The sequence below is a fragment of the Lynx rufus genome, unplaced genomic scaffold, assembly GCF_022079265.1.
Source record: "Lynx rufus isolate CCGP_SWC_20201006 ecotype Redwood Valley unplaced genomic scaffold, mLynRuf1.p SCAF_1, whole genome shotgun sequence".
NCBI classification, from domain to species: Eukaryota; Metazoa; Chordata; class Mammalia; order Carnivora; family Felidae; genus Lynx; species Lynx rufus.
Window position 1 is genome coordinate 85,874,225 of NW_025814823.1, and position 144,179 is coordinate 86,018,403.

At 35.8% G+C, this 144,179-nt stretch overlaps 1 protein-coding gene across 1 annotated transcript; it reads right to left on the reverse strand.

Moving 5' to 3' along the window:
- Nucleotides 1–24,646: 24,646 nt before the first annotated feature.
- On the reverse strand, nucleotides 24,647–94,682 carry LOC124509038 (butyrophilin subfamily 1 member A1-like). Its single transcript, XM_047075680.1, has 8 exons — nucleotides 94,586–94,682; nucleotides 90,897–91,244; nucleotides 84,920–85,201; nucleotides 82,850–82,963; nucleotides 53,388–53,408; nucleotides 27,006–27,026; nucleotides 26,748–26,774; nucleotides 24,647–25,218 (listed from the first exon to the last, which is right to left on the reverse strand). Exons 1-8 carry the CDS (start codon nucleotides 94,680–94,682, stop codon nucleotides 24,647–24,649), a joined length of 1,482 nt encoding a protein of 493 aa, XP_046931636.1.
- Nucleotides 94,683–144,179: the final 49,497 nt, after the last annotated feature.

Genomic DNA, 144,179 nt, shown 5'->3' on the forward strand with positions numbered 1-144,179 from the left:
CTGTGTTTTGGTTGTGTTGCCTCTTTAAGGACTGGGCCTCAATTTCCCCTCACCCTCCTGACTCTTCCAGAGCTGAGCACAATGTTTTGTTTTTAGTTTTTTTGTGTTTTGTTTTTGTTTTTTTTTTTTAATTTCAAAATTTAAATCCCACTGGTTGTAAGAACTCACAAAATTTGAAAACCCTCTAGTTTAATTTTTTTAATGTTTATTTATTTATTTTGTGACAGAGACAGAGAACATGACTGGAAGACAGACAGAAAGACACACAGAATCCGAAGCAGGCTCCAGGCTCTGATTTCAACATGGAGCTTGAACCCACAAACACCGACATCATGACCTGAGCTGAAGTCAGATACTTAACCAACTGAGCCACTCAGGCACCGCTGGTCTCTCTGCTTTTTAAAGCCAAATGTTATGGGAATTTGTTTTCCCTATTCAGATTCCCCACTGTAATAGTTTGTTTCTCTTTCCTTTCCGTATCTGTGGACAGTCTCATGGTTCTGTTTAGCTCCACACCATGTTTCCATCCTAATTACCCTCCTTGTTGTGGCCTCCTCTCTACATCTACCTGTGGAGTTTACTCTTACTGTCTTCAGGTTGCTTTCTGAGGTTTTTACACTATGTGTTAGCTATTTGTACTCAGGGGACAAAGTGAGCTTAGATTCCTTCTCTTCTGTCATCTTCCCTGACCTGGTAACATTAGATGATGGAAATCTTTATAAAAGTAAAAAGAGCGGCACCTGGGTGGTTCAGTCAGTTAAGCATCTGACTCGTGGTTTTGGCATAGGTCAGGATCTCATCTTTCATGATTTTGAGTCCCATGTCAGGCTCTGTGCTGACAATGCAGAGCCTGCTTGGTATTCTGTCTCTCTCCCTCTCTCTCTGCCCCTCCCTCATGCACTCATTATGTCGCTCTCTCTGAAAATAAAATAATAAACATTAAAAAAAGCATAACCATTTAATTTTTTAAATAGTCACTTAATTGGGGAAGTAATTCAGCATATGTTTGGATAAGTCAGTGGATAAACCTCAATATTGATTTCAGGCTATTAAAAACATGGAATAGTTAAGGGTATGATTTTATAAGAAAGTATAAAACATGAATAAAATTATTTGGAAAGTAATTGGGTAAACTATACATATAACCCAACCAAGTTTTTGTAAATGACTTTAAAGACATTAATTCCTAAAGAGATATGTTATAGCCCATTATTTTGGAAATTTTATGTTTTATTTTTTTAATTTAAATTTTAATTAATTCATTCATTTTATTTCAGAGAAAGAGCAGGTGAGGAGAAGGAAAGATGAAGAAAGAGAAAGAATCTTAAGCAGGTTCCACACTCAGCATGTCCAGACACAGGGCTCTATCCCATGACCCTGGGATCACAACTTGAGCCAAAATCAAGAGTCAGATGCTTAACCATCTGAGACACCCATGAAAATTTTATATTTTGAAAGTACAATTATTCTCCAATTTAATACATATATCCAAAGACATTTAATTAATTAATTTTTTTAGGCAAAGATATATGAGGTTTGTTCTTGATGATTTGTCTTTCCAGATCAGATTCTTTAAAATAAAATTTAATTAATAAACAAAAAGACAAAGCATAACAAAAAGGTCACTAAAGGCCATATAACAACATTACAAAAGATGAAATACAATACATAATTAACAATGAGAAGATCATCCAAATCTTAACTTTTTACAGAAATACAAATGAAAACAATAAGAATCTGTAATCATTTATTTTCTCATTCTCAGACTGAGTGACAAACAAAACAAACAAATTCAAGAAGTCAAATTGACAACTGAATGGGAAAAAAAAACACTGTCATAATATAAAGCAATACAAGCTATTTACAAAATATTGGATCAATTTTAAAGAAATATAAAATAAACTTATCTGCAACACAGTAATTATTATAATATTAAGCTACACAACCACAATGCCCATGTATAGATAGGACATTGTTAAACAAATTAAGTCATCTGTTGAACTTTATGCATCTGTTTATCAAAGGAGATATATATTTGGCCTTCATGTGGAATGATTTTCATGTAATATTGATGCATAAAAAAATTAACTTACAGAATATGTAGAATTACATAAAATAGTATTTTTTGTGTGTTGTATGTTGTTTGTTCGTACATGTGATTATGTGCACAACCATATTGAGGTACTGTAAGAGTGGTTTCTTCTAGTCACCCAAATTAGTTTTAGTTACCGAATTGATAAAACAGAATCTAAGAAATCCCCCAACAGAAACACATACATGTACTGACCACCAAAAAAACACGTCCCTCAAACATTTGTTGCTTCTTAGTCATCACTCAATAACACTGATTCCTCACATGTATAACAGAAGATTAGAAGATTTTAAATCATTGGATGTTTAAGCATGCAACATTCTTATTGAAAGTTACTCCATCCACCTCAGCATGGGGAGTGATGTAGTGTTCCACTTCCAGGGAAATAGATGGATCTAAGAAATGGAGTAACCATTTATTAAACCATTTTATCTTTGATATATTCAGAGCTTTGTGCTAACAAAGTTGATATCTGGTTATGTGTCTAATTCACAAGTTATGGTTAGTAATTCATGTTATAATAGTGAAGATATAGAGCAGATGATTCAGGACACAATTTCCAAGCTTTGTGACATTCGAGATTCATTTGGCTATTACACTTCTACCACATCAAGAAAATATCTCATGAATTTTAGTTTATGGTATAAATAATCTCAAGTTGGCTATGTTTTTTTAAGTGATTCTGTTACCTCAATAATGCCTATTCCTATTATTCTATTAATTTCTATTTTTGCATTTATTTAGTATACAATATAAGCCAACATGGAAAAGAGGTAGATGATTGTATGTCCTTTATATTGTGCTGGATTTCCTCCATGAAGATGGATAAATGAGCTAAGAGTCCATGGGTGAACAATTATTTGAAAATATTAAGATATTTTGGCAGAGGCCAAACACGATAAAGATTTACTCACCAACACAAAGATTCCAATAAATATGAGATACAAAAATAAAACAGCCTATCTTGTGTGGATTGTAAAATGACCATTTTTTGGTTTCTGAAAGTTCTGGAATATGAGTTATATCTCTAGTGGGAAACAATTTGAGAGATAACTAGTGGAAAACAATTTGAGAGATAAAAGGAGGTAACTCCTCAGAACCCTTATATAAAAATCTAATTCTTACACTGTCTTTTTTTTCCAGAAGAATAAAAATATATCCAGAAATACACAGAATTCCTGTTTTCTATCATGTAGAGTGGTAAGATTACAGGTACAGAACAGAAAGATGTGGGAGAGTATTGTACCATTCCTGGACCCTAGCATAATCATTGTCCTTACACCATTCTTGAAGTAATTCTATCCTACAGTAACATGAGGTAGCTCAGATTTTGGGAAATATTTTACAACCCTCTGGTAACTTTCCATAGGACCTCTGTTTATACACATGTTACAGATACATGACAATCTTCTCACTATCCAAGTATAAATACAAAAATATTGTATGAGTTAGGAAAAGATAGCACTAGTTTAGGTGGAAATTAAAGTTGAGAACACATGTTAAATTGATTATAGAACATTTGGAATTGCCACACTTGGAGACCAACATAGACACTTTACCCCCTGCCATCCCAGTGGGGCATGGCTCCTCTGAGTGGATGCAAGCACTGAAGCTGCACTGCTAATTCTGGTGCAGAAGCTGGAGCTACACTCTTTGTCTCTATGGCACATGCATGTTACTTCCTCCTACCAGCCTCTCCAGAGAGAACTCCATGCAGGTCTGCATCTTCACATCACCAGTTTTTCTTTTCTTTTCTTTTTCTTTTCTTTTCTTTTCTTTTCTTTTCTTTTCTTTTTTCTTTTTTTTTCTTTTCTTTTCTTTTCTCTTTTCTTTTCTTTTTTTTTTCTTTTCTTCTCTTTTCTTTTCTTTCTTTTCTAAGTGAACTTTTTACAGAGCAGCACATGGCAAATATACAAACAGCTCAATGAATTTTCATACAGTAAAAACAAACATAACCAACAGCCATATCGAGAAACAAACCATTACCAGAATTCCAGAGTTCCCTTTGCATGCCCTCCCGTTGTAACACCCTAGAAAAATAACTCTTCTTGTCACTAATATAACTGTAGGTGATTTTTTTTTAGAGGAAGACAGTGCAAGTGAATGAGGGGTGGGGGGGGGGAGAGAAGTGGGGCTCATGATCACATGAAGCAGGGATTGAGCTGATCCAAAGTGGGGCTCGAGCTCACCCCAAGCATGACTCGAACTCACCCCAGGTGGGGCTTAAACTTACAAATCCTGAGATCATGACCTAAGCCAAAATCCAATGCTTAACTGACTGAGCCACCCAGGTGCCCTATGGATGAAATTTGCCAGTTTTTTGAACTTTAGATGAATGGAATCATATGGCATATACTCATTTGTGTCTAATTTTTTTTTCACTGAACAGTATGCTCATAAAATTTATCTGTACTGTTGCAGGTATCTGTTTGTAGTACATTCTCATTTCTGTGTAGTACCCTATTATATGATTATGACAATTTATTTGTTTTGATATTGATGGACACTTGAAACAAATTTAATGATTATTATAAACAATGCTTTTAGGTATCTGCATTTGGTATACACATGTACAATTTGCACATGTGATGTCAATATTTTTATTGGTAGATATGAACTTCTTAGGGATCACAAGATCCCTTCTCTCAACACCCCCCCCAAAAAAACTTTTTCAATGTAATTGTAAATGAGTGTTCCCTGTCACTACCTTTGACAGTGAATTTTATCATGAATGCATATGATTGGATAACATGGTTAACATGCCTGCAGCCTACTTCAAGAGAAACTGGGAAAAAAAGGATCTGGCTTCTTCCTTGGACAGGCATAGACACATATGTTGAGAAACCACACACACAGGAAGATATTTCAAAATTAACATGACATTGAAGACAAAAATAAATACAATTTATAATGATAAAATAATCACTATATTGAACACTTGATATTAATATAACACTGTATGATAACTGTACTGGAATTAAAAATAAGAAAACAATATAAAATGTATATACACATTTTATGTTGTTTTCTTATTCTTATTTCTTATTATTTATATTGTTTTCATATATATATGTGTGTGTGTGTATATATATATATATATATATATATATATATAATAGATGGTTCATTGTTTTTCTTTAAGTCTTTATATCCATAGTACACAGATGTGAAGGGAATTAATTGTATTCATCTTAATATTATATATTGTATGGTAGGCATTTTCACTATCTACAGCAATGTTTTGAAGGAATTATTGGTACAATATTTAACTTTAACTGGAAAATTAAAAGAAAAAAACAATGAAATAAAATAAACTGTTCAACAAACTATTGGCCTTGGACTGATTTTTCAGGTTTATACTATTATTGTTTTTCCCTGATGGAGGGGGGGAGCAAAAAAACTTGCTATTTGTAACTGAAAACATGAAAAGGTGTTATCTTTCATTGAACTGGAAGGAGTTGAATTTGAAAAATTCTGCTTTCAGGGTGGAACACTAGAAAACTATAATGAGGAATCAGTCCATGGAGTTTTAGAGAGACTGCTGGCCTGCTCACCAGTATTCATTTCCTTCCCGAGATTATTAGAACTTAATAAAAGACTTTGATGTCAAGTTTGGCCATGAAGTTTGCTTTGGGCAATAAAATGGGAACAAAGGTCAATGATGGGCAAATGATCAGGGTGTGTGTTTGACCAAATTCTCTTCTCTCTGCCACATTAGCCAGGAAGATCCAGATACGTGCTATTCAGTCAGAATGAAGATGAAAATCCAGTAGAATAAAACTATCAGAGGGTTCATAATGGAGTGTCATATGAGAGTAAAACAATATTTGTGACATTAAAAGAACTGAGACATAAATGTTGTTGTATCAGCACCAAATAGTTTTTCTGACTAACTTACTTTACTCCTTTGTCAACACAGAAAATTAGCATGGGATTATCTAGGTCTTGTATCATTAATAAAGCAGTTGTCTTTAACCTGAACTGCTTACTTGCTGACATTATTTTTTTAATATTAATTATTTGAGAGAGAGAGCATGTGTGTGTACATGCGAGTGGGGGTGAAGCAGAGGAAGAGAGAGAGAGAGAGAGTTTCTCAACCAGTCTTCGTGATGTCAGTGCAAGAGCACAACATGGGACTCGATCCCATGAACCATGAGTTCAAGAGTCAGACACTCAACCAACTGAGCCACCCAGGCACTCCTTGGTGACTTTAAATATACATAATTTAATAGCTTTCACAAGAAAGTACAGGTAGTGGTGTCTTTTTTCATGGAAAAAAGCTGTGTGGAAATCTATGTCATTTTACTAGACTACCTGTGGCTTGGAGTTAAAATTTCTAGAGGATGTGAAACTGGCCTTGTGTTAGATGTCTATCTGGAACAGAGCACATATAACACCCTGGCAGGTTTTCAGAAGCACCATGAGTAATCATATCCAAGGCACCATGTTTATTTTCATGTCCTCTATTGTAGAACAGAAAGCTTTAATGGGAAGAAATTTCATTCCACTTATTAGCTGATCCTTGAGATATTTGAAATATTAAAAGTAATTTGGCTTCAAGGCTATTGTTACATTCCATCAATTGCCTTCACTTCTTCTCTTACAATAGTAAATTCATTGAAACCTTTAAATAACCTGTTTCATCTAGAATTCTCTGTTTTTCCCACCCAGTCATAGAATTTTAATTTGTAAGACTTTTTCAATTCCTACTAACAACAAACTTCTGTCAGTATTTACAATATTCAGATAATGAACCCTAGATTGGGTGTCTAAGCTCCACAGATTCTGTCATAGGTAAAAGACTGTAATCAATCCCAGAAAGCAGTCATACATGCCCTTTCCAAACACACAAGGAGAATTAAGTATTTGTATGTCCAGTGATTCTTGTTTTTCAACTTCTACTTCCAAGAGGGATAGCTTTGAATATAATCACACCTATGAGCAGGTACTCAATCCTTTCATCCTTTCATTTGTTTGTTTGTTTGTTTGTTTGTTTTAAATATATGAAATTTATTGTCAAATTGGTTTCCATACAACACCCAGTGCTCATCCCAACAGGTGCCCTCCTCAATACCCATCACCCACCCTCCCCACCCTCCCACCTCCCATCAGCCCTCAGTTTGTTCTCATTTTTTAAGAGTCTCTTATGCTTTGGCTCTCTCCCACTCTAACCTCTTTAGGTACTCAATGCTTTCAATATCTTGGTGTTGATTTAAAACTTCCAGCCTTCAAAAACATGTATATTCAAAGACTTACTGTTGTTCAGTTGTGAGGCTCTTTCCACAATCAGTCCTTAATTTGGAGCAGCATTGATAGTACCAACAAAGAAAACACAAAAATCAGTTTCTCTCCTCCCTGGCATCGTGGGTTTAAGACCTCAGAATTATATTGAAATGTGTTTCTAGTTCAGATTATGTGGTTATTTACCCAGAAAAATGCAGTGTCTAAATTAAATAAAACTGAAATAATCTCACCATTAAGATTCATATCAGGGTGCCTGCATAGCTCCAACAGAATAGCACCAGACACTTGAACTCATGGTCATGAGTTCCAGCCCCACGTTGGGTGTATAAATTACTAAAAAATTAAATACATTTTTTTCATATCAGCAAATACCTTCTGATCAAGCACACATATACAAACATACACAAAGTAAACATGTCTTGAGATTCTAATTTCATGGCCTCTGGGCATCCAAGCCTTTGTCTCTCTCTCTCACTATCTCTCCTCTTTTTTTTTTTAATTGAGGCATAAATAATATACAGTATTGTATTAGTTATAGGTATGCATTATAATGATTCAACAATTCTATACATTATTTTGTGCTCATCAAAATGAGTATACTGTTAATATCCTTTGTCTATTTTATTCATTAACCTACCCACCTCCCCTGCAACAGCCAAATTTTTTTTTCTCTGTATTTAGGTGTCTTCCTTACTGTTTCTTTATTTTTTACTTGTTAGTTTTGTTTCTTAAATTCCACAAAGGAATGAAATCATAAGGTATTTGTCTTTATCTGACTGACTTATTTCATTTAGCATTATACCTTCTAGGTCCATCCAAATTTTCACAAATGTCAAGATCACATTCTTTTTTATGGCTGAGTAACATTCCAGTGTTTTTGTGTGCATATACACACACATGTAAATATAATACGTGTTTATACACACATTATATACATCACACACACACACACACACACACATATATATATACATATATATATATAATTGATGGACACGGGTTGCTTCCATACTTTGCCTATTTAATAATGCTATAATAAAGATAGGGGTACATATATCTTTTTAAATTGGTGTTCTATTTTTCGTTGTGTAAATACCCAGTAATGGAATTACTAGATCATATGGTAATTCTATTTTCAATTTTTTTGTACAGCCTCCATACTTTTTTCTCAGTGACTGTACCTATTTGCATTTTTATTAATAGTACATAAGAGTTCCCTTTTCTCCACATCCTGACCAATACTTGCTATTTATTGCATTTTTTATTTCAGCTAGTCTGGCAGGTATAATGTGATATTTCATTATGATTTTGGTTTGCATTTTCCTTATGTATGTGTCAGTTGGATATCTGTTTGTCTTCTTTGTAAAAATGTCTATACAGGACCTCTACCCATTTTTAATTGAATTTTCTTAAGTGTTGGCTTATATAAGTTATTCATATATTTTGGATATCAACTCCTTGCCAGATATATATTTGAAAGTATATTCTACCATTTAGTAGTTGCCTTTTAGTTTTGTTGATAGCTTTCTTTGCTGTGCAGAAGTTTTTTAATTTGATGCTTTTGTTTATCTTGCCTGAGAACACATATCTAGAAAATATTTCTACTGCCAATGTCAAATAAATTACTGCATATGTTTTTTTTTTCTACAAGTTTTATGGTTTACAGTCTTACATAAAGATCTGTAGTCCATTTTGAGTTTATTTTCATGTATCGTGCAAAATGGTGGCCCAGCTTCATTTTTTTTGGTTGGTGCTGTCCAAGTTTTCTGGTACCATTTATTATAGAGACTATCTGTTCCTCATTGTATGTCATTGCTTCCTTTATCATAGATTCACCATATCAAGATGGGTTCATTTCCAGGCCATTTTGTTCTATTGACCTATATGTCTATATTTGTGTCATACTCTTCTTTAACTTAGCATTTGGGTAATTGTGATACCTTCAGCTTAGTTCTTCTTTTTCAAGATGGCTTTGGCTATTCAAGATCTTCTGTGGTTTTATAAATATTTCAGTATAATTTGCTCTAATTTTGAGGAAAATGTTGGTAGTTTGATAGAGATTGAATAAGACTTTTAGATTGCTTTGGATATTATAGTAATTTTAACATTGTTGATCCTCCCAGTCCATGAGCATGGGATATTTTTCCATTTGTTTATGTCATATTCAGTTTTTTCATCAATGAGTTATAGTTTTCAGACTACATATCTTTCGTCTCCTTGGTTATATTTCTACAAAATATTAGCTGAAAACATTATGGGGTTTATTTTGTATGTAACTATTTTCCTTGTTACTTTTTTTCCCTCCTTTTAAAATTATCTCTTATTATTACTTTTTGCCATTTTAAGTACTATGTCTCTTGGTGTAGACCCCCTTGGGTTATTTTGTTGGGGGATCTCTGTGCCTCCTGTATTTATCCTTCTTTATTCAGACTAGAAAATTTCCAGCTATTATTTCTTCAAATATATTTTATACATCCTCTCTCTTCTTCCTCTGTGTTCCCTATAATGCAGATGCTATTATACTTGATGATGTCACTGAGTTCCCTTCACTTGTTCTGTTTTTTATTCTTCATATATATATATATATATATATATATATAATAAACAGAGGGGAGAAAAGATCTCTTATGGGTCAAATTGTGTCCACCCCAAAAACTTTAGAAGTCTTCGTTCTACATAATTTGATGATAACTTGAAACAGGATTCAGAACATGTTAGACATGACAGGTGTTTCTTACTAGAGACAACAGTTTCTCAGAAGATTTGCTAGGCATTTCATTCTTAGCTGCATCCCACTCTCATTGGTAATCAAGTGCTTTGGCCATCTGTGCATTTCTTTGCATCCTTTTGCTCTTGTTTTCAAACTAGAGCATTTCAAACTAGTCCATTCAGAGTCAGTGTCTCAAAGCAATATCCTGCAATTTAAACTGGGGCTCTGGAAAGAGCCAAGATGGTGGAGAAATAGAGGGACCCAAAGTTACCTCATCACTCAAACACAGCAGTGTTGAGGCCAAAGGACCTTGAATTCCAAGAGTTCGGACTGAAAAGTGACAAATACATCTCCAGGGGCACCCGGGGACAGCCTAGCAGGCCATAGGTATGTGATTGCGAACTGGGAGAGATAAAATGGGCCTTGTAGGAACAGATGGGAGGGATCCCCTTCTGTGGAGGGACAAAGGGAAGAGAAAGGGAAGCTGGAGAAGTGTAGGACTGTATACAGACAAGAGAGAAAACACAGACTGGGATGGAGAATGATCCAATATATAACTGTGGGGTTTTCTCTGGACGGGGGCCAGTTGTCCTGTTTTCACAACTGGGGAGGAGGGGAGCCAGCCTCAGTTTCAGTAACAAGCTCAGAGGTGCAGTCCACTGTGAAAGAAAGCAATCCCTTCCCTGAACTGCTGTGGGAAGAAGGCATATAACCATTCAAAGGACAAAGGCACCCGCCTGCCAGAAGCCATACGTCAGTGGCTCAGAGGAACACTTCCCCGAAACTGGGGTGCACATAGTGGGACCCTTTAAGACATCTGGGTTTAAATCCCAGCCAAGCACTAGGGATGAGCGGAGAGTAGGGGAAGCAGGACAAACCGCCTCTGCCTCATTCGCATTAGTGGCACTGTGAAGACTGCCTGAACAGAGTGGCTTGGGGCACCTGGTCCATGGAGGAGAGACTGGGGTGTTGCCATTTTTATCCCCATCACCAACAAGGTGGGGCTACAGTAAACAGACAGTTGGCCCACAGTGGAGGTAGGGCCTGCCTACACCAAACCACATCCCTCAGTGCCTGCTAACTCCATATCTACTGGAATTGACTCTAATGAACCAGACAACCCCTCCTCCAGTCCAGCTCTGCCACTGGTTCCAAAGCATTCAGCAATTTTGCATTTCCTGTTTTAGTTCTTGGACAATTGTTATCGTATACAAATCTATGATATATTTTTTTCCTTCCTTTTCTCCCTCTTATTTCTTCCTTCCTCTAGTCTGATTTTTCTGATGGTTTGTTTAAGCAGATGTATTTGAACTATTCTCTTTGTACCTGTTGTATGTCTCCTATAATTTCCTCTCTCCTTCCCTGGATTAAACCCTATAGTTTCTCTTCTGTGCCTGGTTAATTTTCTTCTCTTTTCTTTTTCCCAAACCCTGTCATTTTTCTCTTTGTTGTCTTCCAACAATGATACCCCCACATCTTGTGGTGTAGCTGGTGTTTTTCTATTTTATTTTCTGCTTGTTTGTTTTCTTTTCCAGGGCTACTTCAACAAACAAATCAAAGCACACCAGGCAGAGGATCCAAAACATCACTAAGAGTAGGGAGATAAAGCAACCAGAATCACAACAGAGAGAAGTAACACATTCTAAAAAACACCTCCTGAAGGGTCAGGCTCTGGAAAGTGTTTGCCCCAATTCAATATAGTAGTAGTTGCAGGTGAAGGGCACATAATAAGCTTTTAAAACTCATAAGGGACAGAAAAATAGTCTAAATGACAAAAGAGAATTTTCCTCAAAAGAATTCCAGAAAGAAATGACAGCGAAAGAATTGATCAAACAGATATAAACAATACAACTTAACAAGAATTTAGAATAATAGTAATAAGATTAATCGCTGGGCTTGAAAAAATCATAGAAGACAACAGAGAATCTAGTGCTGCAGAGATCAAGGAACTAAAAAATAGTCATGATGAATTTAAAAATGCTCTAAATGAGGTGCAAATTAAACTAGAGGCAGTAACAGTGAGGATTCAAGAGGCAGAGGGGAGAATAACTGAAATAGAAGATACAATTATGGAAAATGTGAAATTGAGAAAAAGATTAAAAAAATTCTGGACCGTGAGGGGAGAATTAGAGAATTAAGTGATTTAGTAAAACATAATTATATCCATAACATAGGAATTCCAGAAAAGAGAAAGGGGCAGAAAGTGTACTTGAACAAATCATAGCTGAGAACTTCCCCAACCTGGAGAAGGAAACAGACATCGAAATCCAGGAGGGAGAGTGAGCTCACTTCAGATCTAACGGGAATCAATCTTTGGCATGACATATCATAGTGAAACTGACAAAATGCAAAGATAAAGAGAGAATTCTGAAAGCAGCTGAAGACAAATGGGCCTTAACACACAAGGGTAGACACATAAGGGTAGGAGCAGATCTATCTACTGAAACTTGGCAGGCCAGAAGAGGAGTGGCAAAAAATTTTCAAAGGGCTGAATAGGAAAAAAAAATATGCAGCCAAGAATTCTTTATCCAGCAAGCCTGTCATTCAGAATAGAAGGAGGGAGAAAGTTTTTCCCAGACAAACAAAAACTGAAGGAATTCATCATCACTAAAGCAGCCCTACAAGAGATCCTAAGGGAGATTCTGTGAGTGGAATGTTGCAAAGACCAAAATGATCAGAGATATCACTCCAAGAATGAAACCTACATATAACACAATGACACTAAAGCCATATCTTTCAAAAATAACACTGAATGTAAATGAACTAAATGCTCTTATCAAAAGACATAGGATATCAGAATGGAAAGAAAAAAAAAGACAAATCTATTTACTCTCTACAAGAGACCCATTTGAGATTTAAGGATACCTTTAGATTGAAAGTGAGGGGATGGAAACCATTTATCATGCTACTGGAAGTCAAAAGAAAGTAGCCATACTTATATCAGACAAACTATATTCTAAAATAAAGGCTGAAACAAGAGATGAAGACGGGCATTATATCATAATTATGGGGTATATCCATCAAGAAGAGATAACAATTATAAATGTTTATGTGCCCAATTAGGAGACACCTAAATATATAAAACAATCACAAACATAAGCATTCTTATTGAAAAGAATGTGGTAATCACATGGGACTTTTATACTCCACTTACAGCAATGGATAGATCATCTAGGCACAAAATCAATACAGAAACAATTGCCCCTGGACAATATGAACTTGACAGATATATTCAACTTTTCATCCTAAAACAGCAGAATACACATTATTCTCGCATGCACATGGAACATTCTCCATGATAGATCACATACTAGGTCACAAAACAGCCCTCAATAAATACAAAAGTATTGAGATCATACCTTGCACATTGTCAGATCACAATGCTATTAAACATGAAATCAACCACAGGAAAATTTAGGAAAACCTCCAAATGTGTACAGAGGTTAAAGAACATCCTACTAAAGAATGAATGGGTCAACCATGCAATTAAAGAAGAAATTATAAAAAAAATATAGAAACAAATTAAAATGAAAACACAACAGTCCAAACCCTTTGGGATGCAGCAAAGGCAGTCCTAAAAATATGCATTGTATTCCATGTCTATCTGAAGAAACAAGAAAAATCCCAAATACAAACTCTAACAGCACACCTAAAGGAACTATAAGCTGAACAAAAAAGAAACCCCAGGGTCATCAGAGGAAGAAAAACAATAAAGGCCAAATCAGAAATAAACAATATAGAAACTAAAAACAAACAACAACAACAAACAAAAACAGTAGAACAGGTCAATGAAATGAAGAGCTCTTCCATTGCAAAAATAAACATAATTGATAAACCCCTAGCCAGGCTTCTCAAAAAGAAAAGAGAGAGAGCCCAAATAGATAAAATCATGAATGAAAATGGATTTATCACAATGAATCCCTCAGAAATACAAGCAATTACCAGAGAATACTATGAGAAATTATATGCCAACAAACTGGACAACCTGGAAGAAATGGACAAATTCCTAAATACCCACACACTACCAAAACTCAAATGGAAAGAAATAGAAAATTTGATCAATTCCATAACTAGTGAAGAAATCGAATCAGTTATCAAAAATCTCCGAACAAATAAGAGTCCTGGACCAGATGGCTTCCCAGGGGAATTCTACGAGACATTCAAAGCAAAGTTAATACCTAGCATTCTCAAGCTTTCCAAAAAAAATAGAAATGCAAGGGAAGCTTCTGGACACATTCTATGAAGCCAGCATTACATTGATTCCCAAACCAGACAGAGAGCCCACAAAAAAGGAGAATTACAGGCCAATATCCCTGATGAACATGGATGAAAATATTCTTAACAAGATACTAGCAAATCAAATTCAACAGCATACAAAATAATTATTCACTATGATCAAGTGGGATTCATTCCTGGGCTTCAGGGCTGGTTCAATACATACAAATAAATCAGTGTGATACATCATGTTAATAAAAAATGATAAGAACCATATGATCCTGTCAATAGATACAGAAAAAGCATTTGGCAAAATACATCATCCTTTGTTTTTATTTAATTAATTAATTAATTATTTTTTAATTTTTTTTTTGAGACTGAGAGAGACAGAACATGAGCAGGGGAGGGGCAGAGAGAGAGGGAGACACAGAATCTAAACCAGGCTCCAGGCTCCAGGCTCTGAGCTGTCAGCACAGCTGGCTGCAACTCATGAACTGTGAGATCATGACCTGAGCTGAAGTTGGATGCTTAACTGACTGAGCCATCCAGGTGCCCCTCATCCTTTCTTAATAAAAATGTTCATGAATGTTGGGATAGAAGAAACATACCTACACATCATAAAACCACGTATGAAAAGCCCACAGCTAATATGGTCCTCAATGGGGAAAAACAGAACATTTCCCCTGAGATCAGGAACATGGCAGGATGTCCACTCTCACTGTTGTTGTTTAACATAGTTTTGGAAGTCCTAGCATCAGCAATCAGACAACAAATGAAACAAAAAGCATCAAACTTGGTAAAGAATCAAATTCACTTTTCACAGATGAGATGATACTCTGCATGGAAAACCCAAAGACACCATCAAAAGACTCCTAGAACTGACATATGTTATTACCAAAGTTGCAGAGTACAAAATCAATGCATAGAAATCAGTTGCATTTCTATACAACGATAAAGAAGAAACAGAAAGAGAAATCAAGAAATTGATCTCATTTAGCTAATTTGAATGTAAATTTTAAAAATAAAAAAAAAGAAAATTAAAAAAAAAGAAATTGATCTCATTTACAATTGCAACAAGAACCTTACCATACCTAGGAATAAACCTAACCAAAGATGTAAAAGATCTGTATGCTGAAAACTATAAAAAATTGATGAAGGAAATTGAAGAAGACACAAAAAAATGGAATATCATTCTATGCTCATGGATGGGAAGAATAAATATTGTTAAAATGTCAATAGTACCAAAGCAATCTACACATTCAAAGCAATCCCAGTCCTAATTGCATGGGAATTCTTCTCAAAGGTAGGGAAAAAAAAATCCTAAAATTTGTATTGAACAACAAAAGACCCCAAATAGCCAAAGTAATTTTGAAGAAGAAAACCAAAGCAGCAGGCATCACAATCCCAGACTTTAGCCTCTACTACAAAGCTGTAATCATCAAGACAGCATGGTATTGTCTACAAAAACAGACACATAGACTAATGGATTACAATAGAGAACCCAGAATGGGACCCACAAATGTATGGCCAACTAATCTTCGACAAAGCAAGGAAGAGAATACAGTGGAAAAGACAGTCTAGCAAATGGTGCTGGGAAACTAGACAGTAACATGCTAAAGAATGAAACTAGACCACTCTCTTACACCATACACAAAAATACTCTCAAAATGTATGAAAGACCTAAATGTGAGACAGGAAACCACAAAATCACAGAGGATAAAACAGGCAATAACATCTTTGACCTCAGCCGCAGCAATTTCTTGCTTGACCCATCCCCAAAGGCAAGGGAATTAAAAGCAAAAATGAACTATTGAGACCTCATCAAGATAAAAAAAAAATTCTGCACTGCAAAGGAAACAATCAAAACTAAGAGTCAACCAATGGAATGGGAAAGGATAATTGCAAATGGCATATTGGATAAAGGGTTAGTATACAAAATCTATAAGGAACTTACCAAACTTAATACCCAAAAAACAAATAACCCAGTGAAGAAATGGGCAGAAGACATGAATAGACCCTTTTTCAGAGAAAACATCCAGATGCCCAACACAGACATGAAAAGATGCTCAACATCACTCATCATCAGGGAAATACAAATTAAAACTACACTGAGATACCACCCCACACCATTCAGAGTGGATAAAATGAACAAATCAGGAAACAACAGATGCTGGTGAGGATGTGGAAAAATGGGAACTCTCCTGCACTTTTGGTGGGAATGAAAACTGGTGCAGTTGCTCTGGAAAACTGTGTGGACATTCCTCAAAAAAAATAAAAACAGAACTACCCTATGACCCACCAATGGCACTACAAGGAATTTACCCAAGGGATACAGGGGTGCTGATTCATACGGGCACATGTACCCCAATGTTTATAGCAGCACTAGCAACAATAGCCACATTATGTAAAGAGCCTAAATGTCCATCAACTGATGAATGGATAAAGAAGATTTGGTTTATATATGCATTGGAGTGCTACTTGGCAATGAGAAAGAATGAAACATGGATGGAACTTGAGGGTATTATACTAAGTGAAATAAGTCAGTCAGAGAAAGACAGATATCATATGTTTTCACTCATATGTGTAAGTTAAGAAACCTAACAGAAGACTATGGGGGAAAGGAAGAGGAAAAATAGTTACAACCAGAGAGGGAGGGAGGCAAATCATAAGAGGCTCTTAAATATAGAAAACAAACTAAGAGTTGATGGTTTGTGGGGGAGAGGGGAAAATGGGTGATGAGCATTGAGGAGGGCTCTTGTTGGGGTAAGTACTGTGTGTTGTATGTAAATAATGAACCATGGGAATCTACCCCCAAACCAAGAGCACACTTTATACACTGTATTTTAGCCAATTTGACAATAAATTGCATTAAGTAAAAAAAGGAAAAAAAAAGAAAAGAACGTTAGACATGTATAATGCTCAGGTTACATCCTTCCTTGGAAAGTAGGTGAACACTTACTTTAAAAAATAATACTACTTTCTTAGATCCAGAGATATAATTAAATTTTTGTATTTAAAATTGTGGTGTCTTTAGTAGATTTTAAGCAATGCTTCACCACAAACATCTTGCTTTAAATATCTGCGTCAAAGAAGTAGCTAAACTATATCTGTGAGTCCTTCAGTGGCAGGTGGAGAAGAAGGAGGAGGAGGAGATAATACCTGACATTGACCCTGAGGAATTTTTCTATAGCCTGGTGATGGATTTATTTCAAGGATTTGAACAAGACCTATGACATGGGGAAAAGGACAGATTGACAATATCAGCCCAAGTATGTAATGTTATTTTTAAAATAATAGGGCATTTGTGTGTGTGTGTGTGTGTGTGTGTGTGTGTGTGTTGTGAATTACAGTATACATAGAGAATGTTATTGAAAACATGAATTTGAAATCTATGAAAAAAGTACAAAGTCAAGATCTTGTAAATAATAATCAGGGAAAAAATAGAACTTCTTTTTGCTCCACCTAGACATTCACAATGGGACAATTCTCCCCACCCAAGGGGACATTTGGCAATGTATGAAGTCAGTTTTAGTTGTCGTAGCAGGTCAAGGGATAGGATTGTTACTGGCATTCAGTAGGGGATGGACGGAGATAACAGTAAACATTCTATGATGCACAGATTAGGCCCCACAACAAAGAATTGGTTGACCCCAAATGACAGTAGTGGTGAGATTAAGAAACCCTGCCCTAAAAGCATCCACCGTTCTGAGTCAGTGGATAGTGGATAGTGTCTAACTTCAGCTCAGGTCATGATCTTGCTATTCCCAAGGTCCAACCCTACATTGGGCTCTGTGCTGACAGTTGAGTCTGAAGACTATTGCAGATTATGTGTCTCCCTCTCTCTCTGCCCCTCCCCTACTCATGCTCTCTCTCTCTCACTATCCCTCTCAAAAATAAATAAACATTAAAAAATTTTAATAGAAATATAATTATTAATTTCTGTATTTAAGATTGTAATTGTTGGGCCATAGCATGCTTCATAAATTGAATAAAGCCAAAACATTTTCAAAATTACTACAGCAAGTTATAGTCACACCAGTACACTATGAAATTTTCATTTGTTTTATTCCCTCACCAATTCTTGGTATCCTATGAATATTTAGTATATGCAAACATGCTGGTTGTAGGGAGATATCTAACTGTGGTTTTAATATTCATTTTCATTCAGTATAGTTGCCTCTGTGGGAACAGAGTTGGGGTGGGGCCCAGAAGGGTAGAGGGACCTTCCAGACAGAGACTGACAGAACTGTGTATAGTTATTTCCCATTGCAAAGTGATAGATTTACTACCCCTTAGTACACTTGTTGGGCAGATGGCTATGATGAGCCACCCAGAACTTTAAAAGAGGTGGAAGAACTTCTCCCAGGTCTCTCTACATGACAACTACCTGACACTTCCCTTCCTCCTCATTTCTCCTATTGATGACACTCAGTCCTTGATAGCTATTTAGATTTCCTCTCACTATTTTTTCCCTTTCTTCATATTGTGGCATCTTTCTCAGGCTGTATTTTGAAACCCAAACTAAATTTGTTCCAGACCATCAGCTTTGCTCATCCACCCATCTGCCCTCAACTTCAGCTGCCCTCAAAAGTTATTTACTTTTGGGGCGCCTGGGTGGCGCAGTCGGTTAAGCGTCCGACTTCAGCCAGGTCACGATCTCGCGGTCCGTGAGTTCGAGCCCCGCGTCGGGCTCTGGGCTGATGGCTCGGAGCCTGGAGCCTGTTTCCGATTCTGTGTCTCCCTCTCTCTCTGCCCCTCCCCCATTCATGCTCTGTCTCTCTCTGTCCCAAAAGTTGAAAAAAAATTAAAAAAAAAAAGTTATTTACTTCTGGCACGTTCCTGAGGAAAATGACCTCCAGAGTTCAGCATCAGCAGTCAGCTTCAGTGATTGACATTCAAGCACTGATTTTCCTTTTTGTGACTGTCAGCTGCAATTAGAGCTTCTGTGTTATTTAGGTGTAAGAAGAGCTGAAAAATGACCTCCAACATATTTCTGAAAAAAATATCCAAGGGATTTATCCAAGAATCCACAACTCATAAGTTGCTTTTATAACCCTTCTGTTATTAATATTGCCAAGGACCTTCAATTGGCTCACAGTTCAGGAACCCAGAGCAAGATACTAGAACTACTTTCCAGATTTCTAGTTGTGCCATAGGAGCAAAGCCATTGGCCAGCCACAGGACTTAACACTGATGACAGAAAGATTTGCACTCAACAAAATCCACATCTTTATTAATGCCACTTCTTTTTAAAATTTTTTTATTATGTTTCTTTATTTTTGAGAGGCAGAGAGAGACAGAGTGCGAGTGGGGAGGGGCAGAAAGAGAGTGAGGCAGAATCTGAAGCAGGCTCCAGGCTCTGGACTGTCAGCACAGAGCCCGATGCGGGGCTAGAACTCACGAACCATAACATCATGACCTGAGCGGAAGTTGGATGCTCAACTGACTGAGCCACCCAGGCACCCCATCTTCCCACTTCTTTTAGGCTTGCATCATCAATATTTACTATATCCATACTTTAAGACAAATATCGATTGAAGAATTAATACCATTTAAAATTGCACCAAAAACCATAAGATATTATGAATAAACCTGACTAAAGAGGTAAAATAACTGTATTCAGAAAACTATAGATGGCATATGAAAGAAATTGAAGAGGAAAAAAAGAGAGAAAAGCATTCCATGATCATGGATTGGAAGAATAAACATTGTTAAAATGTCTAAACTACCCAAAACAATTCACACATAAAATGCAATGCTTATCAAAATACCACCGTCTTTCTTTGCAGAGCTAGATCAAATAATCCCAAAATTTGTTTGGAACCACAAAAGACCCTGAATAGTCAAATCAGTCTTCTGCCCTCATTTCTAACTCTCTCTTCTTCTTCTAGGACTCCTATCACAGATTTTATTACACTTTAAGGAGTCACTGAGTATTTTAAGTCTACCTTTTGATAGAACACCTTCCTTTCTTTCTTTCTTTCTTTCTTTCTTTCTTTCTTTCTTTCTTTCTTTCTTCTTTTCAGCTTCATTATTTTCCATAATGTTATCTTTTATATCATTGATTTATTTTTCTGCTTTGTCCATCCTTGTTGTCATGGCATCTAGTCAGGTTTTCATCTCAGTTACAGCATTTTTAATTTCAGGCTTACCAGTTTTAAGTTCTTTTACCTCTCAGTAAGGGGTTCTTTAGTGTTTTCTATGCTTTTTTTTTCAAGCATAGCTCATACTCTTATAATTGTTTTTTTGTAACTCTGTTTCAGACATCATACTTCTATCTGTATTTATTAAATCACTGACAATTACTTTGTCATGTTCTTTCTTTTGGGGTAAATTCCTCCATTTTGTCATTGTCTCTAGGTCACTATTTTTTGTGTGATTTTTAAGTAAGCCTGTTATATTCCTGCTCTTGAGAACAATGCCTATACTAAAAAGAGGTCCATAAAAATGTGGGAGGGGTTTCCTATATGTGCTCTGTTGTTATTTTTTGGTTGACTATATATACCCTCATTTCAGTCATCTGAATAATTTCTCCTTGATTTCAGTGGGGGGTTTTCAGACATTGTCCACTGTGTGGCAAGTTTTAACTATCTGTGTTTTGGTCTACTTGTTAACAGAAGTCCGATCAACATAAAAAAAAAAACTAATACTAAAATACAATAAAACAAAATAAAATAGCAACTAGATCCCCTACACTGAAGCTTTGGAGTACTCAATGATTAGTAGACTTGGTACGAGGGGTTTGTGCTGGTCCTCTGGGGAGAGCCCTGCTGCACTGATTCTCAAGTCTACGTGCTGCAGTGGAGATGTACTCTCAGGGTGCAGGGTGGTGGGTCTTGGTGTAAAATGATCTAATATCCACTATGGAGCACTGTGTTGCTCATTGAAGTTTGTCCATCTGATCGACTTGGGGAGTTGAGATGGTCTCACCCACTCTCTCCTCCCTGGAGGAGACACACTCTTGTGTCTCCAGCCTCTGTCAGATCCCTGCTATCACCCTGTCTGGGTCTGAGCTTTCTACCTTTCAGGAGGGACAGAACTCCTGTGTTATACTTCAGGCATGTGGCTGGGTTTTAAAACTCCAAATTTTATGAACCCATGCAGTGGAGACTTGCACAGCTCTTCTGAGGGAGGGTCTCAGTGTGCTCGTGATATTTGCTGGTTTGTCCCAGAAAAGTAGTCTTATGACTGCACGTTGGTTCAGAGTTTATGGTAAAGCATAACAAAAGCCAGCATCAAGTTTGTTGCCCCCAGCTGATGTCCATGTCCCTATTCTAATGAACAAGACACCAAATTGGCACCACCAGTTCTTTTAACCCAGAGAAGCTGTGCCACCACTCCCAAATACACTTTAAAAAGAGGAACTGTTTCCAACCATGTGATCCAGATGACCCTCATATCATGCTGCCCAATCCCAGATTTCCACCCTCATTCCCCAAAGGAACACTGCTAAGCTCACCAGGCATGACTCCAGGTGATGGTGTGTACTTTTAAACTTCAGACTTTGTGCTCTGCTGCTTAGAATAACTTATAAATATCAGCCCCTCTCCTTTTCCCAGTCAATGGATTAAGGGAAGAATTTTCCTTATACAATCCTCTGCCTGCTGCTTTACTCTTTTTCTCTCTCTCGCTTGCTTGCTAGCTTACTCCTCTCTCTGTAATCACGGCTCCTTCCATTTTGCAGCACTCACAGTTCTTTTCTCCCCCATATCAAATTTCTGCAGTTCCTCCCTACCAGGATCTGGTCATTTTTCTACTTGTAGATGTGCGGTATAGTTCCCTCAGTCTTCGTATTGATTCCTTGGGTGTTGATAATTATTTCTTATGTATCTAGCTGTGTTCAAAGAATCAGCCAAGCTTAGAGAAGTCACACTATTCCTGAGCCATTTACACGTCCCTCATTTTCTTATTTTTAATTAAAGCAGAATTGCAGGCATTTCAGCACAATGAAATTTTATCGTGTCTTGTGTGGGAATACACACAAGAATAGTTTCCCAAATTACTTTTCTCATGAATTTCCCTTTTACCCTAAAGTTTCCATTTTCTAAATCTTATTCTACAGGAGAGTTTAATGTTGGTAGAAATATGCCTCAATATGATAGATGTCTTTTCTCCTTAACATTTATCAATGTCGTCTATCCAAAGGTTACCAGGAAAACACCTGTAATTGGATGAGTTGGGTATATTACTCCCTGAAGTAAGGGAAAACATGCATTGTAGGGAGTTGTGGAGTTTTGGAATGAGAGGGTTTTAAAGGTAACAGGAGTCAGAACATTTTTACTTAATTATTATTGACGTGAGCTACATTTATTATTATTATTATTATTATTATTAACCTTATAACATGAGTGAGATTTTTTTACTTGATCATTGTTGTAATGAGCTATATTTAGAAATCATTTCAAGCTCATTTTTCCCTCCTTAGTTCTTCAAAGGCCCCCAAATATCTGAGGACTTTTTTCCTGCTGTTAACGTGAGGAAGGTGAAATATGTCTGTATTTTGGCTTGTCAAGATTCTGTTCTCAGCCACCAGGCATCCTGTGATACACAATGTGATTTCCACTAATATACTAATATGTATTCACTTTTTCAGGCAGCATCCCAGAGGGATTCTTTCTCATGGACCATATTCTATCCTTCAGGAAACATGAGATCTTCCCCCAGAAAAGCTCTAATTGCACAGATCATACAATGCAGCACTGCTCCATTATGTTACAGAGTAGCTACTGGCCCTTCTCTCACTATCAATATTCAAGACAGAAGGCAAACATAGGTCCATTGTGTTCTTTAGATTTCATGAGACAGACTATCTTCTTAATTTTTTCCCACATGTTTTAAGTGAGGGGCAGGCAACCATACCAGCTCTTAATTTTCGGGGACAGCACCTCAGAATACACCTACAGTTCTCTCCTAAATTATCCATGTTCTCTCTTGACCTTATTAAATATTCCATGAATGTGAGCTGTTAGATCCACTTAATCATATTTAGGTCACATCTCTTGAAATAACTTAATGACAATAGGTTCAGCATTGATTTAGAAGAGTTCATTTATTATTTGTTTATTAACTGATTAATTAATAAATTAATTTTTCTCAAAAATTTTATTTTAACATTTCCTTACTTATATATTATATATTTTATTATAATAACACCAAATGGCCTGCTGGTGCATGAAGAAAATCCATGGCAGCTCCTCCTGTCTGGTTACTTAAGCTACTTAGTCTGCAGCCTAATTTAAAACCATTCTGTCTGAGCCCCATAGGTCTTCTTCTACTTTCTCACCCAGACCCAGTCTTTCTGCATTTTGCATGTTGTCTTGATTTTAATAATGTACAGGTATGCATGTGGGAAATTCCATATTCTATATATCCCTTTCTCAGTGAGAGTTTTCCTGATGAGTAGACTGAAGTGAACCCACTCACTATTGTTCTGTATCTGGATACCTTTAGCCTTTCCCACACAACATTTTGAAATTAGTAACAATTTATCAGTGTTTGCCTGTTTATTAGCAGTACCAGATACACAGTTACAGTTACAGATAATCAATCTAAGGTGTTTTAGATTACGGATACCTACATAACGTATATACAGTACCTAACAAGCATTTGTTAAGTAGATGAATAAATGATACAATTATATTAAGTTGGAGATTGTGTACATTTAAACTTCAAAAAAGAATGGAGGTAAAAAAGTAAAGAAATGAGTAGTTGGAGGACATATTCACTTGAAGATTTTTTTTTTTGTAGTGAATATTACATAGTCTGGGTTTAGAACTCCCTTGTCAAAGCCATCATACTCCTCTAGGTTTGGGCAAAGTCAATAAGGTATGGGCTCCAGCCAATTTCCTGATGATGTGGAGCAGAGTCCATGTCTTCTTCCATCTCAAAACATGAATGAAGGAGAGACCATACCCATGAGGGTCAACTGGGAATTAACTTTCCTTCATCACTTGCACAAGTAGATGCTTCTTTTGGGTTTTGTATTTAGTTCTGTGGCCTTGAATAGTCATCAAGTAAGTTCTACATCATGTAGTTTAACTCAAACAATTCTTGTCCATTAACAAAAGATATATTAGGAACTGAAATGATAAAAAGTTATAAATTATGGCATCAAAATGATTTTTAGATTTTAGATTTATTTGAAGGGAGAAGTCCATCATTCTAAAATAAAACATTTTTGTTTTATTTAAATATTTATATATTTATTTTTATTTATTTATAAATAAAAATTTCCCTGCTGAAGCTAGGGATTTTTATGAAGTTTGTAAATATTGTAATATACATATATAATTATATAATATAATATATATATATATTAGAATATTTACAAACTTCATAAAAATCCCTAGTTTCAGCAGATTCAAAATAGGGCAATTTTTGCTCAGTCACATAGAACGTCTTCTTCCTATGGCTTTTCTAATATGACCTAAGGGCAGGATGGTGAGAGGGTGTTCATTTTGACCATTGTAGAGGGGGCCAGGATAAAAGTATGGCCTCAGAGAACCTGTGAAGCAGTTTCTATAGGTGTAGATGTGAGAAAGATTGGTCACATTATAAAACGACACTCTTCCAGCCTCATAGTCCAGGAAGATACCAATAGTCTCAGGAGATTCCTCGAGGTGGAGTGTTTTCTGTGGGTTTAAAAGAGCTTGATAGTCATTGTTTCTATTCAAGCCTATTGTCCAGAACCCAGTCTCAGAGGACACCATGATTTCTCCCCGTCTGCAGACAGAATCCTTACAAATACCTAAAGTCCATTTTATTTTATTTTTCACACTCACTTCCCAGTAGTGTTTACCTTTGGAAAAAGTTTGCTGACCTAATACACAGACCAGGTTATCAAATCGCTGTCTTCTTTTGGGTAGTTCCTGAAAGGTATCACCTCCTTTTACACTTTTGTTGTCATCAGTAATTTGGAGATATGGGTTAGCTGTGTCTGGATCCAGGGTAACATTTTCTATAGAAGAACATGTTGTCAGTCTTGGCTATGATCAATTATATTCAACGGTAATTAATCCAATATACAAGAGTCCTTCCTTTATCTAGGAACTTTTTCTGCTTACTGGTACATGAAGCACATTTATAAATATTCAATTTTCAAAACAAAATATGAAATGAAGAAATATTTTCATTTTGTAGTTGAGACAACAAATACTTAGAGAAGTTTGTCCAACAATGATTACTAATATCCATCAATGTTTGGCTTCAAGTCCAGACTTACCTGATTCAATTTGTGAATTAACTGAAGACAATTATAAATATTTACATTGATTCTCAATGTTTTGACAGTTTAAAATTGTTATAAATCATCAAATGAAATTTATATAGATTTACTCAATTAATTTTCCTAAAACTGCTTTCATATAGGTGCAAAATTCAGATACATGGATACAAAAATAATTTTTAAAGTGTTGTATGCTAAGTATATAAACACACAAAGCAAAGCTAAACTTGATTCAGATATTTACCTAATTACACAGGATTCTGTTAATGTACACTGTATGTATTTCTCCTATTAATTAAGTGATCATAGTTATAAGCAAAACTAAATTCTACTTGTATTAGTGTAACCACAAAGAAAATTCCATTAGTATTAATGCAATATTAAAAATAACTAAAGACTCTTAGTCTTAGCACTGTAAATATAAGATTGTATGCACTTAAAGCCATTGCAGCTTAGTTGCTCATGGGTATTTTTCCAAAGCAATATCTGATATCTAGACTATACTTTATTCAATTGGTAAGAGTGCCTCTAAAGTTGTCTCATGAAAGTAAATATTATGTAAATTAGTCATATAAACTGGAGAAATCTCCTAATAATATTCATTATATATATATATATATATATATATATATATATATATATATAACAGTATATTAATACCTGGCATTTTTTCCTCACAGTGTATTTGTGGGAATCAAATGAAAATACTTTGAAATCATTAATAGAAAGTTAGAAAATATAACACAAATTGTTGTTGTTCCTAATATTAAACAGAGGTCATAAATTTGACAATTTGTTAGATGTCAAAAACTTCTGGTTTTTCAATTTGACAAATTAAATGAAGGGCCACAAATTTTGGTTCCTTGGAAATTAGTGGCATTGTGTCAGTAGCCTCCATCCTAACATAGTAAGAAGGCAGCCTGCCCTTACCCCATTCCCTGTCAGCTACACCCTAGAGACATTCCCCAATGAATTTCTGGTTCTGAAAAGCATGTTAGATGATATCATTTTGGGCTCTAATGTTCTGCTTCCATCCATCACTGAACCTCAGAAGCAGGACCATTTGTGATATATAAGGAGCTATAGCTATAACATACTCAATAATAAGCATAACAAAGTGGAAATTTTGAAGAAAAAAAAGGGATGTGTGTGTGTGTGCGCGCGCATATGTTTGGTGTGAGTTTGTGAGACCCCTTGTCTGGTGGCCCAGTGTACTGGCTAAAAATAAGAACCAATATCCAAATACTTCAGTCTCTAGTTACCTGCATAGCGTCGAGCATATTTCAACCCTAAAATTAAAAAAAAAGAGTATAGTTTTGTAACCAAGGTTTACCAATGAATAAAACAAGAAAACGATGAGTGGTCAAAAGGCAAGTACATGAGTCAGGGCTACAGATGGTCATTTTCATTACTCACCTTCTTCTCCCAAGAATTTTATCCTTTCTGAAAGAATGAGATAGAGTAAGAGTTTGTTTTGAAATATATTTACATGTCTATCCTCACAGAGAAATATTACTTACCAAGTTCTTCATGAAGCTTTCCTGAAATGCAAAACAGTGACAAGTCTTGTGAGAATTTGGTCAGGACTCATTAACTAGACTCTCTTTCTAATTTTTTTTAATGTTTATTTATTTTTGAGAGAGAGAGAGAGACAGAGCATGTGTGGGGAAGGAGAATAGAGAGAGGGGGAGACACAGAATCAGAAGTAGGCTTCAGGCTCTGAGCTCTGAGCTGTCAGCACAGGGCCCAATGTGGAGCTAGGACTCATGAACCATGAGATCATGACCTGAGCCAAAGTTGGATGCTTAGCGGACTAAGCCACCCAGGTGCCCCAACTAGACTCTCTTTCTAATCTTTGCACATGTAAATTGCTTGGGAAGAAGAAAGAGAAAGAGAGAGAGAGAGAGAGAAAGAGAGAGAGAGAGAGATTGAATTCAAGTTATATATTTGGAAAATAGGTATTTAGAGTCTTTGGCTGCCTTTGCTTTATTGTAATTCAAAGGATCATAATGCAAAATTTTGACAAGAAATAGCCTCTCCCAGGTGTTTGTATTAAGCCTATGGACAGACTGCCCTCATCAAAAGAACAAAAAAAAAGTATAAGTTTAAGAAACTAGCACTGAAAGCACCAGTGAGTTTGGATATAATTTCGTTTTCTCCGCACCTTAAGAATTAAAAACTAAATGCAGTTAGTTCAGCTATAATGTTTGCTTTGAAAATGTAATTTAGTCCTAACATATTAAGAAAGAATTTCAGTATACTATGAATTTTTTTCATTTTTTATGTGTGATTTTTATGGGATAGAAAACTGTACCCAGTTTAATCCACAGGTGCAGTAACATATAAAATATATAAACACACACACACACACAGAAAAATACTCCCATATACACATATGCACAGATGTCAGAAGGACAATGAGATACACCCACCCACAAATGGTATTACAACTCTCTGTCCTGACACATCAGAGTAACTACAAGATTCCAGTTTCACCAATGGTATAGGGCTCCATGCCCTTCCTTTCTTTGGCTTTTAACCCTATTTATTTTCTGTTCATTTACTCTCTTTCTACTTTCTTTCACCACTATTTATGTTATTATCTTCCTTTGCATGAGTTGCTGGGCATGCTGGTGGAGGTAGGGGCAATATATGCTGCCACATGTCTTTTTCATGGTAAAGTGGCACTTTATAGTATTTAGGTATTTCCTGGCAATTTAAAAAGTAGAAAATTCTGTTACCTGTTTGCTAGGTTTTATTTTTTAAAAATATGTCAACAACAAGATTTTTGGCTACCGTGCCTGTAATGTCATGTTTATGGATGGAATTTATTTCTACAAAATTCATATGCTTTTAAACCCAGTGTAATAATACTAGAAAGTTGGGGCTTTGGAAAGTAATTAGGTCTTTACAGTGGAGCCCTCATGAATAGGATTAGTGCCCTCATAAGAAGAGCCATGAACACTCGTTCTTGCTCCCATCTTCTGCCTTGTGAGAGAACAGTGAGAACATGGCCATCTGCAAACAAGGAAGTGGACTCTCAGACACCAGATTTGCCGGTGCCCTGTACTTGGATTTCCCAGCTTCCAGAACTGTGAGAAAAATCAACAAAATGAAAAGGCAGCAATCAGAAAGCGAGACAATATTTGCAAATCATGAGGAAAGAGTTAATGTCGAAACCATATAAAAACATATACGACTCAATAGCAAAAAACAAACAATCTGGTTTTAAAAAATGGACAAAGGGAATGAGTAGACATTTTCCCACAGAAGACATACAAATAGCCAAAAGAACAACAGGTACATAAAAATATGGTCAACATCACTATGTATTTATTATTATTATTATTGTCACTGTTTATTATTTATCGACGGAAAAGAAGTAAATGCCAGTTGTAACCACATGAATGAAAGTGAATTGCGATGGCATTATGCTAAATTAAGTCAGTCAGAAAGAGAAAGAAAAATACTATGCGATATCACTTATATATGGAATTTAAAAAAAAACCTGAAGTCATAGAAACAGAGAATAGAATAATGATTACCAGAGGCTGGAGGTAGAGGGAATTTAAGAGATTTTGCCCAAGGGCATAAACTTAAAACTGGAAATGAATAAGTTTTTGAGATGTGTTGTACAGCATAATAATTATTGTCAAATACACAGTATTAGAAAAATCAAAGTTGTTAAGAAGATAGATCTTGATTTTTCTTACTCAGTAAATAAATCATAATTATGCACCATTATGGAGTTGTTAGTTAATGCCTTGGTGATAATTATATTGCAATATGTAAATGTATGGAATCAACACGTTGTATACCTTAAACTTACACAATGTAATTTGTCAATTATATCTCAATAAAAAAGATAAAAAAATAAGCACAATTTAATTTAATTTAATTATTTTATTTTATTTTATTTTGGTTTTAAAGAGCTATTTCAAAGTTGCCAAGAGACTAGGTTTTAAATATCCTCACCACAAAAAATAAATGATAATTATGTGATGTTATATTGATGTGAACATTACCAGGTTATAGTGTGGTCAATATATTCCAAATAGAAATGTGTCACGTTAAAAAAAAAAAAAGAATTCTTAGGGATATGAGCTTTGCCAGATATAATGTTTAATATGTGTTCAATATAGTGTTCAATATGTACCTGAAATTGATATGTGACTTAAGAATATTTAGCATCCAGTTATCAATAGAGTTTTTTTTTTCCTTTGCAAAAGTTTTGCATTTACTAGCAAAAAAAACGTTTTTTTAATTTTTTTTTAAATTTTACTTATTTATTTTTAAAGAGAGAGAGAGAAAGCATGTGCAAGCAGCAGAGGGGCAGAGAGGAAGGGTGAGAGAAAATCCCAAGCAGTCTCCACACTAATGGTACAGAGCCTGACATAGGGCTCAGTGCGGGGCTCAAATGCACGAACTGTGAGATCATGAACTGAACTGAAATCAAGAGTCAGATGCTCAACTGACTGAGCCACCCAATAACCCCCAAGGTAATTTATTTTAAATAAAGTCTACTATCAATATGTGGGTACATCATGCATTCAGAATCAAAATGGTGATTTTATTTTATAATCCAGACAACAAAACATTCTTCTAAGAAAATTATAACAATAATTATTTATCATTTCACTATAATATAATCATGATTTATCATTTAATCTTTTTGTCTGTTTTTGTGCTACATATGTAAGCACAAAAATATAGGCACTACCACAGAAATCACAGTCATGTAAATTAAGGAAGAAATTGATATTCAAAGATAGGGCATAGAGTTGTAAGTAATATAAAAATTTATGAAACACAAATTGTCATGCAGTTAGAAATTGCACTTATGTGAATAGATAATAAAATTTTAAACTAGAGTCTCATGGTGGCCAGCTAGAGTTGGTTCAAAATATGAACAGGGCTTTTTCCAAATATAACCAAATTATATCTCTCCCAAGTGTGATCTGTGTGATATCAAGAAAGTACCATAAATTAGGTTGATACTGTTATTTACAATGTGATGGATAAATGAGCTAACGTGAAAAAAAAATCTGCATTCAGCATCTGGTATTTAACTTATCTGACATGTCCACAAGTAGCATTTATTACTTTTTATTCATGATATTCCTAATTTAACTGCAAAAATTTTCTACTTATCCAGCACATTTTTACTGAGACTCTTTTTTAGACAAAGCACTATTTTCATTGTGATGAATAAGACCCAGTTTCTTCACCCACAGAGGCATTAACAAGCTGCCTGACAATTGAAGCACCATTCCAAAATCAAGGTGCTTTAAGAGAAGAAGGGCCATCTGAGGTATTTGTGCTCATTTTCACAAGGGTTATATTCTTTGTGTTTAATTATAAACATAATTTGTTACAAAAATGATACGTGTCAATTTATTTTTAAAAAGTCAAGGAAAGAAAAAGGGACCCATTAGGTGTCTATTACCCATCTATAATCCCTTTAAAATATCTTGCCATATTCTCATTATCTAAATATGCAGAATAGTTTTACCCCACAATAGTGAAAGGAATAATCTAATGCATGTTTTTCATAATGTGCTTTATTCTTTTAGAGATTAATTGTAACATTTTAATGAAAATAAACACTATTCTATAGCATAATTAACTGATTTATTTTTAATTTTTTTAATTATTTTTTTTTGAGAGACAGAGCATGAGCAGGGGAGGGGCAGAGGGGGAGACGCAGAGTCTGAAACAGGCTCCAGGCTCTGAGATGTCAGCACAGAGCCTAACGGGGGTCTGGAACTCACGGACTGTGAGATCATGACCTGAGCTGAAGTCAGATGCTTAACCGACTGAGCCACCCAGGCACCCCTTAACTGACTTATTTTTAAATAAAACTTAATAAACTTTATTTTTCAAGCGTTGAATTGCTGATTTTTCCCTTATTCTCATAAAATTAAAAACAAAATTATTGTTTTCCCATTCTTCAGGTGATCTGACAGAAAGGGAATAAAAGACAAATGATATACAGAAAAATGACTGTGTCAAAAAATGTATAAAATAAAAATGCAGTTTGTCACTATAAAGAGCAAAGACAAAACAATAAATCAAAAACAGAGAATGAAGATTACGCCTCTTTTTTTTTTTTTTGGCCAAGTGTCACTGAGGGATTGGTTCTAATTACCAGAAGTTTAGGCAATTGAAGAGATTACTAATGTTAAGAGAGTTGATGAATTAAGTATTGAATTTTATTACCAACTTAGTGAATGAAATCACTGGATCCAGCTGTACAGGCCACTAAGAGGGACATTTTGTTTGTATTTCCTTCTCCATTACCTCCCACTCCACCCTCCACATTGAATTATTCATTACGGTCATTTGAGTCTAGCTCCATCTTAGGTTTCCTGCTCTCCCAAGCCCTTCCACCAACCTCCACCCTTCATCACCCTTCTGAATCTTGCTCATTGACTGTGGAAGCTCCTTTACTGGTCTTCCAATGCCCACTCCTGCACACGTCAATGGATTCTCTAATGCAGTCTTTTTAAAACTCAGATCTTATAATTTTTATGTTGAATACCTACTTACTCAGAATTCCTCAGTTCCTTTCACCACTCATAAGATAAATATTAAATTCTAAAATTAAGAGGTTGGTTATTATCTGCCTTCTATCTACCTCCTCAATCATAGTTTCTGCTAGTTCATTGATGTATTACTTTATTAATTTTTATTCTTGTTTTAATTTTAGGTACTTGACAGAAAGAAATATGTGCTCCATATTTGCCAATGTATTACTATTGTAAAGCACATTTTTTAATTGTAAAGAGCATTAATAAATAAATGTAGCTTTTTGTTGGTGGTTAAGATGATGAGGAGGAGGACAATGATGACAAATATTTTTTTCCTCTCAGGATATGTCCCACATGACTAACCTACCTTTGTTAAACTATAGATAAATGCTTTCATTCTTCCATGAATCACGTTTAATTTTTTTTGATAAGAGAAAAGATACTTGTTAGTATTTTTTATGAAATGAATTCAAGTTTTTCTTTACTCCAAAGAAGTATTAATTCAATTCTGGGAAAATGAGTTGAGAAAAATTATTGGAAATGTAACAAATATATGTATAGTGGTTTCAGATTTGGATTAATTTGTAGTTAATTCTGATTTCAGTCAGGATGGGCTTATGTTATACAGACCCATTCAGAGTACTTTTACATTTGATCAACAGCTTTCCTTAAGTGAGAGTGTTTGTTGCATAGAAAATCTAAATCTTAATAGGATTCCAAAATTAAACACAGCAGGGACATAGGCTTCCAGGTCATGGAAATTAGAGTCAAAATTAAACCATAGACTTTACATAGGAATTCTCTTTTCCATTAAACTACCGATTTTACACAGACTGTACACAAACATGTACAGACTTTTAAGACCTGTTTATTTAGTGCAGTGTATATCTCAGAGTAGATTGTCCTAGCTTTTCTTTTTCTTTTCTTTTTTTTTTTACCGCTAACCATATAATCTGTTCTCTACCTTCAAGAAAATAACATTTTTGAATTGAAAATCTTGTCACTGTACCCCTTTTTAGAATTTATATGATTTCCTTATTTTCTTGGATAATATTCAAAATTCTGTTTCTTAGAGAGCATTCAAAATTCTTAGAATGGTAAGGAGATGTTGCATTTACCAGCCTTTGCCTACGTATAGCCTTGTCTAGGTTTTCAGAACCAGAGGCACCTGGCTAATATTGTCTCTTCTAATAGAACCACAGGCTCACCTCCCCTCAGAGTTTAGTGCGTGTTGTGCTTTCTGCTTTACACGTGGTAGTTCTCTCTTTGACCTACCTGTCCTTTTCAATATCTCCAGCCTCTTCTGCATTGACCTTCTTTAGCAAATCTAGAACCTCATGTCTAAGCCCAGTCCAACTGTTGTACTATCCATGGCATCATTAACCCTCCTCCATAACAAATATTAGAATATTTGTTTTTTATTTATTATTTAAATGTGGAATTTGTATCATTCTAATAGCAACTTCCATAAAGAAAGATAGTCCTTTTGTCTCATTGTTTCTTAAGCACTGACTGTAAAATAGTCAGTTAATTACTATATATACAAAAGACAAATGACCTCACTGAATGGCACTGAACGTAAGACCTGAGTTCCAGCTCTAATGGCACACATGGATTCATCTTGTTTTTCTGTATTTATGCCTAAAACTTTGTCTTATGAATAGTTATGTTCACTTTTTAAAGTAGCAGGAAGATACTTTACTTGTTTCGAAAACTTTTAGGTCACACATGGGGTGCCTGGAATTTGTTCTTTAATAATAATGAAAGAACATCAATATTGGAATATTGATATGGGATATTCAAACACTGCTTCAATCAAATATAAATATCACTTACCGTTCTTTTTTTCTATGTTCCCTATATAAAGAAATAAAGAAAGAAAATGTATGTTAGAACGTGTCCTCTTATCCCTATTCATGGAATATCTGTCCTATTACTTGGTCTCAATTTGAAAACAGAGACCCTGAGAACAAAGACTTAATGATCCAGTGTATATGTGTGACACAGAGAGAGATAGTTATTTCCTGAATAATAATAATAATAATAATAATAAACACAAAGTAAATACATACTATTTGACTTGTAAATGTGTTTATGTAGATATAAAATAGGATATTAAAAGTGATCTCTTTTGGATGATGTCTCAGATTTGAGAATATAAGTGCCAAGGACCTACAAATTCTACCCATTCTTTCCAGGATAAGAGGGAAGTCTGAAAGTGGCCTTCAGACCCTCATTTTATCGCACTTCATTTACAATACCTGGCAGCTGATAAGAAGGAAATGAAGTGGGGGGGGGGGGCTTCTGAGAAAGGAGGATTTACTGAAATGGAGGGTTTGGTTTACCTTACTTTGCATTAAAGACGTGGTATATTTGGCATACTCAGCTCTAGCAATATATCCTTTATTTGAGCAACCATAAAAACTTAAGGTGTCTGTCTTGGATTTTTAGAAATAAGGAGGTACTTTCCTGCTTCACACCTTAAAATGTTCCAAACTACAGGCTGTTTAGATGTACAGTCTTGGAAACACCATGTTTATCTTACATTAATATAAACTTACTGCAGATTTGTCTTCCAGAATGAACGCCACATGGCTGCAGACTTAGGGTCGATTGGAATTTCAATGGATTGTACCCCCAACCACTTCGGGATAACCCATTTCTTTGAGTGTTTCAGAGAAGAGTCAGCAAAACTGTTCACAAGGCCTTTCTTGAGAATTTTCTTAAGTAGATAATAATATAGTATGTTTCTTGACATTACCAAATTTATTTAAACAAGTATATTTTCAATAGCTATTTATTAAACATTTGACCAAACTTGAGTATAGGGCCATAGTTATATGTGGCTTTATAACTGGTTTGTAGAATAACTTAGAAATCATCAAGTTTATGCAAAAAACAACCTTATTTAATCTCACTGTTAACGTTTCAAATAAATTTCCCAGAATTATTTTTTCATGTCTATTTTGAGTATTAAATTGTTCAGGCCATGCAATGGCCCATTTCCCTTCTGCCTCAGGTCTCCTACCTTCTCTCACCTCCCATGAAACTTGTGGTTCCTCCAGGAAAGAGAACTGAAGGTGGAGTGGAGTGGGAGTTTGTGTAAAGGAAGGAGAAAAACTTGTCTCACATGAGGGTAGTCTGCGTGCTTAGATGTTCAAATTATCACTTTCTTTTGGAGAGGATTTTGGCAGATTCCTTAAGGTCCTCCCTGTCAATTCCCACACGAACGATAGCCTTTCATGGGAGAGGAGTACTTAGTAACTCTCTTAGGAAGTGTTCCCTCCACATCACTCTCTTGAGGTCACATAGAGCCTAACTGAAAGTCTCATGCCAAATATATTTCTAGGCATCTCCAGGACAAGATTCTTCACCTTGCCTCACTTGGCCCAGAGTTGCATGGCCAAAGACATGAGATTCGATTCAATATAGTATTAAGGGAATATAAGAAATTAATTTTGACATAAGTCTTTCTCCAAAAATTAGGTGTTATGTGATCTTTAAACCCTAGATCAGGAAATAAAACATTAGGTCTGTTTCCTAGCTAATATTTTCTTTCATACATAATCTAGAAAAACAAGGAGCAAAACAATTTGACAAAGAAAAATATAAATACAAATAATTTTTTCCACTCAACAGATATTTGTGGACTGGCCGCCCTTAGCTCCGCATGGATCAGGCTCCCTCAGTAAAGGACACATAGCTCTGACCTGTCACATGCACAGATCACCATGAAAAACAATAATGAGAGAATGCATGGCTGTGGGATACCATAGACTACTCATATCCCTCTCTCAACTAGTGAGGGTTCACCAGGTTCCCACAGGAAAAACAGAGTTAATTAGGAAATGATTACAGAAATAAAATATTTCAGGAATAGAGAAAAACAAGTACAAAGGTACAGAGACCAAATTACCATAAAAAATTCTCCTAAAAACAAGGCCAAGAATAAAGAAAAGTCAAAACAAAAATAAGCATATGGTATATCAAAGCTTATGCATATCATATTTTTAAAATTTTTATATATCGTATAGAAAAATGTAAAGTCTTTAAAAGTGCCCAATATTGATGGTGATATATTTGATTGGCATCCTATTGTATAAAATAGAATTAGCATTAATTTTTATTTAATAATATAGATTCAGATATTAGAAGAAACCAATATGAAGATCAAAATTCAGGTATTAATTTGTATTTAAGAAGTAATAGTAGAAAAATCATAAAGGAATATCTGAACACCTTATTGAGACTGTAAAAAACAAAACAATAAACAGGAGAAAGATTTCAACAAAGATGCCACAGTGTGACTCTTTTAAAATGCAAATCATTTATAGAACTTATAATTTATAATGTTACAAAATACAAAGTAGTTTCAACTTATGACTAATCATATATAGAGAAACCGCTTAAAAGAAAGACCATTTAGGGGCGCCTGGGTGGTGCAGTCGGTTAAGCCTCCGACTTCAGCCAGGTCACGATCTCGCGGTCCGTGAGTTTGAGCCCCGCGTCGGGCTCTGGGCTGATGGCTCAGAGCCTGGAGCCTGTTTCCGATTCTGTGTCTACCTCTCTCTCTGCCCCTCCCCCGTTCATGCTCTGTCTCTCTCTGTCCCAAAAATGAATAAGCGTTGAAAAAAAAAAAATTTAACAAAAAAAGAAAGACCATTTAAAAAATAGTTTATGATATGGAATCAATTGCTAAATTTTAGTTGACCAATATACTTTTCTATGATGTCTGCTGCTAAAATTTAAACAAATACTACTCACCTTTCTGTTCACATAAGAGCTCTGTGTAAAAACAAATATATAATAAAGAATTCAACAAAGTATATATGGAAGAATTTCTAAAGAAACAGACTTTACTCAAATCTTTCAACATCTGACTTGGTAAAATATTAGGCAAGTAGGTGAAAATTAAAAGCTAGAGAAGAAAAAAAACAAAAAATAAAAAAGGCATTGTGTACATTATCTCAAATAGATAATTTGTAAGAGACTGCATAGTATCATGAAATATGCTCATAACTCCATCATCTACGGTCTCCTATCTCCAAGAACTAAGTCAGTCCATTCTGTTCCATCTGCTGATTGTGTGGATGTCATCCTAGAATATTTCCCAAGTAAAGTTCATCCAGATTACACATGGGGTTTGAACTACAAGAGACTGGGACAAGATCAGTGAGCCTTTGAGAGGAGAATATATCCAGAGCCAGAAACAACCTGAAACAGCTAATTAGTCTTTTTTGCTCATCCCAAGAAGAAATCCTGGGCATTGAAAGACATAATTTTCTTCTAATGCTTCATCTAGGAGCATAGTCTGATGATAATACAAACAGCAATTTCTACTTTGGAAACTGGTGTGTGGTACATGAGGAAAATTTTTTAAATTTTAGTGGGTCAGAATAGGTAAGAAAGAATCCTCAAGACATGAGGAAATTTTGAAAATGCAGAAGAGAAAAAAAAATGTTCTCCAAGTACATTTTACACAAGCTTCCTTTTCTCAATTCCAGTGAAAGTGGGTTAGCAAGTAAAACATGCACTTCAAACAAACAACAAAAAGTGAGAATAGCTAACATTAGTAGAGATTTGGATAGTAGACAAGGCTGTGCTGTGCATTGAAATGTAGCACCCTGTACCTTTTCAGTATATCTGGTAGATTTAACTGCAGACCTTCCTTTAGTATTTTCTTCAAGTATTACCCAGTTTCTCCTCTCTGTAGAATCAAAGCAACATTTGCAAACTTCAAGGGATTAGACACAGCATGACCTAACAGAGCTCATGGACACTCGAACAACCTAATTAAGAAAAAATGAGGGGCGCCTGGGTGTCTCAGTCGGTTGAGCATCCAACTTCGGCTCAGGTCATGATCTCGCGGTTTGTGAGTTCGAGCCCCGTGTCAGGCCTTGCGCTGACGGCATGGAGCCTGGAGCCTGCTTCAGATTCTGTGTCTCCTCCTCTCTCTGCCTCTCACCTGCTCATGCTCTGTCTCTCTCTGTCTCTCAATAATAAAGTAAAAACCTTTAATTTAAAAAAAAAAATGAAAGGAAATGCACAATCCCAAATTCCAAAGTGGTATTTATATACTTATATCTTTACCAAGTGTTTTTCTCTTAAAACTTTCCTTCAAAAAAGGCCTGACTTTTTATACTGTGATCAATATGATATACACAAGGAAGTAATGAATGACTTACCATATTCTTTCCAGAGTTTACCTTTAAGAGGAAATACACAAATTAGTTAGAGTGAAACTAAAAATTCTGAGAGTTCACTGCTCTGTGAAGGTGATGCAGTTTATTACAGATGGAGGTTGGAAACTATATTTTGTATCTGTGAGCCATGTGTTGTGCAGTTGGATAACAAGTAAATACAAGTTTCATCCTCATAGAGCTTATTCGCAGAGTTTTGAGAACCTGTACTATGATTCAGAGAGGTCTGAGTCATGACCCTCTAACACTGCCCAGGATGATATTCTCTCGAGAATAGTGGACCTGTTGGGTATTTAGTAGTTCTGAGCTGTCTTACATTAAAATATCCCCAAAGGACAACACTGTAACAAGTATTGCCAAATGCTTTTAAAATTTTTCAAACTGTTTGAATAAATCTCTTTCTGACACTATTAACTACATTTATGATGGTTGGAGGAGGTCATTCAAACAGAATGAGAGTAAAGTATGTATCTCCAAAATCATATCTCTATGCTTAGGAGAGTGCAAAATGTTATTATCTTAAACCCTTGTTCACACAGCAAGATTTTTTTTTTTAACTGAAGCATAATTGACCGGATATACTTTATTAGTTTCCACTACCAAAAGGTAGTGATTGAATATTTGTGTTTTATGAAATCATGAGCAAATTGAGTCTAGTTATTATTGACCACCATACAAATATAATAGAATAGTACTGACTATATTCCCTGTGCTGTACATTATATACCCATTTTTTATTATATTTTTTACTTCTTTTTTTTTTTAATATGAAATTTATTGTCAAATTGGTTTCCATACAATACCCAGTGGTCATCCCAACAGGTACCCTCCTCAATACCCATCACTCAACCTCCCCTCCCTCCTACCCCCCATCAAACCCTCAGTTTGTTCTCAGTTTTTAAGTCTCTTATGTTTTGGGTCCCTCCCTCTCTAACTTTTTTTTTTCCTTCCCCTCCCCCATGCTAAGTGAAATAAGTCATACAGAGAAAGACAGATACCATATGTTTTCACTCTTATGTGGATCCTGAGAAACTATACCCGTTTTCTAAATATATTTTGTTACTGAAAGATAGCACCTGTTATTTCCCTTTACTCATTTCATTTATTCCCCCACCAATATCCTCTATAACAACCATCAGTTATTCTCTGCATCTAAAACCACAGTTTGTTTTGTTCTGTTCCTTAGTTTGTTTTAATTTTTATTTGTATTAAAAAATAATGTTTATTTATTTTTGAGAGAGAGAGAGAGAGAGCACAAGTGTGGGCGGGGAGGAGAAAGAGGGAGATACAGAATCCAAAGAAGACTCCAGGCTCTGAGATGTCAGCACAGAACCCAAACTAGGGCTTGGACTCACAAACCATGAGATTATGACCTGAGCAGAAGTCAGACATTCAATCAACTGAGCCACCCAGGTGTCTCTGTTTTGATTTTTAGATTCCACATGCAAAAGAAATCATATGGTATTTGGCTTTCTTCATCTGAACTATTTCACTTAGCATAGTACTATCTAGGTACATCCATATTGTCTCAAATGGCAATATCTCATTCTTTCTTAATTCATTTTTATGGCTAAGTAATATTCCATTATATAGATATAAACATATATATATATACACACACTATGTTTTATTTATCCATTCAACAATCATTGATCATTTATGTTTCTTCCATATCTTGGCTATGTAAGTAATGCTGTAATAAACATAGAAATGCTTTTTAAATTTGTGTTTTTAATTTTTAGATACTTACCTTGTACTGGAATTACTGGATAATGTGATTATTCAATTTTATTTATTTTCAATATCCTCAAGCAGTTTTCAATAATGGCTGCACCAATTTATATTCCCACCAACAGTTCACATTATCCCTTTCCACATATTTACGATTTGTTGTTTCCTGTCCTTTTGATATTAGTCATGGTGACAGATGTGAGATTATATATTACTGTGGCTTTGATATATATTTTCCTAATGGTTAGTGATGTTTGCATATTTTCCTGTAACCATTGTATATTTGTACGTCTTTTTTGAAAATTCCAGTCAGATCTTTGCCCATTTTTAAATTGGGTTGCTTGAGTTTTTCATATTGAATTATATGAGTTTGTTATATATTTTCATAGTGAATCCCTTATTAGATACATAATTTGAAAGTATCTATTCCCATTAAGTGGGTTGTGTTTTCATTTTGTTAATAGTTACATTGGCTGTGAAAAAAAATTGTTTGATATGGTCCTAATAGTTTGTTTTTGTTTTTGCTGTCCTTGCCTGAGGAACCAGATTCAAGTAAATATTGCTCAGACTTTTGTCAAAGAACTCACTGCTTATGTTTTCTTCTAAGACTTTTATGGTTTAGATATTACATTTATGTCTTCCCACCCGTTATCAATTTACTTTTGTTTATGGTGTGAAAGTGGTCAAATTTCATTCTTTTGCAAGTATCTTTTTAGTTTTCTCAACATCATTTATTGAATGGATAGTTTCCCCATTGTATATTCTTGCCTCTTTTGTCACTGAATAATTGTACATATAAGTGAGGACTTATTTGGGGGCTATTCTGTTGTGCTCATGTATCTATCCACATTTGTGCCAATAAAGTACTCTTCTCATTATTATAGCTTTACAGTACATTATGGTATCCAGAAGGGTGATACCATGAGCTTTTCCTTCCTTTTCAAGGTTTCCTGCTTCAGAGCTAAGAAGATTGCATAGTAGGAGAACTTTAGGCTTTTCTCATTACTTAAACAAAACTAGATGGCTGTCAAATCATTCTGAATACCTATGAAATTGACCTGAAGACTGACAGAACAACTTCACAACTAGAGGGAGAGAAAAGGCGACATTGAGGAAAGTAGGAAATGCAAAGACATGGTTTGGGGGAGACATGGATCCTGGGCACTGTGGAAGGGAGGGACCCCTGGCTGCAGAGAAAGACAAGAGAGAGAGAGAGAGAGAGAGAGAGAGAGAGACAGAGACAAAGACAGAGACAGAGAGAGAGAGAGAGAGAGAGAGAGAGGATTATGCAAGGGAATGCACAAAGAGGACACTTCCTCAAAGCCATTGACTGGGAATAACAAAAGAGCTTATTTCCTAGAATTTTTTTTTATCCAATAGGGCTTACAGCCTGGAGTTTTTAACATCAGGAGGCTTAACTGGGATACAGAACAAAAAGTACTGTCCTACTCCTGTGGAGAAGGCAGGCAAACACCACAAGGGCAGGTGGCTTGGCTGGAGGAATGCTCGGGGAACACAGGTAGGGATTGTTATTCTTGGAGCACTTGAGTGGCAGGGGACATTCATAGGGACCCCTCTACAGGGACAAAAGTTTCAGAATGTTCCACTTCCCTCCCACACCATTGATAATAATTACAGAGCCTTCTGTCAAAGGCAGCTCAACCCTGACACTGTCTTCCTAGCCTGTGATTGCCCTTATCAGCAAAACCTGCATCAGTCTCAGTGAGATGAGACCCTCTTCCAGAAGACCAGTGCAGCCCCTGCCCAAACCATGTCCCTAAAGTTTGTTGTTTTCAAAGTTGGGAGCCTTTACTGGAATGGACCTTGCAATGCTCATTGCTAGAAGACAGGCAAACTACCTAGGGACAGACAGCATGGAAATGGGAATCTGAAAAACACAAGGAACACACAGAGGAGAGATTATTCACTCTTCAGTGAGTGCTTCTCTGAGAGCAGCAGACACAAGAACCCCTCACTGGAAACAAAGAAGTTGGTTGGTGATATCTGTCTCCCTCACCACTCAGTATAAACACAGAACAACCTTTAGTAAATACACAGTGCTGAGACTCGCTGCCTACCTTGCTTACACCAAGTCTCACACCCCTGTGCTCTGCCAATATTTCCATTCCCTGTCAAGTGTGCCTCAGTCCCAGCAAGGCAGGTTCCTTCCGCAGTGGACCGACAGAAATGCTGTCCACACCATGTCTCCCAACCACAGTGTCTTGCAAGGCTTCAGTTCTACTGGAAGTCACATCAGCTATCATATAATAAGCAGACCAGAGCATACTTAGTTAAAATTTGCCACACTCTGGCAAACAAAAACTCAAAAAGTAGGGATTAAGGGAACATACATCAAAAAAATAATGGCCATATATGAAAGACCCATAGTTAACATCATCTCACTAGAGAAAAATTGAAAGATTTTCATCTACAGTCAGGAACAAAACAGGGATATCCATTCTCATCACTGTTATTTGACACTGAAATTACAAGCCTCAGCAATCAGTTAAAGAAATAAAAAGCATCCAAATAGATAGGGAAAAAGTCAGTCTTTCTCTACTTGCAGATTAAATGATATAGACAACCCAAAAGACTCCATCAAAAAATTCCTAGAAATGATACAGGAATCCAATAAAACCACAGGATACACAAACAATGTACAGAAATCTTGTACAGAAGTACAATGTATAGAAATGTGCAGAAATGTTGAATTCCTAATACATCAACGATGAAGCAGCAGAAAAAGAAACTAAAGAATTGATCCTATTTATAATTGCACCAACAACCATAAGATACCTAGGAATAAACCTAACCAGAGAGGTGAATGATTTGTAATCTAAAAACTACAAAATGCTGATGAAAGATATTGAAGAAGACACAAGGAAATGGGAAAAAATTCTATGCTTATGGTTACAATGAATCCATACTGTTAAAATGCCTCAGCATTTTAGAATACATAAGCATTCTATGTTGTAAAAAGATGTTGAGAATGGACATACTTATGTTCTGAACGTGGAGGAAAAGTTTTCAGCTTTTCACCATTAAGTATAATGTTAGCTGTGGGTTCTCAAGTAATCAATCTAAACTTACTGCTAAAGGAGCTAGAAAGGGAAAGGACAACCAAAAATGCTACTGAAAATGAAGATTAGAGCAGAGGTAAATGAAATAGAGACAAAAGTTGAAAATATAAATGAAACCAAGAGCTGTTTCTTTGAAAAGTTAGACAAAATTGGTAAATTTATAGCCAGGTTTATCAAGAAAAAAAAAAAAAGAGAGGACACAATAAATAAAATCAGATAATGGAAAAAAAACACAGCAGGTTTGCAAAGATTATAAGAGAATATTATTTAAAAAAATGCCAACAAATTGGACAAACTAGAAAAAAATAGGTAAATTCCTAGAAAGATACCAAGTTCCAAAACTCGATCAGGAAAAATAGAAAATTTGAAAAGCCACTTAATAATAATAAAATTAGCAATTAATAAACTTTTAACAAACAGGAGTCCAGGACTAATGGTGTCACTGGTAAGTTCTACCAAACATCTAAAGAAGCATTAATACCTATTCTTCTGAAACTATATTAAAAAATAGAATATGGAAGAAAGCGTTCAAATTCTTTCTATGAGGTCAGCATTACCCTGAGACCAAACCACAGGTACAGAAAAACAGAACAAAACGAAATACTAAAAATAAACAAAAACAAACAAAAAACAAAAATACAACTACAGGCTAGTATCTATGATGAACATGCATGAAAATTGCCAAAAAAATATTAGCAAAGCCAAATTCAACAATACATTAAAAAAAATCACTAACCATGATCAAGTAGTAATTATTTCAGGGATGCAAGCATGTTTTCACCATTCACATACCAGTCAATGTGATTAATGTCATTAATAAGAGAAAGGATAAAAAACATATGATCATCTCACTAGAGGAAGAAAAAGCATTTGTCAAATTACGACATTCCTTCCTGATAAAAACTCTCAACAAAGTGGATTTAGAGGGAAAATATCTCAACATAATAATGGTGATATATAAAAAATTCAATCTAACATCATACAATAGTGAAAAACTGAAATCTTTCCCTCTAAGTTTTGAATATGACAGGGATATTCAGTCTCACCACTTTTATTCCTCATAGTAGTGCTGAAAATCCTAGCTGCCACAATTAGACAATAATAATAATAATAATAATAATAATATATTCAAATTACAATGACACAAGCAAATGGAAAAATGTATTATGCTTGCTTTTTAGAAAAATTTATATATTTAAAATGTCCATCCTAACTAAAGCAACCTAAAGTTTCAGTACAAATCCAACAAAATGCCAATAACATCTTTTAAGATAACTTGAACAAATAATCCTAAAACTTTTATGGAATCACAGAAAAAAAAAACTTGTATAACTAATGAAATCTTGATTTCAGAACAAAGATAATGGAATCACAATGGCAGATTTAATGATAGACTACAAACTGCAGTAATCAAGGCAGTATAGTACTAACACAAAAATAGACACATAGATCAATAGAATAGGATACAGAGCACAGAAATAAGCCCACATGTATATACTCAACCTATGACAGAAGATGCAAGAATATATCATGAGAAAACAAGGTTTTTCAACAAGTGGTGTTGAGAAAACTGCACAAGTATATGTGAAAGAATGAAACTGGACCACTTTCTTACACAATACACAAAAATACAATAAATATGGATTGATGATCTAAATGTGAGACCTGAAGTCATAAAGCTTCTAAAAGAAAACAGAGGCAGTAATCTCTTGGTCATTAGTTTAGCATCATATTTATGAACATATTGCCCCAGGAAAGGAAAAATAAAAGCAAAAATAAAGTACTGGGACAACACTAAGGTAAAAATTCTTCAACAGAAAAGGAAGTCATCAACAAAATATAAAGGCAAATCCTTGAATGAGAGAAGTTTGCAAATAATATATCCAAGAAGAGGTTAATATCCAAATATGTAAAGAATTTATACAGCATGAACAATACCAAAAACAATTTGATTTAAAAATGGGCAGAGGACCTGAATAGACATTTTTTTCTAAAGAAAACAGATTGTCAACATATACTTGATAATATATTCAACATTAGTAATTATAAACAATTTACAAATCAAAAACACAATAAAATTATCACCTTACACTTGTTCGAATGGCTGGTTCCAAAAAGACAAGAAATAACATAAGATGATGAGGGGGTAGAGTAAAGGGAACTTTCAGACACTGTTGGTGGGAATGTAACCTGGTGGAGCCATTGGGTAAAACAGTATGGAGATTGTGCAAAAATTTAAAAATAGAAACACCATATGATCCATAAATCCACCACTGGGTATTTACCTCCCAAAATGAAAATGCTATTTTTTTTAATTTGAGTTTCAAGTCTTTACTTAAATTCCAGTTAGTTGAAATACAGTGCAGTATTGGTTTCAGAAGTAGAATTTAGTCATTCATCAGTTCTATAGATACCCATTGCCCATCACAACCAGTGCCCTCATTAATACCCATCACTCATTTAACCCATTGGTCAGCCCACCTTCCCTCTAGCAACCCTCAGTTTGTTGTCTACTTAAGAATCAGTTTTATGGTTTGCCTCTCTCTCTTTTCCCTTCATATGTTCATTTGTTTTGTTTCTTAAATTTTTTTTTTTTGAATGTTTATTTATTTTTGGGACAGAGAGAGACAGAGCATGAACGGGGGAGGGGCAGAGAGAGAGGGAGACACAGAATCAGAAACAGGCTCCAGGCTCTGAGCCATCAGCCCAGAGCCCGACGCGGGGCTCGAACTCACGGACCGCGAGATCGTGACCTGGCTGAAGTCGGACGCTTAACCGACTGCGCCACCCAGGCGCCCCTGTTTTGTTTCTTAAATTCCACATTTGAATGAAATCTTATGGTATGTGTCTTTCTCTGAATGACTCATTTCACCTTGCATGATAATCTCTAGCTACATCCATGACTTCCCAAATGGCAAGATTTCATTCTTTTTTTTTTATTGCTGAGTAATATTCCATTATACACACACACACACACACACACACACACACACACATTACATTATACATTACATTACATATACATTATGTATATGTATATTTTTTTCACATGTTCATTATTGATTCATCAGTTTATGGGAATTTGAGCGCTTTTTATTTTTGCAAATTTGCATAGTTTGGATATATTAGATAATGCTTCTAAACACAACAGATGCATGTACGCCTTTAAATCAGTATTTTTTGTATCCTTTGGGTAAATATTTAGTAGTGCAATTGCTGGATCTTATGGTAGTTCTATTTTTAACTTTTTGAGGAATTTACATACTGTTTTCCGAGTGGTTCAACCAGTTTGCATTCCCATCAACAGTGTAAGGGGGTTCCCCTTTCTGTGTATCCTTGCCAACATCTGTTTTTTCCTGTGTTGTTAATTCTGGCCCTTCTCACTGGTTTGAGGTGATATTTAATTTTACTTTTGATTTGTGTTTCCTTATTGATGAGTGATATTGACCATCTTTTCTTGCTTCTCTTAGCCATTAACACCTTTTTTAGAAAAAAGTGTATATTCATATCATTTGCCCATTTTTAACTGTATTATTTGTTGTTTTGATGTTGAGTTTTAAAAGTTCTTCATCTATTTTGGATAATAACCCTTTACCAGATATGTCAATTGTAAATATCTCCTCCTATTCCAAATGTCTCCTTTTAGTTTGATTGTTTTCTTCACTGTAGAGAGGCTTTATCTTGGTAAATTTCCAATAGTTTGCTTTTGCTTTTGTTTTCCTTGCCTCTGGAGAAACAGCTAGTAATGGCCAATGTGGAAGAGGTTACTGTTTTCTCCTCTAGGATTTCAATGATTTCCTCACTAACATTTATGCCTCTTACCCTCTTTTAATTTACTTTTGTGTATGGTATTCAGAGTGGTCCTTTTCCTTCTTTAGCCTCTTGCTTTCAAGTTTTCCCAACATCATTTGTACAAGAGACTGTCTTCTTCACATTGGATATTCTTTCCTGTTTTGTCAAAGATAAGTTGCCCATATAGTTGTGGGTCCATTTCTGGGTTTTCTATTCTTTTCCATTGATGTATGGGTCTGTTGTAGTGCCAGTATCATATTGTCTTGATCATTACAACTTTGTAATATAACTTGAAGTCTGGAATTATGATGTCTCCAGCTTTTCTTTTCATTTTCAAGGTTGTTTTTGCTATTCCAGGTCTTCTGCAGTTCCATAAGTTCTTAGAAATATTCCATCTCTGAAAAATGCTGGTGTATTTTGTTAGGGTTTGCATTAAATATGGCAATTTTTTTGGTAGTATAGACATTTTGACAATTTTCTATATTCAGTATCATGTTGTCTGCAAATAGTGAGTATTTGACTTCTTTGTTGCCAATTTTGATGCTTTATATGTCTTTTTGTCATCTGATATCTCAGGCTAGAATTTCCAGTAGTATTTTTAATAACTGCTGAGAGTGGGTATCACTGTCATGCTCCTGTATCATGGAGGAAAACCTCTCAGTTTTTCTCCATATCAGATGATATTAGCTGTGTGCCTTTTCCTTATGGCCTTTATGATGTTGCAGCATGTTCCCTCTATCTCTACTTTATTGAGGTTTATGTTTTTTTAAAATATTTGATGCTGTACTTTGTTAAATTCCTTTTCTGCATCCATTTAGAGGAATGTATTGTCCCTATTCTTTATTTTGTTAACGTGGTGTATCATGTTGATTGATTTTGCAAATATTGAACCACGCTTGCAGCCCAGGAATAAATCCCACTTGATCATGGTGAATAATTCTATTAATGTACCTTAGATTCAATTTTATACTTGAGGGATATTGGCCTTTAATTTTCCCTGTTTGTGGGATTTTTATCTGGTTTTGGAATCACAATAATGCTGGCCTCATAGAATGAGTTTGGAAGTTTTCTTTCCATTTCTATTTTTTTGGAACATTTTTAGAAAAATAGATATTAAGTCTTCTGTACATTTTTGTTGAAATTCACTTGTGAAGACTCTTGCCCTGAACTTTTTTGTTGGGGGATTTTTGATTAATGATTCCATTTTTGTTGTTGGTGGTGGTTATTGGTCTGTTCAAGTTTTCAATTTCTTTCCATTTAACTTTGGTAGTTTATATGTTTCTAGGAGTTTGTACATTTATACCAAGTTGCCCAGTTTCTTGACATATGATGTTTCATGACATTCTCTTATAATTGTATTAATGTAGTGTTTGTTGTGATCTCTCCTCCTTTATTTGTGATTTTATTTATTGAGGTCCTTTCTCTTTCTTTTTGATAAATCTGGCTAGGAGTTTATAAATGTTATTAGTTTTTTCAACCAGATCCTTTTCCCATTCACCTGTTCTTTTTTTCCTCATTATTGTGTCTATCATAAATTTCTGCTCTAATCTGTCTTAATTCTCTTATTCTGCTGGTTTGAGGCTTTGTTTGTTGTTGTTTACATAGCTCTTTCAGGTGTAAGCTTAGTTTTTGTATTTGAGATTTTTCTTACTTCTTGAAGGAGGCCTCTATTACTCTATATTTCCCTTTTTCTACAGCTTATGCTTCATCCCAAAGGTCTTGGGCCATCTTGTTTTCATTATCATTTGTTTCTGTGTATTTTTTTTTATTTCTTCTTTAATTCCCTGGATGATCCATCCATTCCTGAGTAAGATGTCCTTTAACTTCCATGTATTTTTGATGTTTCCATTTTTTTTTTCTTGTGGTCGATTTCAAATTTCATGACATTGTGGTCAGAAAACATATATGTTATGATCTGAAAGTTTTTTGCACTTGTTGAGGCCTGATTTGTGACAAAGTAGGTGATCTATTCTGGAAAATATCCCATGTGCACTTGAAAAAACATGCTAATCTGATAGTTTAGGAAGAAATGTTTTGACTATATATGTTAAGCCCATTTGGCTCAGGGTGTCATTCAAAGCTATTGTTTCCTTGTTGATGCTCTGCTCATATTATCTTTCCATTGCTGCAAGTGAATGTTAAATTCCTCTCCTATTATTTTATTATTACCAATTAGTTCCTTTATGTTTGTTATTAATTGTTTTATAAATTGCAGTGCTTTCCTTTTGGGTGCATAAATATTTACAATTGTTAGATTTTCTTGTTGGATAGCCTCCTTCATTATGATACAACGTCCTTCTTTATCTCATAGTCTTCAGTTTAAAATGTAGTATGTCTGGGGGTGCCTGGGTGGCTCAGTCGGTTGGACATCCAACTTCAGCTCAGGTCACGATCTCATGGTTTGTGAGTTCCAGCCCCGCCTCAGGCTCTGCGCTGACAGCTCAGAGCCTGGAGCCTGCTTCGGATTCTCTGTCTCTGTCTCTGTCTCTGTCTTTCTCTGCCCCTCCCCCGCTCATGCTCTGTCTGTCTGTCTCTCTCTCAAAAAATAAATAAATGTTAAAAAAAATTTTAAAATGTAGTATGTCTGTTATAAATATTGCCAGTAAAGCTTTCTTTTGACATCTATTTGCATTGTAAATGTTTCTGCATCCCCTCACTTTCAGTTTGCTTGTGTCTTGAGGTCTAAAATGAGTCTGTTGTAGTCAGCATAAGTGTGTCTTTTTCTCTTACATATCCATTTTGACGCACTGTTTTTTGATTAGATCATTTATTCAATTTACGGTGTAATTTTTTTTTCAGAATAATTATCGATATATCATAATCAATGGTCTTAGTGCTGTTGTAGTGATTGTTTTGTAATTATTTTGAGAGATACTCTCTGTGTCTTTCTAGTCTTCTTCCCATTGAAAGAGTCCCCTTTCATAATTCTTGCAGGACTGGTTGAGAGTACTCTATTTGTTTTTGTTTATCTGTGAAACTCTTTATCTCTCCTGTTCTGAATGATAGCCTTGCTGGATACCTTACTACTGACTGCAGATTTTTCCCATTCAGCACATTGAATATATCATGGAACCCTTTTCTGGCCTGCCAAGTGTCTGTGGAGAAAACTGCTGCTAACCTTATTGGTCTACCTTTATGAGTTAGTGACTTCTTTTGTCTTGTTGCTTTTAAGATTTTTTTCTTTATCTTTATATTTTGCAAATTTAGACACAATATGTCTTGATTTTTACCTGCTTTTGTTCATTTTGATGGAAGTTATATGTGCGTCCTGAATTTGGAAGTCTATTTCCTTCCCCAGAATGGAAAGTCTTCAACTATAATTGTCTCAAATAAACCATCTGCCACCTTTTCTCTCTCTTCTTCTGGGATTGCTATTGTAAGAATGTCATTACATTTAATGAAATCACTGATTGCATATGTCTACTTTCATGGTTCAAAATTTTCCTTCTCTCTTTTGATCAGCTTCTTTATTTTCCATAAATCTATCCCCTTTGTCACCTCTTCCTTCCTCTGCTTCTTTCATTCTTGTAGTCATTGAATCCAGTCAGTTTTGAATCTCCATTATTGCATGTTTCATTTCAGCATGATTGGTTTTAAGATCTTTTCTATTTGGGGTAATAGGCTCCCTGGTGTCTTCTATGCTTTTCTCAAGCATAGGTAGTATTCTTATAATTGTTGCTTCAAATTGCAAATCATGTATATTACCTATATCTGTTTCAAGTGGATCACTGGCTGTGACATTTTGTTGTACTTTTTTGGGGGAATGAGTTGGTCTGTCTTGACATTTTGTCTAAGTCTCTTTTCTTCTGTGTTAGGTACGTCTGTTATGTTTTGTGCTCCTGAGAGTAATGGCTTTATGAAAAGCAGGTCAAATCATGTCCAGAGACCCATGCTTCAAAATGTATCTGTGGTGTGGCACTCTGCTGCTGTTATGCATGCTCTATTCCTCAAGTTAGTCCTCTTGAGTTTCTCCTGCCAGCTGTGGGGAATGTATGGACCTTGGCCAGAAATTGTCAAATTTTAAATAGGTGTACTCTAATCTACTTGTTAATAAGGATGTGAGTCTATTCCCCTTATACTTCCCCTTATACATGAATCTTTGCAGAACTCTATGATTGGTAGAGGTGGTGCATAAGAAGGATTCTGCTGGTCCTCTGGAGGGGACCTGCTTTGCTAGTCCTTTGACACACTTGCCAGAGAAAAGTAGTACCAGTAGAATGCTGGACAGTGGGGCTGGGTGTAAGCAACTGAAACAGCCAATGTTGTCACTGTGCTGTTTAATGAAGTTAGTTTATGCTGCAGGACAGAGGAGGAAAATTATCACTCCAACTCCATTGTCCCCAGAATGGGTAGTTTCTGCTGTCTGCAGTCAGGGAAGCTCTCCCAGAAGAGCAGATAATTTCCCCTTTTGTGTGATAGTTTTTTTGAGACTGCTGTTTTTACACTGTCTGTTTCTGGTTTTCCTGCCTGACTGGAGAAGCACATTGTGTTTTGTTTCTATCCTGGCCAAGCCAGCTGAGTTTTAAAATCCAAACTTTAGGGACCTGGTGTGGTGGCAACATATATAATGTTACTTAGCTTTAAATAAATAATGAGATCATGCTATTTTCCAAAACATGCATTGTTCAAGAGGGTATTATGATAAGTGAAATAAGTCAGACAGACATGTACCATATAATTTCACTCTATGTGGAATCTAAAAATTCAAAACAAAAAACAAAAACAAAACAAAACAAAAAACAAGGAAACAAGGAAACAAGGAAAAGGCAAACTGTTAAACACAAACCATAAATTGTTGCCACACAGGTGGTGGGTGTGGACAAGGGCACAATAAAAAGGATTAAGAATGCAAACATCTACTTATAAAATAAATAAGTCACAAAAATGAAACGTTCAACCTAAAGAATATAGTCAGTAATGGTATAATAGTGTATGGTGACAGATGGTGACTATACTTATTGTGGTGAATATTAAGCAAAGCATAGAAATGTCAAATAAATATGGTGTACACCTGAAAAATTCAATAATATAGGCTAAATTCAATTTAAAAAGTACATTACAAAAAAACAACAACAGTATTTTCTTTCTATATGGAAAGCTGTCTCCAGAGATGGCACTTAAACTTCTACTGTGTCTAAAATCTCCTACTTCCCAAGATACCTGTGTATATGATTAAGCCCAGAACTCACAATTCAAAATTCCTGCAATAGGAATAGGTACTACTTGTCTTCAATCTCTGACTACCCCAGATTCACATTATCTTTTCAGCTCCAGGGGCCTGTCTCCCCAAGGGCCTAGACTCATTCAGCTAGACTGTGTCCTGGGAATAGGACTAGGAATAATGTTCAATATCTACATCTTACAGTATTGCACTCATTGTAACTAAATGCAAGTACATGCATCTGTCCCAGTCCAAAGTGACAAAGAGAGTGTAATTTCAGTTTTCAAAAGTGCTCTGGTCTTTCCTAATGATTCAACACTTTTCAGTACTTAATAACTTTTTTCATTGATATTGTGATTTCTTTAATTTCTTAATGTTTATTTATTTTTGAGAGAGAGAGGGAGAGAAGAGGCGCAAATAGAGAGGGAGACACAGAATCCGAAGCAGGTTGCAGGCTCCAAGCTATCAGCACAGAGCTCGACTTGGGGCTGGAAGTCATGAACCATGAGATCATAACCTGAGTCAAAGTCGAACTCATGAACCATGATATCATGACCTAAGCCGAAGTCAGATGCTTAAACAACTGAGCCACTCAGGCACCTCGATATTGTGATTTCTTAACCAAAGCAGAAGAATGCTACTTACCTTAGAAACAAGGCTTGGTTTACTCCTAGATATCTTACCACTTATTCTCAAATTGTAATACCAAAAGTTAAATGGCATCAATTTCCATGTAGCCTGGGAAGCTCCATGTCTTTTTCCTGGATTTGATCTGTTTCTTGTGCATTAATACTTTGTATTGTTTTAGCCCATCAGGTAATTATAAATAAAATTTAAATTCTAATGTTAATGGTTCTTAATAGTTTTGTAAATTATCAAGTAAATTTTGATACAGCCACATTCTTCATGGTGTGGCTCCTGGCTGCACAGCATTGGCATTTCTCATATGGGACCTTGTTAGAAATGACAATACTTGAGCCTAACGCAGAAATATTGAATCAAAAATCAAGGGATGTGTCCCAGAATTATGTGCTCTCCATGGCATTCTGATCGATTCTTGGTTTTGAGAACATTTACTTTAGCTGGTCCTTAGAAATAACTTAATGAACATAACAGTACATTGTTTCTGCCCTAGTTCTCTGAAACTGACAAATCACAGCTCCTCCTTAGGGATGTTGTTAGAACAATGTTCATATTTATTAAACAGTTAAATAGCCCTTACTTAAGTTCTCATCCTGGGCTCTCTTTTTTAACATGGATAAGATTAGTCCTGTGGCAACTTGCCTTGCATACACAATTCCTGCAATCTTTTCTTTGGATTCATGTTGGTCAGGCACAACTTGAATTTGTGACCCTGTCCTGTAAACAAATGCTTGAACTGCTCTGAGTTAGAAGTAAACCAACTCACCATGCTTCTTCTTGAGTGAACCTAAAAGGAAAAAGAAAAAGAAAAACAGACAAAAATGAATTTATTAGTAGAACTCATCTATGGTGTGGTTGAGCTTCTCTTTTGGCTCACAAGAGGATACTCTATTAATCCAATTTGACATTCAGGTTTTTAGAGAGTTTCCTTCCACTGTTTAAAAGCATCATGAAGTTTTGTGTGTGCGTGTGTGTGTGTACATATATACCTATATTTTAAACCTAAAATAGTAGAATACAGGATTAATAAAATGGGAAATAAAGGTAAAACTTTAAAAGACTTTATTTTTGGGGCGCCTGGGTGGCGCAGTCGGTTGAGCGTCCGACTTCAGCCAGGTCACGATCTCGCGGTCCGTGAGTTCGAGCCCCGCGTCAGGCTCTGGGCTGATGGCTCAGAGCCTGGAGCCTGTTTCTGATTCTGTGTCTCCCTCTCTCTCTGCCCCTCCCCCATTCATGCTCTGTCTCTCTCTGTCCCAAAAATAAATAAACGTTGAAAAAAAAATTTAATAAAAGACTTTATTTTTTTTACCATTTATTTCTGAGAGACAGAGAGAGACAGAGCATGAGCAGAGAGAGAGGGAGACAGAATCCTAAGCAGGCTCCAGGCTCCGAGCTGTCAGCACAGAGTCTGATGTGGGCTCGAATTCACAAACGGTGAGATCATGACCTGAGCCTGAGTCGGATACTTAACCGAGCCACCCAGGCACCCCTAAAAGACTTTAAATCAATAGCCTGGGGTTAATTATTTCTAACTGCAATGCAATCATTATAGAGAAAAATACCTTATTATTTTAAATATTGTGAATATATATATATATATATATACACACACACACACCATATGTAAATTATATAAATATATAAGAATATATGTAGGATAGATAGATAGGAAGATAGATAGATGATAGATAAATATAATTATAAGATACCATCTGACTTCTTAATTATTATTAAGTGTATAATCTTTGGCAGTAGTACATTCCACTGTTGTGCAAATATCACCACTATTTCTGAAATATTTTTATCACACTGCACAGAATATCTACATTAATCAGTAACTTCCCACTGTCTCAAACCTCCAACTCCCTTTAACTCTATGTCTGTTTCTATAAAATCTGATTAGTCTAGCTATTTAATATCAGTTAATCATGCAATATTTCCCTTTTTGTGTCAGGCTTATTTTACTTGGTATAATGTTTTCAAGGCTCATTCATGTTGGACTATATATCACAATATCATCCCTTGCTATGAATAATGAATAATATTTCACTATTTTATGTAATATAGTTAATTTGCCCATTCATGTAATGATGAACATTTGTGTCATTTCTGTATTTTGGCTGCTATACATAATGCCACGATGAATATTGGCATAAAGAAACTCTTCAACTCCTTGTTTTTAATTATTTGGAGGTATGTTACTAGGAATGGAATTGCTTGATCATATGGTAATTATATTTATAGTTTTTTTGAGGAACTGCCAAAAGTTTTCCACGATGGCTGCAGCATTTGAAATTCCCACCAGCAATGTCCAAGGGTTGTAATTTCTCCATATTCTTCCCAACACTTGTTATTTTCACTTTTAAAAATAATATAGCCCTCCTAAAAGGTGTGAAGTGGTATCTCATTGTGGTTTTGGTTTTCATTTCCCTAATGACTAATAGTGTTGAGCTTCTTTTCATGTACTTCTTTGCCATTTTATATCTTCTTTAGAAATATATGTATTTTTTTTTCTATTTTCAAATTAGGGTTGTTTGTTTTGTTGTTGAATTTGTAAAGTTCTTTATGTGCTCTTGAGATAAAACCCTTATTTGATATATATTTTCCAAATATTTTCTCCCATTCGGTAATTTGTCTTTTATCTCTCTTGGTAATGTCCTTTGATACAAAGTAGTTTTAAATGTCAATGAAGCTCTGAGCACCTTGCTGGCTTAGTCTGTGGAGCAGGCAGCTTGATTGTGCAGTTATATGTTTGAGCCCCACATTGGGTGTAGAGATTCCTTAAAAATAAAATCTCTAAAAAGTTAATTAAGAAGTCAGTGAAGTTCAATTTATGTGTTTTGTTTCCCCCTTTGGTGTTTGTGCTTTTGGTGTCCTGTTTAAGAGTACAAGGTCATGACTTGCCCATGTTATTTATTCTATACTTTTTTATTAATCTTTATTTCACTGATATATTTTGAGTTAGTTTTTCTATATATATGAAGCAGACATCCAACTTTATTCTTTTGCATGTGGAAATGCAGTTATTCCAGAAACACTTGTTAAAGGGACAATATTTACACATAGAATGGACTTTGAGCTTTTGTGAAAATTCAATTTGCAATAAAGGTGTAGGTTTACTTATAGACTCTCAATTCTATTTCATTGATACAGATATGATATACATGATAAAGAGATGAAAGATAGATAGATAGAAGTTAGACAGATAGATAGATATTTATTCAATAACCACACCTTTTTGATTACTGTAGCTTTGCAGTAAGTTTTGAAATGAGAAATTATGATCCCTCTAACTTTGTTCTTCAATTTCAAGATTTTTTTTGTTGTTGCTATCCATGGCCTCTTGTGATCCATAAAAATTTGTATACCAGTTTCCCCACTGTAAGAAGTGAGCTTGGAGTTTTGATAGTGATTGCATTAAGTCTGCTGATCACTTAAGTAATATTGGCATCTTAATCATACTAAATTTGCATTTTTATGAATTCGTGATTTCTTTCCATTTTAAGTCTTTAATTTCTTTCATAAATGGTCTGTAGTTTTTAGTGTGCAATTTTTTACATCCTTGTTTAATTCATTTCTCCTTGCTTAATTTTTCTAGACACTATTGTAAACAGAACTGACTTTTTATATATTTTTTTCTGATTTTTTTCAGGTCTATAAATATATAACTAATTTTTGTATGTTGATTTTCTACCCTATGAATTTGATAAATTGATTCGTTATTTCTATTAACTTTCTTGTGGGTTGTTTGATTTCAACATAGAGGATGATGTCATCTGTGAATAGATTTTGTTTCAATTTTTATTTTCCAATATGAATATCTTTTATGTATTTTTCTTTTCCAGTTGCTCTGGATAGAACTTTCAGTACAATGTGTTGAATAGACGTGGTAAAACTGGCAAATGGTTCTTGTTCCTGACTTGAGGAAGAAAGCTTTCAGTTTTTCCCTTTTCATATAGTGCAAGCTTGTGGATTTTGAAAACCTTCCCTTTCTTATGTTGAGGTAATTTCCTTATATTTGTATATTTATTAATGCTTTTAATAAGAAAGAGTGATAGATTTTTTTTTAAATGTCTTTTCTGTGACACTTGAGATTATCATGTAGGCTTCTACCTTTAATTCACTACTATGGCCAATTACATTATTTGATTTTCTTATATTGAAACACTCTTGTATTCCCGGGAAAATTCCACTTGGTTATAGTGCATGAATCTTTTCATATGCTGTTTAAGATGCTTTTAGATTCAGTTTGGTTGCATTTTGTTAAATACTCGTAAGGATATTAGTCTGTATCCTCTTTTTTTCTTTCTTTCTTTCTTTCTATCAATCAGGCTTTGGTATCAGGGGAATGCTTGCCTCATAAAACGATTTATGGAGAGTTCTGGACTCTTCTATTCCTTGGAAGTGCTGTGAAGCATGGTTTTTAATTCTTTAAATTTTTATACAATTCACCACTAAAGTCATATTGCCCTGAAAATTCTTATTTTGAAAGACTTACGTTTACGTATTCAATTTTGTTACTTTTTATAGGTCTGTTGTGATATGGTAGATTATTTTGAGTCAGTTTCGATAATTTTTGTGTTTCTAGAGATTTGTTCAATATGTCTTGATTATGCAATTTTTGGTAAGCAATTGTTCATAATATTCTCATTGTAACTCGGATTTATTCACAGATCCTAGTACTGTCCCCTTTCATTTATGCTTTGTTTGTGTTCTCTTTTCTTCTATTTTTCTTTCCAGTCTAGTCAAATGCTTTTAAACTTTTTTGACTTTATAAAAGGCACTATAAAGTGACAATTTATTTTTTTTCTATTCTATATTGTTTCCTTTTCTTCTCTCAGCTTTTCATTTAAATTGCTCTTTTTTTTTAATCTTCTACTTCCTCACGTCTAATTTTATTTACTAAGGATGTTAATTTAGAACTGTGTTGTTTACAACTATAGTTTTCTCTATGGCCACTTTCTTCACTGTATTCCGTAAACTTTGTAATGTTGTGTTCTTTTTCACTTTCATTCATCTATATTTTCTAATTTCTATCATAATTTTTACTAAATTGTTTTGTATTGTTGAGTTTTTACATATTTCTAAATTTTCCAAGTGATGTTTAAAAAGTCTAAATATGACTTCAAACTTTCAAAGTGGATTAAGGCATGCTTATTGAGTCACCGTCCAATTTACACTTGTAATGAAGATCAGTCACCCCAACCAACACTGTAACTTTTTTCTGCCTGTTGGCTCAGACACATAAGGATTCCTATGTGGCCAGGTGGCACTCTCAACTTCCAGTTCGGTTGGAATTATTGTTGTATATCCCAATGGAACATTCCTCCCTCCGGAACAAAGTCTGCTAGGCCAACAGAACATAAAGTCATGGGAAAAAAATTAAAATTTTGTTTATGGTTCACTGTAGGTAACTGTGAATGATGCCACTCCATTGGCTCTGCTTTGATTTCAAGATTTGTGAATTAAGATAATCAGCACCATTGATTGAATGCTGATTCAGAGCAGACACATTCTTCAGGATAAAGTTCTCCTGGTCCTGTGAATATTGCAACCTACTTGGTGTTCTACTTGAGCATTTAAAGTTTATTTACTACCTTTCCCTTCGTTGAGATATCACACTGTTCCATAGTATTGATGACATGCTGATTGGACCTAGTGATAAATTGTAACAACTATTCTATACTTATCAGTAAAAAAGGGGGTGGAAACATTTCAGACTAAAATTCAGGGCTTGTCTAGAAACTTCTAAGGGTGCAGTGGTTTGGGACATGTTGAGATATTCTTTCCAAGGTACATGATAAGTTGTTGCATCTGGACCTTCCTACAACCAAGAATGAGGCACACCATTCATTGGGCAGCATTGGATTTGGTAGGCAATATTTTCCCCAGTTGGGTGTGTTATTTTCTCTCATTTACAGATTCAATAGTCTGCTCGTTTCATGTGGGACCCTGAACTAGGTCTATATTATTGTGGAAGCTGTTTTGTCTCTACTCTGGTGAGACACAGTGACATTTTTGGTCTCCTAGAATTAGTGTAGGTTCAGATATAGTGTGTAGTCATCCCAAATTGTCTGTTTATTTCCCTTACTACAATGTACATTTACTCTGGTAAAAGTCTTAGAACCCTTGGGGAAAGTCTGTGAGAAAGTTTGAGTATCAATTTTCAATAATATGGCGGAGTTAATTCTCAAAGAAACACAAATTGCCATTACTTAAGGACTTTGATCTATAAATTGGCTCAAATCAGAAAATGATTGAATGACTGTGACTATGTTTTTTTATGATTTAAGTTAGGCTTCTGTTTACCTGACTTAGAACTTTTCTGCTTGTACAAATCAAGCAAAAATTTAGCAGACTTCCTATCTATTTTACTTCTAAGACCACCATGTTTAGTCAACTGCATAAGTCTGCATGAGTCAGACTCCTAAAAATGCTGCTTTGACTCTGCTGCCCATTACAGTAGTCCCACCCCCTGTGCCTTTGGAGGTTGAGTGCCTCCACCTAACCCTTACCACCTTGGGGTCTAATTCCTCCCACTGCATTTAAAATTTTCAAGTAAGTGACTGAATTTACCACTGTGAATTCTGACCCAGAAAGATGAGTGATCACAGTACACTTCAAGGATGTTCTTAATGAGGCTCGTCTCATAAATTTATTCCTCACAGTTATGATGTGAGGTATGTCATTTAGACCCTCCTAGCATGGGTGACTGGTCTTAAAAAACAAATTCATTCTAACTTTCTAATCTACCTAAATCTTCGAATTCCTTCCTTCACATTAAAGAAAATAATGTCTGGTATACCCAGTTCACTTACATTTGTTGTTCAGTGTTTCATCCAAACAAAGTGCTTTCTGACCACTTGAGTTGCAACATTAATAAAATGCAGACTTCATACCAATAAAGTTTACCTGATCCAAATTTATGTCCCTTCTACAATTATTCCATACACTTAATATCCATTCCCACTCACATTACATGCATTATTACTTGTATTAATTAGAAAACTTAAGTTTCTAATTTACACTCCTTTAGATTGTATCACACCTCCACATGGGTTACACTTTAATACCACATTTAGGATTCTGCTGGGACTCAAGTCTAATTAGAAATATAGAAGCAAAAAGGTGCTGTAAGTCTTGTGACAATCAGCATTATCTTGTAAGGCAATTTCCTCAGAGGAAACCATTATTAATTTTAGGTAATACAGAGTTAACCTCCATCAGGTGGAGGTGGACTCAGAGGCCAGTGTGGGTAAGGATGCCGCTGCTACTGAGGTTATGCAGGACACTTCTGTGGGCTGGGAGGTCAAATCTACTAGAACTGAGGAGGGAAATTTTCATGGAGGTAGGTAAGTTTCTTCCATTGGTTAAAAAAAAATCAGAATTTAGGGGCCACATGTTCCCAGGTTCACCAGGGTCTCCCCACATACCCACCTCAACATATAAAATTCCATTCTCCTTCACCAGTGTTGTCACTTTAAGAGTGGATAACATTTAGGGGAGCCTGGGTGGCTTAGCTGGTTAAGCATCCAACTCCACCTGTGGTCATGATCTCACAGTTCGTGATTTGAAGCCCCGCATCAGGCTCTGTGATGGCAGCTCAGAGCCTGGAGCCTGTTTCAGATTCTGTGTCTCCCTCTCTCTCTGTCCCTCCCCTGCTTGCACTCTCTCTGTCTCTCTCAGAAGTAAATAAACATTAAAAACATTTTTTTAAAAATTTCAAAAAAGAGTAGATGACATTCAGTACTGGGAGTTTAACTTATGTTTCAATTCTCCTAGTCACAGGCTGAGGTTCTGTATTTGGTTTTAAGCAATTTTAACCATGCAACTACAAGAAGTAAGGGACTTCTTCAAGGCACACATAGAAGTTCTTAGATTATTTATGTCACACTTGAGCTGAAAACTGTAGTCCCTGAGTTCATCTTTTTCTTGCATCATTTTGCCTAGTGGCAATAGGAGTAACCAAGCAACATCATTACATTTTTAGTTTAAAAAAATGAAAAATATCATATGCAGTCATGCAACTACTTGTTTCTTATAAGTGGTTGATTAGGAATATCCAAAGCAGATATTTGGCATATTTCTATAAACAGTCAAAAACATGAACTATCTGTGCTCTCTTTACTACTGGAAATAGAGTCATTAATATATTTTTTAAGTTTATATTTTTAGAGGGAGAAAGAGCCAGCGAGCAGGGGAAGGCGCAGAGAGAGGGAGAGAATCCTAAACAGTCTCTTTAGTGTCAGCACATAGCTTGACACAGGACTCAAGCCCATAAACTGGGAGATCATGACCTAAGTCAAAATCAAGAGCAGAAGCTTAAAAGACTGAGCCACTGAGGTGCCTTAAGTCACTAGTATCTTCAAATCTAATCAGAACCAACCCATCCTTAAAATGATGTTTCTCTAGATCCACTCTTAGTAACAAATTCTGTATTAGTCCATGTTCTCCTGGAAACAGAACCAATATGGTATAAACTTATAGGTGATAGATCATATACATATCTCTATCTATCTATCTAATCTACTGGTAGGGAGAAAGAGAGAAAGAAAGAGGAAGAGAGAAAGGAAAAGAAATTTAATAATGTAGGTTTAGCTCACACATTTCTGGAGGTTGAGAAATCCCAAATTGGCCACTTTTAGGCTGGAGACCCAGAAAACCCCATTGTGTAGTTCCAGTCAAAATCTAGTGGCCTAACAAGCATGACATCCAATCACATAAGTCTCAATCTGAGTCTGAAGGACTAATAGTTGAGCAGGCCAATGGTGTAAATTCTGGTCTGAGTCCAAAGGCCTGAAACTCAAGTGCATCAATATCCAACAGTAGGAAATGGATGTCCCACTTCAAGAACAGAGTTAATTCTCTGTTATTCACCCTTTTTGTTCTATTCTGGGCATCAATGGATAGGATGATGACTACCTATATTGGTGAAGATTATCTTCTTTACTTACTGTATTAATTTAAATGTAAATAACTTTCATAAACACTCCTACAGACAAATCCAGAAATGCTTTATCAGTTATTTTGACATCATTTAACTTATTCAAGTTGAGACACAAAATTTACCATTACAGTGTTCCACAAGTCCCTTAGACTGTTAATTTTTCTATATATTTTTTTTTGCTTTTCAGATTTAACATTTACAATCATCACTAATTATTTAGAACATGTATTCAAAATGCATTTGAACCCCTCTAGTAAATTTTAAATTTTATTTATTGAATTTTATAGCTCCACAAGTTTTGTTTGATTTTTTATATTTTTGTATTTTTATTAAAATTTTATTTTGTCCATTTAGTTTTCCTGGTTTCCTTTGTTCTTCCCTCCTTCCTTCCTTCCCTACTTCCTTCCTCTAATTCTTTCCCTTTCTTTAATATTTTTTTGTTTATTTACGTTTTGAGATAGTGAGAGACAGAGCACAAGTGGAGGAGAGGCAGAAAGTGAGGGAGACACAGAATCCAAAAATACTCCAGGCTCTGAGCTGTCAGCACAGAGCCTGACGAGGGACTTGAACTCAGAGCCTTGAGATCACGACCTGACCTGAAGTCGGACACCCAACCGACTGAGCCACCCAGGTGCCCCCATCCTTTCCGTCCCTCCGTCCTTTCCTTCCTTCCTTCCTTCCTTCCTTCCTTCCTTCTCTCCTTCCTTCCTTCTTTCCCTCCTTCCTTCCTTCCACCATTCCTTCTTTTCTTTTTTTTTCTTTTCTTTCATTCTCTTTCTTTCTTTCTTTCTTTCTTTCCTTCTTTCTTTCCATAGTGTTCTTTAGCTACTTGATTATATTTTAAAACTTGCTTTAGAGTCCTTTTTTGGTAAGTCATAGCTCTTCTTCAAGAATATTTTGTTGAAGTTGTTGTTTAGTTACTTTCCAAAGTTATCTTTACAAAGATCATACATAATCATGTATGGCCAATGAAGTCCATGTTCTTTAACTTGTATTCAGCTAGTTGTTTAGAAATATATTTACTTGAATTTCAGGAACTAAAAATGTATTAAATAAAAAAAAAAGCAAAGAAACAAACAAAAAAGAAAGGCAAATGTCTCCCCAAGTGTTTGCTGATTGGTTTTGTTCATGGCTCTCCATTAACACTCAGAGTTTTACTGAGCCTGAAGAAAACCCATGATAAAAAAAAATTGTATTTTTGTAAGACTTTTTCCGAATGAGGCTTACTTTGGACATGCATGAGGCTGTTTGTGAATGCCCTGGCTTCCCTAAGAAACTTCCCAGAGTTTATCTTAGGCAGTCTATTGTTTGGTTTGACTACCATGTTTTGTTCAGTCCTCTAAGAATTGCTAGTTCAGCTTGTAGTGTTTTGGAGAAATGCTAAGTGCTCTTTAACTCTCAATTCTGAGATAGGCAAAACCAAGATAAACATCTTACATCAGTCTGTCAAGTAACATCCACACAGATTGGAATAGATATATGTAATAATTTATGAATTACCTGCCCTTCTCTCTGTCAACTCAGGGAAATGGGTCCAGACTTTTAATGCAGATTCCTGCAATTTCCTAATGAAGACCCTTAATGCAACAGAGACAGGGTAAATCAAAGGCAACTAAAATTGACACAAAACTCCCCTACCATTTGAATGGTCACTTCATTAATTTAGTTTCTGCTTACTTGTTGTAAATTTTTTATTTTTGTTCAGAATTCTGACAAATTGGTTATGATCAATTCTGAGACTTTGTTTTGATGTTTCTGTATGGGAATGAGAGCTTAGGGTTGGCAACTCTGTCATTTTGCTCACTGTTTGGAAAACAGCTTTTAAATGCTACTTTCACTTTCACAACTGCTGATACCAATTTTTTAGAGGGTAAGATTAGTGCCAGAGAAAGGTTAACATTCATCAAATACATGGTGATTCTAAGACTGTTGGTTCATATTGTCTTTAAATATCAATACCTTGATCAAAAGTACACATGCACTGAGCACCAAGACACTAAGTAATTTTTTTTGACAAAATGATTAAAACACATTTTCTTCCCACAAAAGTACTGAAATCACACCTGTAATGTGCCTGTCATGTTCTTAATGTACAACCATCCTGATGAATAGTATTTCTTAATAAATGCATCCAAAATAAATGAATAAATGTGTATCCTTTAGTATGAGTGTAGCAGATCATTGGTAAGTCACTCTTACAACCTATAGTACACAGTTACAAGTTTAATTTAGTTTTAACATTCAGAAATATGTACAGAGACCCAAAGTAATCTGTTTTAAGAAAAGTAATTAATTGAACAAATTTTAAATATATATTACCAACAATAAATTATATGACTATTTAATTGTTTTTTCCCTGGAGTTAGCTCAGGCTAATATCTGTATTAAAAAAATAATATAAAATGAAAATAGCAAAAAAAATGTATTGTGGATCTGTTTGGAAAATTGTGATGTAGTAGGACTCTGAACTCTTCTCTACCACCGATACACCAAATCTACACACTGAATTTACAGAGTAATTCCTCCCGAAAAAAAGAGGTTATGGCTTACTGGACAGTTTCTACATAACAAAAAGATAGAAAAGGGCAAGATATATGGAGATATGGAAATAAACGTAATCTTGCCCCCAGTGCTGTAAATTTTAGTGAAATAAGATAGTACTAAGGAACTATGAGCAGATTTGTCTGCCCTAGGGCACAAAATATTCCTGTAGTTTAAAGAGGTAACTAGAATATAATGGAACCAGCCCTAGAATCCTGCCAAATGGTGGGGGAACTGGTAGAACTCTCTCTGTGTGGGAGGGGCTGGTAGCACCACTGTTTGTCCCACACCATTGACTTTAATACTGCACACAGGGACATAGTTTAAGAAGCATAAGTGGCTTGCCTCAGTGAGCCCCAGACTCCTGACCCATGCCAGCCCTGGACATTCTGTAGCACATAAAAAAAAGCCATAGTTTAAAAAGACCAACTAGAATAGAGAAGAGCCCTAGAATGCCACCAAATCACATAGGAGTTTCTGTGACTATCTATAGATCCAAGGGGCTGTCAAATATAATGCTTTATATTGTTTCACCCACCCTTAAGGATAAATACAGAGCCAAGTGTACAAAGCAGGTTAGCATCAAAGTTGTCTTCCTAACTTGTTTACACCAAGTGCCACACCCCTGCACTATGATGGTATTACCCTTCTCACTCAAACTTGCCTCAGTCCTAGTACAGTAGGCTCCACCCCCATGTGGAGCATAAACCCTACCCACACTACATCTCCCAACCAGAGAGTTCTGAAAATCTTCTGTTCTTATTGAGGTAGTGTCAGGTCTCATTTGAGAAGTAGACCAGAGTCTCACCTCAAACACTGCCCACAGAAGGCAAGGGGAGCCTCCTAAAATGACTGGTCTAAAAGTTATATCATCTAAAGCACTATAGCAGAATACATACAGCACTCATACAAGAAACTTCATGAAATGCCAGGTCCTAGATAATACACAGTCTGTTCTTCATAAAGTCATTATTTTCAGGTGCAGGAGACATAACCAGCTTTTCTGACATGCTGGAGAGGGCAGGTAATTAGACAGAATGGAAGGGTGGATGACTGTGCCTCAAATGAAAAAATAAGATAAGGCCGTGATCAGAAATCTAAGCCAAACAAATAAACATACCTGATGGAGAATTTAAAACAACATTCATAAAGATACTCACTAGGCTTGAGAAAAGAATAGAAGACATCTGAGAGAAACTTACCATAGATATAAAAGAGTGAGAAAAGAATAATTAAGAAATTAAAAATGTATAAACAAGGTTGGAAACAGGCTTGATGAAATAAAGAGAAGGATGCAAGAAGCAGAGTGACAAATTAGTGACTATTTTTCCATAGAAAAAATATGGAAAATAATGAAGCTGAACAAAGGAGAGAGCAAAGAATTATGGAACAGGAGAATAAACTTAGGGAACTCAGTGACTACATCAAACGTAATAACATTTATATTATTGGGGTCTCACAGAGGAAAAGAAAAATAAGGGGGCAGAAAATTTATTTGAAGAAATAATATCTAAACAACTGCCTAATCTGGGGAAGAGAACAGACATCCTGATCCAGGAGGCAGAGAGAACTCCAATCAAAGCAACAAAAGCAGGCCAACACCAAGTCATATTGTAATTAAATTTGCAATATACACTGACAAAAGTAGTCCTTAACATACAAGGGAAGACCCATATACTAGGGTCAAATCTTTCCACAGAATTTTGAGTAGAAAGGAAACATATAAATTAGCAGAACTGAAATTGGAAGAAATAGAAACCTTGTTCAAAGCAGTAACCAAAAATAAATTGAATCAGTAATCAAAAAAACTCCCAATGAACAAATATCTAGGGCCACTTATATTCATAGGCAAATTCTATCAAAAACTTAAAGAAGAGTTAATAACTGTTATTCTCAAATTTTTCACAAAAAAATAGAAAAGGAAGGAAAACTTCCAAATTCATTCTAAGGGGCCAGCTTTGCCATGATACCAAAACTGAATAAAGTATTCACTGAAAATTAAACTACAGTCCAATATCACTGATGAACATGGATGCAAAAATTCTCAATAAAATACTAGCAAACTGACACACACACACACACACACACACACACACCTTTAAAAAACTCATTCATATGATCAAGTCAAATTTATTCCCGGTTGTAAGGGAGGTTCAATATTCATGAACATGTCAACATGATATACCACATTAAAAAAAAAAAAGAAAAGAAAGAATAGGAATCATATGACCATTTCAATAGATGCAGAAAGAGCATTTGACAAGGTAGAGTATTCATGATTAAAAAAAAAAAGCGTTGAAAAGTATGTTTGGAGGGAACACATCTCAAAATAATGAAAGTCATAAGGTAAAATTCACAGCAAATATCCTCAGTGGGGCAAACTGAGAACTTTTACTTTATGGTCAGGAAAGAAAGACAGTGCTGACCATTCTCATAACTGTTATTTAACATAGTACTGGGAGTCTTGGCTATTGCAATCAGACAAAATAAAGAGAAAAAGACATTTAAATCAGCATAAGGAACAACTCAAACTTTCAGTATTTGCAGATAACATGATGCTCCACATATGAAACCAGAAATACTAACTCAAAAAACTACTAGAACTGATATACAAATTCTGTTAATCTGAAGGATACAATATCAACATATAGAAATCTGTTACATTTGTATAAATCACTGCAGAAAGAACAATTTAAATAACCAATCCCATTTAAAATTGCACCAAATACAATAACATATATACAAATAACCTAACCTAAGAGGTGAAAAACCTGTTTTCTGAAAAGTATAAAACACTCATGAAAGAAATTGAAGAGGACACAAAGGAATGGAAAGACATTCCTTGTGCATGGATAGGAAGAACAAATATTGTTAAATGTCTATATTACCAAAAGTGATCTACACATTTAAGGTAATCCTTATCAAAATACTAACAGCATTTTTCACAGAGTTGCAAAAAACAATCTTAAAATTTGTAGGGAACTACAAAGACCTCAACGAGAAAAAGCGATCATGCAAAAGAAGAGTAAAGCTGGGAGAATTATAATTCCATATTAAGTTATATTACAAAGCTGTAATGGTCAGAACAGTATGTTAGTGGCACAAAAGTAGACACAGTGATCAATGGATCTTAACAGAAAACCCAGAAATGAGCTCACAAGTATGTGGTCAATTAAACTTTGACAAAGCAGGAAAGGATTACCACTAGTAAAAGAAAGTCTCTTCAAAAAATCGTGTGAAGAAACTGGACAGCTACATGGCAAAGAATGAAACTGGATCACTTTCTTACACCATTCAGAGAAGTAAATTGCAATAAGAATAAAGACCTAAATGTGAGACCTGAAACCATACAAATCCTAGAGTATAACATAGGCAGTAGTTTGACATTGGTCATAGTAACTTCTTTCTTGATATCTGTCTTGAGGCAAGGATAACAAAAATAAAAAAATAAATAAATAAAGTACTGGGGCTTCATCAAAATAAAAACCTTCTGCAAAGGGAAGGAAACATCAAAACTAAAAGGCAAGCTCTGGAATGGGAGAAGATATTTACAACTGGCACAGGTGAGAAAACAGTTATTATCCAAAATATATAGAGAACTTACAAACTCAACACCCCAAAAATGAATAATCCAATTATAGCATAGGCAGAAGAAATGAATAGATATTTTTACAAAGGAAACATTAAGATGAACAAAGACAAGGAAAGACGCTCAACATTAGTCAGCATCAGAAAAATACAAATGGAAACTACCATACGATATCACCTCACAACTGCCAAAATGGCTACAATTAACAACACAGGAAATAGCATTTGTTCATAGGATGTCGAAAAGGCAATTGCTCATGCACTGTTGGTGGGTATACAAACTGGTGCAGTCACCCTGGAAAATAGTATTGAGGTTCTTCAAAAAGTTAAAAATAGAACTACCCTATGATTGAATATTTGCACTACTTGGTATTTACCTAAAGATACAAAAGTACTAATTCTGGGCTATATGTACCCTGATCTTTGTAGAAGCATTATCTACAATAGTGAAATAGTGTAAACAGCCCACTTCTGTAAAGTGATGGATGGATATATATATATATATATATATATATGTAACAAAATACCTATATACAAAATAACTACATTATGTATATATATACACATATATATGTAACAAAATATATACACACAATAACTACAATTATATATATATGCATCTGTAATAAAATAGATATACACATAACTGCAATTATATATATATGTATATACATACACACACACACACACATATATACACATACACAATGGAATATAACTCAGCGATATAAAATAATTAAATCTTTCATTTGCAATAATATGGATGAATCTAGAGAATATTATGCTAGGAAAAATAAGTGAGTCAGAGAATGACTAATACCATATGATTTCTCTCATATTTGGGTTTTAGAAACAGAACAAATGCTCAACGAGGAAAAATAAAGAAATTGAGAGGGGAAAATCAAGTAAAAGATGTTTAACAATGGAGAACCAACTGATGGTTGCCAGAGGAGAGGTGGGTGGGGCAATGGATTAAATAGATGATGGAAACTAAGGAGAGTAGTTTTGATGAGCACTGGTGTTATATGCAAGTGTTGAATTACTATATTGTGCATGTGAAACTAATATAACCCTGCATTCCAAATAACTAATTTTTTTTTAAAAAGTTAAAAGAAAGGAGCAACTAAAATATAAAGGATCCAGCCCTAGAACTCTACCAAATGGCAGGGGAGCTAATGAAACTCACCCTTGGTCAAAGGGTCTTCATTAAAACACAGGTTATATTTTCCCTCCATATTAATAGTATGGATAGGAATAGAGTCCAGAACCTTTAGCTGGCTAACTCCTTAGTGATCCACAGACCTAGTCCACACCAGCCAGCCACTACACTAATGATGAGCCAGTGCAGTATACACCAGGGCACACTGGGTCTACACTCAGTACAGCTCCAGCTGAATCACCATGATATCACAGGTGCAAAACACAGTGGAACGCTCCAGGACTGCATCAGTCTGACTCCAAACATCTTACCAGGCAAAGCCCTGCCACAAAATGTCCAGGGAACACCTGGCCAGAACCCACCTCAGATACGGAGCCCTGCCAGAGACCCCTGAGTGTGGTGATCCCCAGTATTACCACAGCCAGATCCCACTTAATATTTGGCTACACCTTTATGGCAGCCAGAGTATATTGAGCACTCTGCTCCAGAGCCCATGGAAACCACAGTTCCAGCCATCTAGACACTAGACACTAAAAACAGTCTACACAGAGGATAACTATTCACATGATCATTTCTTCAAGTTCAGGAAAATAAGCTGTTTTGCCTAATTCATAGAAAGACACACACACACACACACACACACACACACTAAATGAGCAAAATGAGAATATGTTCCAAATGAAAGAAGTAGAAAAAATGTCAAGAAAACAGAATGAAATGGAGGTAATCATATACCTAATGAAGAGTTCAAAGTAATGTTTCAAAATATGCTCACAGGTGTGGAGAGTAAATGAACTCAGTGAGAATTTTAACATATGTAGGAAGATATAAAAATCAGAGTTGAGGGGCGCCTGGGTGGCGCAGTCGGTTAAGCGTCCGACTTCAGCCAGGTCACGATCTCGCGGTCCGTGAGTTCGAGCCCCGCGTCAGGCTCTGGGCTGATGGCTCGGAGCCTGGAGCCTGTTTCCGATTCTGTGTCTCCCTCTCTCTCTGCCCCTCCCCCATTCATGCTCTGTCTCTCTCTGTCCCAAAAAAATAAATAAAAAAACGTTGAAAAAAAAATCAGAGTTGAAGAATACAGTGACTATAATAAAATTGTGCGAAAGGGAATCAACATTAGCTTAGAGAATACAGGAGACTAGACCAGTGATCTTGAAGACAGGGTCATGGAAAGCACCCAAGAAGAAAAGCAAAAAGAAAAATAAATAAAAATGAGGGTAAACTAAAGGATCTATGAGATAACATCAAGTGAATAAGTGTTTACATCATATGGTTTCCAGAAAGAGAAAAGAGAAAGGAGGCAGAAAACTTACTTGAAGAAATAATAGTGGAAAAATTCACTAACTTGATGAAGGAAACAGACATCCAGGTACCAAAGCTCAGAGACATCCAATGAGGTTCACACCATGACACTTAATAATTAAAATATGGAAGACTGGGGCGCCTGGGTGGCGCAGCCGGTTAAGCGTCCGACTTCAGCCAGGTCACGATCTCGCGGTCCGTGAGTTCGAGCCCCGCATCAGGCTCTGGGCTGATGGCTCAGAGCCTGGAGCCTGTTTCCGATTCTGTGTCTCCCTCTCTCTCTGCCCCTCCCCCGTTCATGCTCTGTCTCTCTCTGTCCGAAAAATAAATAAACGTTGAAAAAAAAATTTTAAATATGGAAGACTAAATATGAAGAGATAATTTTAAAAGCAAAAAAAGAGGGGTGCCTGGGTGGCTCAGTGTGTTAGTGTCTGACTCTTGATTTTGACTCAGGTTATGATCCCAGGTTGGTGAGATCAACCCTATATAGAGCTCCATGCTGAGGGTGGAGCCTGACTGAGATTGCCTCCCTCTCCCGCTTTGTCTCATCCCCCTTTGTACTAAATACATACATTCATACATACATGCATGCATACATACATACATACATAAATGCAGAAATATTGGAGCAAGTAGTTACTAAAAAGGAAAATCCCAATAAGTCCATGAGCTGATTTTTTTTAGCCTAAACATGTAGAGCAAAAGGGAGTGACCTACTGTATTCAGAGTTTTGAAAAGAAAAAAATAAATAAAAACTACAACCAAGAACAGTGTAGATGGCAAGGCTATCATTCAGAATTCAAAGAGAGATAAAGACTTTCCTAGAAAAAGAAAAGTTAAAAGAGGTTATAGCCACTAAACAGGCCTTACAAGAAGTGTTAAAAGGACTTTTAAGTGAAAATGAATAGACCATAATGAGAAGGAAGACATTTATGAAAGGAAAAAAAAAATCATGAGTAAAAGCAAAATACAGTAAAGTTAGTAGAGTAGACATGTAAAAAGTCAGCATAATGGTTAAAAAACAAAACTATTAAAATCAATTATATCTAAAAAATTTGATAAGGGGACTCACAACATAAAAGGATGTAAAATATGACTATATAGATAGATGATATAGATAGATAAATAGATACATAGGTACATAGATACATAGATAGATATAGAGATAATAGAGATAGGTGATATAGATGATATAGATAGATATCAATAGATTGATGATAGATGATAGAGATAGATAGATAGATATAGATATATATAAATGTAGATGTTGATGTAGATTTAGATGCAGATGCACATATAGATATAGATAGATATATAAAATGGAGAGTGAGAAGATAAATGAAGTTCATTTAAAATGTATTTGAATTTAATTGAACGTGAACTTATGTTAAAATGTTATATACTTACGATCTTATGTATGAACCTCATGGTAACCATTAACCAAAAACTTATACTAGATATTACAAAAATATAAAGAAAAAGCCAAGAATCCCATTAAGTAAAGTAACGAATCACAAGAAAAGAGAACAAGGGAGGAAATAAACTGAGAAAGATGAAAAAAGCTAAGAAAACAAATAAAATGACAATAATGTACCTATCAATAATTATTTAAAATAGGGGCGCCTGGGTGGCGCAGTCGGTTAGGCGTCCGACTTCAGCCAGGTCACGATCTCGCCGTCCGGGAGTTCGAGCCCCGTGTCAGGCTCTGGGCTGATGGCTCGGAGCCTGGAGCCTGTTTCCGATTCTGTGTCTCCCTCTCTCTCTGCCCCTCCCCCGTTCATGCTCTGTCTCTCTCTGTCTCAAAAATAAATAAAACGTTAAAAAAATTAAAAAAAATAATTATTTAAAATATACTGTTCAAAATGCTTCAATGTAAGATGTTGTATGATAGAATGGATTAAAAAAAAAAAGACCCATGCATATGTTGCCTGAAGGAGACTTACTTTAGACATAAAGACATATAAAGATTAAAGTGAGGGGATGGAAAAGTATTTGCCATGCAAATGTAAGTGAAGAAAAATGTGAGTTAGATGTACTTATACAAAATAGGTTTAAAAACAAAGATTCTAGGAAGTGAAAAAGAAAGACACTATCTAAAGATAAACAATGAATCCAAAAAGAGAATATAGCAATTGTAATTATCAGTGCATTCAATACTAGAGCACCTAAATACACAAACCAGATATTATCAAACATAAAAAAAAGAAATTGACAGTAATCCAATAATAGTAAAGGACTTTAGTACCCCACTAATCTCAATGGAGAGACCAGCAGGGCAGAAAATCCATAAGGGAACAATATCTTTGACTGACAAATTAAACCAGATGAACTTAACACATTTATACATAATATCCTATTCAAACATAACAATACACATTCTTTACAAGTGCACAAGGAACATTCTCCAGAATAGATCACATTAGGACAAAAGCAAAACAAAACAAAACAAAGCAAACAAGCAAACAAACAAAAACTCAATAAATTTAAGAAAATTGCAATCAGGAGAAGAATGTTTTGAACCAAAACAGTAAGAAACTAAAAATTACTTACAAGAAAACAACTGGAAAACACACACACACACACACACACACAGACACAAGCATGAGGAGGCTAAACAATATGTTCTTAATCAAGAAATGGGTAATCTAAGAAATCAGAGGAAATGAGAACATACATGGAGACAAATGAAAATAAAAATACAACTTCTCACAAACTTTGGGATTCAGCAAAGAGTTCTAAGAGGAAAATTCAATATTATAGATGCCTGCATCAAGATCAAGAAATACATAATAAACAATCAACACTTCACCTAAATGAACTAGAAAAGGAAGAAGAAACAAAATACAAAGTTAGTAGAAGGAAGAGAATAATAAAGATGAGAATGAAAATAAATAAAATGAGACAAAAATAGAAAATATCACTGAAACCAAGAGCTGGGTCATTTGAAAAAATAAACAAAATTGATAAACCTTTAGATACACTTATTGAAAGAAAGAAAGAAAGAAAGAAGAAAGAACCCAAATAAATGGTATCAGAAATGAAAGAGGAGAAATCAAAACCAACACCAGAGACATATAAAGGATTATAATTATGCCACTGTGAAAAAATAGACACCAACAGGCTAGACAACCTAAACAAATGGATAAATTCCTAGAAACATATAATATTCCAAAACTGAATCACAAAGAAACAGAAAATCTGAACAGTCCAATTCTGAGTAATAATATTGAATTGGCATCCAAAAACTCTTGACATACAACATAAGGACCAGATGTATTCACAAGTGAATTGCACAGATAATTTAAAGAAGAGTTAATACTGATTCTGCTCAAACTATTCCAAAAAATGTAAAACAAATTAATTTTCCAAATAATTCCAAGATTAAAAAAATGTTTTCCTTTATAACAAAACCAAAGACATTAAAGCAAACAAAACAAAACAAAATAAAAGCAGGTCAATATTCCTGATGAACACAGATGCAAATTCTCAACAAATTATTAGCACACCACCTTCAATAATATCTTGAAAAACGTCATTCACCATGATCAAGGGGGTTTCTTCTGGGGATGCAAGGATGGTTCAGTATCCACAAATCAATCAACATTATATAACACATTAATAGAATAAAGGATGGAAGTTATGTAATCATCTCCATAGATGCAGAAAATACCAGCTGACATAATTTGATATTTATCATGATAAAGAAATTTAGCAAAATGGGTTTAGAGAGAACATACTTCAGTGTAATTAATTTTGAACATGGGAAAACCACACTTATTATCATATATAATGGTTAAAAAAATGACAGCTCTTCCTCTAACAACAGAACAAGAGAAGGATGTCCATTCTTGTCACTTGTATTCAAAACAGTAATGAAGAAGAGATACAACATGGTGGAGAAGTAGGGGGACCCAAAGTTCCCTCCTCCCTCAAAAAAAAATCAGTGTTGAGTCCAAAGGACATTGAATTCCAAGAGTCTGGGCTGCAAAGTGACAAAGACATCTCCAGGGGCCCATGGGGACAACGTGGAGGGTCATAGGGCCACTTCCATGAACATACCAAAGCACACCTGGTGGAGGGTCCAAAACATCACTTTGAGTAGGGAGATAAAGCAACCAGAGTCACAAAAACAAAGAGCAAGTAACATACTCCAAGAAATACTTGCTGAATGGCCAGAGCCTGGACAGTGTATGACCACTCTATAATATAGTAGTGCTCACAGGTGCAGCGTACACAACAAGCTTTTAAAATGCAGAAGTGACAGAAAACTAGAAAAAATGACAAGACAGAAGAATTCTCTTCAAAGAAATTCCAATAAGAAATGACAGCTAAAGAATTAATCAAAACAGATATAAACAATGTAACTGAACAAGAATTTAGAATAATAGTCATAAGATTAATCACTGGCCTTGAAAAAAAGCATAGAAGTCAGCAGAGAATCTATTGCTGCAGATATCAGGAACTAAAAAGTAGTCATGATGAATTAAAAAAATGCTATAAATGATGTGCTAAATAAACTAGAGGCAGTGATAGTGAAGATGGAAGAGGCTGAGGGGAGAATAGGTGAAACAAGATAAAATTATGGAAAAAGATGAAGCTGAGAAAAAGAGAGATAAAAAATTCTGAACCATACGGGGAAAATTAGCTAAGTGATCCAATGAAATGAAATAATATCTGAATCATAGGAGTTCCAGAATAAGAAGGGAGAGAAAAGGACATGAAGTGTACTTGAACAAATCATACCTGAAAATTTCCCCAATCCGGGGAAGGAAACAGACATTGAAATGCAGGAGTCACAGAGAACTCCCTTCATATGTAATAGGAATTGATCTTCTGCATGACATTTCATAGCGAAACTGGCAAAATCCAAAGATAAAGAGAGAATTCTGAAAACAGCTAGGGATAAACGGGTCTTAGCATACAAGGGTAAACACATAAGGGTAGTAGCAGACCTATCTACTGAAACTTGGCAGGCCAGAAGTGGGTGGCAGGAAATTTTCAATGTGATGAATAGGAAAAATATGTAGCCAACTATCCTTTATCCAGCAAGCCTATCATTCAGAATTGTAGGAGAGATAAACGTTTTCCCAGACAAACAAAAACTGATGGAATTCATCACCACTTAACCAGCCCTACAAGAGATCCTAAGGAGTGCTCTGTGAGTGGAATGTTGCAAAGACCACGACGGACCAGGCATCACTACAATATGAAAACTACAGATAATACAATGACTCTAACCCCATATCTTTCAATAATAACACTGAATGAAAATGGAATAAATGTTCCAATTAAAGGACACAGGGTGTCAGAATGGATAAAACACCAGACTCATCTATTTGCTGTCTAAAAATGATCCATTTTAGACCTGAGAACACCTGTAGATTGAAAGTGAGAGGTTGGAAAACCCTCTATCATACTCCTGGAATTCAAAAGAAAGCTGAAGTAGCCATCCTTATATCAGACAAATTAGATTTCAAAATAAAGGTTGATACAAGAGATGAAAAAGAGTATTATAACATAATTATGGGATCTATCCATCAAGAAAAGCTAAAAATTATAAATGCTTATGTTCCCAATTCAGGAGCACACAAATATATAAAAATAATTAATCACAAACATAAGCTACCTTATTGATACGAATGTAGTAATGGCAGGGGATATTAATATTCCACTTACAACAATGGACAGATCATCCAGACAGAAAATCAATACAGAAAATATATGGCCCTGAATGATACCCTGGACCAGATGGACTTTACAGATATATTTACTTTTCACCCTAAAGGAGCAGAATACACATTCTTCTCAAGTGCACACAGAACATTCTCCAAGATAGATCACATACTGGGTCACAAATAGACCTCAATAAATATAAAATAATTGAGATAATACCTTGCATATTCTCAGATCACAATGCTATGAAACTTGAAATCAATCACAGGAAAACATTGGGAAAACCTCCAAATGCATGGAGGTTAAAGAAAATCCTATTAAAAATCAACGAGTCAACCAATTAAAGAAGAAGAAATTAAATTAAATTAAAGAAGAAAATTAAAAATATATGGAAATAAATGAAAATGAAAACACAACAGTCCAAAACATTTGGGACACAGCAAAGGCAGTCCTAAAAGGAAAATACATTGCAATCCAGGCCTATCTCAAAGAATAAGAAAAATCCCAAGTACGATATCTAACAGTACACCCAAAGGAATTAGAAGCAGAACAGCAAATAAACCCCAAGGCCAGCAGAAGGATAGAAATAATAAAGATCATATCAGAAATAAACAATATAGAATACAAAAAAAGTAGAACATATCAATGAAACAAAGAGCTGTTATTTTGAAAAAAAAATACACAAAATTGATACACCCCTAGCCAGACTTTTCAAAAACAAAAGATAGAGGACCCAAATAGATAAAATCATGAATTAAAAAGGATTTATCACAACCAATCCATCAGAAACACAAGCAATTATCAGAGAATACTATGAAACGTCATATGCAAACAAACTGGACAACCTGGAAGAAATGGACAAATTCCTACACATCCACACACTGCCAAAATTCAAATGGGAAGAAATAGAAAATTTGAACAGAGCCATAACTAGTGAAGAAATTGAATCAGTTATCAAAAATCTCCCAACAAATAAGAGTCCTGGCTCAGATGCCTCCCAGGGGAATTCTACCAGACATTTAAGGAAGAGTTTACACCTATCCTTCTCAAAAAGTTCCAAAAAATAGAAAGGGAAGGAAAACTTCCAGATTCATTGTATGAAGCCAGCATTACTTTGATTCCCAACCCAGACAGAGACTCCACAAAAAAAGAGAATTACAGGCCAATATCCCTGAAGAACATGGATGCAAAAATTATCAACATGATACTAACAAATCAAATTCAACAGCATATAAAAATAATTATTCACCATGATCAAGTGGAATTCATTCGTGGGCTGCAGAGCTCCTTTAATATTTACAAATCAATAAATGTGATACAACGCATTAATAAAAGAAAGGATAGGAACCATATGATATTGTCAATAGAGGCCGAAAAAGCATTTGACAAAATACATCATCCTTTCTTAATAAAAAACCCTCAAGAAAGTCAGGATAGAAGGAACATACTTAAACATCATAAAAGCCATTTATGAAAAGCCCACAGCTAATATCATTGTCAATGGGTAAAAACTGAGAGTGTTTCCCTTGATATCAGGAACATGACAGGGATGCCCACTCTCACCACTGTTGCTTCACATAGTGGTGGAAGTCCCAGCATCAGTAATCAGACAATAAAATGAAATAAAAGGCACCAAAATTGGCAAAAAAGAAGTCAAACTTTCACTTTTTGCAGATGATATGATACTCTACATGGAAAACCATGAAAGCGTGCACCAAAATGCTGCTAGAACTGATACAAGAATTCAGCAAAGTCACAGGGTAAAATATCAATGTACAGAAATCTGTTGCATTTTTATACACCGATAATGAAGCAACAGAAAGAGAAATCAGGAAATTGGTACCATTATCAATTGCACTGAGAACCATACAATACGTAGGAATAAACCTAACCAAAGATATAACATATATTCATGTTGAAAATTATAGAAAACTTATGAAGGAAATGGAAGGGGAAACAAAGAAATGGAAACACATTCCATGCTCATGGATTGGAAAAACAAATGTTGTTAACATCTCAATAGAACCCAAAGCAATCTATACATTAAATGCAAACTGAATCAAAATTGTACTGGCATTCTTCCTAAAGCTAGAACACACAATTCTAAAATTTGTATGGAACCACAAAAGACCCTGAATAACTAAAGTAATATTGAAAAAGAAAACCAAAGTAGGAGGCATCACAATCCCAGACTTTAGCCTCTACTATAAAGATGTAATTACCAAGAGAGTACAGTATTGGTACAAAACAGACACATAGACCAATAGAGGAGAATAGAAAACCCAGAATTGGACCCACAAAAGTATGGCCAATTAATCTTTGACAAAGCAGGAAAGAGCATACAATGGAAAAGAGTCTCTTTAGCAAATGTTGGGAGAAATGGACAGCGACATGCAGAAAAATGAAACTAGACTACTTTCTTCCACCATACACAAATATAAACTCAAAATGGATGAAAGACCTAAATGTGAGACAGGAAACCATCAAAACTATAGAGGAAAAAGGACGCAACCAATTCTTTGACTTCAGTTGCAGCCAATTCTTCCTCAACACATCCCCAAAGGCAAGGGAATTAAAAGCAGAATTAAACTATTGAGACCTCATCAAGATAAAACAGTTCTGCACTACAAAGGAAATAATAAACAAAAGTAAAACGCAACTGGCCCAATGGGAAAAAAATATTTTCAAATGACACATTGGATAAATTTAGTGTTCAAAATATATAAAGAACTGACCAAACTGAACACCCAAAAAAAAAAAATCCAGTGAAGAAATGGGCAGAAGACATGAATAGACACTTTCCCAAAGAAGACATTCAGAGGGCCCACACAGACATGGAAAGATACTCCACGTCACTCATCACCATGGAAATACAAATCAAAGCCACACTGAGATTCCACCTCACACCAGTCAGAGTGACTTAAACTAACAACTCAGGAATCAATAGATGCTATCTAGGATTTAGAGAAAAGGGAACCATCTTGCACTTCTGGTGGGAATGCCAACTGGTACAACCACTGTGGAAAACAGTGTGGAGGTTCATCAAAAAATTAAAAATAGAAATACCCTATAACCCACTAATAACACTACTAGGAATTTATCCAAAGGATACAGGAGTGTTGATTCATAGGGGCTCATGTATGCCAATGTTTATAGCAGCACTATCAACAATAGCCAAATTATGGAAAGAGCCTAAATGTTCATCAATTGATGAATGGATAAAGAAGATGTGATTTATATATACTATAGAATAGTACTTGTCAATGAGAAAGAATGAAATCATGCCATTTGCAGCAACAAGGATGGAAGTGGAAGGTATTATGCTGAGTGAAATAAGTCAGTCAGAGAAAGACAGATATCATGTGTTTTCACTCATATGTGGATATTGAGAAAATTAACAGAATACCATTGGAGAAAGGAAGTGGGGGAAATAGTTACAGAGTGGGAGGGAAGAAAACCATAAAAGACTCTTAAATGCAGAGAACAACCTGAGGGTTGATGAGGGGTAGCAGGGGAGAGGGGAAAATGGGTGATGGGCATTGAGGAGGGCACTGGGATATGCACTGGATGTTGTGTGTAATCAATGAACCACAGGAATCTAACCCAAAAACCAAGAGCACGCTTTACACACTGTATGTTAGCCAATTTGACAATAAATTATATTAAATAATAAATAAATAAATAAATAAATAAATAAATAAATAATTGGCAATAAAACAAATGGAACTTAAAAAGAAAAAAAAAGTAATGAAAATCCTAACCACATCAATCAGACAATGCACAGAAATAAATGCATCCAAATCAGTAAGAAAGAAAGAAAACCGTGCCTTTTAGCAGAAGACAAAATGTTATACTTAGAAAACCCTGTAGAATACACCAAGGAACTATGAAAATTAATAAATGAATTCGGTAAAATTTCATGGTGCAAAATTAATATACAGAAAACAGCTGCATTTATAAACATTAATAATGAAGCTGTAGAAAAAAAATGTCTTTAAATATCCCATTCAAAATTGCACCAAAAAATAAAATACCCAGGACTAAACTTCGCCAAAGTGGAAAAAGACTTGTACTCTGAAAACTATAAAATATAGATTATAGAAATTTAGATGACAAAAACAAATGGAAAGATATTCCATGCTCCTGGATTGGAAGAATTAATACTGCTAAAATATCCATATTACCCAAATCAAAAAACAGATTCAATGTAATCCCTATCAAAATACCAATAGCAGTTTTCTCATAAGACAAATAATTATAAAATGTATGGAACCACACAACACTTTGAATACCCAAAGTAATGTTGAGAAAGAAAAACAAACCTGGATATATCACAATCCAAGATTTTAAAATTATGCCACAAAGCTGTAATAACTAAAAAAGTATTTTACTGATACACAAAAAAGAAAGAAACCCACAAATCGATGGAACTAAAGAGAGAGCCCAGAAATAAACCTATGCTTCTATGGTCAGTTAATCTATGACAATGGAGGTAAGAATACACGATAGGAGAAAAAAATCTTCCTCAATAAATGGCCTGGGTAAGCTGAATAACTATATGCAAACAAATGAAACTGACTCACTTTCTTACACCGTACCAAAAATAAAAATAAATTAAAGACCTATATCTGAGGTCTGAAACCATAAAGCTCCTGGAAGAAAACATAGGCAGCAATCTCTTTGATATTGATCTTAGCAACGTATTAATGGATATGTCTGCTAAGACAAGGTCAACAAAAGCAAAAAGTACACTACTAGGACTGTACCAAAAAAAAAAAAAAGTGTGCAGTAAAGGAAACTATCAACATAGCAAAAGGCAACCTACTGAATGGGAGAAGATACTTCTAAGTGATATTTCTGATAAGGGCTTAATATCTAAAATATCTAAAAGAAAGCAGCAAAAAAAAAGGGAAGAAAAAGAAAATGAGTAATTCATTTAAAAAATGAGCAGAGTATCTGAATAGAAAGTTTTTCAAGATGGCCAACAGACACATACAATAATCGTCGACATCGCTAATCATCAGTGAAATACAATTCAAAACCAGGCAATGTTTTCTGACACCTATCACAATGACTAGTATCAAAAATATAATAAATACTAAGTGTTGGCAAGGATATGGAGAAAAGAGAACCCTAGTGCACTGTTGGTGGGAAGCTAAATTCGTGCAGGCACTGTGGAAAATATCAGGAAGTTTCTTTATGAAATTAAAAATAGAAATACAGTAAAATCAAGTAATTCCACTATTGGGTATTTAACCCCCCAGAAATGGAAAAAGTAATTCAAAAATATATATGCTCTGCTATGTTTATTGCAGTATTATTTACAACACCCAAGATATGGAAATATCCTAAATGCCTTGGAAAGATGAAAGAATAAATATTATTTATACAATGGATTATTATTCAGCCAAAAATAATAATAAGATCATGCCATTTGCAACAACATGGATGAAACTAGAGGGTATTTTGGTGAGATGTCAGACAAAGAAAAAATACATATGATTTCAATTATGTGTGGAAAACAAAACAAACAAATAAAAGAGAACCAGACCATAAATACAGAGAACACACTGGTTGTTGCAGGACTGGAGGAGGAAGAGGTGAAAGGGAGTGGGAGGTATGGGCTTCCAGTTATGAACTGAGTAAGTCTCATGAATGAAAGGTACAGCTTAAGTAATATAATTTATGTATTGTAATAGCTGTTAGTGACAGATGGTGCTACACTTTTGGTGAACAAAGCATAATGTGAAGAGTTCTTGAATCAATCTGTTGTAGACCTGGAACTAACGTAGTATTGTTTGTCAGCTATACATTTTTATTAAGTTTTTCATTTTAATTCCAGTACAGTTAACAATTGTTTTCAGTTAAATAAAATTTATCAGCTATGCTCTGATAAGTACAATTTTTCTGCCATGAAAATATATTTCTCACATTTTTAGAAAAAAAAACTATTTTTTTTTTCATATTGACCAAGTAGACAGTATTGGATATTTAAAGGGATTTCTAAGTTGTATAAAAATTTAGGAGTATGAACTATATCATTTTTGTGAACTGACAGGTGATGAGAGAAGAACTTTAACACAATGCAATGCTTCTCTTCATGGTCAGGGTTTTATGTTTTTCTTGTTTTCTTTTGTTGTTTGTTTGCTTGTTTTGTTTTACTTTTGATCACTGCCCTGATTCTCTTCTCCTACCTAGTGGAGGTAAATCACACTGGCAGGAAAGTAACCTTCAAGATACTGGAAATTCAATCAATGTAGAACAAATGTAAATAGAAATATATCATAGTTCTACAGGAATAATGACCTAAGCCTGTCTACAGCACAAATATTATTTCTGAACAGAGCATTTCTTTAAAGAACTCACTGAACACATTGAGAGTGAGGGACAGAAGTGCCACAGGCTGTGGGTAGCCAGGCCTATATAGAGAAACGTAATCAAGCCAGAGCACAGAAAAATGGGTTCTTATGATGCATTATTTTCTAGGGACTGGAGAAAGGCAGTCACGGGCACTCATGGCCTGGAAAAAGCTCTAATTTGTTAATATCTTCTTGCTTTTGCTCACAAAGAAATGTTCTGAATACTGCTATACTAATTTCTGCCCCCTCTCCCAATATTAGAGAAAAGTGGCATTCTGATAACAGAAAAAAAACATCCTAATGCTACACTAAGATTTCAGTTAAATTATATTGTAGAGAATTTGATTATCTCTGGGTGCATAAATAAACACACAAACAAAGCATTATATAATCTTGTTTCTGAACCCACAAATTTAAGTGTCAGTTCATAAATAAACCAAGCATGTTTTTTTTTTCCTTGATGAAGTAATTGACCTTCATCAGATAACCTCTAGTTTCTGACAAACATTCAAAGCCATAAGTTTGTGGATGAGTCTGTTCAGGTTTTCTTCCCAATTTTAAATGCTAAAGACCACCTACAAATCATTTATGAATTTTTTGTTGCTGTTATATTCTAATTCTTCCAAAAATGAGGCCAATTCACCATTTTTTAAGTTTACCTTTGGCTTTTCGGGTACACACAAATAGAACACTGATTGTTGCACCAAAGGCCAGAAGAGATAGGAAAACTGCAAACCCCACTGCCCAAGGACAGTCTTCAGGAAACAAGGTATCTGAAAAATATAAAATTTCTCACTTAGTATTCAGCTTGCTATCAGAGACTTGGCTGTTGGGAACAAATCCCTAGATGTTTTCCTTTAAGTGACATTATGAGGAAGAGCACAGATTCTAAGCCTCATCTACCTCTCCCTGCAATTCTAAAGAATTTTGGAATCCTAAAGAGGCTTCAGTTTCCTTTCCTGTTCTTGATATATGGAGACTCAGATGTTTATTTTATAAATTATCAAATGTTTTAATATGCTGAACACATACAAATAATTCATCAGGCATCCATGTACCCACAATCAAAATTTAACAAATATTATTATATTTGCAACAAATAATTCTCTTACAACAAATAAAAGTCTAAAAATGCATTTAAGTATTTTTTTCATCCTTTTTTCCATTATTTCTGCTACAGACCCCACACTGACTTTGCCATGTGTCTTTTCTATCTGATTATTTTCTATATAAATATATATGTGAGTTTGACAATATACCAATGAATAAGAAGCATGTGGAGCTTTTCCAAAGATTAAAGGAAAAATTGTGACATCTTCGATGATAAGCTAAATGGAATTCATGTCTAGGTTCTTGAGACTCAGATTATTTCAATTCCCCATTTCTTATGAAATATGTGTCAGCTAGCAAATAAAATCTGTAAAAGTGAGTATCATTTTTATATTCTTTTATTTAATACTGTTACTTCAAAAGAGGTCCTGACTGAGTCACCCAGGTGCCCCAAAATGTCTGTGTAAATTTTAATTGATGATCTCAAACATATATGTATATATGTATATATAAATATATGAGCATTTTTAAAATGTTTTCTCTATCATGGTGTATGTGTTTGCTTCTTTCAGATTTTCCACCTCAAGTTTTCTTTCTAACTAACTTAAACCAATGTGATGTCCCAAACCAAAGCACAAAGGAAATGTCACTTCACTTACTGATTAAAGGTGATACAAAAATTTATGCATTGTAGAAAAATATATTGTGGATCGGTATTTTTCTAAGTAACGGGGATATAAAAAATAGACACAGTACCCTCAGAAGTTTATATTCATTCTAGGGAAATAGAGAAACATATAATCAAAATAATGTATGAGTAAAGAGGGCACTTAACACAGAATAGCTTTCTGAGAGGTTAAGGTTAAATATAGAGGGAGCAGGAAGAAACCTTTGGTTAGAGGAAAAATAGAAGAAATGTGTCAATAACAGCCTACATGGGATATTGCATGGGTGAATATGTTCTGGGAATGAGTGAGGGGTAGGAAGAATTGGAGGCAAAGGAAGACAGGGCTGAAGGATGAAGCTGGAAAGATTAGAAAGGACAAGAGATAAAGAATGTTATTGACAGGCTACAATACTTCAAATAAGGATATTTGTATATCCAGGAAGTTGGAAGAGATCACATGGGCAAACTATTTCTTTGAACTGTCACTTTGGATAGTTATTGGAATGTCTGAGCTCTTCTCTGCCTGTGCTATTAATCATAAGAGTTAATACTCATAACAACCTTATGAGGTAGACACTGATTATCCGTATTTAACACATGGGAACTAAGCACAGGAAGGTCAATAGTTACTCACGACCATGAAGCTGATAAATGGCACTGCCAGGATTCAAATTCAATTTGAAAGATGGGAGAAAACAGAAAATTGTGAAATATGCTTTCCCTAGGCAGTGGGATTAGGAGAAGTTTAGAAAGAACTTTGATGGTTTCCTCAAAAACGTTATTACTTTTTTCCACTCATGTATTCATCTGCATAAAGTAGAAGAATGACATTTCCATCATAAGAAGAAATATAAAACAAGACAGAATGTGACTTTTTCCAGGTTCTATGCATTAAAATTTAGAAATGGATAAATTAGAATATCCTTCTGGTGTGTCAATCATAGGTCTTTATCAGTAAGAACTTCCTGATCAGCAGGGACTTCTCAAGATATCAACTTTGGAGGAAACTGACCTGCTACGGAGACATGCACCTCCTTCTCCACACTGAGTATTAGGTTCCTTATAACACAGGACACATCTGCTCTTGAATTTTTATCAACTGTGATAGATGATTCCACATGAAACAGTCCATTTTCTTCTATTTTCTTTGTCTCAAAGGCTGGTGCCAAGTGCGGTCCTTGAAGTTCCCTCCATTGTACCTCAGGCTCTGGATACCACCCCGTGGATGTGCAGGTCATCTTCATGTCCATCCTATTGCCAGGCTCAATGTGAATATGAGGAGCTGTACCTGAGACTAGGAAAGCCAAAGAGAGACAGAGAAAGTACACATCTCCAAGAGTTTTCTTTCCAGTTTACATTTTAATTAACGTCTATGAAGTTCATTTTTCTTATTCATGAAAGAGAGTTAGAAAAATAACTAAGCCAAAGAACTTTGGGGAAAAAATCAGCTGTATCAACATTTAATAAAGTATCCACATACCAAGCATGTCTGTATTGTTTTCCTTTGCCGCCCTCCCAGTTGAAACATCACTGATTATATTATTTGATGATTCTTAAAGTTGGTTAGAAGAATGTGGCACCTGGGTGGCTCAGTTGGTTGAGTGTCCAACTTTGGCTCAGGTCATGAACTCATAGTTCATGGGCTGGAACCCCATATCAGGTTCTGTGCTGACAGCTCAGAGCCTGCTGACTGCTCTGGATTCTGTGTCTCCTTCTATCTTTGCCCCTCTCTGGATCATTCATATTCTCTCTCTCTCTCTCTCTCTCTCTCTCTCTCTCTCTCTCAAAAAAATAAACATTTTTAAAAAACTAAGTTGAGTGGAAAATGGAAAAACACTCTATCAATTCATTTGCAGTCACTGAATTTAAAGGAACATAGGATGGTTTTCTGTAGCAAATTTGTAGTCACTTTACAATTGTCTTTTAATGCCTAATTCTAAAGAAGTTATTTTTAAATAACTTCTCATGACGTTGGGAATGCTATGAACATCAATGTGGTCCAAATAACTAGCTACAGGTCATTCCTGAGCACCCAAAATTTTGTTAGGAAATGAATTTCATATTTTAGTCAATTAAATTCATTCCAACTAAATTTAAATTTAAGAGAAATATGCAGTTAGTAGCTGCTATTTTGGATAGAACATTTTGGGGAATAATATAAATTTTAACTATGAATATCCCAGTCCTGTTTAAGACTGAATGTTCCAAACCACCTTACATTTAAAAGTGGCCTTGATATGCTGATAGAAGTGTTGTGAAATGGAAATGATATATGTGCTTTATGGAATATTTCCCTCAGAGAAAGGAGATACACTTTTTTCCTTCATTTTTTTCTCACTTCTCAAGGACTGGAGCACAGACAGTTCCTATGAATCATCTTAAAAGGTGAATTTTGTGGATATGGCAAAACATCAAGTTGAGAGAAATGTGTAAACCTCACAGTGTGTACCTACTCTTCCAGTTCTAGTTCCTTTATCCCTGTACCACGGGAGAAATTCTGATTTAAGCTACTGTGTGTTGACTTCATTGAATAGTAGTGTAGCATTCTGTACAGTATTATGTACAGTAACTCTTACAGTCTATTACAAAAAATAAAATTTACTAGGACAAAACTATCCTTGTTTTGTGTTGAATTTTGTCTTCTATAAGATATGTTCAAGTCTTAATCCTTAATATCTGTGCATTTATTTGGATGCCTTCTGTACATGTAATTAGTAAAAATGAAATTATACTGGAATAGATGGGTCTTAATCCAAAAGGATTATGGTCTATATGAAAAGAAAGGAATTTAGGCACAGAGACACAGGGAAACTGGTCCTTTGAAGATAGAGCCAGAGATTGGAATGATCCCAACAAAAGCAGAGGAATGCCTGGGCCACAAGAAGCTGTCAGAGGCAAAGAATCATTCTCCTTAGATGCTTCCAATGGACCATAACCTTGATGACGCTTTGATTGTGGACTCTGGCCTCCAGAATTGTGAGAAAATAAATGTCTTTTGTTTTCAGCCCATCACATTTGTGGTAATTTGTTATGATAGTCATCCTAGGAAGTTTATGAAGGAAAATTATCCAATGATTTCTGATATTGCATGGATGGCCAAACCCTTAACACCATTTGGTGACTAGTATATAGTGTGTCAAGTCAGTAATGACCTAAGTGGCAGAGTGGTGCCAACCAGTGCTAGTACTGATACTTGGAATTCTCAGAATGCAATGGCTTTGAGAATCAGTAGAGCATCACACTTGTGAGAATAGGCTCTGTAGTCAAAGAGTTACACTTGTACTTGCTGGGACTAGTGACCCAGTGTATCTATTGACTCAATCTCCCTGTGCCTCCATTCCCTTTTTATAAAACCAGGAAAAAAAAGAGTCTCAACACATGATGGCTATAAATATTACTCCATATATAGTGCTTACTATGTTGTAATAAATATTATTCATCTTAAAGAATTAATAAATTAAGAATACAAAGAAAATATGGTTTTCATTTGCTGGATCCTTCAATTTGAAAGGCCATCCATTGTATTTCATGTGTTTAGGCTGCTTGCTACGAGTTGAAGGGAAATGTCATTCTGGATGGGTAATTTCTAAAGAGAAGATTATATTTGGCAGGTCTTTGTAGAAACACAATAAATGCTTAATTCGTATCTGATTTTCTATAGAGAGAAAAGTTGTATTTCGAATTATGCTATTCTGTTTGCCTTACTAAATTTGGGAGCTAAGGGTAGAACACAACCTCTGGGTCTGGCATCAATTAAAAATAGGATTGGAAATTAGGGGTGTTGGGTATGGATAATTTCACAGGCTTGAAAAATGTGTTCCAAGTGATGCCTTAGCCATTAATGTTCTCTTATGAATTATCAAGTGAAGACTGAAGGGTCAAAGTGGAGAAAAGTTTGCCAGCAGGTGAGTAAACTAGGTCACCATTGTTCTACCTTCATGGGTTTCTAATGGGCATACTTGAGACCTACATGGTTTCTGACATAGCACAGGCTGATTTTAATACATACTGTATCTATTTTGAGAGTCTGGGATTTGTATTGTCTTATGACCATGGCAGGGAGAGAAATCTCATAGTTTTCACCATTATGACACCATCTGATTATGTTACCTAATATCAGGGCCTTCATTTTTATCTCTTATCTCTTAGAAAATATTTTGGTTATGTTTTCAACCTATATTTGTGGTTGCCTTAATAGTTATTGATTGATGGATTTGCTTACCTGTGCTCTACAACTATCAAACAGATAGAAGTTAGTGATGCTTATTGTATTTAAGTAGAATTTAATGTAGGTGTTCACTGCAGTTGTGGGTTCTGCAGAAATTCTGTTACCCAGAACCTCCTGGGTATTTAAACAGAACAGGAAATGAGTTGGTTCCATTTGACTCAAGATACAGAAGAATCTTTTCTCTAGGAGATAGTATAGAATTCTTGAGCTGCCTGCAGAGACTGCATCCTTATCAGAACTGATTACTGACCCTGAGAAAATGTTATTCCTCTATGAAGGAGAGATATTTTAAAGAAATTCATGACAAAAATCATAGTAACTAAGGCAATCACAGAAAAATATGAGGTATCCAGCTAGAGAAAACCAAGGACTTGGTCTCAAGATCTGGCACAAATGAAAACTATAAAGTCAAACAGCACCAGATATTATTTTGCAGTGGATATGGGATTGGAAACAAATGGATCCATCCCAGGATGAACTACACAAGCTCATGGATAATTCATCTGGAAGAGGTAAGAACATCAGAGCATTTTATCAATACAGGACTTTATTTTTCTTATTTATAATTAATGAGGATTGCAGGCCCAAAAATGAGATATCTCCCATTAAAATCAACAAAATGTGGCAAAAAAGCAGCACAACTACATTTTAGTAGTACAGAAGTCTTTTTTTTTTTTGGAAAAAAAATCTGGATTCTTAAAAGCTTATTTGTAATCACTTATTATGTCAATATTTAGATACCAGTTTATTTTACAGTAGGCCAGAGGATGATATAATTTCTTAAGAATTTAAAAGTACGCCTATTTTCATTAATTTCTAAAGTCAAAGGTTGTTTATGCAAATATTGTACTTAGTTCAAATATTAAATCCACATATTTGTACTGCCCACAGGAAACAAGAGAAAAGCCAAACAAGAGAAAAACCAAATATCTTTGGATGTTGTGGGGTCTTCTGGGCTTCATAAAAAAGATGGGTGGAATGCATACTTTTTTTTTAAATATATATTCACAGTGCAAATTAAAGTGCTTGGCACTGGCTTTTTGTGCTTGGGTAGCAAATACAACTTCCCTTGCATAAATGATTTGGAACAAACAATGAGTTGATGTATAATAAAAACTAATGTACAAGATATAAGAGATTCGGGAAGGTGTGTCAGTTAACCATTGTTTAAGCTCAAAACAAATTCAATCACAAGCATGATGTCAGAGTTTAGTGCCAAGAGCGTCAAGGTAGGAAATGCACTCTTCTAAAGACTGGGTTAAAAAGGACACATAGTGGAAATTTGTTTCCTATTTAGTGGTAGAGTTACTCTCAACAAGGAGCAAGTAAAGAAATTGAGATAAATAAATTGAGATGATTCTGAGGAATGACATATTGTTCATTTTAGAAGCAATTACAGTTTTCAAATCCAAAGCCCTTGATAAGAGTTTATCCAAAGTTTAGGAAATGTTTGTAGGACTTATAGAAGTGGATGTCTAACACCTGGATTGCTTCAGAAGTTACCACAATAGAGTGAAAGATCCCTGTTCAAAAGGCAAAACTGAATGAATGAATGAATGAATGAATGAATATAATTGGTTTCATTCATGCCTCTTAGTGACTGGTTAAATGTCTCCAGTACACTGAAAGTCATTTGCATACAATAGACACTTGCAGTGAAGAGCACGAGTATACTTGCATAAAAAGCAGATATTCTTTAAATTCAGGAAGGAATCTCAGAAGGAGGTTACTATTCTTTCCATGATTTGTCAGAAATATTATCAGAGGATGTGTGGCTCAAAATGTCTGGCTACAAAAATGGTAACTCAAAAAGGTGTTTAAAACTTGCAGGCAAGTGTCTTTGCACATGCTCCCCTTTAATTTATGAATAATTATAGAAGAACACATCCTTTATTGTGTAAACACGGATTAAGGGTTACTTGGGACGTATGCACAATTGTCACTAAATAAGAGGAAGGAGCATTTGCACACAGGTCAGGGAGTTCTGAAGGAAAACGTTTTCCTGCTTTTGGGAGGACGGTCAATATTATTGTCTCTTTCATTATATTGGGTTAGTTTATATTATGTCCATTGTAAGAAAGATGATACAAAAACTCATCTTCTGAGCTCAGTAAAGGCCCTATAATGTCTATAGAGAAAATGGTGTTTCAGGCTCAGTGTGTGGTTGAATTACAGTCCTTCCTTAGTCTTTCACTCTGGCAATATAGTTTTGTGGGGTTTTTCTTGTTTTGTTTTGGGGTGTGTTTGTGTGTGTGTGTGTGTGTGTGTTGGTCAATATCTGAGCAGGAGTGAGATCTAAGGGGACAAATTATGCAGGGATCTGAATAAAGAAGGATGTCACACTAAATAGTGAACAAGACCACATGTGACTGGGCTTTTCCCAGAGTGGGTAGCAGCAAGGTGTAGAAAACCTAGCCAGAGGGCAGGCTACTCAGATTCTTTCTGTCTCTTTTAACTCCCTCTGAAATTTAGAAGATAGACTAAGATACACTTCTGGGACTCTTCTGAGATAGAACATACTATAATACCTACTTTTTCTTTTCTTCAAAGAAATTATGTTGACAAATGATTAAAATGTGTTTTTACTACCACCCAAGAATGTTGAGGCAGACTGATTAGATTGCATATTTAACTTTCTTGGCATTCAGTCGTAGCGTTTGTATAGATTTAGCCACCTCTATCCATATACAACACTAGTTTAGACTGCTGATGGAAACAAAATAATACAATTTGGACAGTAGTTTTAATTGCAGAGACTCACCTGTGACCAACACTTTGAACTGTGCTTTATTGTAGAATGTAGAGCTTTCAAAGAAACACACATACTCCCCTTCATCTGAAGGTCTGATGTGATGGATCCTTAGGGCAACAAGCCCTTTGGTAATGTTCTCCTTCAGGAACTTGGTCCTCCCTTGGTACTCTGGCATTTGCTGGTCCATATGATCCTGGGAAGTCCCATAATAATGCACCAGGCCAGAAGGATCATTTCGGTACCATCTCACTTCCATGTTCTGAGCATCTATTGATGGGTTGAGATGACAGGAAACCACAACCTCTTCCCCAACAAAGGCAACGACTGGTGCTCTTGGTCCTATGACTTGGAATTGCCCTGGAAATAATTTTTAAAACAATGGAATCATTACTGAGACCTTGACAAGCATGGTTGTGGCCATCTGATCAGTAAAAAATTAGACCAGTTTAATTAACATAGGAAATTGTAGACGATTAATGAACAGATTTCAAATAAAGCTGTCCAGGGGTGCCTGGGTGGCTCAGATGGGTGAGCGTCTGACTTCAGGTCAGGTCATGATCTCATGGTTCTTGGTTCGAGCCATGCAACAGACTCTTCTCTGACAGCCCAGAGTCTGGAGCCTGCTTCATATTCTGCATCTCCTTCTCTCCCTCCACCACTCACACTGTGTCTCTCAAAAATAAATAAATGTTAAAAAAATAAAATAAAATATAGATGCCCAAATACACTGTTAGCATAAAAGATAATACAGAACATAATGCCAACATGCAATAGTCATTTGATCTTAAAAAAACATATTGTTTTTCCCTTTTCCTAGGATTAGAATTCAAATTATATAAATCTCATTGTTTATGGCTTAAAAAATTTCATGTGTTATAGAATATATTATCATTTAACAGATGAAAATATTGAGTCAACAATTAATAATTGAGTCAATGATTAATGGATTCAGTAAATGTTAAATTGCCCCTAAATACTTATTCTTTGTTAGATTATATGATCTAAGTATTCTAATAGTAATACCCAAATGTTTCCTTGCTTTACACCATGTATTATATAATATAATCTATAAAGAAATATAAGGTGAAACTATTAAAACTTAAATGGTTATGTTAAGAAAGAACATAATTCTATTCATAATATTTACCCAGTTTAGAACATAAGTATGAGATCCTGTCTACAACATAAATTTTCTAGAATTTTACTGTAAGTTCTCTCTGAGTATAGGCATAAAGAGTAACCATTGGTTAAAACCAATCTTAAAACAATAAATTTTACCTGGCTTATATATTTTAAAAGGCTACATAATCTTTTGTTCCAATATTGAAATTCAAATATATTTTTTTAAATGTTTATTTATTTTTGAGAGAGAGAGCAGGAAGGGTCATGGAGAAAAGAGATAGAGACTCCAAAGCAGGCTCCATGCTGTCAGCACAGAGACTGATGGTGGTTCTCCATGTCAGGCTCGAAATCATAAATTGTGAGATCATGACTTGAACCGAAATTAAGAGTCAGATGCTTAACTGAGCCACCCAAGTCACCCATTGAATGTATCTTTCTTAAGGATGGAGGGCTATCATTCTGAAATGTAAACATCAAACATGATAGCACCACTTTCACTCTGTCACTGTGTATGTTTAACCTAGGCATGCATGGCTCCAATTCTAACTGCTCACATGTCATTAATGTAAGGAAAGTTGTACAGATAAACACACTAATAACTAAATGAATTTAAAACAAAATTTACTGGGGCGCCTGGGTGGCTCAGTCGGTTAAGTGGCCGACTTCAGCTCAGGTCATGATCTCCCGGTCCGTGAGTTCGAACCCCGCATCGGGCTGTGTGCTGACCGCTCAGAGCCTGGAGCCTGTTTCAGATTCTGTGTCTCCCTCTCTCTGACCCTCCCCCGTTCATGCTCTGTCTCTCTCTGTCTCAAAAATAAATAAACGTTAAAAAATAAAAATAAAAAAAATAAAAATAAATAAAACAAAATTTACTTTCATATTATTATTCTTAAGTATCAGTTTTTTATAATATATTTTGAGATATGCAAGGGACTGAACCAGCTTGGCTGGAAAAGTGGGCTAGGTTTCTTTCTCTCTTGAAACCTTACTGACTGTTCCATGATAAATTTCATTAGCAGATTGCTTACAATGTCATTGCAGTATGGTTTGGTGTTTATTATTATTATTGTCATTATTATTATTATGTTTAAGTTTATTTATTTATTTTGAGAGAGAGCATGAGCAGGGGACGGGCGGAGAGAAACATTAAGAGAGAGAATCCCAAGCAGGCTCAACACTATCAGGGAGAGCACAATGTGAAGCTCAATCTCAGTTAGATCATGACCTGAGCTGAAATCAAGAGATTGAAAGTACTTCTACCCTAGGTATATGATGCTTAATATGATATCAAATAGCTGCCCCTTCTTAACAACCTATGCCTTATCCATTAATACTAGACCTTGAGGCTATTACTAGTTGCCAAATATATTGACTCCTTCAAAATGGAAAGAAACCACACTCTTTGTGGCATTTCAGTCCATTCACCAACACCTGTTGTAGCCTAGGATACAATAGGGCAGTGAAAATTTGAACATCCCTTTTCAGGTAGTACAAAAGTATCAGAGTGGTCACCAAAGAAGGATGCCTCCCACCACTCTGATCCCAGGAACCTTCACGAATATTCCTGATGTGGTGCCATTCAGAGCTGAGGGGGATTTTGGTAATGGACTCCTAGATTGTTAATGTGATCTCTTGTTTTCTATGAATCGACCATGTGATCAGCTTCCTCACTCCCAAAGGATTCCCCATTCAGGCTGTCTCCTAACACATTGGGGTGACCTTGGACAACAGGATTTAAGGAAGCAACTCATCTTCTTCAGTAATAGTGCCTGGCCTCAACATTCTCTGAAGAATGATGGAAATTGGTCCATAAATGGGACCTTCAAATTCAATACTATTTATAAATTAGACTTTCTTTGTAGGTTTCAGGGAAAATGGAACAAAATCACATTTGGTCAGATCTTTATGGCCCTGTGCCACAAGGATGATCTGTCTATACTCCTTTATGGGGCCTAAAGACAACTTCTTACCCATTTGCATCAGTTCTTCTACTTCTGTTAATTCACCACATCACTTGTGTTCTGTCATGTTTTCTATGCACCCCCACCTTGTCTCTCTTATAAACACTTTGCTAACAAGATCCTATACATACCTGCTGTGTTTTTCCTAACTCACTAGCTTCCTTCTTGTTTCTTCTTCTGTTATGTGGGATCAGGAATAGATTTTGAGAGTCCTGGAGGAATATTTCCTGAGTCTTGTTGTCAGTGGACTTTTCTCCTTCATTTATCTACTAGATTAATGGCTATGCTAATTGCAGCCAATTATCTGGTTCAGCTACCTCTGGACAGGGAATTTAAGGAGTATTCCCAAGCAGCTGCCAAAATTCCTTTTGTTTCAGGGAGGTTCCCTGATCTCTACAGCTCAACATGGACTGTCTATTTTCACTTTTTGTTGGAGAAAATAAATGTGTGTCTGCCCTGACTTCTCTATCTTGACATGGGCTGCCTTTTTTCACTTTTGTTGGAGGAAAGAAATATGTGTATGTTCCTGTATGAGCTGATGAGCTTTAGGACTAGAAGTCCTCTTTGTCTGCACTCTGGGTTTTATCCTCCCCCAGATTACTGGTAGTGCCTCACCTCTTCTGCCTCCACCTGCTCCTCCTCCCATTTCTGCACCACAGTGGGTGCAGTGTGCATAACTATCCTGGACCAGTCTCCATGCATCCGGTGCCATTGACTCTTGCTCCTTCTACCCTTGCTATCGAGGAGCAAAGAGCACCCCAAGCTGTTGCAACACCTTCTTATCAAGTTCAAACTGGATATGTCCCCAGTCATCATGAAAGGGCCCAAGGGTTCTCTTGGACTTAAACTGCCCACTTCCTCTCCCCAAAGACGCCTCAGGTCAACATGCACAGTGGGGACAAGTGGATTGTCTCTGAAGTCGACCTAGGCGCAACATATTCTGTATTTAAACTCATGTAAGTTTGTTAGTTTAACTAAGGAAGACTTGTCTTTACAGTTATCAGCATTAGGGGTGCCTGGGTGGCTCAGTTGGTTAAGTGTCTGACTTCAGCTCATGATTTCACAGTTCGTGGGTTCAAGCCCCGCATTGGGCTCTGTGCTGACAGCTCAGAGCCTGGAGCCTGCTTCGGATTCTCTGTCTCCCTCTCTCTCTCTGTTCCTCTCCTGATCATGCTCTGTCTCTCTCTCTCTCTCTCTCCTTCAAAAATAAATAAAAACGTTAAAAAATTAGAGTTATCAGCATTAAATATATAACATTTATTCTACCAAGGTTTACTAAGTGTGAAATAAGCTCATGTGATTTCTGTTGTAATTTGTCAGCAAAAAAATAAATAAATAAAATAATAATAATAATAATAATAATAATAACTTAAAAAGATGCTTGTTTCATCTCTCTTAAATTTTTCATAGATAATTTAAAAAACTGAAATAAATTAAAAGGTTTACACATAAAAGTTTTCATAGCTTTCAAAATCTTTGGTCACTTAAAATTTGAATTTTTGCTAAATTAAATGATAAAATTGGATAGAATTCGCTGGATATGTAAGTCTTGTCCAAATGATGTAGAAAAGCATTGATTACTGAACATAGGTTTGTGTTTTGGGGTTTTTCTTGCAGAGAAACTGAAGATATTTGGGCCTGTTGGTAAACATGTGGTATGCTTTATTGAAAGAATACTATGGAAAACGTTTTTAGAATTATACAAGGTAAACATGAATTTCCTATCTTAAGAATTCTGGAGCAACAGTTCACAATTGTTTCCTATTTAACTTTAACTGTACACTAAAGCTTCTAAAAATAAAATTCTGCTAAATGTGATGAGGACTGATGGAAATAAGGGAAGAAACTATGTATGTAAGAAAAGATGAGTTTTTAATAAGAAAGGCATAAGGAATGAGGACAAATATTGTTGAGGGAAAAAGAATGTAATTTTATCCTAAAATGAGACCGGTTGTTTAGAGAAAACAGGCTTAGGACAAATTCTGAATGAAAAAGAAAGCTGTAGGACGTTTGTGAAGGAGAATCTTTGGAAAATAATTTTATATGTGGTTAAGTTTGAAATAAATGGAATTTAAGGCACACTGGTATCAGTTTGAAAATGTTTCTCCTCATTTTTAAAAAGACTTTTTTTTAAATTTAGATTGCTGGTCTGCTCATGATAAGAAAATAAAGAAAGGGGCTTTTCTCTTTTGTCTACCCAGAATACCAGTGTTTTTCTTTATCTGCCCTGAAAACCAAAGCTTCTATGTTTTGTCTTTATCAGGTCTTTGATTACTTAAGGAAGTGCCTGCCTGGGTGGGTAGATAGAACATGGGACTCTTGAACTCAGGGTTGTGAGTTCAAACACCACAGTGGGTGTGGAACCTATTAAAAGAAAAAAAAAGAAAAAAAAAAAGAACCTTAAGACTTTCCAATGTTGAAATAGTATAGTATTCCTAACTGATATATGATTTCCTAATAGGGTCCATTATTGTCACCTTGGTTAAATATAAATATTAGATTTGTAATGATCTATAACACTTTTTAGGATGTGCTTAAAACTTTCTGAGGGTTTTAACAAGCTTTACAAGATTTAATTATACAGGAAGTTTTCTTTTTTTCTTTTTTTTTTCAAATTACATTTGTTTATTTGGTATTTGAAGTTACTTGGACAACATTTTCAAACCAATAATGATAATCTTTAGATTGTATTTTATGGATAAATCTATAATTATTCTAGGAAATATATGAAATTCCTGAAGTTTCTATGTCCTCATAGAAAGTCATTGCTTGTATTATTGAAATTTTGTATGTCACAGAAATAACCAGATGTCCTTGTCAATTGCATTGTAACAAATTTTCATACAAGATTTTTAACCATGTGCATTTCTGAGGGGTTTTATTTTGTCATTTATAATTATTATTTGAGTGTTATTGCAAAATGTGTTTCATCTTCAAGAAGATTCATAGAAAGGATTTTTTACAAATACAAGTTTTTGGTATCTTTAAAATCATAAAACTGACCCAGGTAACATTTCCAGAACTAATGAACAAGCTGCACTTAAAATGAACAAAAATTAAAAACACAGAACTGATTGAATTGAGAAAAATGATAGAATAATCTTTGGTGAATAAATGGAAGCATTTAACATTTTCCCCTAACTGAATCCTCCAGAATTCAGAAACTCTTAGTGAGTGTTCTTTCTTCCATGGAATTTATAATTATTTGAATAAGTTTCATGAAAATCTGGTCTCCTCATATCAGGACACCACTGGAACATTGGTTATATTACCAAGACTTTATCTGAAGTGTAATATTTTATTTTTTTTTTAATTTTTTTTCAACGTTTTTATTTATTTTTGGGACAGAGAGAGACAGAGCATGAACGGGGGAGGGGCAGAGAGAGAGGGAGACACAGAATCGGAAACAGGCTCCAGGCTCCGAGCCATCAGCCCAGAGCCCGACGCGGGGCTCGAACTCATGGACCGCGAGATCGTGACCTGGCTGAAGTCGGACGCTTAACCGACTGCGCCACCCAGGCGCCCCTGAAGTGTAATATTTTAAAGAGACATGCATAGACACATATATGACCAGACAGCTTTAAGGAATTAAGGTTGATGTTTTGAAGCCAATAACTCCCCTTGAGAATATTGGCCTGATATCTTGTTTAAGAGTTCCCAGCAGTCTTACCAGGTGAGCAGAGAACATCACTTCCAGGGACATCAAGTTTCTTGCATATATTGGTTGAAATATATATCCAGGATAGATTGGATGATATATATTTCCAGGAGACCTCAAGAATAGGAATACACCAAAATATACAGGTATTGTAGGCAAGTATGATGACAAATATTGGCTTGGCTCTGGCCTAGAGAGGCTATTAAGAGTTCAGTCTAGATATTCCTCATAAAAAGTTCCAGAAAGATTAAAATCCAGCAAGATTTTAAAGGCTGTATATGGTCAATAACTATTCTTGGTGAGCTTATGTAAATAATTAACCCAATTTTGTCAAAACTGGAATTAATCTACAAGCAAATTAGCCCTGGTTTGGCTATCTCTGGAAATAAAGGTGAATGTAGAGAGAAAATACATGTTTTAATAACATTTCCTTTTGGATGCTAGATTCTAGTTTTCATTAATTATCTTTAAGTGTTTGTTACTTGCCTAAACTAAACAACTTGAGGTAAAACAGAGAAAATGCCATAAGAGTTTGCATATAGACTATCTTCTAGTTTGTTACTCTGTGGGGCTAATAACAGGTGTTCCATGGACATATGATTATTTAACATCTAGACAGTAAAATAAACTCCCCAACAACTGTGTAAATTAGCTGTCAACTTGACCAATTCCATGTGGCTGAGATAACAAAATTGCTCTTTAAAAGTCAGAACACATCCCACTCTATGGGGTTAGCTATGAACTTGTGGAGATAAAATCCTTAAAATTTGATTGGAGAATGAACTTGGCGATACCCTTATCTCACAGAGCAAATCATAGCCCACTTGCCAGTGATTCATTTCAAGTATAATATGGTTAGGTCTAGACATCAAGCAAAGAAGCTTTCTTCATAGTTTAATCCCTTAGTCATATTTATCCTTGGAGCCACCTCTATTGAACCAAGATTTCAAGTAGATGCTTTAGCCAAGCATACAGTGGCCATGTTTAACCAAACCCAACAGAAAGTCACCCTAGTCCCAGCACATATAGGGAAATTTCTATTAATAAAAATAATAGAGTTTCTTTTTTTATTATTTATTTTTGAGAATATGTGAGCAGGAGAGAGGCAGAGAAAGGGTGGGAGAGAATCCCAAGAAGCCACTGCACTGTTAACACAGAGCCTGATGTGGGGCTTAATCCCATGAACTGTGAGATCACGACCTGAGCTGAAATTAAGGGTTGGATGCTTAACCAACTGAAGCCACCCAGGCACCCCAAAATAATAATGTTTCTTGCTGTTTTATGCTAAAAATTAGATGGGCCACTCCATGTCATAGGAGGCCTTTCTCTTATCCTTGAATTATCAAAATTTTAATTTTTTTTTTCAACGTTTATTTATTTTTGGGACAGAGAGAGACAGAGCATGAACGGGGGAGGGGCAGAGAGAGAGGGAGACACAGAATCAGAAACAAGCTCCAGGCTCTGAGCCATCAGCCCAGAGCCTGACGCGGGGCTCGAACTCACGGACCGCGAGATCGTGACCTGGCTGAAGTCGGACGCTTAACCGACTGCGCCACCCAGGCGCCCCAAAATTTTAACTGAATATGCCAACCAACAGATAGACTCATTACCACACTTTCCACATCTATGTAGTCTTTCCTATCAATGCACTCAGGAAGGAATATATAAGATATGGGATGGATATATGAGGCTTACTCCCATAATAAAACAACTAAGCCAAGTGGTACTTTTATACTGGGAACAGAAAGAACATACACTTGATTCATGACCCTATGGTACTCACCAAAGCAATGGCTCCCCCCCAGAAGCCTGGGACCATACCATTATTTTGCCAGTAACCAATTGGTTTGCCACTGACTGGACAAGGCGACCAAATATCACATGGCTGGCACTTAACAGAACACAGTTGCTATTTGGGCAAAATTAGTGGCCATAGCTTCCAGAAGGCTGGATTAGGAGATGGACTATAGGTTATGTATGGATACCTGGTTGTAGCATTAACTATCACAAGTCCAACTAATCTTCCATATCTAAAACAATAATGGGCAAGATACATATTTCTTTGGTATTACCATCTAGCATCTATTTTTCTTCCATCAGTAGTTTTAGATGTCATATAGCACATGGATGCCCTTGATAAATACACGATTATGGCCTTAAATAACACAAAATAGCTTTACATTATTAAACACTGAAGTAACTCAAAAGCATAAACAAATTCTACACAATAAAATGGCACTAGATAATTTAACAGCAGCATAACCATGAACATATGTCATTATTAAAGTGGAATGTTGCATCTACATTACACATTTTAACAAAACTATAACAGGATTACTTACTGATATAAATAACCAAATTGGTGCTCTTAAAACCCTACATTTGGGGTAATCAAGACTGGCTAAGATCCTGGTTGGATCTACCTGGTTGGCCCACACTAAAATATCTTCTTATCATAATTTTTAATTTTATTACAGTATTAATCTTGAGATGTATTTTTCACTTTGTTGTCTCCTATTATTGAGATACACACAACCTGTTCCTGTATCCTTTACCCATCAAATGGTCCTCTACTTGAAACAAATTCACCCTGAGGGCCACTCTAGACACTAAAGCAATAGCCTTCTGTAATGATTACTTGGAGAACAGATAGTGACCAATTTTAGTCCATATGTAGTGACATCTCTACAATCCTTGTCAGGTTGCAGGTTGAAGAAGTTACAGATGATGAGCCCTTTGTCCTTCAAAAACCTTAATGATTTAAGCAATGAAAATTGGTCAGAGGGAAATGACAGCTAGAAGCAGAAAAATGTTCACCTTTAACCAAGAGAGCTTAGCTATGGCCTGCATAGTTGCAATAAGGATCAAATATGTGTTGGTTGCTACATTCTTAAATTTTTCTTTTTTTTTTTTTTTCAACGTTTATTTATTTTTGGGACAGAGAAAGACAGAGCATGACCGGGGGAGGGGCAGAGAGAGAGGGAGACACAGAATCGGAAACAGGCTCCAGGCTCCGAGCCATCAGCCCAGAGCCCGACGCGGGGCTCGAACTCCCGGACCGCGAGATCGTGACCTGGCTGAAGTCGGACGCTTAACCGACTGCGCCACCCAGGCGCCCCGGTTGCTACATTCTTAAAGAGAGTCATGACTGCCTGTGCATCTCATGAAAGTTAATATGGAGCTGAATGATATTCACCAGAGAAATCTTGCAAAAGTAATTTTGTAAGTAGAAATTTGAAGAAAATACTTATGACTCAGTGTACTTACACTCAAAATACTTATACTCAGTGTAGACCCTTTCCCCTTTGAGCACTAAGCATATAAACACCAGCTTCATACAGAAAAAGTGCAGCTCTTTCTGCCCATGGGTCCTGTCCCCATGCTACATAAATGAACTTAAATAAGCTTCAGTGTAAAATGTCTAAAATTTCTTTCTTGAGTGCATGCTCAATGATCCTGCAACATGCTTAACAGAAGAACATTTTACCTACTCCCCTAACAAAAACTGCATCCCACTTCTCCTTTTTTGCAATTAAAGAGAAATTCACATTTGGCAAGATTCATAAGTAGTAAAGATCTGCTACAACATAGGATGTATACTTGACAATATTGTACTATGTGCACTTAGAAATTTGTTAAGAGGGATAACTCAAGTGTTATTCACACACACATACACACACATACACATTTAAAATAACAGCATAGCAGGAAGAAAATTCTAGACATATTGATTAACTTGATTGTGGTGATTGTTACACAAGGGTTTGCATTTGTATTGTAAATTTTCACATGTTACCGTTTCCTGATGCCTCAACATGCCAACAGATTTGGGAACACTTTTCCTAGGTGACCACAGGCACCACTGTGATAAGATGACCTTTGCCACAAATTCCCTGTCTTGCCCTTGTCAGACTAGGGCCTTTTGATATTCAAATGCAGAAATTTATTTGTGCCTTTTATTTATGGATCCCACCTTGATTCCAATAACTATACTTGCCAATGAGCTTTCCACTGTCTAGGCTCCCAAACTGCTTAGCTAACCCCCCTCCCCAGGCACTTTCTCTGTCTTTCTCAATGTAACCCTTTTCATGGAATAGGACTTTATCTAGGACATGTGAGAAAGACAAGCTTTGTTTTCCTGACCCTCTCCTGTATACCCTATGGTGGCTGCACCTTATTTATTATTTTATGAAAGAAAACAAAATAGTGAATGTCCAAAATTACAAATTGTATATTTTAAATATTTGAATTTTATATATCAGTTTGATATCTTTAAAACTAATTTTTAAGTAGAGAGCTTCACAGATATGATAGGTTACTTTTCCAGTTACGGCACGCATTAATTTTCTAATGTACTAATTGCTTTCTTGTATTTTTAATAGATGATGTTTCTGAGGTAGTGGACTAGGATGCGGTTTTAGAATTTAAAATGGATCCCTTTTATTGCTTGGCAAAGTGTGTATACTTACCTTGTTGTTCAATAGCCCCTCTTTCACTAAAATCAATATGAATATTCTCTACAAAATGTGTTGATATTCCACTGTTTACATTTGTTTTTTTTTTTTTTTAATTTTTTTTTTTTCAACGTTTATTTATTTTTGGGACAGAGAGAGACAGAGCATGAACGGGGGAGGGGCAGAGAGAGAGGGAGACACAGAGTCGGAAACAGGCTCCAGGCTCTGAGCCATCAGCCCAGAGCCCGACGCGGGGCTCGAACTCACGGACCGCGAGATCATGACCTGGCTGAAGTCGGACGCTTAACCGACTGCGCCACCCAGGCGCCCCCCACTGTTTACATTTGAATTGAAATGGAATACTGTGAACTTCTTTCAACTAACTTTCTGTCTGGCAAGTGCGTGTCTTCTCAATTGTACCAATTTCCTCACAACACTATTTAAATACAAACTTTCTATATTGGAAGTAATATTCAAACTTATTTCAATGCACTCATGTAAGCATAAAGGCATTTATTAAGGCCAAAAGTATTTAAGAGCCCTACCAATGGTCATGAAGGGCATGGGATCCCAAAGATTCTGACTGTAGGTTCTGGCAGCAGTGGATAGAGAGCATCCCTTAGGGCAAACTGAGTTTCCTTTTTGAGGCTCAGCTTAGAAAATGCACCACATAAACTAGGCAGGATTAATACCAGTATTTTGAATATTACTCATATATTATTTACAGTAACAAATTACATTTGCATAATTATATAATTTTATTCTAAAAAGTGTAGAAAAGGAAAGGGACACAGGAAGGCAGAAAAAAAAAAAGATAAACTGAAATGAGAACAATTCTCAAGTCTTCACATCTAGATAATGGGAAAAAAGCTGAAGTCCAAGGAATGTTCTATGGAAAAAATGACTTCTGAGCGAAGATTCACGGTAGTGAAAAATAGTCATTCCTCTGTCCTACTCACCTTCACCTGGCCGGGAAAGCAGAACTGAGAGAAGAAGGGTCCTGATGCTCACACAGAAAGGCTGCATCCCAGTCGGGGTCTCAGTCCTGGAAGGTCAGACTTCTATCCTCCCATGAGCTATCATGGGTCACAATTCTGAAGTTTGGTTCACTTCTATTCACACCATTTCTATAACAATGTGAATCTGATTCCCAAACAGAAAACTAACTTGTTATGCCAGTCACATAGGGGTAAGTGAGAGCAGGAAGTAAGTGGACTCTGAACAAACTGACTCATGCTTTACATAGTAAGGACCAAATAAGGAAGAAGATTAAAACAGGGTTATTGATAATAGGATGAAATAATCACCTTACCGAATGAAGAAAACTTTAACCCTAAACTCTTCATTTCAGTATCAAGATTGGTTTTCTGATTTAGAATTTGAACTACTTTTTTACTGTTTCAAGGAAAATGAAATGAGTGAGATTCAAATTGTCTTACTTGGCAGAAGGCAAGCATGAGCAGTGTCACATAATGCAGACAGAAGCTCTGTTTACAAGTACAGAGGTTGTGAGATGTGTAGACCTCAGCATCTGGAGAGAGAGGGTCTTTCAGGAATGTGTTTTAGCAGTGGAAAATCTGCCTTATTTGATCCTACATTTGGGAGTAAGCATGGGAGCTCCTGTGCTACATATTTTAGCCCTAATATACACACATCATAAATGAAGAGTAAAAATGAAAAAAAAAAACTAGTTACAAAATGGGGCCAAACAACATAAACAGTCCATCCTGTTTTATGGTTACTTTGTTAGCTATAGAGAAGGAATAGGCATATAAATACTTGTATGAAAATATTTATGACATAATTAGCCATAAAGAAAATATGAAAGAAAACCTTGATGAGATATCACTACTCATATGTTGTAGCAAAAAACTTATTTTTTTTCTTTTTATAAAAGATCATTTTCTAATTTCAAAAACCCTTTCTTGTTGAAGGCTTTTTGGAAATTAGAAGACACTCTTGACTTATTCATTGAACATTGTAGTTAGTATGTGCATTAATTTCTATATCCTTAAGCCACACTGATATTTAAAATAAATAAACTCTCAGAGATTGTGGTTTTTAGTCTGGCATGTAAGGAAAGAACGTGGAAGTCCTCACTCCAATTCTCACAACAAGACACACACAACACACACACAAACTCAAAGACAAACTGAAAAGGATCAACTCTTCTTTGGTCCATCAGAAAGTTGATATCACAGAGAAAACACCTGCTCCAAAGTTAAAGACCAACAGACAGATATAGATAATCAGTTTATCATTGTAGGAACCATCAAGAGAACTCAGGAAAAAAGTTAAACTGTAATGGATGAATGCTGGAGGTTTGAGATAGATAAACTTGAGAGTTAAACCTTAAAAGAAAGAAGTCCTTCTTAAGGGGACCTATACAGTTTTCTGAATTTTACATCCAGGAGCTTTTCTAGATTATCATAGTGAAGATTGAAGAAAAATGTCCTCCATCATACAAGCAGTAGGAAAAGTAAAAGAAAAAAAAAAAGTGATCATTTCAAAATCTGCCCCAATCATCCTGTTCCTAAAAGGCTTGTTCGCAAAAGAAACTATTTTAACAAAGCCTAAAAACTAGATTTACCAGAGCTTTAGCAAACTTGGGAGCAAAATACCCAGCCTCAGCCTAGCCCCTACTAACCATCCTGTCACACCTAAGGGTAGGAAAAGGGGGACAGCTTTGAAAGTCTTATACAAAGTGTTGTGCAAAGCCACAGGCACACTAAAAGATTGGAACCTAATTATAGAAATAAAGTATGCCCTTTATCCTTACCTTACCACCACATCAATAAGTATCCTGTAAAATAACAAAGAAATACAAAAGAAACACATGTTTCAGATCTTATTGAAGTAGAAATCTCTATGGAGACCCAAATGCAAAAGGAGAGTTAAAAAAATAGCAGACATTTTAGCCTTTGACACCTACAGCTAGAGCAAACAGTAGACACAGACTAACTCCTAGCCAGATAAACATAAAATTTCCTCCTGAAAGCCTACCTACCTCAGTGTTTTTACCTTGTATTTAGGCCCAGCTTTCAATAAAAAAGATTACATGGCATACAAAAGTCAAGAAAGGGATTCTAAGAGATGGAAAGAACATCAGCATCACACTCTCATAAAGAGGTGTAGAAATAATCAGACTAAAAATTAAAAACAAATATTTAAAAGTTGAACAGACATGAAAAGCAAAGCCCATAGATGATAGGTAGGAAATGTGTCTGAACCATATACTTAATATCCATTCCTACTCACATTACATACATTATTACTTGTATAAATTAGAAAACCTAAGTTTCTAATTTACACTCCTTGTTGATTGGTTCAGGTCATGATCTTAAGTTTCGTGAGTTCGAGCTCCACATCAGGCTCTGCACTGTCAGTGATGAACCTGCTTGGGATTCTTTCTCTCCTCTCGGTCCACCCTTTCCCATCCATAGTGTCTCTGTCTCTCTAAAATAAACTTTAAAAAGAAAAAAAAAAAAAGAAAAGAAAGACTGAGACTTGTCTTTGTGTACCTGGGCAAAAGTTATATACTTAATGAATACTAAATTCATGATTTAACCTTAGGCCAGTCTGAATCCCTGTCAGTCTGTTGCTTCTATAAATTGAGAGAAGCATGACTAAAACTTAAACTTAAGGTGACTTAGGATCTATTCCCTTTATCTTTGCAGCAGTTTTACAACTTCATTTTTGGCCTTTTCATGTTTCGGGAGTTTCTTTTGTGCTACGTGATTTATACGTTTTATTTAAATTTTATTTAAAGCATAAATTTAGTTAACATATAGTGTAATAAATGGTTTCAGGAGCAGCAGAATTTAGTGTTTCATCACTTACATACAACACTCAGTGCTCATCCCAACATGTGCCTTCCTTAATGCCCACCACGCATTTAGAACATCCCCCCTACATAACATCCCTCCTCCAGCAACCCTCAGTTTGTTCTCTGTATTTAAGAATGTCTTATATTTTGCCCCTCTCTCTGTTTTTTTTCTCTTATTTTTTCTTTCCCTTCTCCTATGTACATCTGTTTCATTTCTTAAATTCCACATATAAGTGAAGTCATATCATATGTGTCTTTCTCTGACTTACTTGCTTAACATAATATATTCTAGTTCCCAAATATTTAAAGAAAACATAACACCAAAATTCTTCAAATTCTTCTAAAAAATTAAAAGTATAAAACACTTCTGAATTCATTCTAAGAAGCCATAATTGTCTTTACACTGAAAAAGATACAGACACTACATGAAAAAAGTCACAGACCAATATTCCTGATGAATATTGGTAAAAATTTTAAGACAAACACTAGTGGCGCACCTGGGTGGCTCAGTCGGTTAGGCATCTGACTTTGGCTCAGGTCATGATCTTACACTTTGTGGGTTTGAGCCCCACGTTGGGTTCTGTGCTGACAGCTCCGAGCCTGGAACCTGCTTCAGATTATGTGTCTCCCTCTCTCTCTATTCCTCCCCAGATCTCTCTCTCTCTCTCAAAATAATGAAACTTTAAAAATATGTATTTAGAAAAATAAAAAAAAATTAAAAAAAAACACTAGCAAACTAAATTAAGCAACATATTAAAGGATTGTATACCATGATCAAGTAGGATTTATTCCTGGAATTCAAGAACTATCAACATACAACATCAAAGTATGTAATACAACATGAAGCCATGTTAATAGAAAGATGGAAAATACATTAACATCTCAGTTGATGCAAAAAATTGATATATTCCATCACCCTCTAATGACAAAAACACTCAATTGGGAGATGGGAGATGCTATATGCTATTTGCCAATTACATATCTGAAGAGGGTTAGTATTCAAATATATACAAAGCCTATCAAACTCAACACCCCAAACCAAATAATCCAGTTAAGAAATGGGCAGATGACATGAACAGACATTTTTCAAAGAGACTATACAGATGTCTAAAAGTTCCATTAAAAGATGCTCAACACCACTCATCATCGGGGAAAAGAAAATTAAAGCCACAATGAGATACCACCTCACACATGTCAGAAAGCCTAAAATTAACAACACAAAAACAACAGGTGTTGTCAAGGATGCAGAGAAATGGGACCCTCTTTCACAGTTGGTGGGAGTGCAGACTATTGCAGCCACTCTGGAAAACAGAACGGAGGCTCCTTAAAAAGTTAAAAATAGAAATACCTTACCATCCAGAAATTCAGTACTAGGCATTCACCCAAAGGATACAAAATACTGATTTGAAGGTGGAAGTGCATCCCAAAGTTTATAGCAGTGCTCTCAACAATAGCTAAATTATGGAAAGAGCCCAAATGTCCATTGGCTAATGAATGGATACAGCAGTTGTGGCATATGTATGTATGTGTGTGTGTGTGTTTGTGTGTGTGTGTGTGTGTGTGTGTGATGTAATATTACTCAACCATCAAAAAGAATAAAATACTGTCATTTACAAGGACATGGATGAAGCTAGAGTGTGCTGTGCTCAGTGAAATAAGTTAGTCAGAGAAAGACAAGTACATATGATTTCACTCATGTAGACTTTAAGAAGCAAAACTGATGAAGATAAGGGGGTAAAAAAAAGGCAAACCAGGAAACAGACTCTTAAGTACAGAGAACAAATTAAGGGTTACTGGAGGGTAAGTGGGCAGTGGAATGGGTTAGATAGGTGATGTATATTAAGGAGGGCTCTTGTGATGAGCATTGGGTGTTTTATATAAATGATGAATCACTAAAGTCTATACCTGAAACTAATATAACACTGTATGTTAACTAATTGGAATTTTAATAAAAACTTAAAAGAAAAACATGTTCATTTATTAATATTTAAATATTTAACTGTTTGAATTGAGTGATACCATACTTTTTTCTAGTATGAATTTCTAATATCAATGATCTTTAAGTTAGTTTTCTTTCAGATTAGAGCTTTAATCAATTTTAATTATTATTTCAATTAATTAAAATTAATTAAAGTAATTAAAATTAATCAAAAGCTCTTGTTTTTGTTGATTTCCTTTATTTATATCTTGATTCAATTATATTGACTTCTACTTTAATTTTTATTTACCTTATTCTCTTTATTTAAATGTAATTTGCATTTCTTTTTCCAGTTTTTTTTAAGGCGGGTTAGATTATTGATTTTAGTTTTCCTTCTTTTCTAATATATTTATTTAATATTAACAAACTTATTTCTAATCACTGTTTTTGCTGCATCCCACACATTTTGATAAGATGTATTTCTATTTTTATCTACTTCAAAATTATTTTGAATTTTTACAGACTTCTTCCATGACACATATGTTGTGTTTAAATCAGTTGGTGCCCAAGTATTTTTAAGTTTCAAAGTTATCATTCTCTTTATTTCATTGTTAATTTCATTGAGTCTGAGAACACAGTTTATATGATTTATATTATTTTAAGTTTCTCATGGTGTGTTTTAATTTTTTTTAACGTTTATTTATTATTGACAGAGAGAGACAGAGCATGAGCAGGGGAGGGGCAGAGAGAGAGGGAGACACAGAATCTGAAGCAGGCTCCAGGCTCTGAGCTATCAGCACAGAGCCGGATGCAGGGCTCGAACTCACAAACCGCAAGATTATTACCTGAGCCAAAGTCGGACGCCTAACTGACTGTGCCACTCAGGAGCCCCTATATATAAAATCAACTTCTATTATTTAGTATCAATGCTGTTTCTATGACTTTTTCCTCTTTTTTTAATGTTTATTTATTTTTGAGAGAGAGAGACAGAGTGCAAGTGGGAGAGGGGCAGATACAGAAGGAGACACAGAATCTGCAACAGGCTCCAGGCTCAGAGCTGTCAGCACAGTGCATAATGTGGGGCTTTAATTCAGGAAGCACGAGATAATGACCTGAGCCAAAATATGCTTAATCCACTGAGCCACCCAAGTGCACCTATGACTTTGTCTTTCTTAAATTTTGTATTTTATTTTTTTTAATTTTGAAGTAATCATAGACTTATGAAAAGTAACAAAATTGGTATAGGAAGTTCCTTCCCGTCTCCCTCTGTGGTAATATTTTGTTGAACTCCAGCATAATGTCATTAACTACGAAACTGAATTGACTACAATCCACAGAAATTTTTCAGGTGTTGCTGCTTTAATGTGTTCACTGACTTCTTTTTGTGTGTTTGAGTAGTTTTTTACAATTTAACTTATGTGTAATGTGAGTAACAACCTCAACCAGGAAATACAAAGGTATGATCACCAAAAAAGATCTCTTGTGTTAGTTACACTTTTGAAGTCGCATTTGTCTTCGACCCTACACCTCAATACTATTCACAGTCCCTAACCTATGTGAAATACTTAATTAATCCACATTAATGTAATTTTATAATTTAGAAAACATTATATGGCTAGACACATGCAGTATATAATTTATGTCATTAGATTTTTTCACAGTGTAATTCCATTTGGATCCATCAAGTTGATTCGTGTACCAACAGTTTCCTTTCCATTAATGAGTAGTATATCATAGTATGGATGTGCCACAGTACAACTATTCACCCATTGAAGTATATTAGGATTACTTCAAAATTCTGACTAATACAGATTAAGCTTATGGACATTTCTGTACACAACTTTTTTGAACATAGTTTTTATTTCTCTGTGAATATTGCCGAGAATTAAAATATTAGGAGAACAGGACAGCAACATGCAAAAAAAAAAATGAAACTGGACCACTTTCTTATGCCATACACAAAAATAAACTCAAAATGGATGAAAGACCTAAATGTGAGACAGGAAACCATTAAAACCCTACAGGAGAAAACAGGCAACAACCACTTTGACCTCAGTTGCTGCAATCTCTTGCTCAACACGTCTCTGAAGGCAAGGGAAATAAAAGCAAAAATGAACTATTGGGGCCTCATCAAGATAAAAAGCTGCTTCACTGTAAAGGAAACAATCAACAAAACTAAAAGGCAACTGATGGAATGGGAGAAGATATTTGCAATGACATATTGGATAAAGGTTTATTATCCAAAATCTATAAATAACTTACCAAACTGAACACCAAAAAACCCAAATAATCCAGTGAAGAAATGGCAGAAGACATGAATAGACACTTTTCCAAAGAAGACATCCAGATAGCCAACAGACACATGAAATGATGCTGAACATCATCCATCATTAGGAAAATACAAATCAAAACCACACTGAGATACCACCTAACACCAGTCAGGTGGCTAAAATTAACAACTCAGGCAACAACAGATGTTGGTGAGGATGTGGAGAAATGGGAACCCTCTTGCACTGCTGGTGGGAATGCACACTGTTGCAGCCACTCTGGAAAACAGTGTGGAGGTTCCTCACAAAATTAAAATTGACCTACCCTATGACACAGCAATAGCACTACTAGGAATTTATCCAAAGGATACAGGAGTGCTGATTCATAGAGGCACATGTACCCCAATGTTTATAACAGCACTGTCAACAATAGCCAAATTATGGAAAGAGGACAAATATCCTTCAGCTGATGAATGGATAAAGAAGATGTGATTCATATATGAAATGGAATACTGCTTGTTAATGCTGCCATTTGCAACAATATGGATGGAACTGGAGGGTGTTATGCTAAGTGAAGTAAGTAAGAGAAAGATATCATATGTTTTCACTCACACGTGGAACTTGAGAAACTTAACAGAAGACCATGGGGGAAGGTAATAATTTCAGAGAGGGAGGCAAACCATAAGAGACCCTTGAATACAGAAAACAAACTGATGTTTGATGGATGAGGGGGAAGGAGGAAATGGGTGATGGGCATTGAGGAGTGCACTTGCTGAGATGAACACTGGGTGTTGCATGTAAGCGATGAATCATGGGAATCTACTCCTAAAACCAAGAGCACATTGTATACACTATATATTAGCTACCTTGACAATATCGTATTAAAAAATAAAAAAATAAAATAAAATAAAATAAAATAAAATAAAATAAAATAAAATGTAATATAATAGAAAATGTAAAATAAAATAAAATTTTAGTGTTATGTGGCATTCGGATGTTTAGTTTTATTAGAATTTATAAAACTATTTTTTGGAGCATGTGTACCATTTTACATTCACATTAACAATGTATGATTGATCTAGTTTATCTGTACCATTACAACTATTGGCATTGTCACTTAAAAACAACAACAAGAACAAAAAAACATAACAAAAAACCCACAACGTTAATTTGCTACAACAGATGTGCAATGATATCTCATAATGGTTTAATTTCATATTTTCTTTGTGGCTAGTGATGTTGTACATATATTCATATAAGTATTTATTACCCATATATACTCTATGGCTAACATAGAGAAACCGTAAACCAGGCCTATTTAGGTTGTTTGGCCCAGTTTTGTAACTAGTTTATTTTTTTTTTCATTTTTACTCTTGATTTTTGATTTTTGTGTACATATTGGAGCTAAAATATGTAGCACAGGTGCTCCCATGCTTATTCCCAAAAGTAGGATGAAAGGAGAAGACTCCCTCTACTATAATTCATCCCTGAAACACCCTCTCTAGCGCGATGTTGAGGTCCAGGCATCTCACAACCTCTGTACTTGTGCACAGAACTCCTGTCTGCATTATGTGACACTGTTCATGTTTGCATTCTGCCAATTAAGACAACTTGAATGTCACTAATTTTGTTTTCCTTGAAAGAGTAAAAGAGTGGTTTAAATTCTAATTCAGAAAACCAATCTCCATACTGAAATGAAGAATTTAGGGTTAAAGTTATCTTCATTCTGTAAGGAGATTGCTTCATCATGTTATCAATAACCCTGCTTTAATCTTCTTTCTTATTTGATCCTTTACTATTTGAAGCATGAGTAATTTTGTTCCGAGTCCACTTACTTCCTGCTTTCACTTTCCCCTATGTGAGTGGCCAAACAAGTCAGTTTTCTGTTTGGGAATCATGTTCACAGTATTTTAAAAATGGTGTGAATGTAAGTGAACCAAAATTCAGGACTGTGACCCATGATAGCTCATGGGAGGACAGAGGTCTGGCCTTCCAGCACTGAGACCCCCAACTGGGAGGCAGCCTTTATGTGTGAGCATCAGGACCCTTCTTCTCTCAGGTCTGTTTCCCTGGCCAGGTATAGGTTAATAAGACGAAGGAGCAGCTGTGTTTTTCTTTACCCTGGAACTTAGCTCAGTGTCCTAGACTCTGGGTCTTGGGTTCTTTCTTGTCTAGCAAGAAAGCGGGATGCAGGATTAAAATGCAAGAGATGGCTAATGTCTGGGGGAAGGGAAGAGCTCCAATTAAGGGTCCTTCCTCCGTTTTTATTATGATCAGAAGGCTTACAAACATGGTGATGGATGTGCACAAAGAGGCAATGAAACTGTGAACATTAACTCATGGAAGTGAGGGAAAGGAGGTTCTGAAGATATTCGGGGTTGGGGGTTTGAATTAATACAAACAAAATCCTGGTGCCAGGCGGCCCTGTGGAAGTTTGTTTACAGCAGACATGAGGTACCACCTCTGTTTACCTAAACTGGTCTAGGGGACAAGATAGAGCAAGCTACCTCAGGGTCAACAAGGCACCTTTCCTTTGCTAATTAGCTCCACTCTGGGCAACTTTGCCCCACAGCAGTCTATAGCCCTATTTACCTGTTTACCTGATTTGGTCCTTCCTTCCTGTGAAAGCAGCTTTCTGCTATAGTACTAAGTTGGGTGTGTTTCTGCTCTGAATACCTAATCTTGTTTACCTCATATAAGTTTGTTTTGGGGCCTTTGCCCTGTGCTGTCTATACTGGGACCTTTGCCCTGCCCTTTCTATACCTATTTACTTAATCTTGCTTACCTAAATTTGGGTGTGAGCATCCTGTGACTTTCTAATTCTTTATGCCTTATTAACCTATTTGTGAAAACCCAGGGAATTCCTAAGCTTATTCCCCACAGCTCAGAAGAAATCTGGTTTTCATACAACTTTTCCCATTATGTTTACCTAATGACCTGAAAATTGTCCAGATGTTTGCCTTTAGTAAACCTTGGTAGAAGAAAAGTTATACTTAATGCTGATAAATCTAAAGACAAGTCTACTATAATTGAACTAACAAACTTATATGAGTTTCAATATTGAATATTTTGCACCTAGGTCGACATAAGAGCCAGTCACCTTGTTCCCACTGTCCATGTGGACAGATGTGCAGCACCTGTGGGGAGACGGGGTGGGTAGATTAAATCCAAGAGGACCCTTGGGCCCTTTCATGTTTATTAGGGACATGTCTTGTTTGAACCTCATAAGAAGGTGTTGCAACAGCTTAGGGTGCTCTTTGCTCCTAGATAAAAAGGATACAAGGAGCAGAGCCACTGGCACTGGAGGCATGGAGACTGGTACAGGAGCCAGTTATGCTTGGTGCACCCATGGTGGTGCAGAAACAGGAGGGGGGTAGGTGGAAACAGAAGAGTTGAGGTACTACCAGCAAGCCTAGGGGAGGATAAAAGCTCACAGTGAAGACAAAGAAGACTCCCAGTCCTAAAGCTCAACAACCTGGACAGAGGAACAGACACATATTTCTTTCCTCCAACAAAAAGCAAAAATAGGCAGTCCATGTCGAGCTGGAGAAGACAGGGAACTTCCCTGGAACAAAAGAAGTTTTGGCCACTGCTTGGGAATATTCCTTACAGTCCCTGTGCAGAGGTAGCTGAACCAGATAATTGGCTCTAACTGGCATAACCATTAACCTGGTAAATAAATGAGGGAGAAAAGTTCACATACAATGAGACTCAGGCAACATTCTCCCAGGTTTCTCAAAACCTATTCCAGATTGGACTCACAAAAGAAGAAGCAATGAAGGAGGAGACTAGAGACTTGGAAAAAACACAGGAGGCATGTATAGGAAATCGGCAGCAAAGTGTTTATAAGAGACAAGGCAAGGGTAGATAGAAAACATGACAGAATATAAGTGATATGGTCAATTAACAGAGGCTTAACTGACTGAGACACCCAGGTGCCCCAACCAAAAAGGAATCTTAAGAAATGAGAATTTGAATCTGAATTTCACAATATTTTAGAGTACATGAAGATGAATAAAAAATGTATATTTTACCTATATTCTATATTCTACCTTTCCAACTAGAAACATAATTCATTGACTTGCCTCCTCTTTCATAAAGTTCAGGGGAAAATTGTCCTTATACAAATATTGCAATCTTCCTGATGAGGAAGAAATGTGTAAATTTTGCTACATTGTAAATTTATAAAAGTAGTGTTTTTAACTGTTTATGATCCTTCATTTTTCTATATCAATTGTGTGTCCCCTCTACTTCCTGAGCATTCTTATAGCTTTCCAGTTAAATTCAAACATATACCAAGTTACTTATATCATACACAAATACTTATTTTTGCTTGTTTCCCAGAAGTTTCTATCTTTTTGGTTGCTGGAATGTTACCCCAATATGCATGGCCACTGCTTCCAGGAAGATGTTGAACAAAACAAGCATGTTACATAGTATTTAATATCCTGATCGTATAATTGATGGGAAGCATTGGGAGTGTTTTATCTTTAATGTAAAGTGGCTATGAATTTTACCATATTATAGACATTTTTGCTGCATTACCAAAGAGTTTGTGTGTATGCATGTGTATTTGTGTTTGTGTGTGTTTGCGTGTTTTGTTTAGTGTTTGGAAGTCATCTATGTTCTTTTTTAACAAAAATCTGTCACCATTCATGTGATATCATAGTTTTTCTCTAATTTAGAATCATTGACTCTTCTATTTCTCTAACATCTTACTTTCAATTCACCAGCATACCTGTTGCTGCATCTTTAGAACAGGTTCCATATCTGCCCACTTCTCAACAGCTCCCTTGTAGACTCTTGAACTCAGACAAAATTGTCTCTTGCTTTGGTACCATGAAGAACTTTTAACTGCTCTTCCAGTTTTCATCCTTTTCTTCTAAAATGTCTCTATCACTGGGGAACCTGGGGGCTCAGTCATTTAAGCATCTGACTTCAGTTCAGGTAATGAACTTACAGTGGTTCCTAAGTTTCAGCCCCCACATCAGGATGTCTACTATCAGTGCCAGCCCAGAGTCTGCTTTTTGGACCCTCTGTCTCACTCTCTCTTTCCTCCTCTCTCTCTCTCTTTCTCTCTTTCTCAATAAATAAATAAATAAATAAATAAACATTTAAAAATTTACAATGTTTCCAGGACTTCTAAAGGTGTTCTCTAGAAAAATTAGACAGCTGATATAGCTCTATGCTCAAATTTATTCAATATATATTAAATAAGTCCAAGTTGACAAACAGATACTGGATACATGTGTGAACTTAACCATAGTATTTCCCTCTTTCACTGGATTTTTACTGCTGCCATCTTTACTTTTCCTCATAGTGTCAAGGACTTTACACTGCTGCTCCATCCCCTAGCACTTCTTTCTGCATAAATTGGCTCACTCCCTCATCACATTCAGATCTCTTTCAAATATCATTAATAAAAGAAGTCTTGACCAAACAAATTAAGGGTACAATGGTATTCTATCTATTGCCTCCCACGTTTTAAATTCACAAGCGTTACCATTATTTGGCATTATAACATTTACTTATTTATGTATGCACTTGTACATTCCCGTATTGGAATGCAAGCCTCTGAGTGTAAGAAATCTGTTTTATTTACTCCTGTAATTGTAGAACCAAAAATAAGAGCTGAAGAATAACATGAATGAAATAATTTTTAATTAATGGATTATTGCATTAGTCCTAATCCTGGGACATCTTTGGAATTCCGTAATTACTAATGTTGTTTAAAATATAGAATTTATCTACAATAACTACATATTTTCTCCTATTTTATTTACCATGATGAATGATATTTGTGGGCAACATTTGTCCTAATGTATACAATTGTACTCATTCTTTTTCTTTTTATTTTTTCAACTTTATTTTTAAAGAGTAGTTTTATGTTCACAGTAAAATTGAGAGGAAGATACAGATATTTCCCATATACCTCTTCCCTACACATCTCTGGTCTCCCTCATTATCAACATCCCTACCAGGGCGGTGCATTTGTTACATTTGATAAACCTACATTGACACATCACAATCACCCAAAGTCTATAGTTTACCTTAGGTTTACTCCTGGTGTTATACATTCTATAGGTTTGAACAAATGTATAATGACTTGGATCCATCATTATAGTATCGTACAGAATAGTTTCACTATCCTAGAAAAAGTCTGTTTTCCACGAATTCACTCCTTTCCCCTCCTCCAATCCCTGTCTCCATAGCTTTGCCCTTTCCACAAGAATATTGTATAGTTGGAATCCTATAGTATATGTCCTTTTCAAAGTGGGTTATTTCATTTAGTAATATGCTTTTGAGGCTCTTCATGTCTTCTTAATGGCTATCAAAGTTTCAGCTTGTTTGTTTTTAGTCTAGAACAAAATTCCAATGTCTGAATGCACCATGGTTTATTTACACATTCACCTACTGGAGGACTTGTTGCTTGCTTCCAAGTTTTGTCAATTATAAATAAAGCTGCTATAAATATCCATGCAAAATTTTTGTGTGGACATGACCTTTTAATTCTTTGGGTAGATACCAAGTTGTGTGATTGCTAGGTTCTAAGGTGAGTTCGTTGAGTTTTGTGAGAAACTGCCAATCTATTTTCCAAAGTGGCTGCATTCCAATTTTTCTGCATTCCTACCAGCAGTGAATCAGTCATTCTTGTTGCATATCTTGGTCTACATTTGGTGTTGTTAGTGCTCTGGATATTGGACGTTCCAATAGATGTGTAGAAGAATCTAATTGTTGTTTTAATTTGCATTTTTCTGATGACATTTAATTGGAGCATGTTTTCACATGCTTATTTGCCAGCTATCTGTCTATCTACCTATCATCTATCTCTATCTGAGACTATCTCTATCTATCTCTATCTCTATCTATATCTATCTATATCATCTATCTACATCTACATCTATATCTATATGGTTTTGGTTCAGTATTTGTTAAAGTATTTGTCCCATTTTTTAAATCAAGTTGTTTCCTTACTGTCAATTTTAAGAGTTCTTCAAATATTTTGGATAACAGATGTGGTTTTGCTGATAATTTCTCACACTCTGTCTCTTGTCTTCTTACTCTGTTGATACAGTTTTTCACAAAGCAAAAGTTTCCAATTTAATTAAGTTCACCTTCTTCATTATTTATTTCCTGGGGAGAAATTCATTGGTATTGTATCAAAAAAGTCATCACTCTACCAAGGTCATCTAGTTTTTCCCCATTATTTTAGAAATTTTATAGTTTGGTGATTTACATTTAAGTCCATGATTCAATTTTATTTAGTTTTTGAGAAGGGTATAAGGTTTGTGTCTAGATTCATTTTTTGCTTATGTATGTCCAGTTGTTCTAACATCATTTATTGAAAAATACTACATTTCCCTTTGCTTTACTTTTTCTGTTTTGTCAAATAACAAGTTATATTTATATGTGTCTATTTCTGGGCTTTATACTCTTCCACTGATCTACATGTCTATTATTTTGCCAACAACACACTGCCTTGATTACTGTAGCATTATAGCAGGTCTTGACTCTGTGTTTTATCAGTTCAAATTTGTCCTCCTCCTCCAATACTTTGTTGGTTATTCTGGGTCTTTTATCTCTCCATTTAAACTTTAGAATAAATTTGACTTTCATTATATTCTGTAACTTTTTTTTTTCCTTTGGACATTCTTACTTAGCTCCTACTTTAGGACCTTAATCTAGTTTACTTGCTTTGAACACTTTACTACCAGATGTATGCATACCCACTTCTTTTAATCTATTTAGTCCTCTACTGAAATTTCTCCATAGTCGAGGACTTATCCTTGTTCTTCCAACTTAAGCCCATCACTGTTTTCCCCCATATTGTACTTTTTTTAAATGTTTGTGTTTGTGTCTGTTTCTGCCTGTCTAAACTTGAAGGCATATACATTAAAAACTGACTTTTATATCTGACAAATTGTTGGTACTATATAATATTTATTGAAAACATGAGTAGAATTTGTATAGATTAGACTATTGGTTAGGAAACATTAACACATCTTCAAACACACACCTATATGATATAAATGGGATGAATATGTTTTCATGATTCCTTGACACTGGTGATGGCCATGTTAGTTAGCTCATAAAATGTGCATTAAAGTAGGAGACTCTGCTTATTCTCTACGAGGTTTTATCCTGAAAACTTGAGTTTCCCCCACAAGATGAGCATGACCTGAGTAGCTGCTGTCCATTCAGTTGGTTTAGGATAAATAAAAGATACATGGAATCAATATCTACTCACAACCCAGCCAACCAATCTGTAAGGATGTGTGAAATAAATGCTTATTTTTTATGCCACTAAGATTTTGTGGTTGCCTTTTTTGCATTACAATATTTTTTAAGTAAAAACATAACGAATAATGGGTATATTATAAGCCAAATGCAGACCTGGGCATATATGAAATCTTATACCATTCAAGCAATAAAAGTACTACACCTGGGAAAAAGGGGGGAGATTTTTCTTCAGTGCATCCAGAGCAGTGGAATATTTCCCATCTTTTTTAATCTTTATTTTTGAGAGAGAGAGAGAGCTAGAGAGAGAGAGAATTCAAGCACAGATGGGGGAGAGAGAGAAAGAGGGAGACTGAATCCAAAGCAGTTTCCAGGGTCTGAGCTGTCAGCACAGAACCTGACTTGGGTCTTGAACTCATGAGTGGTGAGATCGTGACCTGAGCTGAAGTCCCACACTTAACCAAGTGAGCCATATAGGAGCCCCCAACTTTTTTTTAATGAATGTTTCACTGTGTGACTTGTTCTGGCAAATGGAATAGGAATAAAAGTGAAAGATATAAGACCAAAACAGAAGCTTTAAGACCTGTTACATAGGACTACCATTGTTCTTATTTCTGTACCATGATTGTAGTGGCATAATGGGTGCCTTTGAGAATTCAAAACAGAAAACAGGAATAAAAGTCAGACGTGAGTTGTATTTGACACAAGCCCAAAAAGATTATTTCAGTAAGAAATTGATGGCTAGCATAGAGAACCATTGACTTTTGGAAGTTGTGAACTAATATAGAGTTCAAGGTCAGTTCCACCACTCCATTCTTCATGATGATTTCAGGAGCATGCATGCTACAAATTGTGGTCAGTTTGGTCAGGTGTTATTTGGGGTCGGATGTTGATAAAGAACTTTCCTTACAGAGTCACCTGCATTACTCAGTTTGTTAGTGTCTGACACTTGCTTTCAGCCCAGATCATGATCTCAGGGTTGTGGGATGGAGCCCATGTGGGGCTCGGCACTGAGTATGGCACCTGCTTAAGATTCTCTTTCTCTCTCTCTCTCTCTCTCTCTCTCTCTCTGTCTCTCCCTCTCCTTAGCTTGCATTCTCCCTCTCTCTCTCTCTCTCTCTCTCTCAAATTAAAGAAAATGATTTTTCTTACTATTCTGACAGCTTCCTACGTAGCATATTGTAGACAACTGGGAATGTCAGATGCAAATCCAGATGATGCTGTTTTCATAGTCTCCCAGCCACAGGATCCGCATTTACAATGAAACTTAAACTAATAAAAACAGAGAAAATAACATAACACAATTGAATTAGTGATATCACCAACTCACCAAATAAAATCATGTGTGATATCTTTAACATCAAAGTCAATCTGTAGGGATGCCTGGGTGGCTCAGTGGGTTGAGCGTCCAACTTTGCCTCAGGTCAGGATCTCGTGGTTGGTGAGTTGGAGCCCTGTGTTGGGCTCTGTGCTGACAGCTCAGAGCCTGGAGCCTGCTTCAGATTCTGTGTCTCCCTCTCTCTCTACCCCTCCCCCACTTGTGCATTGTCTCTCTCTGTCTCTCAGAAATGAATAAATGTAAAAAAATCAATCTGTAATTATTAAATAAATTTGAATTGAGTTTTTAAATTATTTCTAAAAGAATGAAATTTTAAATGAGTTTATAATAGTGAGAATATGTTGAGCCATGCCTGCTGTTGGTAATTATATAAACCCATTCCAAAACATTTATATTCAATATAATTCTTATATACAGTATTGATTGATCTTATAGGGCTTCACAATAGATCAAAGAGATATCATAGATGTGTCTTATGAATCATTGGAATTTTGCTTTTGCAAAACTCTGCTGTTTCCTATTTATATTCCACTAAGTTTAGATATATTTCTGTAATTTTTATACCCAATTTTTATTTTCTTTATGTAAACAAATCTATGTGGTGTCTAGGACAATAATATGTCCTTAGAACTGGACCTTAAGAGTGATTAATAAAGGAACACGGATATATTTTAAATTGTCACTTCAATGTTTACTACACTTTAAATAAAGATACTATAATTCTGGGTGAATCATAGCTGATATGATATTTCAAATGGACTTTACTGATTTCTTATCAATATATTTGAAATAATACAACTAAGTAATTTTCAATATTTTCTCTACAGCTTCCATTAACCTAATTGCACAACGAAACTGAGCACTAGTTGAACTTTATTTAAGGCTGTTTAGTTTCACCTCATTTATCACACAAAAAAGCTTCCATTGATATCTAACAACATTTGTAAATAACAGTGTTGATACTTGTAAATATATTCCATTATCTGATGGTTTACCTAAATCATATTAAACTCCAGGCATTCTTCTTCTCCCCCTCAGAACACGAGTGTGTTGAGGGACTTAGGAACATTTCACAGTTGTATCCAATTAAGCAGATCCTTTATCCTACTCATTTCCCTATGATAAAAATCCCACTGGAGATGATTCAAAAGGATCAATGATCAGAATGGAATAAAATCCCCATGTTTGCACATCCTGATGTTTAAATTAATTTGTTTAGTGCTTATTTTCTGGTGCCACATACAAGGAAATGCACGAAGAAGATATTCTTTAAAGGCCTTTCTACTTATTCAGTTTAAACATCCAAGTTGTTACCCAGTGAAGGGGGGCATGACTGCATTTGTTCAGTTTCCTAGGATTTGTGAACAGATCATTAGTAACCAGGAAGTCAAGTAGCTATAAAAATGGATATTTCTGCACACATGATGTCAAATTCATGACTACGCAACATCCCAATGCTTAAATTTTAGGTAAATGTTGTATTGGTGACTAAAATATAAGAGAATCCTCTGCTACTTTTAAGATATTTGTTACATGGACAAAGTATGCTTCAAACGTGGCTGCATGAGACATCAGGACTGACTGCAGCCCCGCCCACCAACTCCAGTTATACACCACAGCACAGGGGAAGTGCCCTGCAGGTCCTCACCACACCAGGGACTATCCAAAATGACCAAGCGGAAGAATTCCCCTCAGAAGAATCTCCAGGAAATAACAACAGCTAATGAGCTGATCAAAAAGGATTTAAATAATATAACAGAAAGTGAATTTAGAATAATAGTCATAAAATTAATCGCTGGGCTGGAAAACAGCATACAGGACAGCAGAGAATCTCTTGCTACAGAGACCAAGGGACTAAGGAACAGTCACGAGGAGCTGAAAAATGCTTTAAATGAAATGCAAAACAAAATGCAAACCACCACGGCTCGGATGGAAGAGGCAGAGGAGAGAATAGGTGAACTAGAAGATAAAGTTATGGAAAAAGAGGAAGCTGAGAAAAAGAGAGATAAAAAAATCCAGGAGTATGAGGGGAAAATTAGAGAACTAAGTGATACACTAAAAAGAAATAATATACGCATAATTGGTATCCCAGAGGAGGAAGAGAGAGGGAAAGGTGCTGAAGGGGTACTTGAAGAAATAATAGCTGAGAACTTCCCTGAACTGGGGAAGGAAAAAGGCATTGAAATCCAAGAGGCACAGAGAACTCCCTTCAGACGTGACTTGAATCGATCTTCTGCACGACATATCATAGTGAAACTGGCAAAATACAAGGATAAAGAGAAAATTCTGAAAGCAGCAAGGGGTAAACGTGCCCTCACATTTAAAGGGAGACCTATAAGACTCGTGACTGATCTCTCTTTTGAAACTTGGCAGGCCAGAAAGAATTGGCACGAGATTTTCAGTGTGCTAGACAGAAAAAATATGCAGCCGAGAATCCTTTATCCAGCAAGTCTGTCATTTAGAATAGAAGGAGAGATAAAGGTCTTCCCAAACAAACAAAAACTGAAGGAATTTGTCACCACTAAACCAGCCCTACAAGAGATCCTAAGGGGGACCCTGTGAGACAAAGTACCAGAGACATCACTACAAGCATAAAACATACAGACATCACAATGACTCTAAACCCGTATCTTTCTATAATAACACTGAATGTAAATGGATTAAATGCGCCAACCAAAAGACATAGGGTATCAGAATGGATAAAAAAACAAGACACGGGGCGCCTGGGTGGCTTGGTCGGTTAAGCGTCCGACTTCGGCTCAGGTCATGATCTCACGGTCCGTGAGTTCAAGCCCAGCGTCGGGCTCTGTGCTGACAGCTCAGAGCCTGGAGCCTGTTTCAGATTCTGTGTCTCCCTCTCTCTCTGCCCCTCCCCTGTTCATGCTCTGTCTCTCTCTGTCTCAAAAATAAATAAACGTTAAAAAAAATTAAAAAAAAAAAACAAGACCCATCTATTTGCTGTCTACAAGAGACTCATTTTAGACCTGAGGACACCTTTAGATTGAGAGTGAGGGGATGGAGAACTATTTATCATGCTACTGGAAGCCAAAAGAAAGCTGGAGTAGCCATACTTATATCAGACAAACTAGACTTTAAATTAAAGGCTGTAACAAGAGATGAAGAAGGACATTATATAATAGTTACAGGGTCTATCCATCAGGAAGAGCTAACAATTATAAATGTCTATGCGCCGAATACCGGAGCCCCCAAGTATATAAAACAATTACTCATAAACAGAAGCAACCTTATTGATAAGAATGTGGTAATTGCTGGGGACTTTAACACCCCACTTACAGAAATGGATAGATCATCTAGACACACGGTCAATAAAGAAACCAGGGCCCTGAATGAGACATTGGATCAGATGGACTTGACAGATATATTTAGAACTCTGCATCCCAAAGCAACAGAATATACTTTCTTCTCGAGTGCACATGGAACATTCTCCAAGATAGATCACATACTGGGTCACAAAACAGCCCTTCATAAGTTTACAAGAATTGAAATTATACCATGCATACTTTCAGACCACAATGCTATGAAGCTTGAAATCAACCACAGGAAAAAGTCTGGAAAACCTCCAAAAGCATGGAGGTTAAAGAACACCCTACTAACGAATGAGTGGGTCAACCAGGCAATTAGAGAAGAAATCAAAAAATATATGGAAACAAACGAAAATGAAAATACAACAATCCAAACGCTTTGGGACGCAGCAAAGGCAGTCCTGAGAGGAAAATACATTGCAATCCAGGCCTATCTCAAGAAACAAGAAAAATCCCAAATACAAAATCTAACAGCACACCTAAAGGAAATAGAAGCAGAACAGCAAAGGCAGCCTAAACCCAGCAGAAGAAGAGAAATAATAAAGATCAGAGCAGAAATAAACAATATCGAATCTAAAAAAACTGTAGAGCAGATCAACGAAACCAAGAGTTGGTTTTTTGAAAAAATAAACAAAATTGACAAACCTCTAGCCAGGCTTCTCAAAAAGAAAAGGGAGATGACCCAAATAGATAAAATCATGAATGAAAATGGAATTATTACAACCAATCCCTCAGAGATACAAACAATTATCAGGGAATACTATGAAAAATTATATGCCAACAAATTGGACAACCTGGAAGAAATGGACAAATTCCTGAACACCCACACTCTTCCAAAACTCAATCAGGAGGAAATAGAAAGCCTGAACAGACCCATAAGCAGCGAAGAAATTGAATTGGTTATCAAAAATCTCCCAACAAATAAGAGTCCAGGACCAGATGGCTTCCCAGGGGAGTTCTACCAGACGTTTAAAGCAGAGATAATACCTATCCTTCTCAAGCTATTCCAAGAAATAGAAAGGGAAGGAAAACTTCCAGACTCATTCTATGAAGCCAGTATTACTTTGATTCCTAAACCAGACAGAGACCCAATAAAAAAAGAGAACTACAGGCCAATATCCCTGATGAATATGGATGCCAAAATTCTCAATAAGATACTAGCAAATCGAATTCAACAGCATATAAAAAGAATTATTCACCATGATCAAGTGGGATTCATTCCTGGGATGCAGGGCTGGTTCAACATTCACAAATCAATCAACGTGATACATCACATTAACAAAAAAAAAGAGAAGAACCATATGATCCTGTCAATCGATGCAGAAAAGGCCTTTGACAAAATCCAGCACCCTTTCTTAATAAAAACCCTTGAGAAAGTCGGGATAGAAGGAACATACATAAAGATCATAAAAGCCATTTATGAAAAGCCCACAGCTAACATCATCCTCAACGGGGAAAAACTGAGAGCTTTTTCCCTGAGATCAGGAACACGACAGGGATGCCCACTCTCACCGCTGTTGTTTAACATAGTGCTGGAAGTTCTAGCATCAGCAATCAGACAACAAAAGGAAATCAAAGGCATCAAAATTGGCAAAGATGAAGTCAAGCTTTCGCTTTTTGCAGATGACATGATATTATACATGGAAAATCCGATAGACTCCACCAAAAGTCTGCTAGAACTGATCCATGAATTCAGCAAAGTTGCAGGATACAAAATCAATGTACAGAAATCAGTTGCATTCTTATACACTAACAATGAAGCAACAGAAAGACAAATAAAGAAACTGATCCCATTCACAATTGCACCAAGAAGCATAAAATACCTAGGAATCAATCTAACCAAAGATGTAAAGGATCTGTATGCTGAAAACTATAGAAAGCTTATGAAGGTAATTGAAGAAGATTTAAAGAAATGGAAAGACATTCCCTGCTCATGGATTGGAAAAATCAATATTGTCAAAATGTCAATACTACCCAAAGCTATCTACACATTCAATGCAATCCCAATCAAAATTGCACCAGCATTCTTCTCGAAATTAGAACAAGCAATCCTAAAATTCATATGGAATCACAAAAGGCCCCGAATAGCCAAAGGAATTTTGAAGAAGAAGACCAAAGCAGGAGGCATCACAATCCCAGACTTTAGCCTCTACTACAAAGCTGTCATCATCAAGACTGCATGGTATTGGCACAAAAACAGACACACAGACCAATGGAATAGAATAGAAACCCCAGAACTAGACCCACAAACGTACGGCCAGCTCATCTTTGACAAAGCAGGAAAGAACATCCAATGGAAAAAAGACAGCCTCTTTAACAAATGGTGCTGGGAGAACTGGACAGCAACATGCAGAAGGTTGAAACTAGACCACTTTCTCACACCATTTACAAAAATAAACTCAAAATGGATAAAGGACCTAAATGTGAGACAGGAAACCATCAAAACCTTAGAGGAGAAAGCAGGAAAAGACCTCTCTGACCTCAGCCGTAGCAATCTCTTCCTCGACACATCCCCAAAGGGAAGGGAATTAAAAGCAAAAGTGAATTACTGGGACCTTATGAAGATAAAAAGCTTCTGCACAGCAAAGGAAACAACCAACAAAACTAAAAGGCAACCAACGGAATGGGAAAAGATATTTGCAAATGACATATCGAACAAAGGGCTAGTATCTAAAATCTATAAAGAGCTCACCAAACTCCACACCCGAAACACAAATAACCCAGTGAAGAAATGGGCAGAAAACATGAATAGACACTTCTCTAAAGAAGACATCCAGATGGCCAACAGGCACATGAGAAGATGTTCAGCGTCGCTCCTTATCAGGGAAATACAAATCAAAACCACACTCAGGTATCACCTCACGCCAGTCAGAGTGGCCAAAATGAACAAATCAGGAGACTATAGATGCTGGAGAGGATGTGGAGAAACGGGAACCCTCTTGCACTGTTGGTGGGAATGCAAATTGGTGCAGCCGCTCTGGAAAGCAGTGTGGAGGTTCCTCAGAAAACTAAAAATAGACCTACCCTATGACCCAGCAATAGCACTGCTAGGAATTTACCCAAGGGATACAGGAGTACTGATGCATAGGGGCACTTGTACCCCAATGTTCATAGCAGCACTCTCAACAATAGCCAAATTATGGAAAGAGCCTAAATGTCCATCAACTGATGAATGGATAAAGAAATTGTGGTTTATATACACAATGGAATACTATGTGGCAATGAGAAAAAATGAAATATGGCCTTTTGTAGCAACGTGGATGGAACTGGAGAGTGTAATGCTAAGTGAAATAAGCCATACAGAGAAAGACAGATACCATATGGTTTCACTCTTATGTGGATCCTGAGAAACTTAACAGGAACCCATAGGGAGGGGAAGGAAAAAAAAAAAAGAGGTTAGAGTGGGAGAGAGCCAAAGCATAGGAGACTGTTAAAAACTGAGAACAAACTGAGGGTTGATGGGGGGTGGGAGGGAGGGGCGGGTGGGTGATGGGTATTGAGGAGGGCACCTTTTGGGATGAGCACTGGGTGTTGTATGGAAACCAATTTGTCAATATATTTCATATATAAAAAAAAAAAAACAAACGTGGCTGCATGTACATGATCCTACCAAAATAACCATTTTATTTTTTTTTAATTTGTTTTTAACATTTATTTATTTTTGAGACAGAGAGAGACAGAGCATGAATGTGGGAGGGTCAGAGAGAGAGGGAGACACAGAATCTGGAACAGACTCCAGGTTCCGAGCTGTCAGCACAGAGCCCGACGCGGGGCTTGAACTCACGGACGTGAGATCATGACCTGGGCCGAAGTCGGACGCTCAACTGACTGAGCCACCCAGGCGCCCCCCAAAATAACCATTTTAATTGCATTACTACAATATCAATGAAGGAATAAATTCAGGCTTAAATTATTTACCTTGTCAACTTTTTACATTATTTACAAATGAGCAATTTCTTTCAAATACTAGTACAGTGATATAATCTTGATCATAAAAGACTCATGAAGAATGTGGTTACCTAGATATTTCCATGAAGCAATTATCTTATGAAATTCAGTGCCAAATGATTTTCTGATCAAATATTCATTATTTTATTTTAAACACCCTTATGATACCAATCTATTAGAAAGTCATTATTTAACATACTTTGCATTTTGTAGGACTGATATATTCTACATACTGTCCTTTAAAAAAAAGACTCTTTAAGTTTTTATTGTTTTAATTTAAATTCCAGTTGGTTAACTTACAGTGTAATAGTAGTTTTAAGTGTAGAATTCAGTGATCGACACTTCCATACAACAGGAAATACTCATCACACCAAGGGCACTCCTTAAATCCCATCACCTGTTTAACTGAAATACCAATGAACCTTCTCCCTTGTAGCCATCAGTTTGCCCTCTATAGTCAAAAATTATTTTATTGGTTTGCCTCTCTTTCCCTATTTTTTCCCTTTGCTCATGTGTTTCTTAAATTCCATATATGAGTGAAATCAAGTGGTATTAGTATTTCTCTGACTGACAAATTTCACTTGGCATAATGCTCACTAGCGCCATCTACATCATTGCAAATGGCAAGATTTCATTCTTTTTGGTGGCTGAGTAATATTCCAGTGTGTGTGTGTTTGTGTGTGTGTGTGTGTGTGTGTGTGTGTGTACACACACTACATCTTCTGTATCTATTTATCTGTCAGTGAACAACACTTGACCCTTTTTCATTTTTTGGCTATTGTAGTTAACACTGTTATAAACATTGGAATCCACATATCCCTTTGGATTAGCATTTTTATTTGGAGAGGGAAGGGGTAAATACCCAGTAGTGGTATTGCTGTATTGTAGACTAGTTCTACTTTACTGTTCTGAGGAATCTCCACACTGTTTTTCAGAATGGCTGAACCAGTTTGCATCCCCACTAAAAATGCAAGAAATTTTCCCTTTCTCCATATCCTTGTTAACACCTGTTACTTCTTGTGTTGTTAATTTTAGCCAAACTGACTGGTGTAAGATGATATCTCAGTGAAGTTTTCGTTTGTATTCCTGATGATGAATGATACTGAACATCTTTTCATGTGTGTGTTAAGCATCTGTATGTCTTCTTTGGAAAAATGTCTACTACTGCCTTCTGCCCATTTTTTAACTGGATTATTTGTTTGTTGCATGTTCAGTTTTATAAACTCTTTATATGTTTTGGATACTAACCCTTTATCGGATATGTCATTTGTAAATATCTTCTACTTCTGCCTTTTAGTTTTGTTAATTGTTTCCTTCACTGTGCAGAAGCTTTTTATACTGATGATTTCCAAATAGTTTACTTTTGCTTTCATCTTGCCTCAGGAGACATATCTAGTATGACTGTGCTACAGTCGATGTCAAAGGTGTTATTGCCTGTGATCTCTTCTAAGATTTTGATGATTTCCTGTCTCACATTTAGATCCTTTGTCCATTTTGATTTTTTTGTATGTACACTCTAATAAAGTTGTCAAATTTTATCCTTCTGCATTCACTATCCAGTTTTCCCAAAGCCATTTTTTGTAAAGGCTGTCTTGGGGTGCCTGGGTGGTTCAGTCAGTTGAGTGTCTGACTTCAGCTCAGGTCATGATCTCACAGCTCGTGAGTTCAAACCCTGCATCGGGCTCTGTGCTGACAACTCAGAGCCTGGAGCCTGCTTCAGATTCTGTGTCTACCTCTCTCTCTGCCTGTACCCTGCACATGCTTGTCTCTTTCTCTCTCTCAAAACTAAATAAACATTTTTTTTAAGAAAAGACTGTCTTTTTCCATTGGATGATTTTTCCTGCTTTGTTCAAGATTAATTTACCTTATAGTTAAGGGTTTAATGTTAGGTTTCCTTTTCTATTTTATTGATCTATGTGTCTGTTTTTGTGCCAGTATCATACTGTCTTGATGATTACAGCTTTGTAAGACAGCTGGAAGTCTAGAATTGTGATGTCTCTTGATTTTCTTTTATTTCTTTCATTTTTTCTTTTTTTTCTCTTCTTCTTTTCTTTTCTTTTCTCTTTCTTTCTTTCTTTCTTTCTTCTCTTTTCTTCTATTTTTCCTTTCTTTTCTTTTCTGTCCTTTCCTGTCCTTTTCTTTTTCAAGGTTGCTTTGACTATTTGGTATTGTTTGTGGTTCCTTACAAATTTTAGATTTCTTTGTTTTGTTCTGAGAAAACTGCTGGTGTTATTCAATAGGAATTGCATTAAATATGTAGATTGCTTTGGGTTGTACAGACATTTTAACAGTATTTGTTTTTCTAATCCCTGAGCATGGAATATTTTTCCATTTCTTTGTGTCGTCTTCAATTTCTCTTTTCAGTGTTTTTTATGGTTTTTATAGTACAGGTTTTTATAGTATAGTTTTTATAGTTTTTATAGTACAGGTATTCCCCCTCTTTGGTTAGGTTTGTTCCTAGATATCATATGGTTTTTTGGACAATTGTAAATGGAATTAATTCCTTGATTTATCTTCCTACTGCTTCATTATTAGTGTATAGAAATACAAAAGACTTTTATGTTGATTTTGTATCCTGCCACTTTACTGAATTCATGTATCATCTCTAGCAAATATTTGGTTGTTTTTTGAGTTTTTTATATAGACTATGATGTCATCTGCAGATACTGAAAGTTTTATTTCTTAATTATTTTGATGTGTTTCTTTTTCTTTTCTGATAGTTGTTCTTAAGTATCCCAGGACTATCTGAAATAAAATTGGCAAGAGTTCACATCACTGTCTTATTCCCAACCAGAGAGGAAAAGCCTTCAAATTTTGCTCATTTTGGATGTATTACCTATGAGTATTCCATATATAGACTTTATTACATGGAAGTACATTACCTTTCAACCTACTTTGTTGAGGGTTTTTATAATGCATTGACGTTGTACTTTTTCAATTGTTTTTCTGCATCTATAGAGAGGATCATATATCTCTTTCCCTTTAATGTATTTATGTGGTGTTTCCTGTTGATTGATTTCTAAATGTTGATACACCTTGCACTTGATGAATAAATACCACCTGATCATGGTGAATAAATGTTTTAATGTATTGTGGAACTAGCTTGTTATAATTTTATTGTGAATTTTTACATGTTCTTCAGGAATATTGGTCATTGGTTCTAATTTTTAATGTAAATATTTTGTGGTTTCCATATCAGGGTAATTTTAGCTTCATGAAATGATGTTTTTTAATTTATTAAAATAAAATGATTTTTTTATTATTTTATAAATATATTTTATTGCCTAATTGGTATCCATACAACACCCAGTGCTCATCCCAACAAGTGCCCTCCTCCATGCCCATCAAACACTTTCCCCTCTCTCCCAACCCCCATCAACCCTTAGTTTCTTCTCAGTACTCAAGAGTCTCTTATGGTTTGCCTCCCTCCCTCTCTGTAACTTTTTTTCCCCTTCCCCTCCCCTAGGATCTTCTGTTAAGTTTCTCAAGATCCACATATGAGTGAAAATATATGCCATTTGTCTTTCTCTGCCTGACTTATTTCATTTAGAATAATACTCTCCAGTTCCATCCATGCTGCTACAAAAGGCCATATTTCATTCTTTCTCATTGCCACATAGTATTCCATTGATATATAAACCATAACCTCTTTATCCATTCATCAGTTGATGGACATTTAGGCTCTTTCCATCATTTGGCTATTGTTGAGAGTGCTGCTATAAATATTGGGGTACAAGTGTCCCTATGCGTCAGCATTCCTATACCCCTTGGGTAAATTCTTAGCAGTGCTATTCCTGGGTCATAGGGTAGATCTATTTTTAATTTTTTGAACAACCTCCACACTGTTTTCCAGAGCGGGTGCACCAGTTTGCATTCCCACCAATGGTGCAAGGGGGTTCCTATTTCTCCACATCCTCTCCAGCATCTATAGCCTCCTGATTTGTTCATTTTAGCCACTCTGACTGGCATGAAGACATATCTCAGTGTGGTTTTGATTTGTATTTCCCTGATGTGGAGTGACATTGAGCATCTTTTCATGTGCCTGTTGGCCATCTGGATGTCTTCTTTAGAGAAGTGTCTATTCATGTTTTCTGCCCATTTCTTCACTGGGTTATTTGTTTTTCGGGTGTGGAGTTTGGTGAGCTCTTTATAGACTTTGGAAAGTAGCCCTTTATCTGATAGGTCATTTGCAAATATCTTTTCCCATTCCATCCGTGGCCTTTTAGTTTTGTTGATAGTTTCTTTTGCAGTGCATAACCTTTTTATCTTGATGAGGTCCCAATAGTTCATTTTTTTTTATTGTAACACCCTTGCCTTTGGAGATGTGTCCAGCAAGAAATTGCTGCGTCTGAGTTCAGAGAGGTTTTTTCCTGCTTTCTCCTCTAGGGTTTTGATGATTTCCTGTCGCACATTCAGGTCCTTCATCTATTTTGAGTTTATTTTTATGTATGGTGTAAGAAAGTGGTCTAGTTTCCTTCTTCTGCATTTTGCTGTCCAGTTCTCACAGCACTATTTGTTGAAAAGACTGTCTTTTTTTCCATTGGATACTCTTTCCTGCTTTGTCAAAGATTAGTTGGCCATACTTTTGTGGGTCCAATTCTGGAGTCTCTATTATATTCCATTGATCTATGTGTCTGTTTTTGGACCAATACCATACTGTCTTGATGATTATTACAGCTTTGTAGTGGAGGCTCAAGTCTGGGATGGTGATGCCTCCCGTTTTGGTTTTCTTCTTCAATATTACTTTGGCTATTCTGGGTCTTTTGTGGTTCCATACAAATTTTAAGATTGTTGGAGCTTTGAGAAGAGTGCTGGCGCAATTTTGATTGGGATTGCATTGAATGTGTAGATTGCTTTGGGTAGTATTGACATTTTAACAATATTTATCCTTCCAATCCATGAGCATGGAATGCTTTTACATTTCTTTGTATCTCCTTCAATTTCCTTCATAAGCTTTTTATAGTGTTCAGCATACAAATCTTTTACATCTTTGGTTACACTTCTTCCTAAGTAATTTATGGTTCTTTGTGCAATTGTGATTGTGATCAGTTTCTTTATTTCTCTTTCTGTTACATCATTATTGGTGGATAAAAATGCAAAATATTTCTGTACATTAATTTGGTACCCTGAGACTTTGCTGAATTAATGTATCAGTTCTGGCATACTTTTTGTGGAGTCTGTCAGGTTTTCTATGTAGAGTATCACGTCGTCTGGGAAAAATGTAAGTTTGACATAATCTTTGCCAATTTTGATGCCTTTTCTTTTGTTTTGTTGTCTGATTGCAGATTCTAGGACTTCCAGCACTATTTTCACCAACACTGGTGACAGTGGACGTCCCTGTTGTGTTCCTTATCTTAGGGGGAAAGTTCTCAGGTTTTCCCCATTGAGGATAATATTAATTGTGGGTTTTTTATAAATGGCTATTTTGGTGTTTAATATGTTCCTTCTCTTTTGACATGCTTGAGGGTTTTCATCAAGAAAGAAAGTTGTATTTTGTCAAATGTTCTTTCTGCATCTATTGACAGGACCATATTGTTGTTAGTGTTTCTTTCATTAATATGATGTATCACATTGATTGATTTGAGAATACTGAAGCAGCCCTGCAGCCCACGAATGAATCCCGCTAGATCTTTTTGAATAATTCATTTCATACTCTGTTGTATTTGATTTGCTAGTATCTTGTTGAGAATTTTGCTTCCATATTCATCAGGGATATTGGCCTGTAGTCCTCTTTTTTTGCTGGATCTCTGTCTGGTTTAGAAATCAAAGTAATGCTGGTTTCATGGAACGAGTCTAGAAATTTTCCCTCAATTCCTATTTTTTAGAACAGCTTGATAAGTATAGGGATTAACTCTGCTTTAAATATCTGACAGAATTCCCCAGGGAATCCATCTGGTTTTGGACTCTTATTTGTTAGGAGATTTTTGAGGACTGATTCAATTTATCCACCACTTATGGGTCTGTTCAAATTTTCTATTTCTTCCCATTTGAGTTTTGGTAGTGTGTGTGTGCTTAGGAATTTGTCCATTTCTTCCAGGTTGTCCAGTTTATTGGCATATAATTTCTCATAGTTTTCCCTGATAAATGCTTGTATTTCTGAAAGATTGGTTGTAATAAATCAATTTTCATTCGTGATAGTATCTATTTGGGATTCTCTGTTTTCTTTTTGAGAAGACTGGCTAGAGGTTTATGACATTTGTTTATTTTTTTTTTCAAAAAACCAACTCTTGGTTTCATTGATCTGCTCTATTGTTTTTTTTTCTTTTTGTAGATTCTATATTATTTATTTCTTCTGTGATCTTTATTATTATTTTTCTTCTTCTGCTGGGTTTGGGGTGTCTTCGTTGTGCTGCTTCTACTTTTTTTTTAGGTATGCTGTAAGATTTTGTATTTGGGATTTTTCTTGTTTTGAGATAGGCCTGGGTTGCAATGTATTTTCCTCTTAGACTGACTTGGCTGCATCACAGTTTGGATTGTTGTATTTGCATTTTAATTTTTTTCTGTATCTTTTAATTTCTTCTCTAATGTCCTGGTTGATTCATTTGTTCTTTAGTAGAATTTTCTTTAATCTCCATGCTTTTGGAGGTTTTTCAGTCTTTTTCTTGTAGTTGATTTCAAATTTCGTAGCATTGTGATCTGAAAGTGTTCATGGCATTATCTCAATTTGTTTTTATTTATTGAGGGCTGTTTTGTGACCAATTATGTTATCTATCTTAGATAATGTTCCATGGGCACTCAAGAAGAAAGTATATTCTGCTGCTTTGGAATGTAGCATACTAAATATATCTGTCAAGTCCATCAGGTCCAATGTATCATTCAGGGCCTTTGTTTCTTTACTGATCCTGTGTCTAAATGATCTGTCCATTGTTGTAAGTGGAACATTAAAGTCTCCTGCAATTACCACATTCTAATCAATAACATTGCTTATGTTTATGATTATTTTAAATATTTGGGTGGCTCTGAATTTGGTACATAGACATTTATAATAGTTAGCTTTTCCTGATGGATAGACCCTATAATTATTTTATAATGCTCTTCTTCATCTCTTATTATAGCCTTTAATTTAAAGTCTAGTTTGTCGTATATAAGTCTGGCTACTCCAGCTCTCTTTTGACTTCCAGTACCAAGATAGACAGTTCTCTGCACCCTCACTTTCAATAAGAAAGTGGCCTCAGGTTTGAAATGAGTCTCTTGTAGACAGCAAATAGATGTTTTGTTGCTGTTGTTGTTATTGATGTGTTTGTTTGTTTGTTTGTTTAATCCATTCTGATACCCTATGTCTTTTGGTTGGAGTATTTAGTCCATTTATATTCAGTATTATTATTGAAATATATGGGTTTAGAGTCATTGTGTTATCTGTAGGTTTCATGCTTGTAGTGATGTTTGTGGCCCTTTGTGAGCCTTGTAATATTTCACTCACAGAATCCCCCTTAGGATCTCTTATAGGGCTGGTTTAGTGCTGATGAATTCCTTCAGTTTTGTTTTGTTTTGTTTTGTTTGGAAAACATTTATGTCTCCTTCTATTCTGAATGGCAGTCTTGCTAGATAAAAGGATTCTTGGCTGCATATTTTCCTGTTCATCACATTGAAGATTTCCTGCCATTTCTTTCTGGCCTGTCAAGTTTCAGTAGATAGGTCTGCTACGACCCTCATCCCTCTACCTTTGTATGTTAATGTCCTTTTCTCCCTAGCTGCTTTCAGAATTCTCCCTTTATCCTTGTATTTTGCTAGTTTCACTATGATATGTCCTGAGGAAGATCGATTCAAGTTACATCTGAAGGGAGTTCTCTGTACCTCTTGGATTTCTATGTCTGTTTCCTTCCCCAGACTGGGAACGTTCTCAGCTGCGAGTTATTCAAGTAAACCTTGAGCCCATTTCAATCTCCCTTCTTCTGTATTTCCTATGATATAGATATTGTTCTGTTTGATTACATCACTTAGATATCTAATTCTCCCCTCTTGATCCTGGATTTTTTTATCTCTCTTTTTCACATGCATCTTTTTCCTAATTTTATCTTCTTTTTTTGTCTTGTATTAAAAACATATATATATATATATATATATATATATATATATATATATATATAGGTTTCCATACAACACCCATTGCTCATCCCAACAGGTGCCTTCCTCAATGCCCATCACCCACTTTCCCCTCTCCCCCACCCCCCATCAACCCTCAGCTTGTTCTCTATTTTTAAGTGTCTCTTATGGTTTGCATCCTTCCCTCTCTGTAACTTTTTTTCCCCCTTCCCCTCCCCCCTGGTCTTCTGTTAAGTTTCTCAGGATCCACATATAACTGAAAACATATGGTATCTGTTTTTCTCTGCCTGACTTATATAATGTAGTATACTATTCTCCAGTTTCATCCATGTTGCTACAAATGGCCAGATTTCATTCTTTCTCTTTGCCAAGTAGTATTCCATTGTATATATAAACCACACCTTCTTGATGATGAACATTTAGCCTCTTTCCATAATTTGGCTACTGATGAAAGTGCTGCTATAAATATTGAGGTACAAGTGCTTCTATGCATCAGCACTCCTGTATACCTTGGGTAAGTTCCCAGTAGTGCTATTGCTGGGTCATAGGGTATATCTGTTTTCAATTTCTTGAGGAACCTCTACACCTTTTTCTGGAGTGGCTGCAACAGTTTGTATCCCCACCAACAGTACAAGAGGGCTCTCATTTCTGCATAACCTCTCCAGCATCTATAGTCTCCTGATTTGTTCATTTAAGCCACTCTGACTGGTATGAAGTGATATCTCAGTATGGTTTTGATTTATATTTCCCTGATGAGGAGTGACATTGAGCATCTTTTCATGTGCCTGTTTGCCTTCTGGATGTCTTCTTTAGAGAAGTGTCTATTCATGTTTTCTGCCCATTTCTTCACTGGACTATTTGTTATCAGGTGTGGAGTTCAGAGAGTTCTTTATAGATTTTGGATACTAGCTATTTATCAGGTATGTCATTTGCAAATATTTTTTCCCATTCTGTCCCTTGCCTTTTAGTTTTGTTGATTGTTTCTTTTGCAGTGCAGAAGCTTTTTATCTTCCTGAGGTCCCAATTGTTCATTTTTGTTTTTAATTTCCTTGCCTTTGGAGATGTGTCCAGCAAGAAATTGCTGCATCCGAGGTCAGAGAGGTTTTTTTCCTGCTTTTTCCTCTAGGGTTTTTGATGGTGTCATGTATCACATTCCAGTCTTTCATACATTTTGAGTTTATTTTTGTGTATGGTGTAAGAAAGTGGTCTAGTTTCATTCTTCTTTTTCTCCCAGCACCATTTATTAAAGAGAATTTTTTTTCCATTGGATATTCTTTGTTGCTTTGTCAAAGATTAGTTGGCCATACATTTGTGGGTCCAATTCTGGAGTCTCTATTCTATTCCATTTGTCTACATGTCTGTTTATCATCCAATAACATACTCTCTTGATGATTACAACTTTATAGTGGAAGCTAAAGTCTGGGATTGTGATGTGTCCCACCTTGGTTTTCTTCTTCAATATTACTTAGGCTATTTAGGGTCGTTTTTATTCCATACAAATTTTAGGGTTGTTTGTTCTCACTTTGAGAAGAATGCTGGTGCAATTTTTATTGGGATTGAATTGAATGTGTAGATTGCTTTGTGTAGTATTGACATTTTAACATTATTTATTCTTCCAATCCATGAGCATGGAATGATTTTCCATTTCTTTGTATCTCCTTCAATTTCCTTCATAAGCTTTCTATAGTGCTCAGCATAAACATCTTTTACATCTTTGGTTAGGTTTATTCCTAGATATTTTATGATTCTTGTTGCAATTGTGAATGGAAACAGTTTCTTTATTTGTGTTACTGTTGTTTCATTATTGGTGTATAAAAATGCTACTGATTTCTGTACATTAATTTTGTATCCTGAGATATTGCTGAATTCATGTATCAGTTCTAGCAGACTTTTGGTGGAGTCTGTAGCATTTTCCCTGTAGAGTATCATGTCGTTTTTGAAAAGTGAAAATTTGATTTCTTCTTTGACAATTTTGATGCATTTTATTTTATTTTGTTGTATCATTACTGAGGCTAAGACATCCAACCCTGTGTTAAACAACAGTGGTGAGAGTAAATATTCCTGTTATGTTCCTGATCTCAGGGAGAAACTTCTCAGGTTTTCCCCACTGATGATGATATTAGCTGTGGGATTTTCATATATAACTTATGATATTTAGGTATATTCCTTCTATTATGATTTTCTTCAGGGCTTTTATTAACAAAGGATGTTGTATTTTGTCAAATGCTTTTTCTACATCCATTGACAGGATCATATGGTTCTTTTCTTTTGTTAATGTGAAATATCACACTGATTGATTTGCAAATACTGAATCAGCCCTGCAGCCCAGGGATGAATCCCACTTGACGATAGTGAATAATTTTTTTATATGCTATTGAATTCGATTTGCTAGTATCTTGTTGAGAATTTTTGCATCCATATTTATCAGGAATACTGGCCTATAGTTACCTTTTTTTTGCTGGGTCTCTGGTTTGGGAATCAAAGTAATGCTGGCTTCATAGAATGAATCTGGAAGTTTTCCTTCCCTATTTTTTGGAGCATCCTTAAGAAGGATAGGAATCATCTCTGCCTTACATGTCTGGTAGAATTCCCCAGGGAAGCCATTGTTCCTGGACTTTTATTTGTTGGGAGATTTTTGATAACTGAGTGAATTTCTTCGTTGGTTATGGGTCTGTTCAAGTTTTCTATTTCTTCCTGTTTGGGTTTTGGAAGCATGTGGGTGCTTGGGAATTTGTCCATTTCTTCCAGATTGTCCAGTTAGTTGGCATATAATTTTTATAGTATTCCCTGATAATTGCTTGTATTTTTGAGGGATTCGTTGTAATAAATCTGTATTCTTTCCTGTTTTTATCTATTTCGGTCCTCTCTTTTTTTTTTGAGAAGACTTGCCAGAGGTTTATGAATTTTGTTTATTTTTTCAAAGAACCAACTCTTGGTTTCATTGATGTGCTCTTTCGTTTTTTGTTTTGTTTTGTTTTGTTTTGTTTTGTTTTTGTTTTCGTTTTTGGAGTCTATATTGTTTATTTCTGTTCTGATCTTTATTATTTCTCTTCTTCTGCTTCGTTTGGGGTGTCTTTGCTATGCTGGTTCTATTTCGTCTAGGTGTGCTGTTATATTTTGTTTGGGATTATTCTTGTTTTGAGATAGGTCTCAATTGAAATGTATTTTCCTCTCAGGACTGCCTTCGCTGCATCCCAAAGTGTTTTGATTGCTGTATTTTCATTTTCATATATATATGTATATATATATATATATATATATATATATATATATTTCTTCTATAACTGCCTATTTGCCTCATTCATTGTTTAGCAGGATGTTGTTTAACCTCCATGCATTTTTGGAGGTTTTCCAGACATTTTCCTGTGGTTGATTTCAAGTTTCATAGCAGTGTGATCTGAAAGTGTGCATGGTATGATCTCAATTCTTTTATACTTATTGAGGGCTGTTTTGTGACCCATTATGTGGTCTATCTTGAAGAATGTCCCATATGCATTCGAAAAGAAAATATATCCTGCTGTATTGTGATGCAGAGTTCTAAATATATCTGTCAAGTCCGTCTGGTCCAATGTATTCCTCAGAGCCTGTGTTTCTTTACTGATTCTCTGTCTAGGTGATCTATGCATTTCTGTAAATGGAGTAGTAAAGTCCCCTGCAATTACCACATTCTTATCAATAAGGTTGCTTATATTCGTGATTATTATATATATATATACATATATATATATATTATATATGTATATTATATAATATTATATATATATATACATATATATATATATATATATATATATATATATATTTGGGTGCTACCAAATTTGGTGCATAGACATTTATAATTATTAACTCTTCCTGATGGATAGACCCTGTAATAAGTATATAATGCCCTCTTCATCTATTGTTACAACCTTTAATTTAAAGTCTAGTTTGGGGCACCTGGGTGGCGCAGTCGGTTAAGCGTCCGACTTCAGCCAGGTCACGATCTCGCGGTCCGTGAGTTCGAGCCCCGCGTCGGGCTCTGGGCTGATGGCTCGGAGCCTGGAGCCTGTTTCCGATTCTGTGTCTCCCTCTCTCTCTGCCCCTCCCCCGTTCATGCTCTGTCTCTCTCTGTCCCAAAAATAAATAAACGTTGAAAAAAAAAATTTAAAAAAAAAAAAAAATAAAGTCTAGTTTGTCTGATATAAGTATGGCTACTCCTGCTTTCTTTTGACTTCCCAGTAGCATGATATAAGTTTTCCATTCCCTCACTTTCAATCTGAAAGTTTAAAATGAGGTCTAATCATTAAGACCTCAATCAGGTCTAAAATGAGTATCTTGTAGACAGTAAATAGATGGGCCTTGTTTTTTGTTTTGTGTTTTTCTTTTGGTTTTTGTTTTTTATCTATTCTGATATCCTATGCCTTTTGGTTGGAGCATTTAGTCCATTTACATTTAGTGTATTATTGATATATATAGGTTTAGAGTCATTGTGATATCTGTTGGTTTCATGTTTGTAGTGGTGTCTCTGGCACTTTGCGGTCCTTGCAACATTTCACTCACAGAGTCCTTCTTAGGATCTCTTTTAGGGTTGGATTAGCAGTATTGAATTCCTTAAGTTTTTGTTTGTTTGGGAAAACTTTTATCTCTCCTTCTATTCTGAATGACAAGCTTTCTGGGTAAAGGATTCTTGGTTGCATATTTTTTTCTGATCATCACATTGAAGATTTCCTGATACTGCTTTCTAGCATGCCAAGTTTCAGTAGATAGGTCTGCTACTACACTTATGTCTCTACCTTTGTATGTTAAGGCCTGTTTAATCCTAGCTTCTTTCAGAATTCTCTCCTTATTTTTGGATTTTGCCAGTTTCACTATGATATGTCATGCAGGAGACCAATTCAAGTTACATCTGACAGGAGTTCTCTGTGCCCCTTGGATTTCAGTGCTTGTTTACTTCCCCAGATCTGGAAAGTTCTCAGTTATGATACGTTCAAGTACACCTTCATCCCCTTTCTCTCTCTTCTTCTGGAATTCCTATGACATGGATATTGCTCAGTTTTATTGCATCACTTAGTTTTATAATTCTCCCCCTTGATCACCAATTTTTTTTATCTGTCGTTTTCCCAGCTTCCTCTTTTTCCATAATTTTATCTTCTAATTCACTTATTCTCTCCTCTGCCTCTTCAATCCCTGCTGTAGCCACCTACATTTTATTTTGCACCTCATTTATAGCATTTTTTAATTCATCATGACAATTTTTTAGTTCCTTGATCTCTGCAGTAATAGATTCTCTGCCGTCTACTATGCCTTTTTCATAATCTTATGAATATTATTCTAAATCCTTGTTCAGTTATATTGCTTAGATCTGTTTTGATTAATTCTTTATCTGTCACTTCTTCCTGGAATTTTTTTTGAGAGGAATTCTTCCATGTTGTCATTTTGGCTAGTTTTCTGTCTTTATGAGTTTTAAAAGCTTGTTATGTGCTCTGCACCTGTGAGCAGTCCTATATTAAATGGGGTCATACACTGTCAAGGGCCTGGTCCTTCAGGAAGTGTTTGTCAGACAGTGTTACTTGTTCTCTGTTGTTGTGACTTTGGTTATTTTATTTCTCTACTCATAATGATGGTTTGAACCCTCTATGAAGTGTGCTTTATTTTTTTTCCTAGAAGTAGCCCTGGAAAAGAAAACAAACCCACAAACAAACAGGAAACAAAGGCATCCAACACACCAAAAAATAAAACAAATAAACACACACACACACACACACACACACAAAAGAACAAACAAATGAACAAAAACAATCCAAAAGCAAAAACGAGAAACACCAGCTACAAGTGAAGAACAGGGTAGAGGCAATGCTGATGGAAGAGCACATACAAAGAGAGAAATGACAGGGGTGGGTACAAAGAAGAAAAAAAAAAAGATTGAGCAGAGAGACTAAATGGCTTAAACTGGAGAGAGAAAGGAAAATAAAGGAGGCAAGAAATAAAAAAAGTTACCCAGACAGAGAAACTATATGGCATGATTATTCCAGAGAGAAAGGAATGTACCAAAGGAGGTCTAGAACATGTATCAAGAGAATGGATTACATAGATTTGTTTAAACAAACCAATGACCAGAGTAACCAGCCTAGAGGAGGAAAGAAATAAGAAGGGAGAATATATCTAAATAACAAGAGTTGCCCTGGAATTAATCACTGGCCTGGATGATGGAACCGTCTGGTTACACAACATCTATCTGGCTCCAGCAGATATGCAGTTACCCAGCAAGGAGGGGCCTGGTTTGGTGTAGGCTGGTCCCACCTCCACTCTGGTCCCTGGGGACTGATCCCTGAGGCCCCACCATGGTGGTGGTGGTGGTGGTGGTGGGGAAATGGCGATCCCCCAGTCTCTTCTCCAAGAGCCTGTGGACTCTGTTTGAGTTGTCCTCACTGTGCTGTGGGCACAGATGAGGCAGTCCTACTCACTCCACTGATTCCCCTGACCCGGCACTTTGCTAGGATTCAAAGTTCCACTCCCTGTGCTCTGGCACTGGGGAAGTGCCTCTCTGTGTGGCTTGATATGTGATACCAGCTGGCTTTGTCTGTGCTGCAGCACTTCAGGGAAGAATACCTTTTCCTACTGCAGACTGTGCTGCTGACGTTGCTGCCTAGTCAGGGGGTTGTGGACACAGGCAGGCCTTACCCTGTCCCACAGCACTCCAGGGAGGACTGCTTTCTCCTACTACAGACTGTGCTCCTGACCTATCACCAAACCGGGGGCTGCTTCCCCTCCTCCCTAGGGGTGCAAATGGGGCAGCTGACCCCATTCAGAAGAAATTTCCACAGAGATGGAATCCCTCTCAGTCCCAGTCCGAGGTTTATCTTTTGTCCAGAAACAGTTCTGTGCTTCCCCAGCCACTCTTTCTCTTCCCTTTGTCTCTCTGCAAAAGAGGATCCCTCCCCTGCCATGCCAACGTGGCCTGTTTCATCTCTCTCCCCTGCCAGGCCAACGTGGCCTGCATTCATCTGATGCAATCATCCACCCATAGCGCATCATGGATGTTCCTTGTGTCTCCCTTTTAGACTCATTCTCTTTTCCTCCCAGACTCTTGGGGTTCAAATTCCTTTGGCTTTAGCCCTTCTTTGTTTGAGAGATGTGGGAAGTACAGATCTCCCTACTTCTCCACTATGCTGGATAATCATGAAATTATTTTTGAGGTTTTCCTTTCCTATATTTTTCACATAGCTTGAGAAATACAGGTATTAACTCTTCCTTAAATGTTTGTTAAAATTCACCTATGAATCCATCTGGCCCTGGACTTTTGTTTTCTGGGAGTTTTCTGATTACTGAGTCAATTTCTTTGCTGATTATCTGTCTGTTCAAATTTTCTGATTCTTCCTGTTTCTGTTTTGGTAACTCATATGTTTCTAGGAATTTCTCCATTTTTTCAGATTACAAGATTTGTTGCAATATTTGTTGACATATATTTTTCATAATATTCTCATATAATTGTTTGTATTTCAGTGGTGTTGGTTGTCAATTCTCCTCTTATTTCTGATTTTATTTATTTGGGTTCTTTGTCTTTTCATTCTGACAAGTTTGTCTGAGGGTTTATCAATTTTACTGATTTCTCAAACCATCAGCTCCTGGTTTAATTACTTTGTTAATTTTTCTTTGTTTGTTTCTATATCATTAGTTTCTGCTCTATTCCCTATTATTTCCTTAATTTTGCTGGCTCTGTGCTCTGTTTGCTCTTACTTTGCTAACTAATTTAGGTAGAAGGTTAGGTTGTTCATTTGATATGTTTCTTGCTTCTTAGGGTGGGCATGTGCTGCTATATGCTTCCCCGTTAGGACTACTTTTGCTGCATACCAAAGATTTTGATACATTGTGCTTTCATTTTCATTTGTTTCCATGCATATTTTTTTAATTTCTTTTTTTAATTTACTGGATGACCCATTCATTGTTTAGTAGGATATTCTTCAACCTGCATGTATTTTTAGTCTTTCCATTTTTTTTTCCTTGTGGTTGACTTTGTGTTTCATAGCATTTTGGTCAGAAAGGGTTCATGGTATTATTTCATTCTTTTTATATATGTTGAGACCAGATTTGTGACATTCTAATATGTGATGTGTTCTGGAGAATGTCCAGTGTGCAGTTGAAAAGAATGTTTAATGTGCTCTTTTAGGATGGAGTGTTCTAAATATATCTGTTAAGTCCATTTGGTTCAGTGTGTAATTCAAATACTTTGTTTCCTTGTTGATTTTCTTTTTAGGTGATCTTTTCATTGTTGTAAGTGTGGTATTATTGTTTCATTACCCATTAGTTCCTTTATGTTTATTATTAATTGTTTTATTTATTTGGGTGTTATTATGTTGGAGGCATAAATATTTACAATTGTTATGTATTTTTGTTAGAAAGTCCCCTTTATTTTTTTAACTTTTCAATGTTTATGTATATTTGAGAGAGACAGAGAGAGAGAATGAGCAGGGAAGGACAAAGAGAGAGGGAGAGAATCCCAAGCAGGGTGCACACTGTCAGCACAAAACCTGATGCAGAACTCAAACACATGAAGCCTGAGATCATGACTTGAGACAAAATCAAGAGCTGGACACTCAACTGACTGAGTCACCCAGGAGTCCTTGGATTCTCCCCTTTATTATCATATATTGCCTTTTTTCATCTCTTGTTACAGTCTTTCTTTCAAAGTCTAGTTTGTCATATGCAAGCATTGCTACTCCAGCTTTTTTTGACATCCATTTGTGTGATAAATGTTTCTGCATCTCTTCACTTTCAATATGAAGTGTCTTTAGGTATGAAATTTGTCTCTTGTTGGTAGTATATAGATGGGAATTCCATTTCCATCTATTCTGACACCCTATATCTTTTTATGGGAACATTTTTTTTCCATTTACATTCAAAGTAACTATTGATGCCTATGTATTTATTTCCATTTTATTACTTCTCTTGTCATTGTTCTAGAGATTTTCTCTCATCTTTTGTTGTCTTTTTCACTTTTGGTCTTTCCTTTCAACTCAAAGAGTTCCTTGTAGTATTTCTTGCAGGGCTGGTTTAGTGCTCATGAGCTCCATTGTTTTTTGTTTGCTGTGTAACTATCTTTCCTTCTTTCTGAGTGATGGCCTTGCTGGAGAGATTATTTTTGGCTGCAGGTATTTTTCATTCAGCACTTTTGAATATATCATACCACTCCCTCTAGCCTGCAATGTACTATTGAAA

Coding starts and splice junctions, on each gene's coding strand:
- LOC124509038 (XM_047075680.1), bottom strand. CDS start 94,682: ATGGCACCGGATGCATGGAGACTGGTCCAGGATAGTTATGCACACTGC. Junction 91,245..94,585: donor AGCAGGTGGAGGCAGAAGAG/GTGAGGCACTAC, acceptor AATTATTTCCAG/GGCAATTCCAAGTCATAGGA. Junction 85,202..90,896: donor GTTCAAAGTGTTGGTCACAG/GTGAGTCTCTGC, acceptor TGGCTTTCCTAG/TCTCAGGTACAGCTCCTCAT.